Genomic DNA, 137,737 nt, shown 5'->3' with positions numbered 1-137,737 from the left:
CATTCTCCTTCCTGTTGCAGTTTCAGTGGTATCTTCAGCTAGATGGTGAGCCACGGGCCCAGGGCCAGGCTCTCTGCTTTGAATATAGCACTTCCATATTTAAACTTAGAGTTGGGGCATTAGGTGACAACAGCTTGATTACTTTAAATATTACAAGGTAACAAAAAGTTGCCCTTTAGTTTATGCTTTGGTTGTAGCCACGTCATTTGGATACCGGTGAGTGAGAAGTGAGCCAATGTACTCAGGGGCATTTTACAGGAAAAAAGTCAGATTTTAAGACCATTCCATATTTGCATAACTTCATTGTACCCATAAAATGGCACCGGTTGTAAAGCTGAATTTTCCTTTTACCAAGTGATAACAGCTAAAACACTGTTAGAGCAGTTTGCATGTACTAACTCATTTGATGAGGTGCGTCCTTTTGTACCCATATTTACCTCAAGGAAGCTGGAACACAGAGCGGTGAGTTGTCCAAGATCAAGGGGCTGGGATTTGAACTAGACTCTCTCTGGCTCCAGATTCAGTGCCCTCAACCACTGCACTAGACATAAAGTTTTCCTGATTTCCGTAAAGCCACACATGCTCTGGCTGAAATGTACTTCCAAGAAAGATGCTTTGGCATGCATTTTAAGGAAATAAAATCCATGAAACTTGAGAGCTGTTCCTTGATTGATTTGGCAGGTATTTCTTGTGTGCTGTGTTAGACACCAGGAATTCGGCAGAATCTGCCCCGGTTTAACCGAAGACACCTTCGTTGGGGAATTGGAGAGATTATCCCCAGTTCCTTCTGTTAAATGCGTGTTGACAGTCCATTTGCCCTAGGATGTAGAGTTCCTTGGTGGCACTTCTGGTTGGAGTATCCTCTTTTGTTGCCCATTTTTATATACTCCATAGACAGACAGTGGTCTCCCTTGGGAATAACCAGCCCCTTTGGGAAACCTGTGGCCTGATGCGCTTCATAAGCACCCTCTTCCTGCTTGCCTGGGCATGTGGGGAGGAGGGGGTCTGCTCCTGCAGATTTTTTTCAGTAGGGAGCTTCCCAGTAGGATATGTTTTTCTTGTTTGGTAACAGTTTATATCTTTCATTTTCATCTGGTTTTCTACCGAAAGCCGCCACCCCTTCTTAGTATTTTATTAAATTCAGGCTATTTCAAGCAAAATGAGTTCCGTTCTGATGTGAAAAAAGAGCACAAATAAGATACAAAGTTTGTAATTGTCTGCCCCCCTTCTGCACTTCACTATCTGCTAGTACCCGCAGTTACTGATTTCTTCCCTGGCAAACAGTAAAACTCACAATTTGTATGTTAAACATCACAATGGCTTGTGTTGAGAAACTATGTCATTGGGAATTGGAGAAAGGAGCTTGGTCAGTATGGTTTGAAGTGGGCCTTGAGAGGTAGATGGGATTTTGTCTTCATGGTGGGGGGTGGCATGGGGACTTCAGCTCCCCTTTCCTTTTGGGAAGCTGTGTGCTGGTCCTGCCAGTGACACTTGTAAGGCTTTTCAAGGCTTTGAGGACCTGGTCTGCTTGGAGGCAGTCCCTGTGCAGCCCAGGGGAGCCGTCTCTTCAGTGTTCATTTGTGAGCTGGTTGAGGTCCTGCTACATTTGTGCTTCTGTAGGTTATGACCCATTTTACCCTTTATAGATGTCTACTCAGAATACCAAGTGACTCCTGTTGCCCTCGGAGAAAAAGCAGGGATTGAGTGTGTTGACAGACAGCCTAGCCTCTCTGGTCCTGAGTCCCCCTGCATGTGTGGCTCTGTCGGTAGAGGCCTTATGCCTGGGTGGGGACACAGCTCATTAAGAAAGGAGTCTGCTTTTTGTATTTGTTTTATTTAAACAGTGAGGTCCCTTGCAGTGAATACCTAATATTGGTGTCTTTATAGCTAGTATCAAATGTGTGCTAATTCCATTATAAAGAAAAGCGGTTCATGGAAACTCGCCAGGCAGAAAAGAGAGGAGGTCAGAAACAAAGTCCAAGCTGAGCTCACTCTCACCTGAGGATAGTCTGTCTTGCTTAGGCCGCATTTTAGTTTTCAAGTAGTACTTCTGAGGGGAAGTTGTCATGTGAGGTTGAATAGGTAATTGTATATAGTTTAATAAGAATTCTTTACAGCTACGAGTATAAAATTTAATCGATAATGGTAGTTATCTTGGTGTCTAATGTGTAAAGCAAATGCTTTCCCTTTTAAGTATCAAATATGCATCAGTTTTGTTTTTCATATACTGATAGACAATTTAAATGGTATTTAATGTAAATTTATGGAAAGGTAATCAGTTTTTTTCCAAAATGAAGATAGTTTTACAGTGTTTTTTTACTATGAAAGTAATACATATATAGGAGATTAAAACAATATGAAAAATGCAAAGAAGAAAATTTTGTAAAAAAAGAAAACAGAAATGCCTTCTCCCAGGAGTCCCACATGACGGGTGCTCACATATTGCTGAGCAGGGTGTGCACAGGGCAGGGCCAGCGTGTTGAGTATACACCACCTGTGGGCAGGCGGCTCGTGGCCTGCTCTCTTCACTTGCAGCTCATGGAGCTCTTTCCATTGTCAGTGAATGTAGGTCTCCAGCATCCTTGTTATTGCCCTTTTACAGAATTCTATTTTATGGATGTTTCTTGATCTTTCAAACCAGTCTCCTGATGATGGAAATTCGTTTGTGCTTGGCTAGGCACCGTCATAAAAGTGTGGCTACAAGCATCCTTAGAAATGCATGTACATCTCTGGTTAATTTCTGTCCCCTGTGCCAAGCACATTATGGGCTCCAGTAAACAAGTGTCACGAAAGACTCACCTGGGGGGCCTGTGTGCCCCAGTCCTGCCCAGCATGGGTATGGTGGTGTTACTAGATGGCTGCCTGGGTTGCACTTGCTGATGTGACACTCAATGAGACCCATTTCAGATCTCTGTTTACAAACCTGTGAGCTGAGTATTATCCCCATTGTATAGCTAGCGCAGCACAGCTGAGAGAAGTGCACTTGGCCTGGCACACCACAGCTGGAAGTGAAACCCAAGGATATCCTTACCTTAAAATCCATGTGCTGTCCCCCAAAACCCCCTCCCGACTGACTCCCTGTCTGCTTAAGCAGGCATTTTAACCCACTTGTGAATAAGTGGAGAGGGCTTGCTGTGGTTGCTGTAGCTATTGGGACCAGGGGTGCTAAGTTTCTTTTTCTTTCTTTTTAACCACATTCTCTGACTGCAGTTGGGCAGCAGTCACACAGTGCTGCATCTTCACAGTGTAAATTAGTGCCTTCTCAGATAATAGCGTAATTATGTGATACTGGGGACCATTAAAGTTGGGGGGAGTATTTGGAAAAATCGAATACTAAGGTACGACTTCACACATCCTCGGGGTCCTTAGGACTGAATGGGAAGGTCACAGGATTTCTTTTGCAAATCAGACAGCCTTTAACGTTTTGCTAAGTGAAAATCTCTTAGGCTTTGTGTCAGCCATTCTCAAACTTTTTGAATTCAGGACCCCAAAGAGTTCTTTTATATCTGCTGATATTTAACATATTTGACATAAAAAAATGAGATGCTTGTATTTTTAATTCATTTAAAAAATAATAAGCCCTTCCCTGTTAACATAAATAACATTTCAGGAAAAATTTTCTGAGACAGAATTCAACGAACGTGGCAGTTTTTACATTTTTGCAAATCTTAATGTCTCACTTAACAGACAACAGCCGGACTCTCACATTAGCTTCTTCCTTCAGTCTGTTGCAGCATCACACACCAGTTAGTTTTGGGAAACTGTCCCACCCTCCTGAGAGAGTGAGTGAGAAAGGCCAGTTGCATCCTAGAAGTGTTGTGCAAATAGTTTTGGCATCCTGAGGGAGCTCCTGGAGCACACCTGGAGAACCACTGCTTTAGAGAGCAGTTAGAACCCTCCTGTCTTTGAGCAGTGAGTGTTTAAAAATGGTTGACTTTAAACTTAACCCTGGCAAAATTGATCACTTTTAGGAAGAGAGGCGATGTCTTTGGACTGTTTTTATCGACTCAATGATGAACATGTTTTGGGGGAAAAGTGTGGAGTAAGTCTGGTTCTTTCTCACAGGTGAGGATGTTGCAGTAAATACCCCACCCATTGGAGGCCCGGAGCATGTCCAGGGAGCCTCCTGGGAGGGAAGGTCCCCCAACTTTGGGCGATCCAGTTAGGCCTTTTTCATGACGTCCCCAAATGGGAGAGAGCAGCAGTTTTGTACAGGAAATGGCCCTGGACATTTGCTGTGAACTATCCTTTTGTTGTCACTGCCTCTCGCTGGATCTTCCGGTGAGGGGATGGGCTTCTCCACCCTGTGCTTTTCAAGAAATTAGACAGAAGGATGAGCCAGTGAACGGAGGCAGTGCCAGGAGGGACGTGGTATAAACCAGTCCAAACTGACCCAGATTGGTTATAAAAGCAATAGAGTGACAAGTCGGGGGGTAGGGGGATGTCCTGGAGGAGAGAGTTACCAGTTCACAGCCGGGAGAACCTGGAGGCTGGGAAGAAGCAGCAGCCCCCACACCTCCGTGTGCTGGGAGGTGACCTGCAGCCTGCCCAGCCCCCAGTCCGTGCCAGCTGGTGGTCTGCTCGGTCAGGGGGGTTGCCCGCCTTTTGACCTTAGGTAATTAACATTTCACACCTCGACACATAGGCATAATTCTTAATGAGGACAACAGTCTGTGTAACTCAAGTGATCACCTACCAAGGCCCAGGCAGTGGCCCTTTTGTTAAGAAAAACACAGGCTGGCAGAATACTGGATTTGGACCCTCTAGGACAGTGTGAGAGTATGTTTTCTTTTTCACTGAGAGACAAGGGGGAAGCCTGTCAAAAGTCACATTAGAGGAGATTTTAAGTAAGTTATTGCTGTTTATCTCCCAAGTATTTGTAAAGCAGAGATAACTGTTGTTTCTGAGAGTGAGTGGTGTTTCAAAAGATGTAAATGGAATTTGCATCGTCAGTCATATTCTGTGTAAAAATTCGAATAAATGAAAATTTGGATTTCTTAGCTTGCTTTGTGGACCCAAATCTGTTCTCTGTGTAGCAGGTGCCTTGTTTGGTTCATGGACAAGCAGAGTGTAGGTAAGTTGTAGACCTTTTGCGGTTGGGTGGGGTTAAGGAGAGCAGACTGGGCTGTCATTTCATGTAGGGGAAAACGTCTACTGCAGGTTGAAAGAGAACATCACCCCTGCTTTCAGGCTGTCTTGAGTTGTCTGAAATTTCTAAGCATATTCCCATTGGTGACTTTTCTATTACAAAAATTAATTGTAAAGTCTTTTTATTGGGAAGATTTTCTTTCTGTTAGTAGTTTAAAGAACTTTCGGTTATCTTCTCAGTATCTCCTCATCCACAACAAGAGGTGAGTTACTGACACACAAGACCCTCAGTAGAAAAGACAAATACATGTGAACCTTAACCTAGCTTGTCAACATTGACAAAAGTTCTGCGTTGAGTCCAAACTTAACAAGTTTTGTTTTAGCATTGAGTATAATTTCTGACTGACAGGTTAAAATTGTTTAGAAATTAAAATGCTTACGTGGAGATTTTTTTTATTTTTATATTTTGTTTTATTACCTTATCCCCCTACTCCTGATTTTGAATATTATTTCAGGGGAAAATAATTGAGGTTTGAGGAAGCACAGTGTTTTGTCACTGGGTGGGGCAAAGCATTCTCTTGTCTATTATCTTCTTGGTAAAAAGCCATAGCTATGATCCCATGATTGCCATGCTGGGAAAATAGGAATCATTGTGGTAGTTTATCATATTTTAAAAGTGTTCTAAAGATTAATTACTAAGAAATCTGTTTCCTAAGTTTGTGGAGCTAAAAGTCTTTAAGTGGTCATGCATCAATTATTCACTGTAAGCATATTAAAATTGTAGAAGTTGAGCCTTCAGATTTGTGACTGTTGTAAGGTCATGTATAACTTTTTTTTAATAACATGAATGATGTATTTTGTTTTTAAGAAATTCAGTTCTGGAAGATTAATATTTTGATAAGATGGGGAAGCTGAAAAGAAAATTCAGACATTGTTTTAAAACAGTTTTGTGGAAGGAAACATTTAAAGTTTCTTCTGGTATCTGAAGTATAGATACATACTATTGCATTGCCCATAGCCAGTGTGTTCTCAAGCCTATAGAAATGGCATGTTGCAAAAGTTATCAAAGTGTGTTCCATGGATACCTGGAGTCCTCAAAGCCCTTGTAAGGGCTAAAAGATCAAAACCATGTTCATAGTAAAGTCGGAGCCTTCTGGCCTTTTTCACCATGTTGACGTTTGCACGGGTGGAGCAAAAGCAAAGCAAGTTAGTGGCGTCCAAGTGTACACTTTGCTCCTCAAGCCATGCTCTCATTGTCTGAAAAATCCCAATTTTCCTTCAGAATGTCCCGATGAAGCTGTAAAAATTAGTAATCTTATTAAATCTCAGTTCTTAAATACATTTCTAGTTAACACCCTGTGTGGTAAAATGGCAAACGCCCAGAAAGCACTTCCACTGCATTCCAAGGCCGGGACTGTTGTCCCCAGTAGGAGCACTTGTGCAATATTCGAGTTGTGAGCCTAACTACCCTCTCTTTACAACACCATTCTTTTGAAGTAACACCCTCCAGACAAACTACAGTTGCTCAGACTTGGGGATTTGGCAGATGTTTTCTTGAAAATGAATGGCGTGAGTCTCAAAAAAAAAAAAGCAACCAACATGTGTTGCTAATGATAAAATTGGGGCTTTCATGGGAAAATTGGAATTTTTGCAAACTTGTTTCTGCCCTTGTGAACTTAACTGCTTCCCAATGCTTAAGACTTCTAATGAGATCAGTGTTGACATTTGAAATCACTGCAAAACTCTGTGAACCACATTTCCAAATGCCTGGCACACACATGGGTAAAAAATACATTCAAATTGCAGGGCTGTCCAGTAGATTGTAATGTAACTGGGTATGAAAAGTTCGTAATACCAGATTCTGTATGGCAGCTAACCCTTTAAGGAACTGCTACTTGCTGAGATTTCGGTAGAAAATCAAAGATTCACAATTCTCTGCAGAGACCTTTGAAATGTTCATTCCCGTTCCCTATGATTCTCTTTGTAAGGCAGAACATTCTTTATATATCTCCACCAAGACAACACATGGCAGCTAATTGAATGCAGAAGCAGAGAGGAAAACCCAGTTGTCTTCTGTTAAGTCAGAGATTTGCAAAAATGCTAAAGCAGTGGTGCTCTTAGCACTCAGTTTTTTGGGAAATATTATTTTTCATTACAAAAAGTGTTAACGTAGTGGATTTATTTTTTAACAAATAAATATTTTTAATTTTTCATTTTGAAAATATTGATAGATATATCCCATATAAACAAAAGCTCTTTGGAGTCCTCAATTTTAAGTGTAAAGGGGCCCTGAGACCAAAAAGGTTGAAAGAGTTGCTGGTTGGAGAAGCTTAAAGATCAGCTGAGCGTCCTGTTTTTGAATCATTGTTTTCTCAGCCACTTGGTTGCACGTTGGTTGCCCTGCAGGTTCTGTTAAGAGAGCAGTTGAAAACCGTTAGCTTGTATGCTTTTTTAAAAACCTATTTCCAACTAGTAAGAAGTGGAGCACTTTGCAGTTGGGAAGAAACTGCACTTAGAAATGTAGAAAATATGATTTTAAATTATTTCAGTGCATCATCCAGTGTTAACCTGTGGTGTTTTTTCACTTTGCCTGTTTCAGGTGTGCCCACCCACCTTCCCCATCCTTTCTGGGGAATAAATTGTTATTAATAGGATGTGATCATGTAGATTCATGATAGTTTTATGACCACATTTCCCATTTAATTTGCTCTAGTAAATGGTCACAATGAAATGAACCAAGTTACCTAAATTGATTGGTACTTTATCTCATTTCACTTAACAGAAATAACTATACTCTTCCTTTCAGATTAATTATTCAGAACTCAACCCTAGAAACATTTATTTTTCAGATTAATATATAAACTTAATTTTAAAAACTGATTTCCAATCCTGAGAACATCTTAATTGCTTTTATAACTGCTTGGTGTTGTGAAATACCAAGGTAAAGTTTATTTCCAGTTTCTTCTGAGAAGTTTCTGACTTTGGCACGGTCATTTTGAGGATAGGTTTAGGACATTGAAGAGATGGTGTGGCCATACTGGGGTCATTTGGCAGTCAGTGACACTGGACGATTGGAAGGCACTGCTGGAGCCTTGTGTTCACTGTCTCTTTAAATGGAGCTAAGACTGTGCTCTTTGTTCTGTGGTCACCCTGGGAGACAACAGTTAGAGGGAAGGCAGTTGGAGTGAAGCGGAGGAAGAGGTGAGATGTGGGGCTCTGGCTGGGAGAGTGGGGCTTGGGGGGTGGGTGGTAAAAGGTCAGAAAAGATTCAGATTGAGGACCCAGCTAGAAACAAGGGCATCGTCAGGGAGCGCTTAAACCAGGCATGGCTATTTAAACGAGGGTACAGATGGAGAAAATGGCTTTTAAATACACGAAGACGAAGTGTCCACATGGATGTTTAATAATCATAAGTTTTGTCTTCTTTAGTTAATTTTTTAAATTAAAATGGTAGTACCACTGCACTGCTAAGAATATTTGAAAGAAAAAAAGTAACACCAACATGCTAACAACTATTTTTTGTATTTTTTATTTTCAAGGCTGCCTATCTGCATCACTACTTTCCATAGTGACATTCATATATAACAGATAGTATTTTGCTGTTCAGCCTTTTCACCTTTTGTTCTAGTGTCTCTGTTCCGTGGTAGATTTTATTGAGCTGTGTCCATCTCAAAAGTAGGGTTGTAATTGGCAAGATTTTCAGTTAATAATTTCTAAAAAAACTTTTGCCTCAGCTCCTGCCTCCCACCAGTGTGCCACCCAAAATTTCCCTCTCCCTTCTGGGGTTTTTGCCCCCCTCTTTCATAGAATATACTACTAGTATCTTAGCATCTTCTGTTCTTTGTAAACATCTTTAAACAGAGATTGTGTTTCATGGGGCATGCGGGTGGTTTTTTTGGTTTCTTTTTCTTTCTTTTTTTTAACTTCCCAGTGTCTTTGTAGAATACATAGTACGTATCTGTCAATGTGTGTTTTTAGTTCTGGTTGCTTAAGATCTGTAAAACATCTCCTTACTTTCTTTTAGGAGCTTACTCCATGGGAGCAGTCTGTAGATAATCTGAGTTGTCGAAAACAGGAATCCTGTTATTTGTGAACAGTGACTGACATCCGCAGTGTCTTGAGGCCTGGCTGTTTGTGACTTCATTAGCCAGGATTTTCATAGTATTAAGGACTTCAGAAAAAAAGTCTCCAAGGTTTCAGTGTGTTGGGCAGGTAGAGTATCAGTAATGTTGAACAAAATTTTAACTTAATAGGTTTGACATCCTATTTTCTTTTTCTAAAATGGCATTAATTTGCGTTCATTGTTTTAATAAAATTTATTTTAATTTGTTAATATATATTTATAAATATTTAATTGTGTTTTTTTTCTTTGCGAATTGTATTTTGCGGGAGAGAATTCTATCAGAAAGCCGTCCCCACTGAGGTGGGAATTGGGTTTCTTTCCCTGACCTTGTGGGACTCGGAAGGGCTGGCGCTCTCGGGGGAGGGCTTGTGCCCACTGGCACTTCTTGGGGTGGCTGGTGTGAGCCCTTCAAGGCTATGAACCCACAGTAGCATGGCCTTGCAACCTGCGTCTTTAGTGGAAATTCAACATGTGTGAAAATTAGAACTTGACTCTCTTCTAAGGTGGCTGTCAGATTTGCTGCAAGTTGGTTTGCACAAGTAGAGAGACTGTTGTTTTCCTAAAAGTAAAATCTCTGGAAAGAATGAATAAACAATTGTAAGCCATGTAACACAGTTTAATATGCCAGCTCAAACCAGATGTATTTGGAAAGAGCATGTCTGTTTTTCAGGAGGTTTTCATATTTTCATATTATTTATCACATTCAAAGCTCTCAACCTTTTGAGATCAACATTGCCTGATGAATAAGAGCAATTCCAAGTGAACTTGCTCAAGATCACCCAGCTAGAGCAGAACCCACACTTCCTGGCTTAGCTCTTGTTATCATAGTTGTTGGCCACCCTGAGTTAGTTCAACTGTACCCTTTGACAAAGATGGGTCACCTCAGGTCACCAAAGAAGTGGTGTGGTTCTCACTCCAGTACACTAGGTACTGTCACAGGTACATTCTCAAGCTTCCAGGTGACCTGGGAGCAGTGATTGCCTCCACGTTAGCATTTACAGAGCTGGAGAGGAAAATGTGCAGTGACGGCATTTAGTAGGAAGCAAAAACAATACAACAACAGAACAAAAAATTTAGGTTGCAAGTGAGTTTGAACTTTCTATGTTTTATTTTCTTTAGGGTTTCATTCTATACCACCCATTCTTCTAGGATGAAACGTGGCATAAATTCAGCGTCATCATTAGCATTTAAATGTGATTGAAGCTTGGACACCTTGGAAAAGAAGTTTTAAGGTATATGTTGTCTTTTTCTGCTTTGTCATTTCAAACGAGAGTAAAGGTTTCCAAAACACCTTTTAATAATCTATTAGAAAGAAAGCGAAAAAGAGAGAATAGAGAGAAGAAATACACCTTAAAAGTTATTGCCCAGGTCAGTATTTTCTAAGTGTTCCAGTTATCTGTTGCTATGTAGTAACTCCCCCCAAATCTTAGCACCTTAATGCCATGGCCATTTTACACCTTATGGACTAGTGGGTCACGAATCTGGGTGGTTTGCTCTCCACCTGGTGTCCTCCAGGGTCACTTGGCACTCAGCGGGCAGCTGAGCAACTGTGAAGGGGCCAAGACAGCATTGCTCCTGTGCCTGCCACCTGGGTGGGGATGGCTGAAAGGCTGGGGCCAGCTGGGCCCCTCTTCCTCTCCACATGGTCTCTCTGGCGGGGTGGTGGGACTTCTTAACCCAGCAGCTCAGGGCTCTGACAGCCCAAGACAGGAGCATCGGGCTCTCTTGACAGCGAGGCCATGGATCAGCACAGGCAACAATGCTGTGCTCTGTGATCAGAACCAGCCTGGTCCAGGGGAGAGGGGAGGAGCCATCTCTGCATGCAGGCATGGGCAACAAACGCATGGCCATTGCCAGCCTGCCGCGGCACACACAGCTGGCTGACCTTCACGGTGTTGGCTGTGCTCTTGCACCACTTGGTCTGTTACTTACTTAATGTTTCCTCTGTATATTTCTGTAATATATGTGTTGTAAAGCCTTGTCCTAAGCAAGAAAATGGTGAAATTGTAGATTTGGTTTGCTGGCTATACTTTGTCTAATAAACATTACATTTTCTTCATGAATCACCTGGAATCATCTCACATGCCACACTTGGGAAAGCACTGGTCAGGATGATTTGTTTTTTAATGTAAAACGTCATTTTTCATAGGTAGAATATTTCTCCATTTCATCAGTATCCATAAATTGACATTTGTGTGTGATTAAAGGTTGCGTGATCTTAAAGCTCAGTGGTTTATTGGTCATTTACCAAAAAATGTAAGCTCATTAACATCGGTCATGATTTGATTACATTTTACCATTAGGTATGGATGATAAAGGAGATCCAAGCAGTGATGAAATGCCTAAGACCATCAAACCCACAAGCAAGGAGTTCAGGAAAACATGGGGTTTTCGAAGAACCACAATTGCGAAGCGAGAGGGTGCAGGAGATGCTGAAGCAGATGCTCTGGAACAGCAGCCTCAGCAGCAGCAGCAGCAAAGCCTCTCCTTGCGCCGCAGTGGGAGGCAGCCGAAGCGTACCGAGAGAGTGGAAGAATTTCTCACAACAGTTAGACGCAGAGGAAGAAGGAACGTTCCTGTCTCCCTGGAAGATTCCAGTGAGCCCACATCTTGTCCAGTTACGGATGCCGAAACTGCGTCTGAGGGGAGCGTAGAAAGCGCCTCAGAAATGAAAAGCGGTCCCAAGTCTGGTTCCACGTGTGTTAAGGAGCAGCCAGCCTCTTCTGAAAATGCCGAAGGAGGTGATGATGACGATGACGCCTCCGACAGTGACAGCGATGGGTTGACTTTGAAAGAACTTCAGAATCGCCTTCGGAGAAAGCGAGAACAAGAGCCGACTGACAGGCCTCTGAGAGGGATGCGGAGCCGCCTGCGGAAGAAGCGTCGGGGGGAGGCCCCCGCCGAGACCGCTGATGCTGAAGCAGGCCACACCATGGAGAGCTCGCTGCCTGGGGAGCAGGAGCCCGAGCCCGGTCAGGCAGCTGTGTCCCAGGCAGCAAAAGATAACAAAGAAAGCAGGCTGGAAGGGAAAGCGTCTGAGGGCATTAAGGAGGAAGAACCTGGAGACGCAATCAGACATAGGCGTGACTGTGAGGTCTACGACCCCAACGCCCTGTACTGCCTGTGCCGGCAGCCTCATAACAACAGGTGGGTCATGGGGCGGGGGCCGAGGAATCCCGAGGGATGAAAACAGCAAGACATTGCCCATTCATTTTATTTGATTTAAAGAGGTAGAAAGTTGGGCTGGGTGAATGATTTGTTTAGTTGTAAAAGATAAAATGCCACTGCCGAAAAAGGAACAAAAGAAAGCCTTTGTTAGGGACTGCCTAAGGCCATGCTGCCACTGCGGAAGCCACTAGCGCGTGCGGCTGCCCACAGTCAAGTTGGTGATGGACATGAAAGGAAATCATGTGTGATGCCCATGGCCCCGTCACACCTAGCTCTTTGTGGCTTTGGCACCCATGCTGGACAGTGACACGTACTGAAGAGTCTCAGTAGAGTGCGTGGGTAGGCTTTGACTGGACCCCAGTGTGGACATTTGGGGCAACTCAGAACTTTTGACTAGGATTGGGTGCCGAGTGGCATTAAGGAATCACTGGGTTGTTAGGTGGGATAAATGTATTGTTGCTACTTTGTAGAGAAGTATACCAAAGTACCTAAAGTTGGAATGCCTTGAAGTCTATAGTTCACTCTTAAAATGCTCCAGTCAAAATAAAAGATCAAGCAAATTTGGTTGCATGTTAGTAAATTCAAGAGATGGGTGTTCTTTATTGTGCTTTCTCTATTGTTCTCTGTATTTCCATTTTTTTCATATTAGAAAGTTAAAACCAATTTGACTTACTGATATTTCTGAAATTGAGTATTTGACGTTTAGCTCTCACTTTCCTTTCCTAATGCCGTTACTTTCTAATCTCAGGTTCATGATTTGCTGTGATCGGTGTGAAGAATGGTTTCATGGCGACTGTGTGGGCATTTCTGAGGCTCGAGGGAGGCTTTTGGAAAGGAATGGGGAAGATTATATCTGCCCCAATTGCACCATTCTGCAAGTGCAGGACGAGGCGAATTCAGAACACACGGATCAGCAGGACACTAAATTTAGCCCTGGAAATGCTGATGGCACAGAGTTTACGAGTATAGGAACAGTCGAACAAAAATCTAGTGAAGACCAAGGAATAAAGGGTAGAATTGAGAAAGCTGCACATCCAAGTGGCAAGAAAAAACTCAAGATATTTCAACCTGTAAGTATTTTGCCTATGGAGGTAAATGTGAAGGGATTGACCTTATGGATTTTAGACTCACTATCATTCGAAACATCAAAACCAGAAGAAGTTGTTTTGTTTAGAGTAAGTTAGGTCTTACTGCCAAAAGTGGTGTGTCCTTGTGCTGGGCTCTAGCAGAAAAGCTGCTGGGCCTTCAGCGCAGGCCTCCCTCCAGTCCCGTGCCTGGTGGCATCAGACACTTTTCCTTTTTTTTAACAGTATTTGTTTCCTCTGCTATTGTTTACTTACTGTTCGTTAAATGGACTCACTTTTAGTAACTAACCTCTCCTTAAGTATTCATATTAATGAAATCTTGAGCCTGATGTGAATTATACATTTTAGTGTATGTAACAAAATTATATTTCAAATTACGGAAGTAAACATGCATCTCCATACCACATAATACCATCCTGAGACAGCTAGTGCCTCACTTTGAGAAGTACTGGGGGGGGGGCAGCATGGATACATTGGGGTGATCAGACCATTTCAGCGAGGGAGAGTGGGGGCCTCGGCATGGGCGCCTGAGGTGACCGGCCATTTGCCACTGACATGACCCTCAGTAAAGGCTCAGACATTCCCTGGTGCTTGTTCACTAGTGCTTGTCCTCATGTCTTCTCTGTGCTTTAACAGCTTCTGGTTGCTCATTTCTCTTTCACAAATGGTTTTTATGTTCCTTCATGGCCATGATTCTTTATTGTGCTTTCCATGTGTCTTTAGCTTCTGCTGTTGAGAACCGTCTCCTGCCCTCACAGTTCTGCCCTCACAGTTCTCCCTTTCTCATTCCCATGAGAGGAGTTGTGATCAGAGGCTGTTTTCCCTCTAGGGGCTCTGCCCCTCCTCTGTCAGCTGGGCTGGTGGAGATGCCAGGCCCGGCCGGCCTGCCTGTCCTTCAGGCATCGGGTGTGCGGGAGACTCTGAGATGGCTGCCTTAGAAGTAAAACTTAGATCCTATGGAGGATAAGCAGTTACCTTAACAATTTAATTTGAAAAAAAAAAAAAGATTTTGCGTAAGTTCATTTTGGAGAAACATTTATGTGTATTTAGTCTTGACCATCAGAATGAACATTAATTGTAAAAAGAGTCAACCAAGTTTAGCTCTTGTGGTGATAATATTTGTTTATTATTGCTGTGTAACAAATCACCACAAACTTAAGGGCATAAACAACGCACTGCCCTAGCTCACAGTTTCTGTGGGTTGTGAGTCTGGCTCAGTTCTCTGCTTCCCCTCAGGTAGGGCTCTGGGCTCGTGGGAGGTTCCCCTGGGGAAAGATCTGCTTCCAGACTCCCTCAGGTTAATTGTATGCCCTTTGTAGTGTTTGTAGCATGCTTATACTAAAAAATTATTCATTATTTGTCTGAAGTTGAGATTTAATTGGCATCCTGTGTTTTATCTGGCAGCCTTGCCCTCAACTAGCCATGTGGCAGCTCACCTCTTCCAAGCCAGTGGGGGTCTTTTCCCTTCAAGAAGCCCCGCCCCATCCTGCTTCTGTGGCCCCTTTGGTTCAGCATTAACTCATCTGGAACCTTAATCACACTTGCGGAATCCTTGTGCCTTTGCCTAGTAAAGGAACCTAATTATGGGTGTGAAATCTTACCCTATTCCCAGGCCTTGTTTACACTCAAGAGGAGGGGATTATAGCAGATGTATGGACAGTGGGGTGGGTGGGGAAACGGGGGTCATCTCAGAATTCTGCCCACCACAGGTGGCATAAAGGGCCGTTAAGAATATGAACATTTTTTGCACGGGAAATCAGGTCATGTAGTTGGAATAAGCAGTAAAATATATCACATTAAAATACTCATAGTGCCTCTTGGTTAAGAACAGTAATGGCAGTACATAAGTAGTGATTTTACAAAGTACTTTCACTGCTAGAAATGGCAAGTGCATTGTTTGAAATCACGTGTTTCATTCTGCAGGTTATAGAGGCTCCCGGGGCCTCCAAGTGTATTGGTCCTGGGTGTTCTCGTGTGGCGCAGCCTGACTCGGTTTATTGCAGCAATGACTGTATTCTTAAGCATGCTGCAGCTACCATGAAATTTCTAAGTTCAGGTAAAGAACAAAAACCAAAACTTAAAGAAAAGACCAAGATGAAACCAGAAAAGCTCAGTCTTCCAAAGTGTAGCATTCAGGTAAGTTAACCAATTGTTTAACCAGTTTAAGCAAAAAAGAGTGTATGTAAAAAGCATTTGTTTATTTGTAGAATGTAGGGATCAGCTGTAAATATAATGTAGATCGTATTCCCTTTATTTTTGCCTTCACTCTTTTCCACCAACTTTCTTATCAGAATTACAGACAAGCAATATATATTGTGTTAATGTTTTCTCTCCCTCTAGCTGAGGGTTTAATATAAATGCAGTAAAGCAAATGTAGACAATGTCTGCTGCGTGCAGAATTTAAGAATTCAATAACTAATACATAGTCTTGTCAGGAAGAGCTGGTATTCATTGTAGTTCAGGTGAAAGGGGAGTTGGGCAGGCAGAAGAAGAGGGTTCATGAGCAGAACTGCTTTTTGCCAAGTCTCTAAACCTAGCTGTCAAGATTGTCTTGTTTTTACCTGTGTGTGCTTGGGGAGGAATCCAGGAAATTTTAAAACATCACAAACTTGTCCTACACTTGAAGAGCCTTCCTGGAGTTTTAGTTCAGGTTGACTTGACCCCTTCAACCTCCGTTACATATATGATTAGTAAAGCACAACTGGTGGTGTTTGGGGGAGATTTCTTGATTATTTTTGAAAGCTTATCTAGACATTAGATGATTTCATTTCTGAGGCTGCTGTTTTGAATCACGGAGCCACAGGAGCGGCTGCTGCTGCACAGAGAGTGAAGGTGCTGAGCAAGCCGTGGGCCCTTGCCGCCATCCCTAAGCCTCTGTGTTTTTAATTGATGATACCAAGATACCATTTGTGCCCATCTTTTTTCCAAACCCCATCCCCCCAGTGTCAGACATTGAGCTCTCCTCACACTCCCTTGTTTCAAGGAGCCTGGCATAAGCAGCTCATTTTTTGTTGCGCTGGCTGCCTTGCACCTCAACAGGTGTGTAGGTCCTTTCACGTCACTCAAATAGTAGAGATCCCAGCTGTCACGTTGGGATGCTAAGGCCTGCTGGGTGTGCCAGTGAGGTCAGGCGCTACTTGGCAAAGCACAGTGCCCAAGGTCAGCAGGATGGTGGTGGAGGGGGGCGGCTTCAGAGTGACCCAGTAGACAGTGTCATCGCCCTTATTGTGAGGTGAAGTGGCGTTAAGATATAATTTCTGACCACCTTAATGATTTTACTGATTATCCAGGCGGGCATTAAAATTTCTTCTATGCACAAGAGACCAGCTCCAGACAAAAAAGAAAACATTGTGAAGAAGACCGTGGTGGCACCTTCTAGGAATGAAGCACTTATTAAGGAAACAGCTTCTGAAAGCACACCATCTTGGGCAAGCGATCACAATTACAATGCAGTAAAGCCAGAAAAGACTGCTGCTCTTTCGCCGTCACTGTTGTATAAATGTATGTATGACCTAGGGGCTAGCCTCATGGACCCTTCCCGTTCCCTCTGGATAGCCATCCGCTTTGGTCTGTCCAGGATTAGGATTGTTAGCCGTGTTTTTATTCTGGTCGTAAACACTTGATGCACCAGGATGAAGCAGATGCCCATATCTGAGATGCCTCCTGAGGCCCTGTACATACATCCTTAGTCTGTTTTGACTTGTCGTCATTGTTTTTAAAAAGCTGTACAAACCCATTGCTGTTTTACCTTGATGATTGATCTCTCTTTAATCTCTGTTTTCATTATCAGACTCTGGTAAGTATTTATATTATCTTCAAAACAAAATTGGATTTAATACGTACACTGCCGAGCACTCAAAATTCATCGTTGTCCAAACATCAGTTAGTTTTAGTATGCCCTGTTAGCTTTAGCAGTTTTTCCACATTATCTGCTTTCAGCCCATATAATCATCGGTTCTTTCTTATGTTACGGAAATCACTTTCTGCCGGTTAGATCTGATACTCAGTTTATGCATGATTTTCAGGAGTTAAATTTATTTTTGAGTGGACAGGTAGGAATTTTTTCATGTTTAGCTCACCTACTACACACCAACATAAACACCCATTTGAATTTTGAAGGCCCATTTTACTTCTGCTTAATAAGTACCCAGGTGAGTGAGTATGATGTGCTTTCCACACTTTTAATGTCCTCACTGCAGGTAAGGCTTGATATTTTAGGTATAACTGGCTGTCTCACCCTTCTCGTGAATGCTTAGACTACCCCCAATTTCACATTATTGAAAGAAACTAAGATATTTCAGATAGACGTTTTAAATCCCAGGTTAGATGTCACTTGAATCTTTTCTGTTTGTTCCAGCTTCTCAGCCTAAAGCTCCAAAGTTAAATTTTTAGAAATTTAAGATCCTTAGGGCACACCTTTTTCTATTAAGATTTTCAGTCTTTTTTTAATTCAGTCTATAGTACATTTGGTACCTTTTTTCAAAGTCCCAAAAAGTTGGATATCCCTAAATTCGGTATTCTGAAAGTGCACTGCGGCCTCCAGTCAGCCTTTTAACAAATCACCTGCAGGAGGTGCTCATAAGAGCAGGCTCTGGATCAAGTGTGGTTGAAAATACATGTCACCAAATACTCCTTGTGAGAATGTAACAGCACCAAGACTTAAGAAGTGGAATCACAAGTAAATTACAAAGTATTACTGGAATATTTTCAAAGTTTCAGATTTTAGAAGTAAGTTGTTAAATAACAGAATTAACCAATTACGTGTAAAGGGTCTCTACACCTTAGCTTATTTGAGCCTAGAATTTCAGCTCTTGGATTTTCATCAACTTATGGCACCGCTACAAAATAGCGCTTTTATAGAAGTAATGGGCATACCTACAAATAAACATCACCCACCTGCAAATGGGTGGGAAGCAGTTGATTTTTAATACTATACTGAAATGCTTTAAGGTGGTTATAGGCACATAACAATAAAGGAAAGCAAAACTGGGAATATAACCACAATTCAGATAATTGGGTGATTAATTTCACTTCAGTTCGTTTCACACTGTGTCCGACAGAATTGGAAAGCTGTCCCTGAAACCCCAACTGGGGAGTCTTGGGAGGCCACATACATCGGAGAAGGGAAATGGTGTTGGGGAGCTTGGGACAAAGGATGGGTCCTAATCCCTGGAACCTCAAATTCTTCCTTTTCACCTCCCCCAATGTTTGAGGGGAAGGGAGGGATGGAAGGGAGTGGGGGCAGTCAGTGAGAAGCTTTTCCACCTTTTCCCTTTTTCTTCACTTCCAACACATCATCTCTTCACTGAAGCTGGCCTGCCTCAGTTGACAGAAAGTTGGGAGAGATTAATGACTGATTAACCTTCCCAGGACATCTGTATCAAAATTAAAATTGATGGATAGCCATAATTTATAGCACGCATGAGGGAAATACTTTTAAGCTAGTTGCTTCTTGTTTGTTGTTATCCCAGAAATGTCATCTTCCCAAAAGATGATTGGGAGGAGAGTAGGGTCATTGATAAGATATCTGAAATCAGCATTGGTGAGGAGCAGTTACCACGTCTACCTCTCTCTTCCCCAAACTGTCACTTCACTTTTGGAGCATCAGGGGATGTTCCCTGGGTACAGGAGGCAGGGGTGCCGTGCATGGAGTGCACCAGAACTCTGCGTCTCCACCAGGAGCCCTTTCCCTGCCTCCCTGGCCTGCTGCGGGGCGTACTTTACAGGGAGATGGGGGACAGGATGTGGCCTGAGGCTGACAAGATGGAACAGTTCTTATTAGGAGCTTTTCAAGTCAGTGTTCCACGTTGGTCCATCTTCGGCTCCGTGCACTTTGTGACAACCACCAGCAATTAGCAATTAGCCAAAATGCTGCTGCCACTTCTGCCTCGTGGAAATGCTCTAGATTTCCTTTCCTTGCCAAGTCGTTAGTTCTGACCTTGGGTTGTGGATGCAGGTACAACTTTTCAGCAAATATATGTGGGGGAGAAATCTGTTAAGTGAGGAAGATCTTTATATGCAAGAAGTTTTTTCCTGCTCTTCTCTTAAGGAGGATGTATGATCCATTAAAGTATTGATAGATTGTCAATGTTGTTAAGGTGATGTAATTAAACATGCTCATAATTGTTCCTCTGATTAGTTTTTTTAAATTGATGTGAGACTTTCTTCTGTACTGTATCTTTAGCTTAATGGAAACAATTTGTACTTTGTTTCCCCCCAAGATTATGATGATGCTTTTGTGTTTTTAGATCCTGTTTCTTCCATAATTTTTCTCTTTATTTCTACTGTTTGTTCAACTCCCATTATTGTCAAGGCATAAAGAGGGCTCAAAATTTATTTGTAAAATGTCCCTGGTTTATTGGGGATTTATCTTCATGGGCACACTTCCCTCCCTAGTATTTTGGACTCTGTAAGAGGCTCAGTAGGCTGCTTAAGGCACGGGATTTGAACAAATTTTGACTGGAAAAGTGATATTTCTACAGTTCCCCTAGCTTTCGGAGTTAAAACAGGAAACCCTAACACCTGTGAACCCAAGTCCAGATACTTATGCCTCTTACCCAGAGATACCCGTGGTTCACTTGTGCTGCACAATCCCATAATGTGGAGAGGTAGGCTGGGTGAATACAGGTCCCCAGGGAGATGGCTGGTGGCACCAAGTGTGTGTCCAGAAGCATAGTTCACTGAAGGCAGAAGATGAGCAAATTCCCTGGGGATACTAGAGATCTAAAGCTGGGAGGAATCTGTCTTAACAATTGCATGAGCCATTTGTGTCTGTCTCTTCCATAGTTGTCAGTAGTAATGAAAATGAGGTTGGAGATGAGGCAGGTGTTAGATTTTGCACATCTGAACCAGTCTCTCCCTATCTCCCCTACCCCCCATTAGAGGAAAATCAAAACTCGTGTACCTAGACCTTCAGTAGCTACTCTGATAAAGGATTTAGATTGAGAGCTATTAGCCTTATCCATACAGCTGGAATTCTCTTGGTTGTCAACAAGTAAGGGCATCTTTCTATATTTTGAAGTGCTTTACTTTTTACAACCTTGAATAGCCCATTGTCAGGAAAATCAGTTCAGGGAAAGGCTTCACACCTGTGAGAATTCCACCTGTGAGAATTCCACCTGCGAGGTGAGATCACTGCAGCCCTGGCCGTGGCTCTGGCTCAGGCCTGTCCCTGAGCCTGTCACCTTGGTCCTGATGCTTCGGCCACCTGGGAGGTGTTGGTGGCCAGCAGGATTGGTCCTGCTAAAGTCACCTGCTCTTCAGTGAACTACATGTAACCTTGTGGAAATAAGGATCTACTCTAATATTCTTTCAAGATTAATACTATAGGAACGTTCCTTTGATGGTGTTCTCGATGGCAATTAGAGTCCAAAGGTGGTCACTGAAGAAGCCGGCTATAATTCCTCCAACACGGTAACAAGTTTCAGATATATTTGCATAAAATTGTGAAATAGTTAATATTCCTTTTTTGTTTTCTGTAACATCAACATGCACATTCTTAGCTTCTAAAAATTAGAGATGCAAACATAGAAGATGAATAAGAATTTTTGCCACCTTCATTTATTTAAATGAAGGTTGGGGCAACTTTAATTTACTGCAAACCTGGAGAGTGCAGCAGGAAGACAAAATAAGGTAATTGGCTGTATACTCCTTATTGTATCTGCCTGGTGCTTTTCAGTTTGGGCCTTTTTACAGAGTATGGCCCTGTGGGACTGGGAGGGTTGTGGGGGAGGGTAAATAGATTATTTTACATACCCCTATCATGTTGGTTTAGGAGCACAAACAAATAATGCTGAGTAAACCGTAACCTAATTAACTGGAGTGCTTGTTACCCATTTGGGAGATCCTAGGAAAGCAGCAGCTCCCTAAATGAATTTTGGTTCTGGCAGCCACACTGGGACACCTGCAGCTGGGCCAGCGCACAGCGACACCAGGTGCACGGGCACGAGCAGTGAGGCACCTGGCTTCCCCGCGGCCCTCGCCACGTTCATCTCAGCGGTTTGTGTCATACAGGCTGGGACCAGCTGTTTGTACATTACAAATGCCAGCCCAACAAGAATCAGGTTTTACTTTAGTTTTCAAAATACCATATATAAAACTGCAGGTGTGTGGTTACACTCGTTACGTCGTTTACACAGAGGAGCAGCAGCGCTTCCTTGACTGTCACTGGGAATTAATCCATGTTTTGTCTGATACAAAAGCAATCATTGATTTAGGCTTTGAAAAGAATAATTCACTTGAATATTGAGAGGAGCAAGAGCCAAATTGTTTCTCTTGCTACTGGCATCATGACTTTTCACACTAGTGGAGAAGCAGGATTGAAATGGGACCCTTTATTGTACATGTCATACTGGAAAATAGAACGCTGTCACAGCCAACGGAATTTTCTTCCACAAGTTCCTCCCCAGTACTACTTTGGAGTCCTGGTTGCAAGTTCATATTACAGGAAATACATGAAGTTGTCGTTGACTTAGTCTCACTTAATGACCAGAGTCAAGACACGATGGGAAATGAGTGTGAACTAGAGATGAGTGACAGTAGGAAGTTAAGGTGCCCACATCCCCTGAATAAGGCACAATACCCAAAAAGTGGCCAAGCTATGGTGAACACCTCTGCCAAAGGGCTCACACAAATTCTAATTTGGGATCTACAAATTTACTTGGCCTTTACAAGTTGGTACACACATTGGAAAAGTCTATTTCTGATTCATTAATCTTCACCCTAGAAACTCATTTTTTATTTGATTTGTTTTGGCTTTTACAGACAATTGTTAGTACTTTTAAAGATCCTAATTTCTTCCCAGAGTTGCTCACAGATTCCTTAGACAGTGACCCCCCCCCCCCCTTAGGCATCTCAGTGACTGAAAGTATCATACCTGGAGATTAAAGCAAATTGTCTCCATAGTTTGGTGGGGACCAACAGGTAATAAAACCATCTGCATTAGCCCTCAGTGCTTGTCACCAGTTCGTTTGCCTGTGAGGAGAGGTCTGGTGGGAGCAATCACCAAGAGCCCAGTATCTGTGGGGTCGGGTGTGGCTGCTGCAAACCCTTTGTGCTCCATGTTTTAACCCCACTCTTGCTGTCACGTTTATCTTGGAGCAGGCAGGCAGTTTACACAGGTTCTGTCCAAGTTAACATCCGGCACAGTTCCTACCGGAGACCTGGATTTTGTCTCCTTTTCTCCCTGGACTCAGCCCACCATTGCCGCCCGGTGATGCTGTAGTGCCACAGCCAGCCTGCAGGTGGGACAGGAAGCTTTGGTTCGTGCTCACGGGACATGAGACAAGCAGAGAGCCTGCTCCTGGTCCCCGTGTAGGGCCTCCTGCTCACATCAAGGCTCAACCCCAACAACCCGTTTCCATGATAAGCAAGTGGCCAGACGCTGCAGAAACAGCTTCACTGGGGCCAGTGGCCTTACCCTTTGGGGCAGCTTTTACTCCAGTACCTGTTGAGGTTTAAGTTGGCTCTCCAGGGTCAGTTCCCGCACCTGGAGTTGGGGCAACACTTTGCCTCCCCCCAGCAGGCCGCAGGGATGTCCCTGTGGAAGCTGAAGGAGACTGAGTGAGAGTAGCACATAACGGCACACGCTCCAGTGTGTCACCTCCTTCAGCTCCCTGGGTAGGGCTGTTGGGTTATCTGTGTATTGCATCGCCATGTCTTTGACAGAGTCATTTTAGTGCTCAGTGCTAGCAGTACAATATCATTGTGGGCTAGCCAGAAAAGGTAGCACCATGCAAGTAGTCTTTGTCAAACCCCGAAAGCATTCCAAACTAGCTTCAGTTGGCGGGGGGGGGGCGCGGGGGGGTGTGAAGGCTTCTGTTTCTCTAGAAGAGCTTTTGTTTTTTTTGGTTGGTTGGTTGGTTGCTCAGTTACTCCTTGCCCTTCTATGCATATATACACAACATGACAACGTTAAAAATGAATTTAGATGAAGAACTTGCAAGGTGAATGTTAGCTCTGCTCAAGGGTAGTGCTTTTAGCTCCTTGTCAGGGCTGGTCCGCAGTCCACTCCTGTCACCGCCGTCCCAGTGCTCCTCACCCAGGCCTGGCATGCCGGGGAGGGGCAGGAATGTAGCAATTGTCGGTTAGGACTTACTTTGAAAGAAGAACATTTTAGCCAGCTTACCATTGAAATCCACCAATTTCAGAAAATTTTACCGAACAATCTTTTATTTACTTAATTGTACTAATTTATAAATTCTGAGGTGTAGGTCAGGAATAATGAAGGCTGACTAAAAGGGCAGAAGCAGCTAATGTTGCAAAATACCTTTTTATTTGCTTTATTAGTAGGTTATATTCATTTACTATTCTCCCATTCTTGGTAATAGGTAATTTTAATCTCATGTATTGGAAATGGCCGCAACATCTCTTGACTTTGTTTTGTCCTGAATCAAGGGGAAAATGAACTAACTTGAAGAACTTCAGCCATTAGAAGTAGTGTACTCTTGGGTGGACACTCCTTAGTCTACAGGTCAGGATTTGGAGGAGTTTGAAGCTAGCATGTATCTGTTACCTGAAGCAATGTAAATGTTAAAAGTCACTAAAGATTTGTTTTCAGGTTCCTTCCTATATGTTACAATCAAGTCGTTTTATTGGAGTTTCTGGAAACACCTTAGACAGCCTTTTAGAGTTACTTTAAGACACCATTAAAATATACTCAACAAAATTTATAAAAGACACTGACTGAACTGGCTTTAGGTCTCAAATTTAATTGCAGCTGGCCCGTCGCTGTTGTGACTCCCGACAGCTGTGCTCTTGGTGGGTGAGTCCCAGGCTCCGGGACCTGGGTTGGCTCTGGGCCCTGGGCCTTGGACCTCGCCTTCCAGCACTGACCTCGCTGTGCCGCAGGCACCCTTTCATTCCTCTTCCCTCCCCTACCCCTTCCCCAAGAAAAGGGTTCTCAGTTGTTGGACCTAAGTCCAAAAGTACTTCAAGTTAGATGCTGTGGTTTTTGCTGGTTAAGAGTTAACTGTTAAAAAAAAATTTTTTTTTTGAATACCAAGGACATGGTAACTCCTTAAGTATTTATTTAAACATGATCTGATGAAATGACACATATACAAATAAAGTTTTCTGGGTAGGAGTGTGCCCATATCTTTGTTTTGACTTTCATTGCTTTATAATGCAGTTTATTTAAAAACCCAGCTCCCAAAGGAATGCAGTGTTCTGTGATGTAGTGACCACTGAGGTGGTTGTGGCCTTTGAGCCAGCTGCTCTATGGGGTAGGGGGCACAGGGATCTTGGGAAGTCGTGATTGCTTGGGGCTGGAAGTTTTGGGTCCATAGTACTGTTGCAAATTTTGTAAAATTAAGGAACTTTATAGTATAAAGTGAAAAAACTTGAAGCCCCAGGCTTTCAGTGCCAATTAGTGTGTAAATCAGAATGCACTCACCGCGGGCAGTGCCGTGGTTACAGGCTGCTGGGGACTGGTGGGCTCCCGCACCGGCCCCTAGAGTTCTGAAGGCCTCCTGGCGGCTCCGTTTGTTGGATCAGGCTTTAAATCATCCCTCGCCCTTGCTTTCATGCCTTCCGCCAGGTTTATCGGAACAGTTTGAACATTGGTGGGAAGAGCAGTGACACTTTTTATTCCCTGGTTAGAATGGAAGGGATCTGAAACATCTGTTGGAAGAATTTCCCCATCTGGTGCTCGGGAGTTTTTAGGGCTCATGGGAGGCGTGTGGGAAGAGGGCCCGCCCTGGGAAGGCCGAGTCAGTTTGTCCCACCTTGTGGGATCTGATCGCCTCCCAGTGTAGCTCTGGGGCCCCCAGCATTGGTCTGTCATGTGATGCCTGCAGCCACCTCCAAGGCAATCCTGGGGGACTTGCCGGGAAGCGGCCCCGTATCCGTCTTGTTCCTCTTCTGCCCCTGCCCTCGCGTGGTGTGCCGAAGCAAGCTCCCTAATGCCGTCGGCGTTCAGGCCTCTGTGTGCTCTGGCTCTGCTGCGGTCGGACACGAGCCAGAGTGGGGCTGCAGTGGGCCTCGGGCTCGTCTTCCCTGGTTCCTGAAGACCTGAGTTCTGGTGGCCTAACAGAGAGAGGGTTGGGGTTTAAGCAGTTCTTCAGTGTGCCTGGTATGTTTTTAAAGGTACTGGCGTCATAAGGGTTTTTGTGCACATTGAGGGGTTTTGTGTGCCTTTGTTTTAGCTTTTGACAACAGTCCTTGTTTGGATTAAGAGCACTAGTTTATTACTCGTCTGACCCCATGAGTCGAATCGAGGGTTATAATTGGGAAAACTTACATAACAGGACCATTTTATTTTTGTCTCGAATTTTTAGTGCAAAGATAGGATTGATTTTCCCCATATTGGTATTAAGCTTGCTCATTTTTTTCTCCCTGCGTCCTCTTCAAGTGACTTTTGTCCAAGAGAATAAACCAGTGCACAGCTGTGACTCCGCGATCGTATGGAGAGTGGGGCACTGCTGTGTCCTTAGGAGGCCTGTGGGCTCCGTCAGGATCATGAATTTGCGTTTAAAGAAAATCTGCCCATTTTATCCTTTCTTTGAAATATTTCAAAACTCCATTTTTTAAATGGCATTTAAATTCTTTGTTATTAAAATTCTAGTTTCTTTAGAATAATGTGAAATTTGTTCTTCAAACAGCTCATGATTTAAAACAACAGCTAGTCTAGCTTTTGATAACTAGACTTTTTTCATTGAAGTCAAAAGTTTATTTTAATATAAAATCGATTTTCTTCGTGTAAGAGTTAAAGTAGTCACTGTCATAAACACTACTGATAGCTCATAATATACTTCTTTCCTAAGTGTATTATTATTTTAAAAGTCCTTTTCTCTACATTTACTGCATATAAGTGTACCTATTAAGTTTTTGCTAGTTGAAGGATGGACCATAGTGCTTTAACAATTCAAGTGACAAAGCACATGTGATGCTTTACTCTCTTCCTGAAGAGCCCTTGCGTTTTGTTTCCTTTGTAGCCATGAAGGAGGACAAAAGAGCCGAGGAGAAGATGACAGCCAGTGTTGCAGTGTCCAAGAAAATGGTTCCTTTGGGTGCTATAGCCAGCAAACCACCTTCTTCCTTGCCCAGAAAACTAGTTCCGAAGAAGTCACCTTCTTTGGCTCACATGTCAGCAGCCAAACAGGCCATGAAAAAGTCGCCCTTGGGTTTCAAGGGTTCCATACCCAAGAGACCGTGGCTCGCAGCCCCTCCCTCGGGCAGCACCCCAACTGCCAAACAGTCAGGACTGACGCCTGTCGCTGCGGCGTCCGCTTCTAAGAAACTGCCCGGCCCTCCTGCCCTGGGTGGAGCACTCAGGAAGCCGGCGGCTGCTTCTGTCTCTGTGGCCACTCCAGCCCCAGGACGGCTCGTGGCCACTGGTCCCGCCCTGTCACAGCCAAACTCACAGATTCGGCAAAATATTCGACGTTCTTTAAAAGAGATTTTGTGGAAAAGGTGGGCTGTTTTACTTCATTTCTTATCATTAAAGTTGCGGCATTTTCACTTAAAGTGGTAGTTTCAAGATTGCCCTGGTGTTTGAGACATTCAGTATGGGATGGTTTATGCAACTGTTCTTATTCCATGCAGAGTCAATGACAGCGACGACTTGATAATGACAGAAAACGAAGTGGGAAAAATTGCCCTCCACATTGAGAAGGAGATGTTTAACTTGTTTCAAGTTACAGATAATCGCTACAAGAGTAAATACCGCAGCATCATGTTCAACCTCAAGGACCCTAAAAATCAGGTGTGTGATTCCTGACACAGAAATAGATTTGCTGGTGAATTATCTATTTCTATTAGTTACAATTCACAGTAATAAACTGAACGTGGTGTTTGGAGACATGTAAATCCTTTCGGGGAAAGCTAAAAAAGTATTTCCATCCTCTGTGATGCTTGTCAAATGCCTGCCTGTTTTTGGTATCAAGACAGTTGGTTTATTGTTCCCTTCCCTATCTGAACTAACCAGCTCCCCCTGAAGTCTCGTCTTGTATTTCACCAGGTTAATCACTTCTAAGCATTGCTGTAAAATTCCAGTCACTTCATTGGCTCCCTGTTGGCTCTAGCATGCAGTTCAGAGTCTTCGTTCTCTGGGCTGCCTCTGCAACCTACAGGCTTTGCTGCTTTATTCTCCCCCCCCCCCCCCGTGCTGGGCCAAGTGAGGTCAATAAGAAGTGATAATGGTGAACACTCCCTACAGTGCTCCCCATTTGAATGGGATCTGCTCACAGCACTGAGTGTGTGGTAACACTGCTCACAGAAGGGGTGGAGGAGGCAGTGCTGTTCCCCTTTGATCACAGTGCACAGTGGAAATGAGGTGGAAGGCCGTTTGGCTTGCCGGGTGTCACATCTGTGTCACATAAGCGGCCCAGCCCGTCCCTCCTTGAAGCCTCCTGCCATGCCAGGGTGACCATCTTCACTGGCATTCACTCTGGCCACCTCTGCACTTCTGACTGATATTCTAGGGTCAGTGTCACATGCTCTCTCATTCTATCATGCCATTGTTAATGACCCCTAGTAGAAAAGATTTGTTTGCACCTCTCTTCTCCACACTGGACCTTTTGGGCATGTGCTCCCGGCTGTCTACATGATTTTGTTTTTCCTGAAGAGGTCCTTTTTAGTAACATCAGTGCAGTGTAGACCTTGAAATCTTCTATATGGTCTTAGTATGTAACCTTTTCCAGGCTTGCTCCAGTTTGCTGTACAGTTGGCACAGGCTGACGCTTACTCTCAACAGGCCGTGGTGGGAATTAAATGGGATCGTGGCCCTGAAGGGCGTGGCACAGGGCCGGGCACCATCGAGTGCTGAGGGTCTGGGGCCTGCTGGTCGCGGCTTCGCACCACCTGCACCCACTGCTTTTTTTGTCCCTTGTATGCCAGGTTACAGACACTCAGATGTCTGTGAGAGAGTGAACCAAAGTTGTTTGTTCATAGGGGCTCTTCCATCGTGTTCTGCGGGAAGAAATCTCTTTGGCAAAACTTGTCAGAATGAAGCCAGAAGAACTTGTCTCTAAGGAGCTCTCCATGTGGAAAGAGAGACCAGCAAAATCTGTGAGTACTCGTAGAAAATGACGCTTCATGAGGTGCTAAACGTGTCCCTCTTCCAGAAATAAGTTAATAAAGCTGTGAATGATCTGCTGTCCTAGAGAACAAGGTTTAAAATGGTTTTTGTCTCTTTCATTTTAGGTGATGGAATCCAGAACTAAATTGCTTAATGAAAGCAGGAAGACTGCCATTAAACAGGAAGCCATTCCAGATATGGAAGATTCTCCACCAGTATCAGATTCGGATGTAAGCATTTGGGATTTTAAGTGTTAAGAAATATAGTCTAAAATTTAACCATTCCAGATATTTTCAGGTGCCTAAGTTATTGGGTGAGTCACTGTTTATAACGGGTGTATATAATTGTGTAATTTCTCAAGTACTTGTATTCAGTGGTTCTTAATTTCATGAGTTATTTAATTTAGATTTTTTTTTTTTAATGTATATTGTTAATTTGGTAAAGAAATGAGCCACTCCGTTTTTTTATTTTACTTCTAGGAACAACAAGAATTGGTTCGAGCTATACCTGAAAAAAGTAGTGCACCTCTTCTTGATGTCTTCAGCAGTATGTTGAAAGACACAACAAGCCAGCACCGTGCACATCTTTTTGATCTAAACTGTAAAATCTGTACAGGTAAGCATGATTTAGGAGGTGAAACTTTTGGAGATGAGACTAAACTTGATTTTGTTTAAAATCACTGATCCTTCTAATGGTGTTTGGTATTGGACCCAAGTTTTTTTAAAAAGGGCTATGGTGGTTTTTCTGGAGTTTAGGAAGTTAGCCCCTACTTTTATAATATTTGTTTCATTCTTGTAAGAAAGTATCTATTCACAGGCAAGATGTGCTCTCTAATGTTTCAGATACCTCAGGAAATCTTTCCTCTTATTCTTCAGGTCAGATTCCCTCAGAAGATGAACCAGCTCCAAAAAAACAAAAACTGTCGGCTTCTACTAAGAGAGAAGACCCAAAATCCAAGTACGACAGCGCTCTCTCTGAGCCTGTCCCTAACAGAGCAGAGGAAGTGATGCCAGAAACACTGCCCGACATTGCGTCTGAACCAGAACTGGAAAGCACATCTCATCCAAACCTGGGGAGGAATTACTTCCCTGTCCCCTCAGGAAGCAGCACCCCTGAGCCCTCCCCTTTGGAAGAGCTCCCTCCCTGCCCAGCCTCCTGTGGGGGTGGCGTGCTCACCACGGTCACGGTGTCTGGCAGGGACCCCAGGACTGCGTCAGGTGCCTCGTGTGCAGTCACGGCCCCCACAGCAGCCCCCCGCCCCAGCAGCTCTCTGGACAGCGCCCACACGGCAGAGACCAGACAAGATGCTCCGAAGCCTGCCCTGACTTCGGTCACGATGCCCAAGTCCATCCTGGCTAAGCCGTCCTCTTCACCCGATTCCAGATACTTGTCACTTCCACCATCCCCGAACATCAGGTGCGTCTTTCAGATGCAGTCTGAGCTAACCAAGCCTGTTTTATGTCTTTTAGATGGAAAAAAAAAAAAAGGAAAATAATTAGTGATAAATAGCTCTACTCTGGGATTTACCCAGAAATACAACTTACTCTTCAATATTTGAAAAAGGCAAAAATGGCCTGGTTTTATGAGACATAATTATCACTTCATAGGTAGTCTTGAAAACTGAGATTTGCATTTTTGACCATCTGGTTTTATTTCCTTTTCACTTTATTTTTCTTTGACCTGTATGTCTGTTTATATAATTGTGATTAAAGTGGTAAATTGGAGAAGGTACACCATAAAAACTTGTAGGAGTTCACATTTGCTTTTAGATGTATAAAGTCTTAATACTTTAGACATTCTCATTTTGCAGAGAGAATTAGACATTTGTTTATTTTCCATGGTTTTATTTTATAGCATCTCAGAGTCACGTTCCCCTCCAGAAGGAGATACGACCCTGTTTTTGTCTCGACTCAACACCATTTGGAAAGGATTCATTAACATGCAGAGCGTGGCCAAGTTTGTCACGAAGGCATATCCTGTCTCTGGGTGTTTTGATTATCTCACTGAGGTTAGAACCAAGAATGTGTGTGTGTGCGCATGTGCACAAGAGTGTTCCCACGACACACTGGGGCCATATATGCGGCGTTCTTAAGGGAGCGTCTAGAAAGTGAAGCGCCTCTAAAGGTGCGGGGAGGCTGCTGCAGCGCGTAAGCAGGTCGGGTGGTTTGAGGTGTCAGCCTTGCACCTACCATGGAAATGCCCAAATCCTTTTTCCTCCTTCCTCTGGCACTGATGTTGGGGGGGGGGGGGTGTACCTGGCCTCAGGCTGGCGTGCATGTGTAACTGCCATGGCAGGCAACTCTTGCTTTTCACAGTTAATGCAAACCCAGTCATTTTGGGTTAGAATCTGTTCCTTTAAAGGTAACATAATAGTGATGAGCAGTGCTTTCTAAACGAAACCTTGCTTGGCAGAAGGATAATGTTACACCACCCCTGGGTTTGGTGATTTGTAATCATGGGTGGTAGTTAACCAGTCAGCTTTAATAGAATTACTACCATTTTTCTTGAAGTGGTTGTGGTTTTCTTGAAGTTCACATAGTTGGGTACCTTGAAGTGGCCACAGCAGTCTCTGTATGGGCTGGTGTTTCAGCAGGAATTTACTCACAGTGCTTTCTGTTTAGGACTTGCCCGACACGATTCACGTTGGTGGGAGGATCGCACCGAAGACAGTCTGGGATTATGTTGGCAAACTCAAATCTTCAGTTTCTAAGGTATCCGCTTATAACCTGTGGAACAGTGAAAGATAGTTTTTACTGAAACACATCTCTTTTTTTCACCTGTCATTTGGATGGGTTGGTTAGCACTTGAAATGTCAGCCTGTAGCTTTTTAGCTATTTCGAGGTGAATATTTTAAAAAATTAAGCTCATTGGAGGAAAAGGATATCTGTTTATATGTATCTGAATATAATAGTAGAAGGTTCCTTATTGATTTTGCTTTAATTATGTTTATGCAGTTTTTGTAACAACTGTCTAAGCTGTGTTTCTTTATTGTTTTGTAATGGAAGAAGTAGAGGGTGGGAACTTATAAAAGATCTTACTTGGTAGGTCTGGACTCCTGGCTGGGCTTTAGTTTTCTGTGATGCCCTGGAGATGCATCCACAGGTGTGTGCATGGACTGTTTTCTTTGGGAAGTGTCCATAGTTCTCATTAGGTGGCAGCGTGAGGTATGAGCCTATGTGCTCTTTGACCACTTCATTATGTAGCACATTAGACAGCAGGGCTTTGAAAATTAAAATCAGAATTGCTATTATTTCCCACTTCAGGCCTTGCTTTGGGGGTTTAAATGCAGATCTTTGAGCGGATGCTGTTCTAGAATAGCCGCAGGTCAATGTTTTTCCCCTTGTCCTTTGTTTGCATTGCAGGAGCTGTGTCTGATCCGTTTCCATCCGGCAACAGAAGAGGAAGAAGTCGCTTATATTTCCCTCTACTCCTATTTTAGCAGCCGCGGCCGCTTCGGTGTTGTAGCTAATAATAACAGGCACGTCAAGGACCTCTACCTGATCCCCCTGAGTGCCAAGGACCCTATTCCCTCCAAACTCTTGCCCTTCGAGGGACCAGGTAAGCGCCAACGTCCTGGGTGGTCATTAGGCACCTCCCACACCATGCACCCCCTCAGCATGGACATGTAGGCCTTTGAGTTTGCCACCGGGCAGGTAATGGCATCTAGCATCCACCGTGCCTCTCGGGGAGCAGGAATCAGAAGGACGGTGGGAGCTGTTTCGGGGCAGAACACTCAGCTTCTAGGATACAGGGGTGTCGTGCTAGAAGCACCCCTGCTTTTCAGCATAAACTCTCAGGGAAGTTTTGTAGAGAAGGGGGAGGCCTCTGCAGTTTTCAGCCAGCCTGTCCCAGAATGTTCAAACACAGGCCCCCGAGGCTCACGAAGAGGAAAGGTAATGTTTAATACTGTGTCGGGGCCAGACTCTGCCTCACTCGGGCTGGGCTGTGTCCTTACTGCTCAGCCCAGGGACGGGCAGGCTTCAGTGACTGCTTTCCCCCTGGGGTCACTTCTTCCGTTGGAACTAATTTCTGGGAGATAGAAAGTACTAGTAAAGTAGAAAAATATTTCTAGGATAATTACTTCTAAATCTGCTTAAGTTTTACCTTGGCCATCTATTTTGTGTTTTCTCTTTCTTTAAAAAGTACTGCTTTTACTTACAAGTTGACCTGAAAAACAATTTCAGATTTAAGGAGCTGAGGGTGATTCCAGGGTGGGCAACAGGCTGTTGGTGTCCAGCTCTTTCTTAACCCCTTAGTAGACATTTATGTGACTTAAGTTGGAGAAATAGCATAAGATGCCTAAATTAAAGTGTCTGCTTGTCATAAAATCCGCAGAGGACTGATACTACCTAAAAGATGACATTTCTAACACATTTTAAGTGCTCTTTAAAGTGCTTTGTTCTAGAGGCGGTGGCTGACCACCCTGAGTGCTGACTGGTGCTACCGTAGACGTGGGCACCTTGGTGTCCTTTGCCCGCCACCAGTCCAGGGCCTGTGCTCCTGCCCCGCAGCTGTGCAGAACTCGCACCCACGTGCTCCTCGGAGCCTTGTTGGGAAGCTGGGAGGAGAACTCCGCTCTCGGGGAGAGAGGCTGCTGATGCTGCACACACCCTAGCTGGGACCCAGGGCGAGGGCGGCCCCCTCCGTGCTCCTGTGCGCGGGGCCAGCAGCAGCACATCCAGCACAGGCCCACCCCCCGGGTGCTGGCTGGAGCATGTTGCTTAGTGCTGGGTGGCACGGGGTCAACTTGTCCCTACCCTTTGGGCTTGTGCCCAGAGGGGTATCGGTTGGTATCAGTAATTCCAGGGTTAAGTATTTACTGGCATGATACGTTAAATCGTTTCAGTGCCAAATATATCTTAAAAGCAAAGTACTTCAGAATGTCATCTCTAATGCTGCTTGGGTAAAACGCTGCCAGTGGTGGCCAGGAGGAATCCCTGCAGGAGGTTCTTGGTGACCGCCTGTGTGAAGAGTGCTGGCCCTCTTCCTTGATGACCTGTTTCCTGAAGGTGAAAACCAAGAAGCTGACTTCTCAGACACGTGCGAAGAGCCTCCGGTCAGTCACAAGTATAAGAGTTGTGTAGGGGATAGTGTATAATAAGCATATTTTTCCCCATTGTTATAGACTCTGTCATACCACATAGCACTTTCCTCTCAGGGTAAAAAAAAAGCACTTTTATTTATAGAAATGTGAATCAGTAGGTACTGAACTTCCCCTTTCTAAAGAAACATTTAATATTAATTATTATATAGCAATATTGAATTCTCGTTTGAGATCCTCTCCAGATTTTACACTAAAACCGTCACGAGTTACGTCTTTGTCAGATCACTAGAAATGGTCGGGTGTGTGTTTAGCAAGCCCCTGGGGGCACCGGCTGCACAGAGCCTCGGGGCTGCCCCTGCCTTGGTCATGAATTGACAGGTGGGAACTGCCCTGCTCTGGGCCTGGGTCCATGACCGTGGGCAGTCAGGGGCATCGAGGGAGGGCCACTAGAGGAAGGGCCTTCGGGGTACAGTCCCGGGTGGTGGGCCCCGAGGCAGAGGGAGGAGGGGAGGGCTGCCCCACGGGCACTTCCCGGTTGGTGCTCGGGTGGACACCACACTCTCTCCCTCCCAGCACCTCCTGGGTGCACCAGCGTCGCCCGAAGGGGGACTCGAAGCCTCACAGGTTTTCCTGCACAATGAAGAACTGGTTTGATTTGTTGCAATAATACAGGAAAGGGGGTTTTAGAAAAGTAATCACTGAAATTTTGCCCATAAGCTTTTAAATTTATTTTTTTAATTTAAAGGCTTTTCTCCTAAATCTTATAAGCCTGTTAAATTTGTCATATGGGGCTTTTCATTTGTTTCATCCTCCTGCTCTCAGTGCTTGACGTATGTATATGTAGAAATATTACATGTCTATACAATACTTAAGTCACTTCCCGTGAGCTAAACAGCCTTGACCCCAGGCCGGATGACCTTGACACGATTCACTCACTCACCGCTTTGTTGCACTTGACTTGGTGTTTTCTAGACACGAGTGTGCGTGTATGGGTCCTGGCTTACTCATGTAGGTGTAACGTCACTGGGGTGTGAGTGTGTGTGTGCGTGTGTGTGTACGTGTTTGGAAGGCTGGGGGCTGGAATGTTTCTCCTCTTGCGATGGTTCCTTCACAAAGTTGTTTCCACACAGAACCCATGGGGAGGCAGCAGGAGTCTCGGGTGGGGCCCTCGTCTGAGCATTGCTGCAGGCCTAGCGTGTACCCCCACACTCACCTGACACCCTTCCACCCCCAAACCCTGGGAGGAGGGAGCAGTTTACCCTGGTTTCACGTGAGTGCCCCGTGCTTCCCCAGAGGGCCACTTGCCTAAGGTCACACAGCCGGGGAATGTCGAGCTGGGATTTGCACCTGGCTCTGTCTCCACCCCACAGCCTCTCTCAGTCACTGCAGAGGGGCTGGTGTGTGCGCGTGCGGTCAGTGCCCACTGGGGGTAAACAGAAGAAAACTATCCTCGGGGGTAGAGGGAGTATCTCAGGAGAGCGTAACCAACTCACACACACCTCCATTTATGGAAAGTCATTTTTTAGCCACATAAAATTACAAGGGTCCTTTGCCTCCTCCACTCTTAACTGCTTGCTTCGGGAACCAAATAGATATGGAAACATTCTTCCCAAGCTCTTGCTGTTTGCTGTTCACACTCAAGAAGCGAGTGAAGACGCTGACGGCACCAAAATCGTTCCCTTTTCTTGAATACCGTAACTCGGTGCAACACAGATTGGCCCGCTCCGCCCCGAGTCTCAGAGCGGCACGCTGTCAACCGTCGACTCACATCGGGAATTTTTCCCACGTGAAGCTCCTTGTAGCCACACACACTGCACAGGCAGCATTTCCGAACACACCCAGAGCCTGCTGAAGTCCTCTGAGGACCTTTCTGTTATTGCACACTTCTGTGATTTGTCCACAAGAAATACTGGGTCATCTTGTCCTGCCCATGGCATGTCTTAGTGACTCCTTGGTGGCATTGTTTTGGAGGACAGCTTGAAAGCCTGGGTCCCTCCAGAATCCAAATATTCATCTTTTCCACTTTGGGCATTGGCTCAGCTCAACTCTGGTCACGCTGACAGTTTCAGGAACAGGAGTTTGGATGTCAGGGATTGTCTGCACATTTGGGAGTCTTATTCATAGATTTAAAATCTAGTCAGATTTTAAAAGCTAGCCACCAGTGGTCTGATACGTGCTTATCACAGGATTTGACTTGAAGCTAAGATCCCCACGCTGGTTTTCACTTAGGGTGCGGCCCCGTCACCTCTGAGGAACCAGTGGGGCGCCTGCCCATTACTCGGCCTGCTGAGTGACATCAGAGGGCACGCAGCCCATACCGTTCTCCCCAAGTAAAGGGGTGGGGAGGCTGCCTTTTTTTTTTTTTTATTAAGGTTATTTAATGAAAAGGCTCATTTTCTCTGAATTTTTAATACTGGAAAGCACTTCTTAGAATGTTTACATCCATAGTGTCTTTTTTATTCCGTAACTTGAAATATTGTCAGGTAAGCATTTCTTCAGTTTTCATGTATGTATCGACAGATTTGCACAGAAATTGTAATCAAAGTCAAAAATAGCTTCCAATGGAATGTGCTACCCTTTCTCCTTCAAAATCAATAAAAATATTTCATGGAAACTGGTCACTGTTTCTTCAAATTTGAGTCATTAGTAGCTCTTGGGGCCCCACCCAGGCCCATCCATGCAGAAGGGACAGCCCTGTCCCGCTGTCCCGTTTGATAAGCCCACAGCACAGCATTGCTGGCACCAGTAGGTCCCGCCTCCCGAAGGCCCCCGGTGCAGGAATGAGCACCCCAGGCAGGGGGCCGGGCTGCTGGTGGCCTTTCCTGGCACCTGGGCCTCTGGACGAAGATGGACACCTCTCCTCTTGCCTGAGACCCACGCTAAGGTCCAGTGGTTTTCTACGGGCCTTCGAATTTCAGAATTGGAAAGGAGGGGTCTGGTGTATGAGTGTGCATGAGTGTGTCTGAGTGTGCAGGGGCAGGGGGGCTTTCTTTCCCACTGAATTTGCTGAGTCTCTTTCTACCCAAATCACACTTAAGAACATTGCTTGTTTATTCCCACACAATTTCCATTCCAGCAGGTATGAACATTTTGCTTTGACCAGTTCAAAATGATTTTCATAACAAACAGTAACGTAACGATAACAAACAGTGGAACATGTCAGGTAGTTTAGGGGTAACAGTATCATTTTGAAAGCTTTGGGGGTGAGGAGAAAGGGTCAGCTCTCAGATTGCCTATTTAATAAAACTAAGCACGATCCCACGATGTGTCAGGTTTGATAGCATGTGCGGAAGCCACGGGGACTGCTCTGCAGCCGTCATCAGGAGTGGGGCGGTTTTCTTCTCTGGCCGCTTTACCTTGCCTCACGGGCCCTACTGTCGGCACACCTGGACACGCATCCTGGCGTTGGCCGTGGGTCGGGGGATTGATTGGCACACACCTGTCAGGTAGACCCTTCTCTGGGTTTCTCAGTTCCTCTCTGAGTATCTGTGGTCTAGTTCTCACCACTGAGTCTGAGGCCAGACCCTTCCACCAACAGAAACCCTGGGGTGCATGCATGGAGCCAGAGAGACTTGCTACAAATAAGCACACATTCTGAAGACAGACATTTTCACTCCTCTGTGGCGGGGAAGGGACGGCTCAGCACGCTTGTGCTCAGTCTGATAGGCCTCTTGTCTGGAAGTCAGGGGTGGCATATTTTAACTGCAGCTGATATTTAAATATCCCACCCACCTAATTGCTTATTCTCATCCACTTTATGAACTGTGCACCTCACAACAATCCTCAGAAGGGAGGTGGGTAAGTAAGCATCCTTGCTTCTAATGGTAGAGAAAAGAAGTAATTTTGCAAAATCAAAGAAGCAGCCCTGGGCCTCAGACTATACCAGTCGGGAGTCGGGCCGCCGGTCTCCACACTGCAGCCAGCTTGTCTCACTGCCTACTGCACCTTCTTGACACACACACATGCACTGTCCAGAAGGTCTGCACACTTAACACTGCAGTCATCACGGTGGGGTGAGCCCCTGGGCTGGGAGTGGGACATACAGAAGGGAGCCTGGCCCTCTGACATCCACCCCAGATGCAGTCACACAGTGTGGTACTGTCATGCTAGACACCCACCCTGTTGCAGTGTAGAAAAAAATGGGGACTGCTCCTCAACTCTAATTGCTTCTAAGGTCCAAGCCAGAAGTGAAGTGTATTGTTTCTTAAATAAGCAAGTTATTTCTGAGATGCTAGTTACATTTCAAATAGTCATGCAACCACAACAGAAGAGTATCAGGTGCTAAGATATAACTACAGAACTGGGGTATGCCTTTTGGGACAGCCCAACGTAAAGTCCTGGGAAAGATTAGTGGGAGGTTCAAAACTAATCCGGTTTGGGGGTTTTACTAGACTACAGATGAGATACTCAAGAGTTTGAAGCATTTTAAAATGCCACCTGCTTAAGGAGATGCAAATCTCTCGATAGCTCTGTTTTCAAACCAATATATTAAGTAATTTAGTAATAACCTTACCTGTGATGAATACAGCACAAAGATTGAAGTCTGAAGAGTTTCTCCAGGATGGGGGCAAGCTAAATGCTTCTTTAATAAGCATGTTAGACCATTACATTTCCGTTGGGGTGGCACACTTCACGGGCCTGGGCACCGTGTCTTTCTGGCTTCACAATAATTTACTCACCACACACAACTTATGACCTGGGATGCAGTTTGTGCCAAAGGCCCTGCAGAGCCCTGTAGAAATTGAGCTTTTCCCTCAGTGAGTGGCATAGCCCCTCCGAGTTGAGGCTGAACGGCTGCTAGAGGTGACCTGCCCGGACTAAGGCTGCCAGGCCCTTGCCCTCAGCCTTCTTCCCCCTGGCTCCTCATCTCCACCATCCCCCATGCCTTCAAGCATGTCCCCTTCTGCCCTCGATGTCAGGGTTCCTAAGGGGGAAGATGTTAGAACTTAGCTTGTAGCTCAGCATGTTGGCAGAGTGTGCAGTAATTAGACCGATTTTGTTAGTTCTGGGACCACTGTCAACAAATATATTTGGCCCAGACAGGCCATAATAGGCATTTCGGCCATGGACCATACCCAACGACTAGGTTCGAGTAGGCTGTAAAGCATTGGGTAAATAAATAGCTTTCATAGTGAGAGAAGTACTGTTTAGAAGTTAAAGTTTCCTTAATTCTTGTTAATTACAAAATGAACTTGATAGACTGCCCTTCACGTTTGCTGAGCAGAAAACTCTGGTCGTATTCAGTATAGCCTGGCCAACTTGGCAATTCTCATCCTTCCCTAACCCAGCTCTTACCAAAAGGGCCAGCCAGAGGGCATTTGGAAGCCGTTTCTTCAGTGAAGGGCTGGTGGTGATGTTCTTGGGCCTGGCCCCTTACAGCTTAGGAAGAGGTGGGTGCGTCTCAACTCACACCCCAGCCTGTGGGGCAGGAGGCCTCGGCCGCCAGGAGGGAGGGAGAAAGTGATCTCCTCGGTCCAGGTGGACGGACAGACCGACACACTGGCTCGCCCCCCCGCCGGTTTGGCATGGGGTGGGAATAGAAATCTGCCCACCCCAGGAGCTCAGCCTGTGGCCGTGACCGTGGCTGAAATTTAGGAAGATTAATGACAAACCTTTGTAGGACTATGTAATAATGTCTGAAAAAATTACTGGAAGTAATTTCCCATATATATTTTTTAATCACAAAAAGAATAGGGAAATCTTAATACTGATTTTTAATTGTAAGTAAAAAGTATGGAGATGTAACATACCTTTTGTACACCACAGTAATCTTAAAAGGTCTAGAAGTTGAATTTATGCAGTTTGAGTAATATTAAATAGCTTTTGCTATTGGAACAAACTTGGTTCTTTTCTCCCTAAATTACTGGTTTGTGACCTGGAATTTTTGTTCCCCTTTGCTTTCTGGCTGTATTATGACTTTGGGGGGAGAACCCTTACTGGAATAGTAGCTTTGCTGAAACAGTATACCACAACTTAGGATGTTTGGGATAATCCTTTAAGAAATCATTATTTTTTAAAACTACTGCCCCGTGCCCAACTCCCAGGGGTGTAAATCTCCCCGGCAACGCAGGATATGACTCCCGGGGATGAATGTGGACCCGGCATCTTGCAACTGAGAATATCTTCTTGACCAAAAGGGGGATGCAAAATGAGATGAAATACTTTCAGTGGCTGAGAGATTTCAAATGGAGTCAAGAGGTCACTCTGGTGGACATTCTTATGCACTGTACAGATAACACCTCTTAGGTTTTAGTATATTGGAATAGCTAGAAGTAAATACCTGAAACTACCAAACTCCAACCCAGTAGTCTGGACTCCTGAAGATGATTGTATAATAATGTAGATTACAAGGGGTGACTGTGTGATTGTGAAAACCTTGTGGATCACACCTCCTTTATCTAGTGTATGGAAGGATGAGTAGAAAAATGGGGACAAAAACTAAATGGCAAATAGGGTGGGATGGGGGAATGGTTTGGGTGTTCTTTTTTTACTTTTATTTTTTATTCTTATTCTGATTCTTTCTGATGTAAGGAAAATGTTCAGAAATAGATTGTGGTGATGATTGCATAACTATGTGATCGTACTGTGAACAGTTGATTGTGTATCATGGATGATTGTATGATATGTGAATATATTTCAATAAAACTGAATTAAAAAAAAAACAAAAAACAAAAAAACTACTGCCCTGTGCCCCATGGCCACTGGCACGTGTGTCCATGTGCTCTGCCCATCACTGTCAGGTGTCCTAAGCCTGGGGTCCCGGGTTTACGAGGACCCGGTGTTGAGGAACTCTCAGTAAGTCAGTGCCCATGGAATTTTGTCTAAACCTAACATTTAGCCATTTCAGTTAGTAGCATTTTCCCCATTAATCGTAATTTTGACATCAGAGACTAATGAATTTAGCTAATGGTTTGTGCTTTACTGCTCATTATCATTGAGTGGAGGAATTGGTTCCTATTTGATATATAATATTGGCATATTTAGCTTAATTTTTGTATCGCAAAAGGACAGTTCTCCCCCCGATACCCTCCTGTAGCAAGAAGCAGATAAAAGAACATCCCAAACTAGGATTTTGTTTAAAAATCTACCTAGTGTATAAATACTTTGAAGACAATTTTAGACTTTTGCTGACCGGCCTTCACCACCACCACGTCAGTACTTCAGCATTGTCCATAATTTTGAAATATGTAACATGAATTTTGCTCATGAATTGGACCCTGGGTCCTGTCGTTTGTGGCGAGGGGCTGACTGTGGGGACGTGAGGGCCGCACGGGGAGTGTTCACACCACTAGAACCTGCCGGGCTCTGTGACAAGCTCTTCAAACTTGGTTTTATTTTGCTACCGAATTCCTTCCCTCTACCTGTGGAGAATATTCCCCACTAAAGCCCTTAATACAGTTTATTCTAAGGAATAAAAGCTGAATTTTGATTCTAAAATTTGCGCAAATATTTTGTTTTTCAGGTCTTGAGTCACCACGTCCAAATATAATCCTTGGGTTAGTAATCTGTCAGAAAATAAAACGTCCTTCAAATGCTGGAGAGTTGGACAAGATAGAGGAAAAGCGAAGCCGGCTCCAAACACAAGAAGAAGTGGATGTTGCAGCCTACCCCAAAGTAACTGCGGCTCCTCAGCCTGAAAAGAAGCCCTCCAAGTATCAGCTGTTCTCTGCAGACGCGGCTGCCAGCAGCACCCCCCCGGGGTCGCCGCCGCCCCCACCCCCCCTGCCGGAGCCCCCGGCAGCGCCAGCTTCCGCGTCAGTGTTAAAGATCCTGTCGTCCCTCCGGCCCGGGGCCACAAGCACTGTCACAGCATCAACTGCGTCAGTGGCCGTCACAGGGGCAGCCGCCTCTGCCGCCTCATCTGCTTCCAAGACAGCTTCGCCCCTAGAACACATCCTCCAGACTCTTTTTGGAAAAAAGAAATCCTTCGATCCCCCTGCCAAAGATTCTGCTGAGTCCGCTGCAGCCTCCCACCCTGATGCCAAAACCAAGGTGCATGACGGGGTGTCAGGCACTCCCTTGCTAGATCCAATTGTCCAGCAGTTTGGTCAGTTTTCAAAAGATAAAGCTTTGGAGGAAGAAGAGGACGACAGGCCCTATGACCCCGAGGAGGAGTATGATCCTGAGCGAGCCTTCGACACCCCACTCCCGGAACGAGGGAAACGTGGGGACGCAGAAAAGGCTCCTGAACTGGCTGAGAAGGAGGAGGTGGCCTATGACCCCGAAGACGAGACCATCCTAGAGGAGGCCAAGGTCACCATTGACGACCTGCCCAACAGAATGTGTGCAGATGTGAAAAGGAACTCCACAGAGAGGGCTGCTGAGCATGCCGCTGATCTCCCCACTCCCTCCTTGGTTGAACAACAGAAAATGTTAGAGGAATTGAACAAGCAGATTGAGGAGCAGAAGCGACAGCTCGAGGAGCAGGAGGAGGCCCTGAGGCAGCAGAGGGCGGCAGTGGGGGCCTCCATGGCCCACTTCTCAGTGTCAGAGGCATTAATGTCACCCCCACCCAAGGCCTCGCTGAGCAAGGCGGAGCTGTTCCAGCCAGAGCCACAGATCCCAGACAAGCCCACCTTACTTCCCAGCAGCAGCCCGGCGACCCAGGGCGCCCACCCAAGCTCAGACTCGAGGCCAAGCCGAGACCCCCGGCAGGCCCGGAGGCTGGCGGCAGAGAGCAGCGAGGCTGGGGAGCTCAAGCCGCCGGCCAATGGCTCGCACAGCGCCCCGCCTTCCCAGGACACCCCTGGGGGGGCCGACACAGCCCAGCTGCCTCTGCTGGCCCAGGAGGAGCGGGAATTGGCACCTCCCCAGTGGGTGCCCGGTGAGAAGGCTCCACCGCTGTCCAACCACGGCGGCCAGCAGAGCGAGCGCCCGGAAGATGCAGCCATGCAGCTCCCCGAGAGCACCCACCCCCCGGGGGCCGGGGACGGCGCCCCCAGGCCGGTGCGCAAAGTACTGCTGCCCACGCCGCCCAGCACCGCCTTGCAGCCCAATTTCCCTCTGCACAGCGATGGGCAGAGTTTCAGCGCTCCCGGGGGAAGGGAGCCTCTCTCGAGCGCAGTGTTCACATCTCAGGAGAAATCTCTCGGTGCGTCCCAGTACGAGGATCCAAGAAATCTTCCGTTTCCTGAAAAAACAGACAGTGCAGGTGCTGAGGGAGAGAGAGCGCCGCAGTGCATGCCCAGCGAGGGGGCCTCTGCGTTTCCCCCAACTGCACAGAAGGGGGGCGGCCCCCAGCCCCAGTTCCAGGGGCAGCGGGAACCCGCGCTGCGACCCTTCCCTCCAGGACTTCACGGCCCTAGTTTCCCAGCACCAAGGGGGCCGGCCCCTCCATTTTCCGAGGAGAATCTTATTTCTAATCACGAGGGTCCGAGAGGGCCTCCGCCCCCCAGGTTCGGGGCACAGAAGGGGCCGATCCCTTCCTTGTTCTCCGGACAACATGGGCCCCCTCCTTTCGGGGAGAACAGGGGCCCTGCACCCTCCTACCTCGGGGGGCCCCGAGCAGGAGCACCATCCCAGTTTGAGGAGCGCAAGGATCCCCATGGGGAGAAGAGGGAATTCCACGAACCCCCGTACGCCGAGCTGCCTGGTCCTCCTGCCCAGTTTGAAGGGCCCGAACAGGCCCAGTTTATGGGGAGTCGGGGCTCCACGCCTTTCCAATTCGGAGCCCAGAGAAGACCTCTGCTATCGCAGTTCAAAGGACCCAGAGGCCCTCCGCCCTCTCAGTTCGGAGGTCAGCGAGGACTGCCCCCTGGCCATTTTGTGGGCCCCAGGGGGCCCCATCCTGGTCAGTTTGACACCGCCCGGGGCCCTCATCCCAATCAGTTTGAAGGACCCAGAGGCCAAGCACCAAATTTCATGCCAGGCCCCAGGGGAATCCAGCCTCAGCAATTCGAAGAGCAAAGAGTAAGTTCACCACCGAGGTTTGCAAGTCAAAGGGCGCCGGCACCCCTTCCCTTTGCTGGACCCCGGGGATCGGCGCCCTTTTCCGAGAAAAACGAGCAGCCGCCTTCACGGTTTCACTTCCAGGGGCAGCCGCCGCCGGTGATGAAGCCCGGCCCGCGGCCGCTGCTGGAGCTCCCCAGCCACCCGCCGCCGCCGCGGAAGGAGCGCTGGGACGATGCGGGCCCGGCCGCCTCCCTGCCCGCCGGCGCCCCCGGGCCGGGCCCCGAGGCCGACCCGCAGTGGTCGCCGCCCGACTTCCGAGAGGGCCAAGGGCACGAGCACAGGAACCAGGCCTTCGAAGCGAGGCCGCGGGAGCGGTTTGAAGCGGGACCCAAGGAGAGGCCGGCGGACGAGCCCGAGGCGCAGACGGCCGACGGGCGCCCGGGCCGGGCCTGCGAGGAGCGGCGGCGCGAGCGGGAGCACGGCCGGCCCTGGGAGCGCGAGCGCGGCCGGGGCTGGGGCCGCGAGCGGGACTGGGTGAGGCACCGCGACAAGGACGGCGGCAGAGAGTGGGAGCGGCCCAGGGACAGGGCCGCGAGCCGGGACAAGGAGTGGGACCGGAGCCGGGAGAGGAGCCGGAACCGGGATCGACGGCGCGACCGGGACAGGTCTCGGAGCCGGGAGCGGGACCGCGAGCGGGCGCGGGACAAGGACAGAGACCCGCGGGAGCGCGGCCGGGACCGCAAGGACCGCAGCAAGAGCAAGGAGAGCGGCCGCGACCCGAAGGCCGAGGCGCCCCGGGCCCCCGTGGCGGGCAGCGCAGCCCCCGCGCAGGCCTAGGCCGGGGGTCTCCAGCGGGCAGTGGCCTGGGTGAAGGTGGCCTGTTCCGGATTTCAAAACACGACTGTAACTTTGTGTATGATGGTTTCTTAATGGAATTTCACACCTTTACAATTCTGATGCTTTTTTAAAAACTAAGAACTCAGTATTTCCATTCAAAATTACAGCAATGGGAAAGTATCACTAAAAGCATATTGCTTTTTCAGATTATAAAGCTATCTTTTCCAAGAACCTGACTGTTGAAAATGTTAAGGGACTGTCCGTGGACCTTAGAGCCATACCTTTACTGACATCGCATCTGCATTTCTGTGTTCAAAAGGCTGGTTTTCCCTTTTTCCCGTCTGTCACGTGCTGTCAGAGGAGCCCCCTGCTGCCTTCGGGTTGGGTTACCATGGGGGGCTGCATTCGTTTCTGGCCTGATTAAGGGAGAGCAGTGTTACTACTTTGTATCTGGAAGGATGAAACACACAAAATTTGTAAGTGCATTTTTCTTGTCATAAGGAACTTTGAATTACAAATTTCAACCAGGAAACAAAAACACATTTTCGTTTTGCTCAGTTTTTATGTATTGCCTTAGAATTTTTTTTTTTCAAAAACATGATTAAAAGCAACATATGTCCAAACAGAAACAGTTGCGTTTTAAATGACAATTTATTGAAAAATGTCTAAATTTTACCAGCCTAAAGAAAATGAGAAAATAAACCAAGTAAGTATACTTTAAGGGGGCGGGGGAGGTTCTTTGATTTGAATAATCAGGAACATTTTGTTTGTAGAATTTTGCCTTCTGAGCAGTTCTTCCTTTATCCCAGGAAAGGTGCACTAAGCTTTAAACTGTTATATGTGTCAGATGAGAAATTTAAAAGTCTGTCATTGAGAATGGAACAATATTTGTATAAAGTCTGAGATGGAAAATAGTGATACTAGTTCAAGAACTACAAACTACGTAGAAAGCGTTCACTGTGAAATACAGTATACTGCTTCTTGTCATGTATTTTTCAAGTACTTCTGAAGTGTGAAATAGAGAAAACGTTGCTAATTTATTTGACTGTACAAATACACTTTGATAATTTTTTATATTTTCATAAAATTACTTTTGCAAATGTAAAATTAGAGGATTTCATTTGTCCTTTGAACTCTCTTCCATTATACATCACTACAGTTTTTCACTTTATAGCACAAATTTCTAAGTTGCGAGAGCCCAGCAGTGTGGGGTGGCGGCCGTGTGGACCGAGGGCTGCAGGCTGCACCCCGTTGAAGTGGGGTTGTGCTCCAACATCTAATATGATGTGAAGGTTTTTTACATATAAAACAAAGTTTTCTAATTTAAATACATAAATGTAAAAAATCAAGTATGTTTCCTTAAGTTTACTTGATAGAAATTTCTGTAAATTGTATTTTATATTGCAGAGTATATCACTGTACATTAAAACATGGAACTTCGTAGGTTTTGTTACTTGGAGTAGAATAAACATCTACGGAACATTTTGTCTTGTTCTGTCCTTCCTTAGGCTTTTCTTTAAACCTTGGGAAGCTTGAGGCGGTCGCAGACCCCACCACTGAGCTCAGGTGAGCGCCACCAGCTTCCGGGCCAGCGGGAGGGAGGGCGGAAGGACGCAGACCTGCAACTCCGTCTGCAAGTCACTGAACCCCCAGAACCGGCAGCCCAGTGCAGGGGGTAGCAGGGCGGGCGGGACAGCACGGCCGGGCAGGGCTTGGGGGAGCGGCTAGCTGGAGGACTTTTACGGACTGGAACTATACACACTTCTGTAACTTTTTTTTGTTTGTTATATCCTGGGTAATTCCTAAAGGCATCGAACATTCATCAGGAACCTTTGTACAATTCTTGCCTTGTCCAAGAGGCTCCGTTCTCCCCTTTTGGAAGAACCGGTGCTCCCTGTAGACGCGCGTGAGGCCCACCGCAGCCCCCAAGGGCATGCGGATGCCCAGAAAAGACCATCCATGCAGCGCTTCCTGACTGCCGTCTTCTGGGCAGGGGTCGCCAACGCTACGGGCTCCCCACGCAGGAAAGGCCTTTAGTCACAGGAAACGGGAAAGCCCGGAGCAGAGGCGACACCGGAGGGCGCAGCACGGGCCGCGGCCCCAGGCTCAGCGGGTCGGAGGTTGCTCCAGACGGCCCAGTCCCGACACAGCCAGACAGGGTATTTGTGACGTAAAATTTCATTTTCTGGGGAGGAGGACGATTAATGCGAATAAAGCTAAAAAGCCTTCTTAGAGGGGCGATTAAAAAGAGGAAAGGCTGCGAAACGCTGCCCTGGAGATGCGACAACTTGGGGTCCCATGGAAGCCCGTGAGCGAACATTTGCGGTGGTTTCTGGGAGTCGCCCCAACCTGAAGCAGCCTCTGGGCCTTGGCCTGGGGAATGGATGGACGGGTGTGTGGACAGACAGACGGGCCTCACAAGCTGAGTGACTGACGGAGATGCAGAGGGCCACCGACGTCCGAAGGCGACGCGCAAGGACAGAGCCGCGCAGGGTGACCAGGGCCAGGGCGCCCAGGAGGGGGTGCTCTGGGGGGGCTGGCGTGTGTCAGGATTGTGCTGGGGTTACCTGACTTTTTGCATTTGTTAAAACTCATTTAACTGGGTCCCCAGAGGTGACCTTTGCCTTGTGCCTCACCAAACCCGACTCTAAGGATGCAGGTGCTGGGTCGGCAGGTGGCAGAGCCCGGTCCTCGCACCGCTGCCCCTGCTGCTCCCACTGCCCCTGCTGCCCCGGACACCCCGGACACCCCGGCCGCCCCAGCCCACAGAGGAAGAACCAGGAGCAGAAGGAAGTTCAACCCCCGGAGGCGGCTCCGGTCCAGGCAGACCTTCCTCTCCTGGAACGTGGCGCCTCCTTTCATTCTGCAATTTCCAGCTCTTTATTTTCAGAAAAGATTCCCATCTATTGTTAATGACATAAGGAAAAATGAACACACCTTTCTGTTGAAAACTCGGAGGAGGAGATGGGGTGGCGGAAGGGGAAGAGAGGGACACGCTGGTTCCGGGGAGCCTGGCACCCGTGGCCCTCTGCTTTGGATTCCTCCCCGTCTGCGCCGTGCTCCCGCAGGCCTGTGGGTGCCCCCCACTGCTCCGCGCCCCGTTTCCCCTGCACCTCACATGTCGACTTAGCCCTGTCCCAGCCGGCGCCGATGTGATTTTCTTCACTACTGAGTCTACTATTTGCTGCTTTTCGTGTGTTATGATGTTTTTTAAACATTATTTCCTTTTACTGGTGGTAAAATATACATAACATAACAATCATTTTACAGGGACAGTTCTTTGACCTTTAGTACATTGACGAGACTGTGGAAATTCCACCACTGTCTATGTCCAGACTATTTTCACCATCCCAAACCCAAACTCCACTCACTCAACAGTAAACCCCATTCCCACCACCCCTGGTGACCACTGTTCTACTTCCTGTCTCTAGGAATTGCCTTTTTCCAAGTCTTTCATATAAGAGAAATCCTACACTATTTGTCCTTTTGGATCTGGCATATTTTACCCAAAACGATGTCTTCACGGTTCATCCACGTTGCAGCACGTACAGCCCTTCACTTCCTTTTATGGTGAATAATAGTCCATTGTCTGGATGGACCACATTTGGTTTATCCATTTGTCTGTTGATGGACACTTGGGATGCCTCCACTTTTGGCTATTGTAACTAATTCTGCAATGAACATTTGTGGACAAATAATGGTCTGAGTCCCTGCTTTCAGTTCTTTTGGGTATAAAGCTAGGACTAGAATTACGAGGTCATATGGTAGTTCCTGTTTTTTTTAAATAATTCAATTTTACTGAGATATATTCACATACCATGCAGTCATACAAAGCGTACAATCAATTGTTCACAGTACCACCGTATTGTTGTGTGTCCATCACCAAAATTAATTTTTGAACATTTTCATTACCACATACACAAAAATAATAAGAATAAAAATTAAAGTGAAAAAGAACAAAGTAAAAAAGAACACTGGGTTTCCCCCCTTTTTTCTACTCATCCATCCATACCCTGGACAAAGTGGAGTGTGGTCCTTATGGCTTTCCCAATCCCATTGTCACCCCCTCAAAAGCTACATTTTTATACAATCGTCTTCGAGATTCATGGGTTCTGGGTTGTAGTTTGATAGTTTCAGGTATCCACCACCAGCTACCCCAGTTCATTAGAACCTAAAAAGGGTTGTCTAAAGTGTGCGTAGGAGTGCCCACCAGAGTGACCTCTCGGCTCCTTTTGGAATCTCTCTGCCACTGAAGCTTATTTCATTTCCTTTCACATCCCCCTTTTGGTCAAGAAGATGTTCTCCGTCCCATGATGCCGGGTCTACATTCCTCCCCGGGAGTCATATTCCACGTTGCCAGGGAGATTCACTCCCCTGGGTGTCTGATCCCATGTAGCGGGGAGGGCAGTGATTGCACCTTTCAAGTTGGCTTAGCTAGAGAGACAGGGCCACATCTGAGCAACAAAGAGGCATTCGGGAGGAGGCTCTTAGGCACAATTATAGGGAGGCCTAGCCTCTCCTTTGCAGCAACCGTCTTCCCAAGGGCAAGACCCGTGATTGAGGGCACAGCCCATCAAACCACCAGTCCCCAAAGTCTGTGAGCACATCAGCAACCATCAAGGTGGGGAAGCCCAACACCCCTGCATTCTCCCCCAGAAATGTTCACATTAGTGGTAGCATATAATATTTCTCTTTTTGTGCCTGGCTTATTTAGCTCAGCATTGTCTTCAAGGTTCATCCAAGTTGTCGTATGTTTCACAACATCGTTCTTTCTACTGCTGCATAATATTCCATCGTGTGTGTATACCACATTTTATTTATCCACTTATCTGTTGAAGGACATTTGGGTTGTTTCCATCTCTTGGCAATTGTGAATAATGCTGCTATGAACATTGGCGTGCAGATATTTGTTCGTGTCACTGCTTTCAGATCTTCCGGGTATATACCGAGAAGTGCAATCGCTGGATTGAATGGTAACTCTATATCCAGTTTTCTAAGGAACTGCCAGACTGACTTCCAGAGTGGCTGAACCATTATACAGTCCCACCAACAATGAATAAGAGTTCCAATTTCTCCACATCCCCTCCAGCATTTGTAGTTTCTTGTTTGTTTAATGGCAGCCATTCTAATTGGTGTGAGATATTTCGTTGTAGTCTTAGTTTGCATCTCTCTAACAGCTAGTGAAGCTGAACATTTTTTCATGTGTTTCTTGGCCATTTGTATTTCCCCTTCAGAGAACTGTCTCTTCATATCTTTTGCCCATTTTATAATTGGGCTGTCGGTACTATTGTCATTGAGTAGGATTTCTTTATATATTCAAGATATCAGTCTTTTGTCAGATACATGGTTTCCAAAATTTTTTCCCATTGAGTTGGCTGCCTTTTCACCTTTTTGGCAAATTCCTTTGAGGTGCAGAAACTTCTAAGCCTGAGGAATTCCCGTTTATCTATTTTTTCCTTTGTTGCTTGTGCTTTGGCTGTAAAGTCTAGGAAGTGAACTCCTAATACAAGGTCTTGAAGATGTCTCCCTACATTATCTTCTAGGAGTTTTATGGTACTGTCTTTTATATTGAGGTCTTTGATCCACTTTTAGTTAATTTTTGTGTAGGGTGTGAGGTAGGGGTCCTCTTTCATTCTTTTGGATATGGATATCCAACTCTCCCAGCCCCATTTGTTGAAAAGACTGTTATGTCCCAGTTCACTGGCTTTGGGAGCCTTATCAAAGATCAGTCGGCCATAGATCTGGGGGTCTATCTCCGAATTCTCAATTCGATTTCATTGATCAATATATCTATCTTTCTGCTCATACCATGATGTTTTGACTACTGTGGCTTTATAGTAATCTTCAAAGTCAGGGAGTGTAAGTCCTCCCACTTTTTCTTTTTTAGAGTGTTTTCAGCAATTCGAGGCATCTTCCCTTTCCAAAGAAATCTGATAACTAGCTTTTCCAAGTCTGCAAAGTAGGTTGTTAGAATTTTGATTGGGATTGCATTGAATCTGTAGATGAGTTTGGGTAGAATTGACATCTTAATGACATTTAGCCTTCCTATCCATGAACATGGAATATTTTTCCATCTTTTAAGATCCCTTTATATTTCTTTCAGTGGAGTTATGTAGTTTTCTTTGTATAGGTCTTTTACATCTTTGGTTAAGTTTATTCCTAGGTACTTGATTTTTTTAGTTGCTATTGAAAATGGTATCTTTTTATTGAGTGTCTCTTCACTTCTTTAATTTCTAGCATATAGAAACATTGCTGACTTATCTGCATTAATCATGTATCCCACTACTTTGCTAAATTTGTTTATTAGCTCCAGTAGCTGTATCGTCAATTTCTCAGGGTTTTCCAGAAATAAGATCATATCATCTGCAAATAACGACAGTTTTACTTCTTCCTTTTCTATTTGGATGACTTTTATTTCTTTGTCTTGCTGGATTGCCCTGGCTAGCACTTCTGGTACAATGTTGAATGACAGTGGTGACAGCGGGCATCCTTGTCTCGTTCCTGATCTTAGGGGGAAGGCTTTCAGTCTCTCACCATTGAGTACTATGCTGGCTGTGGGTTTTTCATATATGCTCTTTATCATATTGAGGAAGTTTCTTTCAATTCCTACCTTTTGAAGTGTTTTTATCAAAAAGGGATGTTGGATTTTGTCGAATGCTTTTTCAGCATCTATTGAGGTGATCATTTGATTTTTGTCTTTTGATTTATTAATGTGCTGTATTGTATTGATTGATTTTCTTATGTTGAACCATCCTTGCATGCCTGGAATGAACCCCACTTGGTCATGGTGTATGATTTTTTTAATGTGTCTTTGGATTCGATTTGCAAGTATTTTGTTGAGAATTTTTGCATCTATATTCATTGGGGACATTGGCTTGTAGTTTTCCTTTTTTGTGGCATCTTTGCCTGGTTTTGGTATTAGAGTGATGTTAGCTTCATAAAATGTGTTAGGTAGTGTTCCATTTTCTTCAATGTTTTGAAAGAGTTTAAGTAAGATTGGTGTCAGTTCTTTTTGGAAAGTTTGGTAGAATTATCCTGTGAAGCCATCTGGCCCTGGGCATTTATTTGTGAGAAGTTTTTGATGACTGATTGGATCTCTTTGCTTGTGATGGGTTGGTTGAGGTCTTCTATTTCTTCTCTGGTCAGTCTAGGTTGTTCATATGTTTCCAGGAAATTGTCCATTTCTTCCACATTATCCAGTTTGTTGCCATACAGTTGTTCATAGTATCCTCTTATAATTTTTTTAATTTCTTTGGGATCCGCAGTAATGTCACTTTTCTCATTCATTATTTTGTTTATATGTGTCTTCTCTCTTTTTGATTTTGTCAGTCTAGCTAGGGGCTTGTCAATCCTGTTGATCTTCTCAAAGAACCAACTCTTGGTGTTATTTATTCTCTCTATTGTTTTTTTGCTCTCTATGTCATTTTTTTTTGCTCTAATTCTTGTTATTTCTGTTCTTCTACTTGGTTTAGGATTGGTTTGCTGTTCATTTTCTAGCTTCTTCAGTTGATCCATTAGTTCTGTGATTTTAGCTCTTTCTTCCTTTTTGATGTATGCATTTAGTGCTATAAACGTCCCAAGTACCGCTTTTGCTGCATCCCATAGATTTTGATATGTTGTGTTCTCATTTTCATTCATTTCTATATATTTAGCAATTTTTCTTGCTATTTCTTCTTTAATCCAGTGATTGTTTAGGGGTGTATTGTTTAACCTCCAGGTATTTGTGAATTTTCTAAGTCTCTGATGGTTTTTGACTTCTAATTGCATTCCATTGTGGTCAGAGAATGTGCTTTGAATAATTTCAATTTTTTAAAATTTATTGAGGCTTGTTTTATGTCCCAGCATATGGTCTATTCTGGAGAAAGTTCCGTGAGCACTAGAGAGCACTGGTGTTTGGGGATGTCATGTTCTATATATGTCTTTAAATCAAATTCATTTATCAGATTGTTTAGGTTTTCAATTTCCTTATTTGTCTTCTGTCTGGTTGATCTATCTATAGGAGAGAGTGATGTGTTGAAGTCTCCCACAATTATTGTGGAAACAGCCATTGCTTCCTTTAGTTTTGCCAGTGTTTGTCTCATGTATTTGTGGCACCATGATTGGGTGCATAAACATTTATGATTGTTATTTCTTCTTGTTGAATTGCCCCTTTTATTAGTATGTAGTGGCCTTTGTCTCTCATAATATCCTTGCGTTTAAAGTCTATTTTATCTGAGATTAATATTGCTACTCCTGCTTTCTTTTGGTTGTAACTTGCATGAAATATTTTTTCCATCCTTTCACTTTCAATTTCTTTGTGTCTCTTTGTCTAAGATGAGTCTCTTGTATGCAACATTTTGAAGGTTTATATTTTTTATCCATTCTGCCAATTATATCTTTTAATTGGGGAGTTTAATCCATTTACATTCAAAGTTATTACTGTGAAGACATTTCTTGAATCAGCCATCCTATCCTTTGGTTTATGTTTGTCAGACATATTTTTTCCCTTTCTCTCTTATTGTCCTTTAATGAACCAATATTGAATCTCTTTAGTACTGAATCTTTCTCCATCTCTCTCTCTCTCCTTTCTTTGTTTCTCCGTTGGTAGGGCTCCCTTTAGTATCTAAAGTAGGGCAGGTCTTTCATTAGCAAAATCTCTGAGCATTTGTTTGTCTGTGAAAATTTAAGCTCTCCCTCAAATTTGAAGGAGAGCTTTGCTGGATAAAGAATTCTTGGTTGGCAATTTTTCTCTCTCAGAATTTTAAATATGTCATGCCACTGCCTTGTTGTCTCCATGGTGGTTGCTCAGTAATCACTACTTAGTCTTGTGTTGTTTCCTTTGTATGTGGTGAATTTCTTTTCTCTTGCTGCTTTCAGAACTTGCTCCTTCTCTTCAGTATTTGACAGTCTGATCAGAATATGTCTTAGAGTGGGTTTATTTGGATTTATTCTATTTGGAGTTCGCTGGGCATTTATGCTTTGTGTATTTATGTTGTGTTGAAAGTTTGGGAAGTTTTCCCCAACAATTTCTTTGAATACTCTTTCTAGACCTTTTCCCTTCTCTTCCCCTTCTGGGACACCAATGAGTCTTATATTTGGACATTTTATTTTATCTATCATATCGCTGAGGTCCATTTCAATATTTTCAATTTTTTCCCCATTCTTTCTTTTGTTCATTTTCCATTTTGTCATCCTCCAGGTCGCTGATTTGTTCGGCTTCCTCTAGTCTTGTACTATGAGTATCCAGAATCTTTTTAATTTGGTTGACAGTTTCTTTTATTTCCATAAGGTCTATTTTTTTATTTACTCTTGAAATTTCTTCTTTCTGCTCTTCTAGGGTCTTCTTCATGTCCTTTATATCCTGTGCCAAGCTCTCATTGTTTGTCTTTACTTCTTTCATTAATTGCTCCAAGTACTACGTCTCTTCTGATCTTTTGATTTGGGTGTTTGGGTTTGGGTTTTCAATACTGTCTGGTTTTTTCATATGCTTTAAATTTTTCTGTTGTTTTTGTCCTCTTGGCATTTGCTTAACTTGATAGGGTTCTTTTAGGATATGTATGCTAATTCAAAGACTAATCTTGAATTTGTCAGATCTACAGCTTCATGGAGTACACTTTAACTAACCAGCAGGTGGCATCTGTGAGTCACCTATTCCCCTCACACCAGTTCTCCCCAACTTTGTCTTTGTGGTGTGTGGGGGTCTGATTCTTGTGGGGGTCCAATTGGTACACCAAGTTTGGGTATGTTGTTGGTGCTGTCCGCCCTGAATGTGGGGTGTGTGTTTGAGCTGTTAGGGAGTGAGGGCAGCTTTAACAATCAAACCTCCCAGGTGTTCCTGGAGATTTAAGGCTGTTGCAAGAGTCTAAACCTTCAGTTCGGTCTCGTCACAGATTGTCTTTGCCACTGACCCACAAGTCCTTGGTATTGGTGTAGGGTCCCTGAGACTTCCAAGTGGGTCCCTCTTCCAAACCGTGCCCTCCCAGGGCCTCTGCTGAGGGAAGGCTTCTATGTCACAAGTGCGCGCCGACCCTCAAGGGAAGTTCTGGGCCACCGGGCCATGTAGGGGCTTTCCCAGCCTGCTGAAAGGATGGCTGAATGGGGCATGTTAATTTCCCCCTTTTCGCACAGCTCCGCCTTCCCAACTCCGGGATAATCAGCTGTGGGTGTGCGAAAGGCTATTGTCTGAGCCCAATACTGTGGCGTGCGCGTGATGCTGGAAACATTTCCCGTCGCACTGGGTTTTTTGGCGCAGCTGTGAGCTGTGGCACCGGTGCCAGGCAGGAGCATTCCCAGCCCGCTGGGAAGATGGCTGTAAGGGGAGTGGTTATTTTCCCCTTTTGGCTAACCTCTGCCTGCCTCGCTCCGAGACAATTAGCAGCAGGTGCGCAAAAGGCTATTGTCCACACCAGATACTGAGGCGGACTCACAGCCCATTCCTGCTGCCCTTCACTGTGCAGTTCGCACTGCGTATCCACAGCTGTTTTTGGGTTTTTTTAAAAAGAACTAGTCTGACTCCAAATGCCAACCCACGGTTTCCCCACACGGCAGCGTGGCTGCCGGGTATTCAGCAGGCTCACTCACTCGTTTCTGAACACAGACTCCCGGTTTCACCAAGTGCACGGTCCCTGTGGATCACTGGAACTGGTGTTCTGGGCCACTTTCTGGCTTTTATCTAGTATTTTTCATGGAGGTGTTTTTTTGCCCTGTCTGGCCTAGCCACCATCTTCCGCAAGTCCTCTCATGTTTTAATTCTATGTTTAGTTCTCCAAGGAACTGCCAAACTGTCTTCCACAGCCGCCGCACCATTTTACATTCCCACCGACAATGTGAGTTCCTATTTCACCTCATTCTCGCCAACACTTGTTAGTTTCAGCTTTTAAAATAATAGCCAACCTAGTGGGTGTGACATGGTATCTCGTCATAGTTTTAACTTGCATTTCTCTGATGGCTAATGATGTTGAGCATCTTTTCATGTACTTATTGGCCATTTGAATATCATCTTTGGAGAAATGTCTGTTCAAATCCTTGGTTGTTTTTTAAACTGGGTTGTTTGTCTTTTTGCTGTTGAGTTATAGAAGTCATTTATATACTCTAGATATAAACTCTTATCAGATATATGGTTTCCAATTATTTCCTCCCATTCTGTAGACTGTCTTTTCACTTTCTTGATAAAGTCCTTTGATGCAGAAAAGTTTTTAATTGTGCTGAAGTCCCAGTTGTCTCCTTTTTGTTTTGCTCCTTGTGGTGTAAAATCTAAAAAGGCATTGCCTGCTAAAAGGTCCTGAGGAAAGTTTCCTATGTTTTCTTGTAAGAGTTTTATAGTATCAGCTCTTATATTTAGGTCTTTGACCCATTTTGAATTAGATTTTGTATATGGTGGAAGTGGGCTCCACCTTCATTCTGTTCATGTGGATCCCCAATTGTCCCAGCCCCAGTTGTTAAAGAGACTCTTCTTTCCCCATTGCATGGACCTGGCACCATTGCTGGAAATAAACTGGCCATAGACGTGTGGACTTCACTCAGGACTCTCAGTTCTAGTCCGTCGGTCTGTGTGTCTGTCCTATGCTGGGACCACACTGTTTTCATCACTAGAGCTTTGTAGTAAGTTTTGAAGTCAGGAAGTGCGAGTCCTCCAACGTCATTCTTCTTCAAGATTGCTTTGGCTATTTGGGGCCCCTTGCAAGTCCATGAGAATTTGAGGGTCAGATTTTCCATTTCTGCAAAAAAGGCTGCTGAAATTTTTTAAACATGTTTTCTATTGTGAAATTTAACATGTATACAGAATGTTGATAACTTTCAAAGTAAGATTTAACAAGTAGTTAGACAGCAAATTTCAGAGAATGTTATGGGTTACAGTTCCACCATTTCTGAAACCCTAGCATATCTCTCTCTCTCTGTATATACACACACACACACACACACACACACACACACATATATACATACATATACATATATATATGTTTATATATAAAAGTTCAGTATTTGTAATCCTCTGTTAAATCCTATCTTGTCTGTTGCTACCATTTCCTTTTTTTCTCTTTAGTTGAGATTGTTCACATACCATACAATTATCCAAAGATCTAAAGTGCACAATCAATTGCCCATGGTACCATCATACAGCTATGCATTCATCACCACATTTTCTTTTCAATTTTTAGAACATTTTCATTACTCCATAAAAGAAAGACAAAAAAAAAAAAAAAAAAAAAGGAAACTCAAATCCTCCCATATCCCTAACCACCCCCCTCCATTATTGACTCATAGTATTGGTATAGTACCTTTTTAACTGTTGATGAAAGAATATTAAAATACTAACTGTAGTATACAGTTTGCAATAGGTATATTTTTCCCTATATGCCCCTATATTATTAAATTCTAGTTATAGCATCATACATTTGTTCTAGTTCATGAAAGAGATTTCTAATATTTGTATAGTTAATCACAGACATTGTCCACCACAAGATTCACTGTTTTATACATTCCCATCTTCTAACCTCCATCTTTCCTTCTGGTGACATGTGTGACTCTGAACTTACCCTTTCCACCACCCTGACACACCACTCAGCACTGGTAGTTATTCTCAGAATGTGCTACCATCACCATTTCCAAACATTTAAGTTCAACCTAGTTAAACAGTCTGCCTCATAATAAGCAAATGCTCCCCATTCTTTAGCCTCTTTCTATATCCTGGTAACTTATATTTCATGTCCATGAGTTTACACATTATAATTAATTCATGTCAATGAGACCCTGCAATATTTGTCCTTATGTGTCTGACTTATTTCACTTAATATAGTGCCCTCAAGGTGTCTTCATCAACCCGTTTTTTAAAGACAGTTTTGTTGACACACCATACATTCCGTCCTAAGTAAACAGTTGATGGTTCCCTGTATAGTCACGTATTTATGTATTCACCACCATCACCACTATGTATACAAGGACATCTCTATTTCTTCCACAAAGAAGGAGGAAGAGTCAAAGAAGTCAGAGAGACAAAAGAAAAAGAAAAAGGAAAAGAAAAAAACATGACAGCTAGGAAGCAACAAAAGGAAAGACAGAATTAAACTAAAGTAGAATAAAGAGCCAGACAACATCACCAAGGCCAAAAGTCCCATACCACCACCCCCCGCCTTATGTCCCCATCTTATATGCATTCAGCTTTGGTACATTGCCTTTGTTACATTAAAGGAAGCAAAATACAATGTTTCTGTTAACTATAGTCTCTAGTTTGAATTGATTGTATTTTCCCCCAACACCTCCCTATTTTTAACACCTTGCAATGTTGACATTCGTTTTACCTCATGAAAAATACATTTGTACCTTTTATCACAATCATAGAGCACTCCAGGTTTCAATGAGTTATACAGTCCCAGTCCTCGTCTTTCTTCTTTCCTTCTGGTGTCCCACATGCTCCTAACCTTCGTCTTTAAACCAAACTCACAGTCACCTTTGTTCAGTGTACTTACATTGTTGAGCTACCATCACCCAAGATTATGTTCCAAACCTCTCACTCCTTCCTGTCTCTTCCTGTCTGTAGTGCTCCCTTTAGTATTTCCTGTAGAGCAGGTATCTTGTTCACAAACTCTGTCATTGTCTGTTTGTCAGAGAATATTCTAAACTCTCTCTCATTTTGAAGTATGGTTTTGCTGGATATAGGATTCTTGGTTGGTGATTTTTCTCTTTCAGTATCTTAAATATATCATATCACTTCCTTCTTGCCTCCATGGTTTCTACTGAGAAATCCACACATAGTCTTATCAAGCTTCCTTTGTATGTGATGGATCCCTTTTCTCTTGCTGCTTTCAGGATTCTCTATCTTTGATGTTTGATAATCTGATTATTAAGTGTCTTGGTGTAGGCCTTTTCATATTTATTCTGTTTGGGGTACGCTGCACTTCTTGGATCTGTAATTTTATGTCTTTCATAAGAGATGGGAAATTTTCATTGATTATTTCCTCTATTATTGCTTCTGCCCCTTTTCCCTTCTCTTCTCCTTCTGGGACACCCATGACACATACATTCATGCATTTCATGTTGTCATTTAATTTCCTAAGACATTGCTCATATTTTTCCATTCTTTTCCCTATCTGTTCTTTTGTGTGTAGGCTTTCAGGTGACTTGTTCTCCACTTCCTGAGGGTTTTCTTCTGTCTCTTGAGATCTGCTGTTGTATGTCTCCATTGTGTCTTTCATCTCTTGTGTTGTGCCTTTCATTTCCATAGATTCTGCCAGTTGTTTTTTCAAACTTTTGATTTCTACCTTATGTTCACCCAGTGTTTTCATTATACCCTTGAACTCTTTTGCCATATCTTCCCTAAACATTCTGAATTGATTTAGCATTAGTTGTTTCAATTTCTGTAACTCAGTTGAAGTGTAAGTTTCTTCCTTTGACTGGGCCATAACTTCGTTTTTCTTAGTGTAGGTTTTAGTCTTCTCTTTTCTAGGCATCTGGTTTCCTTGGTTACCCCAATCAGGTTCTCCCAAACCAGAACAAGCTCAGGTCTCAGAAGGAGGCAATAGTATCATGTCTCCCTGTGGGTGTGTCTTAGAAGATTGACACACCCTGTGAGGCCACAAGTCACTGTGCTTTTCCTAACCTGCCCAGCAGGCGGTGCCTGTCAGCCTGTTACTCCTGACTGGTGTGAGAAGGTGTGGCCCGTGGCTGTTTTCCCCCAGGCTCTGGGGTCTGGTTCTGAATGGAAGGCAGGTAGTATAGCTGGGCACCACCTCTTTCCTCTTAGGGAAGATACACCCCCTAGGGAGTTATCATCTGCATTTAAATAGGTTCTTTGTCTCTCTGACTCTGCTATCTCCACTCTTGTCTGGGTCAGAGCACTGAGAACTGAAAATGGCTGAGGCTTTCTCCACTGAGGCGCTCAAGTTGAGAAAGAGAAAAAGGGACAGAAAGCCCCCCTTTAGGGCCAGTCCATGGCCCCCCAGTCACTCGTCAACCAGAGGTAACACCTGGTCTTCTGGGCTCCCCCTCCCTGGACAGATGAGTTTTCTGGTTCTTTAAGGTTAGTCATCACTAAAAGCCTCTGACTGCTTGTTGGGGACTTGTAGCTTGTATTGAGCAGTCCACATGTGCTGGTTTGAATGTATTATGTCCCCCAGAAAGAGCCATATTCTTTGATGCAATCTTGTGGGGCAGACATATTAGTGGGGATTAAGTTGGAATGTGTGGATTAGGTTGTTCACATGGAAATGTGCCCCACCCAACTGTGGGTGACAACTCTGATGAGATATTTCCATGGAGGCATGGCCCCACTCATTCAGGGTGGGCCTTGATCACTGGAGCCATATAAATGAGCTGACAGGCAGAGGGAACTCAGTGCAGCTGTGAGTGACATTTTGAAGAGCAACTGAGAGTGACATTTTGGAGAGAAACTGAAGCCTAGAGAGGAACATCCTGGGAGGAAGGCATTTTGAACCCAGAACTTTGGAACAGACACCAGCCACGTGCCTTCCCACCTAACAGAGGTTTTCCAGACACCACTGGCCATCCTCCAGTAAAGGTACCCGATTGCTGATGGACACTTTACGGCCTGAAGACTGTAACTGTGTAACCAAATAAACCCCCTTTATAAAAGCCAATCTATTTCTGGTGTTTTGCATTCCAGCAGCATTAGCAAACTAGAACACTACATTTGTTAATTAAAACCCCAGTTGGAGCTGGCTGAGGTATATTTGCTTGCTCAGGGAGTGCTGCATTCTACCACAGTGAGGTTTTGCAGTTTGGGCTACTATGGGGGGAGGGGTGCTCCCAGCTCAGGTGCACAGTTTTTACTTACAGATTTTATGCTGTGATCTCAGGCATTCCTCCCAATCCAGGTTGGTGTACAATGTGTGGACAGTCACGGTTGTCCCCCAGCAGTTATTCCAGATTATTTACTAGTTGTTCGTGGTTGTTTATTAGTTGTTTCAGGGGGACTATCTTCCACTCCTCTCTATGCCACCATCTTCCTGTCTCCTCTACCACTTCCTTTTGTTTAATCACTGTCTCAATCTTCAGGGGTGTCTAGGCAGTGACTACCCTAACTTGTTCACGTTGAAAAGGGGTGTCAACATTGTGGAGAAGGGGCTGCATATGATTGATGTTCTTGGAGAGGCTGTTGCTTCTGTGTTTTAGGACTTGTCTGGCACAGAAACATTTTGGTGGATTTAAGTTTCTGAGAGATAAATTTAGTGAGTTAAACTTTTATAGAATATCAGGTATTTCAGAACTACTGTTGGTTAGGGCACGGCATTCTGTGGCCATTTGGGATACCTGGCTAGAGCTTGCATAAGATTAACCTCCAGGACAGCCTCTAGACTTTATTTGAAATCTCTTAGCCACTGAAACCTTATTTTGCTTCCTTTCTTTTCCCACTTTTGGTCAAGAAGCCATTTTCACTCCCATGCTGCCAGGGCCTGGCTCATTCCTGGGAGTCACGTACCATGTTGCCAGGGAGATTCACTCCCCTTGGAGTGATGTCCCATGTATGAGGAGGTTAATGAATTTATTTGCAGAGTTGGGCTTAGAGAAAGAAAGGCCACATCTGAGCAACAAAAGAGGTTCTCTAGAGGTGACTCATAGGCATAATTATAGGAAGGTTTAGCCTCCCATTTACAGCCCTAAGTTTCTCAAGAGCAAGCCTCAAGATTGAGGACTTGACTTATTAGGCAGGGGGTTCCTAAGTTCACACAGCATATATTCCATCCAAGATAAACAATCAGTGTCTCACATTATCTTCACTTAGTTGTACAATTATCCCTCTCCATTTTAAACAATTATCATAACACAAAACATCCCAGAACTCTTATCAGCTGCTAATTATTCATCCCTAGTATTGATATAGTGCTGGTAAGATACTCCTATTATATATAGTCTATAATGTGTAATGGGTAGTTTTTCCGTGTACCATTCTGTTGTTAACTCTTTGTACCAGTGTCATACCTTAGAAGTATATCATGCAAACACTTATTTATATTTGTAGTGCCCATCTGTGTGATACATGCCTGTAAACCACCACTTACGATCATGTTCACCTTCAAAGTGACACTAATAATTATAATACCATTAACAAACTATCAAGACCTCTGTCCATTCCTATACATTTAAGTTCATTATCATGTCTGTACATATTAGATTATCATTCCCCCTTCACCAGCTTCTGTCTACCTCTAGGTCCCCTATATTCTACATTATAAGACACTGGTTTCACATTGTTCAGGAAGTTCACCTGAGTGGTAACATACAATATCTCTCCCTTTGTGTCTGGCTTATTTCACTCAAGGTTCATCCATGTTGTCATATGTTTCATGACCTCGTTCCTTCTTTCTGCTGCATAATATTCCATCATATGTATACACAACATTTTGTTTACCCACTCTCTTGTTGATAGACACTTGGATTGTTTCCATCTCTTGGCAATTGTGAACAATGTCGCCTTGAACATCAGTGTACAAATATCTGTTTGTGTCACCACTTTCATATCTTCTGGGTATATATCAAGAAGTGGAATTGCCAGATTGTAGGGTAACTCAATATCTAATTTTCTGAGGAACTGCCAAACTGTCTTCCACAGTGGCTGTACCATTATACATTTCCATCAGCAGTGAATAAGAGTTCCAGGTTTTTGGAAGAGTTCCAGTTCTTCAGGCAAAGAGAACTAACCTCCTCAGGCTGGTCAGATGTTTTGTGGAGTCTCTCTACTGGCATGTGTGTGATGTTTTTCTTATGGTTAGCCTGGGGTTATGGGTTTGGGGGAGGAAGACTACAGAGGAAAGGGCTATTTCTGTCATATTGTATCAAAAGTATCTACTATCACTGAGACCCAGCACAATTGGATATATCTGTGTGGACCCACAGATATTCATTTTGTACTTTGGGCCATAATCCATCCTACTTGGTTTTGTGGCTCAAATTGGTCCAGCCGTGGCCTCTGGAAGTGCTTCCAGTTGGCTCCTGTGTCCCTTTGACACACACCATCCATGTGGGGTTTTTGTTTTTGTTTTAGCACTTCCTTACTTTCTAGTACCATCTTTTCTTGGCCCTCTGTGTACTTCCTGTCCCAGCACTGGAATCTGCCCTGGTTCCTTTCTTTTTGGAAAACAGGACTGGAAACCCTAGGATCCGCACATGAGGTATGCTTCTTGTTTCCGGGGTGTCATTGCTTCTAGGCTCTCTCAGTCTGACAGAGCAAGGAAAATGGGTGTATCCTAGCCATGTGTATACACACATCACAAATATTTCTATACGTAGCCAGCTGTGTCTATGTTGAGCTAAACTTGAGTTCAACACTGATGTCTCCAGCTCAACTCTGATCCATCTAATGTATCACTCGAGCCTCCTCCCCATGATCATCTGTGAGCTCCAGCAGTGGAACACGTGGCTCCTCCCCACCCCCGTTCACTCACCTGCTTGTTCGACACCTGTGTCCATGTACAGCAGGATCAGAATTGCTAACCTGAGTCCCCGTGGGAAGCAACTTCATCAACCAGAGTCCAGTGCTCATTTTCAATCAGTTCCTTTGGGCTTCAACTGGAAACTGTACAGGTTTTCCCTTTCCAAAGTTACTTAGACCAACACCTTTTGTCCCCATCCCCTTCGGTGAGGTTGTTTCCTGCATTTGCCATACAGTTAGATTCTGTTGTCACAGTTTCCATTCCATCCTGAGATCCTCCAACTTCCTAAATGATTTTTTTTCTTAGATTTGCATACATTAAAGCTCACTTTTGGTGCTATAAAGTTCTATGGGTTTTCATAAATGCACAATGTGTTATATTCACCGTTACAGTATCTAATATATGTAATGCAGTGTACATAATGTATCAAAACTACCCTAAAAAATCCCCTAGGCTTCACCATTCAGTCCCTCCCCTCCCTAACCCCTGACACGCACTGATTCAGGTGTCTCTACAGTTTTGCCTTCTCCAGAATGTCATATGATTGGAATCATTCAGAATGTAGCCTTTTTGGTCTGGCTTCTTTTTCTTAGCAATATGCATGGACAGTTCTTCCAGGACTTTTCATGCCTGGACGGTGAATGTCCCGTATCCCTGAACAGCCTTCCACCGTGTGGAGTCAGTTTGTTGAGCAGTCCACCTACCAGAGGACTTCTTGGTTCCTTCCCATTACCGGCAACTATGAATAAAACTGCTAGAAAAAACTCATGTGCAGGTTTTTGTGTGGACTTCGGTTCTCAAATCAGTTGGGTAAATATCTCAGAGTGTGATGGCCGGACTGTATGGTAAACCTAAGTTTAACTTGGTATTGCCTTCCAAGCATGTCTGATAGCAACGAGTGAGAGTTCCTGTTTCTCTACATCCTTGCCAGCATTTGGCGTTCCCAGTTTTTAAAAAAGCTGTTCTAATTGCGCTATCCCACTGAGGCCTTCGTGAAATGTCTCATGTCCTTTGCCCATTTTCCAATTGAATTGTTTGCCTTTTTACTGTTGCTTTTTTTTTTTCTCATTAAACTTTGTTTTAATGGGTCTCAAAATTCTGTGACAGATTTTTGGTCGTTGTTTCCATTTAAAGACTACTGATTTTAAAAACTAATAACTTAAAACTGCCACACAAAAACAAATGGTCCACAAAACATTCCTTTCCTTCTGAAAGTTTTATGATGCATTGTTATCATTAACCAGTCTTTTACTATTAAACTTAAATGGCCAATTGAGACAAACCGTTCTGAGACGTTCTTCCACCACTGATTAAGACTGGGGTGGCAGGTGTCATAGGTAACATTCATTTAGCCTTCTGAGCTTTCTGGGCAGACTTGGTGACCTTGCCAGCTCCAGCAGCCTTCTTGTCCACGGCCTTGATGACACCCACAGCAACTGTCTGTCTCATATCCCGAACAGCAAAATGACCCAGAGGAGGAGAATCAGAGAAGCTCTCAACACACATGGGCTTGCCAGGAACCATATCAACAATGGCAGCATCACCAGATTTCAGAAATTTGGGGCCACCTTCCAGCTTCTTACCAGAACGATGATCAATCTCCTTCAGCTCAGCAAACTTGCAAGCAATGTGAGCTGTGTGACAGTCCAGCACCGGTGCATAGCCAGCAATGATTTGGCCTGGATGGTTCAGGATAATCACCTGCACAAGTGAGCCAGCTGCTTCCATTGGTGGATCATTTTTGCTGTCACCAGCCACATTGCCACGACAAACACCTTTTACAGACACGTTCTTGACATTGAAGCCCACAGTGTCCCCAGGAAGAGCTTCACTCAAAGCTTCGTGGTGCACCTCAACAGACTTGACTTCAGTTGTGACTTTGACTGGGGCAAAGGCGACCACCATGCCCGGTTTGAGAACACCAGTCTCCACTCGGCCCACAGGGACAGTACCAACACCACCAATTTTGTAGACATCCTGAAGAGGCAGACGCAAGGGTTTGTCAGTTGGACGAGTGGGTGGCAGGATGCAATCCAGAGCTTCAAGCAGTGTGGTTCCACTGGCACTGCCATCCTTACGGGTGACTTTCCATCCCTTGAACCAAGGCATGTTGGCACTTGGCTCCAGCATGTTGTCACCGTTCCAACCAGAAATTGGCACGAATGCTACTGTGTCAGGGTTGTAGCCAATTTTCTTAATGTAGGTGCTGACTTCCTTAACGATTGCCTCACATCTCTTCTGGCTGTAGGGTGGCTCAGTGGAATCCATTTTGTTAACACCAACAACAATTAGTTGTTTCACACCCAGTGTGTAAGCCAGAAGGGCATGCTCACGGGTCTGCCCATTCTTGGACATACCAGCTTCAAATTCACCAACATCAGCAGCAACACTCAGGACAGCACAGTCAGCCTGAGATGTGCCTGTGATCATGTTTTTAATAAAGTCTCTGTGCCCTGGGGCATCAGTGATGGTCACATAGTACATGCTGGTCTCAAATTTCCACAGGGAGATATCAGTGCTGACACCACGCTCACGTTCAGCTTTCAGTTTATCCAAGACCCAGGCATACTTGAAAGGCCCCTTTCCCATCTCAGCAGCCTCCTTCTCAAATTTTTTGATGGTTCTTTTGTTGATTCCACTACATTTGTAGATCAGGTGGCCAGTAGTGGTGGATTTGCCCAAATCTACGTGTCCAATAATGACAATGTTGATATGAGTCTTTTCCTTTCCCATTTTGGCTTAGGAATCAGTGATGGTTTTCATGACACCTGTGTTCTGGTGGCAAACCCATTGTGAAAAAGTTACTGTTGTATTTTAAGAGTTATTCATATATTCTAGAAACAAGTCCTTTGTCAGATATGTGGTTTGCAAATATGTTCTCCCAATCTGAGCTTGTCTTTTCAGCCTCTTAACAGGGTTATTCACAGGGGAAAAGATTTTTTAATTTTGATGAAGTCTAATTTATCCATTTTTTTTCTTTTATGGATCTTGCTTTCGGTGTCTAAGATCTCTTCATCTAGCTGTAGATCGTAAATATTTTCTCATATGTTTTCTTATGAAAGTTTTATCATTTTACATTCTACCTTTAAATCTACAATCCATGTTGAGAAAATTTTTGCATAAGGTATGAGGTTTAGTGTTGTTTTTTGTTTTTGCCTATTGATATCCAATGGCTCCAGTACCATTTGTTGAAAAGACTATCCTTCTTCCAACTAATTGCTTTTGTAGTTTTACCAAAAATCAGTTGACATACTTGTTTGGGTCTATTTCTGGGGTCTTTATTGTCTTTCATTGGCCTTTGTGTTGATGCCTCCACCAAAATCAGGTAGATAGACTCATTCCGTTTTTTTCAATTCAATTTTATTAACATATATATTTGCATACCATGCAATCATCCAAAGTGCATAATCAATAGTTCACAGTACCATTATAGAGTTGTGCATTCATCACGACAATCAATTTTTGAACATCTTCATTACCGCAAGAAAATAAGAATAAGAATAAAAATTAAAGTAAAAAAGAATACCCAAAACATTCCCCCCCTCAGTCCTTCCCTATTATTCATTTATTTTTTGTCCCCATTTTTCTACTTCTCTGTCCATACAGTGGATAAAGGGAGTGGGAGCCACAAGATTTTCACAGTCACACAGTCACATGTGTATACAGCATTATACTAATGTCCCTTTTGATTTTTTACCTATGGAATATTTAGAAGTGTATTATTTAGTTTGCAAATGTTTGGGGATTTTTTTTTCAAATATCTTCACATTAATAATTTGTAATTTAGCTAAATTGCAGTCAGAGAACATACTTTGAATGTTTTAAATTTATTGAGACATATTTTATGGCTCAGATTATAGTTTATCTTGGTTAATGTTCAGTGTGTACTTGAAAAGATTCTGCATTCTGATATTGCCGGGTAGTTTTCTGTAAATGACAATTAGGTCAAATTGGTTGATAGTGTTGTTCAGATCTTCCTTATTCTGATTTTCTGTCTACTTATTCTATTAATTATTGTGAAAGGGGTGTTAAAATTTCCAACGATAATTATGGATTTGTCTATTTCTCCTTACAATTCTATCAGTTTTTGCCCCATTGTATTTTGAAGTTCTCTAATTAGGTGCGTTCTAATTAGGAATGTTATGTCCTTTTGATGAACTGATCCACATCTTTTATTATGAAATGAACTTCTTTATTTCTCTTAAAATTCTTTGTTCTGAAATCAACTTTGTCTGATACTAATACAGCAACTCCAGCTTTCTTGTTTTCTCTATCCTTTTGCTTTTAACCTATTTGTCCCTTTAAAGTGGGTTTTTTGTAGCACTGAAATATCTTGCTTTTTGGCCATTCTAGTAATCTCTGCCTTTTCATAGGCATGTTTAGACCATTTACATTTAGTGTGGTCATTGATTTAGTTGGCTTTAAACCTACCATCTTGCTATTTGTTTTCTACTTGTCCCATATGTTATTTGCTCTGCATTTATTCTTTTATATGCTTTTTTAAGAGTAATTATGATTACACTTTATCCCTTTTAGTGGCTTGTTAGCTACTACTCTTTGTTATTTGAGTGATTACTTTAGTACTTAGTTTACATCTACCATGCACAGCATAAGAACCTTACAATAGAATACTTTCATTTCTCTCCTCCTGGCCTTTGTGCTATTTTTGTCAAACATTTTACTTCTACTTGTATTATGAATCCCACAATACTTTATTATTTTTTGTTTAAACAGTTATCTTTACAAAAGTTAGCATAATAAGAAAAAAGTCTTTTACAGTTAGCCACATAGTTAGCACTTCCAGTTCTCCATTCCTTTGTGTGGGCCTGGATTTCCATCTGAGGTCATTTGCCTTCACCTGGGGGACAGCTTTAACATCTTTTGTAGTGCAGATGTACTAGTGATGAATTGTTGTAGCTTTTGTATGTTTTAAAAAGTCTTTATTTTGTCTTTGTTTTTGTAAAATATTTTTGCTGGGCACAGAATTGCAAGTTGACAGTTTTCATTGGTGCTTTTAAGCTGCTGTTCCACTGTGTTGAGACGTCCGCTAATGAGATCCTGCCATCAGTCCTGTCTTCGTTCCCGTGTACGTAATGTGCTCTTATTCCTCTGCCTGCTTTTAAAAGTTTCTCTTTAGCTCTGATTTTAAGCAATTTATTATAATGAGACTTGGTGTAGTTTTCTTTGTGTTTCTTGTGTTTGAAGTTTGTTAAGCTTCTTGGGTCTGGGGGTTTGTAGTTTTTATTGAAATTTGGAAAAAAAAAAAATCAGTCACTACGTCTTAAAATATTTTCTCCCCACTCCCCTCTCTCCCCTCTTGAGAATGCCAAATCACATTGCTTGATGATATCCTATAGCTCTGTCCATTCTATTTCAGACTTTATTCTGTGTTTCTTTTCAGATAATTTCTATTTCTATGTCTTCAGGTTCCTGAGATTTAAAAACAAAATTCTTTTATTTAAAAATTCTCCAAAATTACAAACACTCTCTACCCAACAAGCAACAGCTCCTCCTTCCCCCATTCTCCACTCCTGGTAACTGCTAATCTAACATTCCCAAGACTTTTAAGTCCATGCCTTCTCCATTGGTATTGGTTTTCTGAAACCCGTTTTACCCAAAAAATGATGTATTAACTTTGATGGTTGATATTCCATAACCCATTGTCGTAACATTGTGATATATTAGCCTGGTTGTTAGTATTATTGGAAACATATATGACCTATCAATCAATATCTCATGCTAATAAATAATGGATTTATCTCCTGGGAGAAGTGTGCTCATCCTGAGAGGTTTTCCTTTTCCTGTCATTTGGTTAATTTATCTTCTTAGAGTTCTCTCTTGATTCTTTTTTCCCTTCTTGGGGCATTGGGCCCTGGATGCTGATCGTCTGTGCTCTTATTACGTGTTGCCCTTGTTTTCTCCAGATTTGGTACAAGTCTCATTTGGAGGAGATAGTATTTGTAATTACCCTTCACAGAGGTTTTAGAATTTAAAATTTTAATTAAAGTTTTAATTTCTAAGTTAAAATTCATTTAAACTAAATCAACATATACTTAGAAGAAACCAGCACATACTATGCTTACTGTTATTTTGTATTACAACTCCTTGATTTTGCCTCTTTTGTGAGCAGTTACAGATGCCTCGTCTTCCCGGGCATCGCTTGTCCCAATTGGCCACAATTACTTTCTTTTTGATGAACACATTACCCCACTCTTGGCCGGGGGCTCGCTGTCTTCTGGCTCCTTGGTCCCTTCAGCACTCCAGCACCACCCGAGGGCGCAGCCCAGCTCTTGGCCAACAAGGTGCTCCATGTCCACCCGAGAGGTGGACCGGCCACCCTCCCAGAGCCCTGGCTCCTGTTGGCAGAGTGTGCATGGATGTCACGGCCAGCTGAGAGTTGCTGCTCCGTTGGTGGCAACAGAAATGGAGAAGATGGTTCTCGGGAGGGGCACGAGTTCACTTTTTTAAAGTAAGCATATTGTGCTGCTGGAGTTAATTTTCCATCTAATCCTACTGCCCTGACAGCCGAGAACAGCGACTTGGACTGCTTTGAACTGTAAAATACAAGAAACAATTTCCATAGCGATCTGGTGCGTACATGCATGTATTTGTACAATAGATTCACATTTGACACCTACCCTTACCACACGCCTTGCACTGTGGTTTGTTGTTTTGCTTTGCAGCACTGGTCCTGGATGGTAAATTGCCTTCCCGACCCACTAATGGGTCTTGACCCGGATGACAACCCTGGCTTCAGTTCTGCTCTCCCCCTCTTTTGAAAGCAAGTTCCTTTCTTCATTTCCCTCCCGGAATTCTGGTTTTGGCCCATGACTGCCTTGAGGGGGTGGGGGCTAATTGCTCAAAGGAGGAATGGCTGGGGTCTGTCTCACCCCCTTTCCTGCTCAGCTGGGCTCTGCTGGAACCCTTCTTTGCTAGCTTGATTGGGGTGCCCAGGTGAGGATGGCTGCCTACCCAGGGGAAGGGCAGAACCACTGGGAGCCACGTGCAGAGTTGAAAAAGAATGTCTAGTACTCTATTCACATTTTACTTGTAACACAAACTCCAGAACATAAAGCTAGCTCACTGTCATGTTTCATGTTTAAATATGAGAGGGCTCAAAACTGCTATCTACAAGAACTTCACCCCCCGAAAAAGAAATAAAAACCATCATAGATGCCAATGGTCTTTATTTCCATGAAACGAAAAGCCTAACTGAATATAATATTGATTTTCTTTTCTCTTTTTGACAAGATCTAGGTAATTCTGCACACATTACAGCCTGTGTTGGTATGAGGCTTAGTCTGGTTTGCTCACGTAAAGATTTTATCACTATCAATCTATATATTTTGTGGTTTTATAATTGTGACTTTTAAATTAAGGTACTTCAATCATCTGGAACTAGTTTTCATGTCAGGTGTGAACCAAAGGCTCAATCCTAAAGTTTTTCCAAATTGTTAAGCAGATGTCCTGATGGAATTTATTGAGCAGTCCATCACTTCCCCACTGGGGACATAGTGTCTGGGAAAACAAAACAACAAATTACAAAACGACATACATGGCATGATCTTGGTTTGTTCCAAAAAATATAGTGCTGAAGAAATAGCCATGCAGCCCAAAGAAAAATGGTGCCTAAACTATTCCGTACAGAAAACCAAGTGCTGGCTGAGATGGGTGAGGCTAAGGAACGGGGCGGGTGGAAGTTATTCTGTGCCTGCAAAGATGACTCTTTTAAAGACCGTGTGTTGCATGATTCCACGTATGGGCAGTGTCCGGAAGAGACAAACCACAGGGCCGGGGAGAGGAGCGGTTGCCAGGAGCAGGGGAGAGCGGGCAGTGGGGCTTTCTTTTGGGGGTGAAGAACGTTCTAAAATTGCCTGTGGTGATGGGTGTGCAAGTCTGTGAATCCTACGGAGAGCGAATCAGAGCTCAAAGCCGCTTCACACGCTCTCTGTTCTTCGCTCCTGTTTGCGGGGCGCCTCGGGGCGCCCGCCTTTTAAGGCGTTTGACCAGGGGAGGCCCTGGAGCGAGCCCCGGGACCCTCTCCTCTGCCCGGCGCAGGGGCCGCGTGCGCCCCCCGCCGCGAGCCCCCCCCTGCCCGGGCCGCCGGTGCCCCCGGGGCCGCCGTGGGAGCCGCGCCGTCGGGGCCGTCGGGGCCGTCGGTTGGCCCGGGGCGGGGCCTGGGCCGGCGGGGGAGGGGCTACCGTTGGCGGGGCGGGGCCGCGGCGCGCGGGGGGCGGGGCGGCGCAGGCGCGCTGCGCGGCGCTCAGCGGTTTTCCCGCCCCCAACGGCGCGCCCGCGGTGGCCGGCGCGGCGTCCTGCTCGGCCTCCCGCCGCCCGCCGCGACCACCGCCGCGTCCCCGCCCGGCCCGCCCGCCGCCCCGGCCCGCCGCCCCGCGCGCCGCCCCCCGTTTTCGGCGCGGGGCGCGCGCCTGACAGGGCCGCCCCCGCCCCGGCCCCGGCCCCGCCGCGCCGCCGGCATGTCGGGCCCCGCGTCGCGGGAGCCGGCGGCGGCGGCGGGGCCCGGCGCGGAGGGCGGCGAGCCGGGGCTGAGCTTCACCGCGACCGACCTGAACCTGGTGGAGATGACGGAGATCGAGTACACGCAGCTGCAGCACATCCTCTGCCCGCACGCGGAGGCGCAGGCGGCCGACGGCGAGCTCGAGACGCGCCTCAACTCGGCCCTCTTCGCGGCGGCGGGCGGCGCGGGCGCGGCGGGGCTGGCGGCGGGCGCGGCGCCCGTCTACCCGGTGCTGTGCCCGCCCGCGCTGGCCGCGGACGGCGGCTTCGCGGGCTCCGCGCCGTGCCTGGGCCACATCGACTTCCAGGAGCTGCGCATGATGCTGCTGAGCGAGGCCAGCCTGCCGGTGGCCGGGGCCAGCGCGGCCGAGAAGACGCCGGGCGGCGGGGCGGGCGGGGGCGCGGAGGCGGCGGGCGCGGCGCGGCCCAGGGCGGCCGAGGGCGCGGGCAAGGAGGGCGCGGCGGGCGACGGCGCGCCCGAGGCGCGGGCCAAGCCTGCGGTGCGCGTCCGCCTGGAGGAGCGCTTCAACAGCATGCCGGCCGAGCCGCCGCGCGGCCCCGAGCCCCCCGAGGCGGGCGTGGCGCTCAGCAAGTGCGTGCCCGGGCGGTGCGGCGCGGCGCGGGGGCCCCGGCAGGCCCCGAGGGACGCGAGGGCGGCGGCGCGCGGCCGTCGGCGCTGGGCTGAGCCCCCGGAGCTCTCCCCGAAGTTATCGGGGTGGCGAGGGAGGGAGGCGGCTCGGGAGCGCGTTGGCGCGTGTCCTTCACGCGCTCCTGGGCTTTCTTTTGTCTCGGCAGTTTGGTGACCCTTATCCGCCACCCGTCTGAGTTAATGAATGTTCCTCTTCACCAGCAACAAAACAAATGCACAACGTTAGTGAAGAATAAAACTGCTGCCTCCACGACGGCTTTGCAATTCACATACCCACTGTTTCCTACCAGCGCTTGCTCCGCGGGTGGCAACGCTGATCTTTCGCAGGCACAGGTGGGGAAGAAGATCTGGGGCGTCCCCTCTTCGGTATTAAGTGAATGGTAGTTGTCATTTTAGTGAGTCCTCAGGATTCTGTTTCTTCCATTGAACTTCATGACTTAGAATGTGGGAGTACTTACGTTTTGGGGGATTATTTTACAGTCCTGGGGTACCCCGGGCTCTTTAATTTGCCTACTCATAGCTTTGCTGTGGCTTCTGTGGAAGTGAATTTTATTTGTGCGGCTCGGGGGAGGATACGCCCCAGCTGATAGAATTGCTGTTGTTTTCGTGTTTTCCAGAGTTCTGGTAATTCATGTTCTATTCTTGAGGCTGCCAAGCATCAGGACATGGGATTACCTAGGGCCTTTTCTTTCTGTTATCAGCAAGAAATTGAATCCACCAAACAGACTTTGGGTAATAGAAACAAAGCCCTTCCGGAGCAGGTTTGGATTAAAGTAGGAGGTAAGATACAGCCCGGGAGGTGGTGTGTCCCCTCGAGCAGCGCTGTCCCTAACGTCTGGGCCGGTGGGGAGGAGGGGGAAGGAGGTGGCTTGTGAACGCGTGAAGTTTTCTGTGGGGTGTGTTATAGGTTAGTGATCCCTCTTCCCTCCGAGTGCTCATAGTCATCTCCCTTGGAACGTTTTCCTGACTGTTGAACATCCTGATTCTACTTAGTTTTGCATTTGGGGGTTGCCTTTTCTTCATTGTAAACTCAGTGAGCAGAAACATGGTAGAGTCAGATCAACTTTCTGTGATCTTCAGGTTACTCAAAGCTCTTAATAGTTTGGTGTTTTTGTTTGTTGGTTGGTTTTTGTTTTTCCTTGTTTTATACTTTGTGAGTGAGGCAGGAGTCTGAAATCTGCTAAAAGCTTTAGGAGTGGTGAATAATTGATCAGTAATACGTCTGCAGCAGGGCCAAGGATTGAGTTGGGAGCAAGAAGCCATAAGGTGGTTCAGAAAGTTTTAGAAATAAAGAAACTGCTGAAGGCAAACTCTGCTAACCTTGAAAGTTGACTCTCAATCCTTTCCTCCCTGGAAAAAAAGTTTATCTTTTAAGTTATCTGACAAAATAGGAAGTTATCCCACAAAAGCTCACCTAAGCTTTTCAGGAGCTCGGGAAGATTGCTCCTGCTATCCCCTTCAGTTGTCTCTCTTACCCTTGTTATTATGGCATTTTATGCAAAAATGTATGTTAACATTTGTAAGGTGTGAAGAGGAGTGTTAAAATAGCCCTGTCTGACTACACAGCTTAGGGAATAAAGTATTACCAATATTTTGAGTTCCACTGTGTCTGGCTTGAAAGGTTATCAACATTCTGAAATGTGTGTTAAGCGAATCCTTTCCCCAGAGAATTTGGCTTTGCCTGGTGTACTGAAATGCACACGGCCACATGTACCAATGGGATGCCTGCCGTTCCTTGATGGGAGTTTGACATATTTCTGAAGCATATATAAGAGCAGTGATGCCATTACTTCCTTGGTGTGGTGAGCACATTTCATCGTAGGCCACTTTGGTTTTACTCCCTTTTTGGGCCTTGCAGTTAGAATATCAGATGTCACGTTAGAATAATTGTATATAGAGAAAATCTTTTTTGGAGGAAATATTTCCAGCTTTTGTTTCTTTATATCATAAAAATTGAACAACATGGTTTCTGTATTCAAAGATAGATATTGGAACACCTATTAAGAAGAGTAAAAATAGGGGATATTTTGACAAGGTTGTATGCATTGTACAGGACCCAGGGGGTTTTTTAGTGTATTTGTACGTTCATGTCCCATCCCGTGGCCAGCGCTGGGCCTGGAGCTTTGTGCTGCCTGCTCGTGACTCTTCTCGATGGCTGCAGTGGTACAGCTCTTTCTAGTTGGTTCTCTGTGCCACTCACCCAGTAACGTTTGTATCTCGGATTGAAAATGGCAGAAAGTATATTCATTAATGGGAATAAGTTAAGAAGGATGAAAAATTTAAATACTGCTTTTTCCTTCTTTTGCAAAGAAGAAGCGCTATGTAAACAAGCAATGAATAAGAGGAATCGGAGTAGAATGCGTCAGTTGGACACAAATGTAGAACGAAGAGCCCTTGGAGAAATTCAGAATGTGGGTGAAGGCTCAGCAGCCGCCCAGGGCGCCTGGCAGTCGGCGGAGCCCTCGCAGTCCAACCTGGGGGAGCAGACCCAGAGCGGGCCGCAGGGGGGACGGTCTCAGCGCAGGGAGCGGCATAACCGGATGGAAAGAGACAGAAGGTAACGTGCCACTGATTCAGTGAGGCCAGTTCATGTACACTTATGTTACGAATGCAAGTCCATTGCAGGAAAAGCAGTTTCTGTGTTCAAAGGGAGGAAAAGGAGGGCAAGAGCAAACATTAACTCAGTTCTGCTAGGGGAGATCGGGGACCCGGAAAACCACCCCAGGTTTTGTGATTTATTACAGCCAAAGGATACGCAGTGAAATGAGCGAAAGGAAAAGGTGCAGGAGGCGAAGACCTGGGGACACGAGGGGCAGGTTCCAAGAGTCCCTTCCCAGGGGACTCGCACCAGATGTTCGTAACTCCTTCAGCCGCGAGCCAGCCGTGGCGACAGGCGTTACATGTTGCCAGCTGGGCAGCTCAGGGGAGTCAGGACCCGGGTTTTTATTGGGGCCCGATGGAGTGGGAACTCTGCCCGGCACGCACCTAAATTGCAAACTCCCTGAAGGAAAGCAGGTGTGTCGCGTAGACCGCGTCGTTTGCACAGTTTGGGCACAGCGGCCCCTCTTAGCAGATCATGGTGTGAGCCCTCCAGAGTCCGAGATCCCAGGCACCTGCTGAGGGCCCACCTGTCCCTAGGCCTGCTGAGGATGGCAGTCAGGCCTGGGACACTGGCTCTTTTCCACCCACTACGTAGCTTGCTTTTGCCAGGTTTACTTGGCTCTTTTACGGATGTTGGGTTTAAAACTGTTATTTAAAATCCACCGCACTCTGGATTTTGTGTGTGCTGTTCTTCTGTGTGAATCAAAAGTTAGTTAACTTTTCACTGTCACAGTTGGGTTTTTATTATGTGTCATTTTTTTTAATGCAATAACTTTTTTTTACTTTATCAAAAAATTTAGAAAAAAGAATTCAAACAAAACAAAACAAAGGAATAAGAGAAACAAATAATCTAAAATAACTGCATTGCTTCCAACATGTCCCTCTCATACCCCAAGAAAATTAATAAACCTTAACAAAATGAATAAGAAAAACAAATAATCTAAAATAACTACATTGCTTCCAACATGTTCCGACCATACCGAAGAAATTTACAAACCATAATCATTCCTGAGCATTCCCATAACATTGAGATTACCCTCAACATCTTATCTATTCTTACTAGATTATCGTTCCCCCTTCTCTAGTTGCTTTCTATCTTTATGTCCCCTACATTCTACAATATAAAATATTTATTTTACATTTTTCAGAGTTCACATTAGTGGTAACATATAGTATCTCTCTTTTTGTGCCTGGCTTATTTCACTCAGCACTGTGTCTTCAGGGTTCATACATGTTGTTATTTGTTTCACGACCTCATTCCTTCTCACTGCCACGTAGTATTCCATCGTGTGTATACACCACATTTTGTTTATCCACTCATCTGTTGAAGGTCACTTGGATTGTTTCCATTTCTTGGCAATTGTGAATAATGCCGCTGTGAACATTGGTGGGCAAATGTCCGTTCGTGTCACTGCTTTCAGATCTTCTGGATATATACCAAGAAGTGAAACTGTTGGATCGAAGGGTAACTTGGTATCTAGTTTCCTAAGGAACCACCAAACTGTCCTCCAGAGCGGCTATACCATTATACAGTCCCACCAGCAATGAATGAGAGTTCCAATTTCTCCACATCTTCTCCAGCATTTGTAGTTTCCTGTTTGTTTAATGGCAGCCATTCTAATTGGTGTGAGATGGTATCTCATTGTGGTCTTAATTTGCTTCTCCCTTGTTCCGGTTTGCTAGTGCTGCCTTTCTGCAAAACACCAGAGATGGACTGGCTTTTATAAGAGGGGGTTTATTTGGCTTCACAGTTACAGTCTTAAGGCCATAAAGTGTTCAAGGTAACGTATCAGCAGTCGGGTACCTTCACCGGAGGATGGCCAATGGTGTCCAGAAAACCTCTGTTAGCTGGGAAGGCACACGGCTGGCGTCTGTTCCGGAGTTCTGGTTTCAAAATGGCTTTCTCCAAAATGTCAGTGCCAGCTTCCAATGGCCATCTTCAAAATGTCTGTCTCAGCTACAGCTCTGCGCCTCTTATGTCTAAGCTTATATAAGGCTCTGGTAAACTAATGAAGGCCCGTGCTGAATGGGTGTGGCCACACCTCCATGGGAATACTGAACCTAATCCACACTAACTCATCTGCCCCCACAAGATTGCATTAAAGAATATGGCTTTTTCTGGGGGACATTATAAACTGGTACATCCCTAATAGCTAGTGAAGATGAACATTTTTTCATGTGTTTTTCAGCCATCTGTATTTCCTCTTCAGAGAAATGTCCTTTCATATATTTTGCCCATTTTATAATTGGACTGTTTGTATTATTGTCATTGAGTTGTAGGATTTTTTTATATATGCAAGATATCAGTCTTTTATCAGATACATGGTTTCCAAATATTTTTTCCCATTGAGTTGGCTGCCTCTTCACCTTTTTGACAGATTCCTTTGAGGTACAGAAGCCTTGAATTTTGAGGAGTTCCCATTTATCTATTTTTTTTCTTTTGTTGCTTTTGCTTTAGGTGTAAGCTTGTTCCGGTTTGCTAATGTTGTGGAATGCAAAACACCAGAAATGGATTGGCTTTTATAAAAGGGGGTTTATTTGGTTACACAGTTACAGTCTTAAGGCTGTGAAGTGTCCAAGGTAACACATCAATAATCGGGTACCTTCACTGGAGGATGGCCAGTGGTGTCCGGAAAACCTCTGTTAGCTGGGAAGGCACGTGGCTGGCGTCTGCTCTGGAGTTCTGGTTTCAAAATGGCTTTCTTCCAGGCTGTTCCTTCCTAGGCTTCAGCTCCTCAAAAATGTCTCTCTTAGTTGCTCTTGGGGCATTTGTCCTCTCTTAGTTTCTCCAGAGCAAAAGTCTGCTTTCAGAGGCCATCTCCAAAATGGCTCTGTAAGCTGAAGCTCCTCTCTCAGCTCCTGTGCCTTCTTCAAATGGTCCCCCTTGGCTGTAGCAAGCTCCCTCCTTCTGTCTGAGCTCTTATATAGTGCTCTAGTAAACTAATCAAGGCCCACGCTGAATGGGCAGGGCCACACCTCCGTGGAAATTATCTAATCAGAGTTATCACCCACAGTTGGTTGGGGCACATCTCCATGGAAACAACCTAATCCAACTTAACACTAATACGTCTTCTCCCACAAGATTGCATCAAAGAACATGGCTTTTTCTGGGGGGCATAATATATGCAAACAGTTACAAAGGCTTAAGAAGCGACCTCCTAATACTAGGTCTTGAAGATATTTCCCTACATTATCTTCTAGGAATTTTACGGTACTGTTTCTTATGTTGAGGTCTTTGATCCACTTTGAGTTAATTTTTGCGTAGGGTGTGAGGTAGGGGTCCTCTTTCATTCTTTTGGATATGGATATCCAGCTCTCCCAGCCCCATTTGTTGAAGAGACTGTTACGTCCCAGTTCAGTGGCTTTGGGGGCCTTATCAAAGATCAGTTGACCGTAGATCTGGGGGTCTATCTCTGAATTCTCAACTCTGTTCCATTGATCAATATGTCTGTCTTTGTGCCAGTACCATGCTGTTTTGACTACTGTGGCTTTATAATAAGCTTCAAAGTCAGGAAGTGTAAGTCCTCCCACTTCATTTTTTAGAATGTTTTAAGCAATTAGAGGCATCGTCCCTTTCCAAATAAATTTGATAACTAGGCTTTCCAAGTCTGCAAAATAGGTTGTTGGAATTTTGACTGGAATTGCATTGGATCTGTAGATAAGTTTGGGTAGAATTGACATCTTAACGACATTTAGCCTTCCTATCCATGAACACGGGATATTTTTCCATCTGTTTAGGTCCCCTTCTATTTCTTGTAGTAAAGTTATGTAATTTTCTACATATAGGTCTTTTATATCCTTGGTTAAGTTTATTCATAGGTACTTGATTTTTTTAGTTGTTCTTGAGAGTGGAATGTTTTTCTTGAGTGTCTCTTCAGTTAGGTCATTTCTGGTGTATAGGAACATTACTGACTTACGTGCTTTAATCTTGTATCCCGCTACTTTGCTAAATTTGTTTATTAGCTCAAGTAGCTGTGTTGTCAATTTCTCAGAGTTTACCGAATATAAGATCATATCATCTGTGAATAATGACAGTTTTACTTCTTCCTTTCCAATGTGGATGCCTTTTATTTCTTTGTCTTGCTGGTTACTCTGGCTAGAACTATATAGTGTTGAAATATAGAGGTGACAGCGGGCATCCTTGTCTCGTTCCTGATCTTAGAGGGTCGGCTTTCAGCCTTTCACCCTTGAGTACTGTGCTGGCTGTGGGTTTTTCATATATGCTCTTTATCATATTGAGGAAGTGTCCTTCAATTCCTACCTTTTGAAGTGTTTTTATCAAAAAAGGTTGCTGGATTTTGTCAAATGTTTTTCAGCATCTATTGAGATGATCATTTGACTTTTTCCTTTTGATTTGTTAATATGTTGTATTACATTGATTTCCTCGTGTTGAACCATCCTTGCATGCCTGGAATGATCCCACTTGGTCATGGTGTATTTTTTTAATGTGTCTTTGGATTCGATTTTCACGGGGTTTTTTTTGTTTTTTTTTTTTTTTTGAGAATTTGCATCTACATTCATGAGGGAGATTGGCCTGTAGTTTTCCTTTCTAATACCTAGTTTTGGTATTAGATTGATGTTAGCTTCATAAAGTGAGTTAGGTAGTGTTCCATTTTCTTCATTTTTTTAAGAGTTTAAGTAAGATTGGTGTCAGTTCTTTCTGGAAAGTTTGGTAGAATTCCCCTGTGAAGCCATCTGGCCCTGGGCACTTATTTGTGGGAAGCTTTTTGATGACTGATTGGATCTCTTTGCCTTGTGATTGGTTGACTGAGGTCTTCTATTTCTTCTCTGGACAGTCTAGGTTGTTCATGTGTTTCCAGGAAATTGTCCATTTCCTCTACTTTGTTGGCATACAGTTGTTCATAGTATCCTCTTATGATTTTTAAAATTTCTTCGGGATCCGCAGTAATGTCCCCTCTCTTGTATTTTGTTATTTTGGGTCTTGTCTCTGATTTTGTCAGTCTGACTAGGGGCTTGTCAATCTTGTTGATCTTCTCAAAGAACCAACTTTTGGTTTTATTTATTGTATTTTTTTTTCTTTCTGTATGCTGTGTCATTTATTTCTGCTTTAATCCTTGTTATTTCTTTTCTTCCACTTGGTTTAGGATTAGTTTGCTGTTCATTTTCTAGCGTCTTCAGTTGTTCCATTAGTTCTTTGATTTTGGCTTGCTCTTCCTTTTTAATGTATCCACATAGAACTATAAATTTCCCCCTCAGTACTACGTTCGTTGCATCCCATGAGTTTTGATATGTTGTGCTCTCGTTTTCATTCATCTCTAGATATTTAGCAATTTCTCTTGCTATTTGTTCTTTAACCCACTGATTGTTCAGGAGTGTGTTGTTTAACCTCCAGATATTTGTGAATGTTCTAAATCTCTGGTGGTTATTTACTTCTAATTGTGTTCTACTATTATCAGAGAATGTGCTTTGAATAATTTCAATCTTTTAAAAGTTATTGAGGCTTGTTTTATGCCCCAGCATGTGATCCATTCTGGAGAACGTTCCGTGGGCACTAGAATTGGGGATGTAATGCTTTATATGTGCCTGTTAAGTCGAATTCACTTATTACGTTGTTTAGGTTTTCAGTTTCCTCATTTGTCTTCTGTCTGATTGATGTATCTATAGGAGAGTGATGTGTTGACGTCTCCTACAGTTATTGTGGAAACATCTATTGCTTCCTTCAGTTTTGCCAGTGTTTGTCTCATGTACTTTGGGGCACCTTGATTGGGTGCATAGACATTTATGATTGTTATTTTTTCTTGTTGAATTGTCTCTTTTGTTAATATATAGCATCCTTCTTTGTCTCTTATGAGATCTTTGCATTTAAAGTCTATTTTATCTGAGATTTGTATTGCTACTCCTGTTTTGTTTTGGCTGTAGCTTGCATGGAATATTTTTTTCCATCCTTTCACTTTCAATTTCTTTCTGTCTCTGGGTCTAAGATGAGTCTCTTGTAAGTGACATATTGATGGCTCATATTTTTTAATCCATTCTGCCAATCTATATCTTTTACCTTGCCTTTCTTTGTTTCTGTCTGTAGGGCTCACTTTAGTATCTCCAGTAAGGCAGGTCTCTTGTTAGCAAATCCTCTCAGCATTTGTTTGTCTGTGAAGATTTTAAGCTCTCCTCAAATTTGAAAGAGAGCTTTGCTGGATAAAGAATTCTTGGCTGGCAGTTTTTCTCTCTCAAAATTTTAAATATGTCATACCCCACTGCCTTCTTGCCTCCATGGTGGCCGCTGAGTAGTCACTACTTAGTCTTATGCTCTTTCCTTTGTATGTGGTGAATTGCTTTTCTCTTGCTGCTTTCAGAACTTGCTCCTTCTCTTCAGTATTTGACAGTCTGATCAGAATATGTCTCGGAGTGGGTTTATTTGGATTTATTGTGTTTGGAGTTTGTTGGCCATCTATGATTTGTGTATTTATGTTGTTTAGAAGGGATGGGAGGTTCTCCCCAACAATGTGTTTGAATATTCTTCTGAGACCTTTATCCTTCTCTTCCCCCTCTGGAACCCCAGTGATTCTTATATTTGTGTGCTTTATGTTGTCCATCATACCCCTGTGATCCATTTCCAAATTTTTAAATTTTTTTCACTATTTGTTCTTTTGTGCTTTTACTTTCCAACCTACTTTCTTCAAGTTCGCTTATCCATTCCTCAGCTTCCTCTAATCTGGTGCTATGTGTATCAAAAATCTTTTTAATTTGATCAACAGTTTCTTTCAATTCTCTAAGACCCTCTATTTTTTTATTTACTCTTGCCAATTCTTCTTTATGTTCTTCTAGGGTCTTCTGGATGTCCTAATCCATGGTATTGGTGTTTGTTATTTCTTCTTTCATTAATTTCTCCAAGTTCTGTATCTCCTCTGGCTTTTTAATTTGGGCGTTTGTGTTATCCGTGTCTTCTGGTTTCTTCATATGCTGTATAATTTTCTGTTGTTTTTGTCCTCTTGGCATTTGCTTATCTTGATAGGGTTCTTTTAGGAGATGAAAGCTTATTTAAACAATTATCTATAATTTGACAGAGCTACAGCTTGGTGCAGTGCACTTTCCCTGACCTACCAGCAGACGGTGCTCCCAAGCCACCTCTTATCTTCAATCCAGAGCTCCCCAACTTTGTTTATACAGCACGTGGTGGTCCAGTCAGTGCACCAATTTTCCATGTGCAGTGGGGACCGCCAGCCCTGTCGGTGGGGGTTGTGCCCTGTGCACTTGGGCAGGGAAGAGGCTTTAAGACCCAAAGCCCCCAGCCATTCCCGGCAGGCATCCTCCCCTTCGGCTCAGACTCCACTCAGTCCCCCTCTGCTGTGCTTGGGTTAGGGCTCCTAGCACTTCCGTGCGGCTCCCCTGCCTCTCAGCTGTGTGCGCCCTGGGCTTCTGCGGAGGAGGAGAGTGCGCCTTCGGAAGCCAGCCGAAGCCCAGGTCCCCTTGAGGAGTCTCCTGACCGCAGAGCTGTGAAGGGGTGGCTTCCAGCTCACTGCAGAGAGGGTTGCACAGGACTTGGAAAATAACCCACTTCCGCGATCATCTGCCTGCTGCCGTGGCTCGTTCCTGGCTCGGGCTTTTAGCTGCGGTTGTGCAAAGGGCTGTCACCCACGCCAGTTACCGAGGCAGGTGCCCAGGGCGTGGAAGGCACTCCCCACCGCGCTCAGCCGCAGCGCTCGCTGCCTGGTCCCCGGCCGTTTTCCAGGTTTTACACTAACCCACTTCCAAACAGTCTCTCGGTTTCTCCCCATTGTGGCGCAGCTCCCGCTCCAGCTGCCATTTCCCTGGCGGCCTCCGGATCAGACACTCACACGACCCCGAATGCAGTCTCTCGGTTTCTCCGAGTGCACCGTCACTATGGATTTAGATGTTCTTGCACAGCCGTGGATCCCTGGAACCGCTGTCCTGGAGCACGTTCTGTCTTTTATCTAGTGTTTTTCACGGGAGAATTTTGCTGTGTCTCCTAATCTGCCGTGTTGGCTCCCTCAGTCCTTTACTGGGCGCTGCTGGGTGCCAGTTTTCCGTTCTAGGCTCAGGAAATACACTGAGCGAGACAGAGTCCTTTTAAGCTCCAGTGTTACACTAGGGCAGTTTTTATTTTTAAAAGGGTGTTTTAAAGAAGACAGATAGCTTCCTTATATGTGTGTGCAAACACAATCTAACTGAAGGAATTTCTTGAACTCAACTGTGAGTTACAAGGGGCATTTTTCCTCCTCTGACATTCATTTACCAAACATTTATCGAATACCCAGCGTGTGAAAAGCTCTGTATCCTATGCTGACAGTACTCGTTTGGACCCTAACTCTGCCATTTCCCCACGTAGCAATCTTAGACAGCTTCTTGACCTCTCTGGGCCCGATTTCCTTGTCTGTGCCACAGGTCACCCCACAGGCTTGGATTAGAATTAAATGAGGTGACGTGTAAAGAGTGTTTGCTCAGAGCTGCAGGTTGGAAGACGCCTTGTCGATGCTGGATGTCAGTGTGTCCACCCTAGGGCGGCTCTGCACTTGTCAGTATGCGGTCGTGGTCAGTGAGGGCCGTGGTATATGAACTTGCTCAGGGCCATCTTATTTGGGACGTTGCATGTTGCTTGAATGTAATGTTTAACACTCTAAAGTGTCTAATAATAAAACTCAAGTTATGATAAAAAATGTCTCTGAAAGGCTGGGTTTCAGGATATTACAGTCTGCTTTGAGTCAGGGCCCCTCGGAGAATCTGCAGGCTGTGAAGGAACTTGGTTCCCAGCTAAGGGCTCAGCACAGACGGGGCAAGCGCTGATGAGCCATCAAATGAAGGAACAATCTGCTCGGAAAAATCACATGCACAGGATTTTGCTTCCAGTTTCGAGGGGTTGGGGACCCATCCCTGCTCTAGAGACTTGAACTTGGTCCTTTCTCCTGGTCTGTGAGAAACAAACAGGGGACCCTCTGGGAGGGCACCGGGCTTGGGGCCTGCATGGGCCCGTGGACCTGCCCAGCCTTTGGCCGCTTGGGCGCCTGAAGGTGCCGTCATTCTGGGAGAGGAGCGCAGGGGTGGGTGTGCACGTCTTTGGGGTTAGACCCGAGTGCTCTGGGCTGGGCTCCGAGGCACCAGCCCCTTGGAGCAGTGAGCTGAAATGTGTCCTTCCACCCGTTTCTTCTGCTGCGGTTTCTCTCTGATTACCTTGGGTTTTGACTGTAGGCGCAGAATCCGCATTTGCTGTGATGAGTTGAATCTTTTAGTCCCGTTCTGCAATGCCGAGACGGATAAGGCGACGACTCTTCAGTGGACGACAGCGTTCCTGAAATACATCCAGGAGAGACACGGAGACTCTCTTAAAAAGGTTAGCATCTAATTACGCCGGGTGGATTCTCAGGATTTTATCAGTTTTACTTATCAGTGTTCTTCTTTATCATTATTTCCCTGAGACACCTCAAACTATCCTTTGTTTCCTGATTCCAGTATCAAATGCTAAGTCCAAAATGAAAGAACTCTACTCATTAATAATGTGACTTGTCATTTATTAAAGAATCACAGCCCAGATTTTCTTGCTAGACTGTGGTATGTAAACGGCTGAGCTGTCACATGTGGGTCACACTCTGAGCCCTCTCTGTATACAGCATCTTGTACTAGGCTGTGAGGGTTTCAGAGACCTGCAGGCTGTGGTTTTTGTCCTCAGAAAATGTGAATTGGTGAAAGGGGCAAGAACAAGAATAGCCAAAAACGGCAGATAAATGTCACATGAGCGGCCTGGAGTCCAGAAGCTCCAAGAAAGCGTTTGTGGCCAGGTGGCGAGGGAAGCCGGGGGCTTCAGAGCTTTTGGGCTGCTGTGCGTGGTTGAGCACTGCCGCCTCGATCCATTCTGGATCCCAGCTGGAGAAGGTGGTTCCTCGTCGTGCTGGATGCTTGGTCGCTCTCCGTCAGCCCCGGGGGTTCAGGGGACGGAGCGCTGGTCTCTCCGGGGGTGGCCTGCGGCACGCCACCCCCAGTCCCAGCCTCTGGGTCCTGGTGGTCAGGCGGGCGGCCCTGGGAAATGAAACCCGAGGGTCCTGGCTTAGGCGCCAGAGGATTTCCACAGAGGCTGGTCCTCATCCTCGCTGTTGAATGGCGGCTCGCAGTCTCGACTCCAGCGGGACGCTGCTGGGGAGCTGGGCTCAGGTGGGCACCGTAGACATGGAACCTTCTTTTAGAAGAGCCGCACCAGGCTGGGTCCGCGTGGGCCTGTGCGGGCTCCGACCCCGGCAGGGGCCGCCTCCGGCTCGGACCTGCAGGATGAGCCCACCTTGTCTGTGTCCCCTTCCACCTTCTCCCTGCACGGACATCGCATGTGCTACGTTACTTCAGTGATTTCCTGTTTTCATTGTACACTGAATAGCATTTTAAACCAGTACTTTTTTTACATCCAGTTTACTCTATGCGTACCACGTATGGTTATTTATTACAATTGCTCTTTAATATTTCTTAGAGGTAGATTATTGACTTGTTTTAATAAAATGAAGTTTTTGTGTTTTAAAAAATTGTGTGTCTATTAATTGCAGTGAATGTAATTTATTCAAATATGACTAAGGCATTTATAATTTGTAAAAAAAAATGTCACCTTTGTGTTGCTCAAAGATTAAATAGATTAAAAACACTGATGTTACGTTTCACATGTGTATTATGCTTCTTGGGCATTTCTGAAATTTAACTACATTGAACTTGTAGATTGTCCTGATCGGGCTGAAGTGAATTTGATTAGCCATTTGGGGAATGAGACAGAGCCAAGCATGGGCATGTCGGGCTCTTTCCTTCGCAGCCACCGCCCCCTTACTTGCATGAGTGTTTTGTGCCTTAGATGCAGTGCATGAGGGTTCTGAGAGGTTTTCCTAATTTATTATAATCCTCACTCATTCACATCTGTCCTGGCCCAGGCGGGCACTGGTGGAGACGCTGGGGGTACTTTGGATGAGAAGCCCCTGCCTGATGAGGCAGGGTGCGGAAGGGGCTTTGTTAGGTGGTGCTGGGGGCGGGGGCACGTGGGCAGCCACTGGCCAGGCCTGCTGGGGAGGGCCTTCGGGTCGGGGTGCACCGCCACGTTAGGTAGCAGCAGTGACACCAGCTTTGCTGGAATCTGGTGCCAAGGGGGAAAGTGATGTGAGATGCGACAGGAGAGCGTGATGGGCCTTGGATGGGTGGGAGTAGCTGGGAAGGCTGTCGGCAGGAAGGTCCCTGAGCCCCCGTTAGGACTGGACTGTAGGAAGGAGCCCGGGCTCCGGAGGCAGCCACAGCAGCTCTGGCGGGGGCGGCTTGGCCAGTGCTGGGCGCAGCCTGCAGCTTCGGGGTGTGTTTGTTGGCGGTGCCGGATGTGGGCCTTGGTGGGAGAAGAGGAGCTGGGGACAGCGTGGGGGTGGTGGTGGCTTGAGCTTCTTTGCTGTGGTGCTCGACTGAGATGGGAGGGTGGGGAGGTGCGGGGTTGACACCTGCTTCAGATGCTGTGTTGGCAGTGCCTGGGACGCGACAAGTGCCCACAGTGGCCGGGGACATTTGGGAGTCAGCAAATAGGTGAACCCTCGTGCACTTGTCAGATGAACGCAGCACGAACATTTGCCACATTTACTTCTCACACACACACACACACATACACATACACATATTTGCTGTACGATTTTCAAAGCAAACTGTGGACCTGAACCTTGGCCTCTTAGGTATTTCTGCACACATCTCCAAAACCAGGCATTCCCCCACATAACTCTCACTCCTGTCACACCCCGCAAAGCTCCTCTGCTATCCAGTCCCCACTCAGATTGCCCCAGAATCTTTCAAAAATGACTTTTATGGCTGTTTTCCCCCCGAGAACTGAATCCAGCACTGGATTATGCATTACATCCGGTTACGTTGCTTAAGTCCCTTTAACGCGGGTGGGACACGCTTTAATCCCACCCCACACCCCTCCCAGTTATTTTATGTCATCGATGCTTTGAAGCGACCAGGCCAAATGTCTTGAGTGTCCTGCATTCCAGATTTATATAACAATTTATTTATGGCAATTTTTAAATTTTTATGTAATTTCAAACTTACTGAAAAAATTGCAGGACTAGGACCAAGAGCGCCTGTATGGCCTGGTTGCCACATCCACTGGGGGCCGGCGTTCGTCCCCCTTTGCTCTCTTCGTGTCTGCCTGTTTTTTTCTGAACCACTTGAGAGTAAGTTGCAGACGTCCCACCCCTTTTACCTGGTCCTGCAGCGTGAGTTTCTCAACAGTAAGGATATTATCCTGCACAAGCAGACTACAGTTCTCAAAATCAGGAAATTTAACGTTGATGCAACTCGACCCAGTTCATAGTTAATGTTTGGATTTGGCCCGTTGGCCCAGTACTACCCCGCAGGACTCTGTTCCCGGGCAGGCTCCAGCCTCGGACGCCCCGTGGCATCTGGCTGGCATTTTACATTCGTGGCTGGGAGCCTTGGAAAGGCTCTTCAGGCCACGAGGCAGCCACGCCGGCCTCCCCGCCCGGTCCCTGCCTCCCGTCCCCCCAGCAGGCACCCACCCGTCCCGCCCTGCCCCTTGTCCTCCGCGCCATGAGAGCCAGCCCTGCTGGCACCTTGGGGACTGCTCTGTCAGCTGCGTGCCACTCCCTCCCGCCCCTGGATCCTGTGTCCCTGCCAGGGACCCCCGTGGCGCTTCCCACCCCACCCCCAGGTCCGTGCCCTCCCGCCTCCTCCTCTCCCCCACCACAGAGTCAGGGTGCCCCGGCTGAGCAGGGAAAAGGCGGGAGGGCCCCCCCACCTGCTGTGCGGGGGCCCCAAGTCCAGGCAGGAGGTCCGCTCTGGTGGCCATGGGAGGCTTGGCTTGGGGGGGCGGCAGGGGGCAGGGGCACACCTCTGACCTCTGGTCCTCCCTGGGCCGCCCGCCGGCTCCCCGGGGCCCCTCGTGTCTGCCCAGTCGCCTGCCCTTGGTCGGTGCCCCCGGTGGCTCCCAGGAGGGCTCGTCTTCTCCTGTCCACGAGTTTATCCTCCTGTCCTCGTGTCATCAGTTTAGTGGGGTTGTGGGAGGCAGGATTAAAACACACATTTCTGGTTTTGAAGCCCCCCTGTTCCTTTCCTGAGCCTCTTTGAGCCTCATTCTCCTTCCTGTATGTGGAGGGCTCCTGCCGGGCTCGCAGGCTTTCCAAGAGCCAGCTTGTGCTTTGTTGAGCCACTCTGTTGTCTGGGCTGTGTGTGTTTTTTCTATCATATTTTTATTATTTAAAAACTTTACTTTTATTCCTGTTGTTTTTTCTTTTTTTAAAAAAAGTTTTAATTTTCTGGCATCTTGAGTTGAAAGTTTATTTCATTTATTTCCAATCTTTTTTATTTGCTAATCAATGCATTTAAAGCAAATTTCTACCTTAGTGCTGTTTTGAAAATATCCCACAGATTAGAATGTAATGCTTTTGTTGTCTGTCAGTTCTAAAACAGTTGTCTGTCAGTTCTAAAAAAAAACTTTTATTTTCATCTTCAAAACATGAATGATCTGGAAGTAGGTTTTAATGAATGATCTGGAAGTAGGTTTTTAAATTTCCTGATACGTGGGGGTTTCTTTGCCTTTTTAAAAACAGCTTTTTGTCAATTTCTGTTTTTATCATGTTGGGTCAGTGAAGATGGTCTGTATAAGAAAGCTGTTTTTTTAAAATTTGTTGGGACTTCCATTGTGACCTCTTATGTGGCTAATTAAAAATTGTTCCATGTTTATTTGGAAAGAATGTCCAATCTTTATTTGGAGACTTCTCTATGTTTATTAATTAGATTAAGCCAATTAATTGTGATCCACCTGCGTAAGCCTCTCCCACTAGGATTAGATTTGCCAGGTCGCTGTGGGACGTGCTCGGTGTTTGCTTTACGTATTTCATGGTTTTGTTGATGTGCCTACAAATTTAGGTCTGTTCTGTCTTCTCGACGAGTGGTTTGTTTTCTCAATTTGAAGTATTCCTGTTTTAAGTCTTCTGCCTTACCTGATGTATTACTATACCAGCTTTCTTCCTCTAACTTCCTGTATATTTTCCTTGCATATAATTGGAACCTGCTCTCTTCTGCCTAAGAAACATGTATTTACTATTGACAGTAATGCGTATATCGACCTCAAGATGTATTGGTTAGGTCGTTAGGTTGTAAAAATCCCTTGAAACCCAGTTATTTCAACTATGTTTTGTTGAAAATACATGCTTATTGAGATGTGTCATGGTTGGAGCTTTATGTATGACAAGATGCAGTCCGTTCCTGTGGTGTGATCCCATCGCAAATAGGACCTTTGGAGGAGGCGACTTCAGTCCTGGGGTGCCCGGCTGAACGAGGCTGGGTCTGAATCCGATGACCGGAGCCCCGTCGGGAATTCACAGAGGGGCAGCCCGAGACGGGGGCCGGCGGAACTTGGAAGGGCCGAGTGCCCGGCCACGTGGCAGAGGGGCCGGGACCAGGGGTGGCCGCAGCCGGCCCCGGAGCGCCCGTGTTCAGGGGGGAAAGCGTCGCCTGAGGACGCCTTGATTTTGGACTCCTTCCAGCCTCAAAACCGAGACTCAGTGAATCCCCATTGTTTAAACCAACCCGTTGCATGGCATTTGCTCCAGCAACAAGGAAACTAAAATAAGTGAGTGTGGTAGCAATTAGCAAATAGCTCTGCATTCCTCTTCCGTTTGCCCTTGGCTCAGCTGGGGAAGACTAAAGAGGCTGCTGGTCTCGTTTTAGCCACCTCAGCCCCCGGTAAATTGTCATATCCCTTGATCCCAAGGGGACCCTGCGAGACCTGGACAGAATTACAGCTTATCCCCACCCTGGCAGAAGACTCAGAATAGAGATGGGCACCAAGGAGTTCGCCTCGACACCACGTGGAAGTTGTTAGAAAGTCTCTCAAAGCACTTTCTTAGGCCAGAGAAGTGATCGTTCTCTTGTTTTTGACTCCCATTTAGTTATTCTAAAAGGTAAATTCTCACTTGCCAAATATAGGCAAATATTTTACATTTGGGCTTTGGAATTATCAAAATGTGGTTCACCTTCAGTTGCGTTAAGATCCCACAACCTTTTGAAGTTTGGGAAGAAAATTGGAGTTCTGTGTATAAGCAGATACGGCTTCTGAGTCGTCGCAGCGAATGACGGAAGGCTTCGGTTGGGACAATTGTGCCCAGACAGATGCCTGTACTTCCCCTCCTGGGTGTGAGTTAGATATAAACCTACTACAGCCCAATGATAAAAAGACAACCCAGTTAAAAAAATGGGCAAAGGACTTCAATAGACACTTCTCCAAAAAGGATATACGAATGGCCAAAAAGCACATGAAAAGATACTCAGTATCATCAGTCATTAGGGAAATGCAGATCAAAATAATAACCATTTCACACTCATGAGGATGGCTGTCGTCAAAAACAGACAATGACGGGCTGACAAGGATGTGGAGAAATTGGAGCCCTGGTGCACTGCAGGTGAGAATGTAAAATGAGGCAGCCTTTGTGGAAAACAGTTTGGTGGGTTCCTCAAAAAGTTAAACCTGGAGTTACTATCTGACCTGAAAATTCCACTTCTAGTTCTATCCCAAAGAATTGAAAACGGAGCCAAACAGACTCACACAGCAGTGTTTACAGCAGAATTATTCACAGCGGCCCCAAGCTGGAAGTAACCCAGGTGTCCATCAGCAAACGAACGGAGACACAAGTGCGGCCGGCACTTAGACTGGAGCATCACAGGGCCGCGAGAAGGAATGAAGTTCCGACAAAGTTCCGACACACACTGCAACGTGGGTGAAGCTTGAGAATGTCTTGCAGAGTCAGATAAGCCAGACACAAGAGGGCAGGTGCTGGATGATTCTGTTTATGTGAACTACCAAGAATAGGCAAGTTCATAGAGACAGACGGTAGATTGGGGTTACCAGGACGTGGGGAGGCAGAATGGGGGGTTATTGCTTAATGGGTGCAGAGTTTCTGTTTTGGGTGATGAGAAAGTTTGGAAGTAGAGCTGTTGGGAGCACAACATTGTGAATGTAATTAAGGCCATGGAAACGTGTACTGAAAAATTATTAAAATGGCAAATTTTCAGGTACATGTTTTATCACAATAAAAAATATATATAAACCTAGCTTTAATTGTGTCAGAAAGCTCTGCTTTAAAAACAGTTCCCTAGGAAAATATATATATAGGAGTAAAAGTGTTGGAGAAAACATGGTGAGAGGGATGATGCCTCACCAATATGGACTAACTACAATGTGTAAACTCAGAATGGAATCTTAGAACATAGCCTAACGTGGACACAATAATTGTAATAGTCCCTAGATTGTAAGGTCTTACAGCAGTTAACTCTATCCCTGAATTGTAATGCCTGTCTCTAAACTTTGAGATGCTGATCCCTAGCGTATAACCTGATGGGTCTCTGGAACAATGCATATCTCTGAGACACCTGAAACTCAGAGCTAGAGCTCGGCAGATATGAATGTCAGTATTAGTGCATACAGCCACTGTCAGAAAAAAAAAAAAAAAGCTGAAAAAGAGCCCAGACTTCAATTAGTGATATGAATGAAGCAGGTCTGGTTAAGACCAGGGCAAGCCAAAGGATAAAGGTTGAAACTGATTGTGTTTTAAAACTTCAACTTTCATATGAGACCAAGGGAAGAGATATCTATTTGGTACAGGATCTAAATTTTCTAAACGGTACAACTCTACAGTCGATTTGTTCAAACACCACAATTGCATGGAACTTTGAATAGGAAGTGAGATACGGTAGGTTAGTATAGGCTGGAGTGAAATAGTGACACATCCTAGAGTAATTTGGGCAGATAATAAAAAATATATTTACAGCCTCCCCCTCCCCAGCCCCGAGGATCTGGGGGAAGGTGTGGATGTGTTGGACATCCTCACCTGGACTGGTGTTGATGTTGTTACAAACATTGGGACTGGCGGTTTGATGTGCTGAGCCCTCGAGCACGGGACTTGCCCTTATGAAGCTCATTACCACAAAGGAGAGTCTAAAGTTGTATGTAATGGTGCCTAAGAGTCTCCCCCTGAGTACCTCTTTGTTGCTCAGATGTGGCCCTCTCTCTCTCTAACTGAGCCATCTCAACAGGTGAACCTGCTGCCCTCCCCACTATGTGGGACCCGACTCCCAGGGGTGTAAATCTCCCTGGCAACGCAGAGTATGACTCCCGGGGATGAATGTGGACCCGGCATCGTGGGACTGAGAGTATCTTCTTGACCAAAAGGGGGATGCAAAATGAGACGAAATAGATTCAGTGGCTGAGAGATTCCAAATGGAGTCGAGAGGTCACTCTGGTGGACATTCTTATGCACTATATAGATAACACCTCTTAGGCTTTAATGTATTGGAATAGCTAGAAGTAAATACCTGAAACTACCAAACTCCAACCCAGCAGTCTGGACTCCTGAAGACAATTATATAATAATGTAGATTACAAGGGGTGACAGTGTGATTGTGAAGACCTTGTGGCTCACACCCCCTTTATCTAGTGTATGGATGAGTGGAGGAATGGGGATAAAAACTAAAGGACAAATGGGGTGTGATGGGGGGATGATTTGGGTGTTCTTTTTTCACTTTTATTTTTTATTCTTGTTCTGGTTCTTTCTGATGTAAGGAAAATGTTCAGAGATAGATTGTGGTGATGAACGCATAACTATGTTATCATACTGTGGACAGTGGATTGTATATCATGGATGATTGTATGGTGTGTGAATGTATTTCAATAAAACTGAATTTAATAAAAACAAACAAACAAACAAACAAAAAACAGTTCCCATGGACATTTTCTAACACACACGAAAGTGGAAGATGGTGACGAGCCCGTGTCCCTGCAGGTCAGCGTCACTGTAAGGTCGTCTGTACCTGTCCGTCCTCCCGCCCTCACAGTTTGTTTCCAAGCAGTTCCAGGTACCTTTCATCAACACTTCTCCGAAAAGAGGAGCAGCCGTCTAACAGCATAACCACGTCACTCTCCTTTCTCAGTCCTAAAAGCAGAACCCTTCTTCAAGAGCCATCTTACGTTCAGATTTTGCCAGTTGGCTCACGAAAGTCTTTTTACAGTTGGTCTGTTTGAATCAGGATCCAAAAGTTGCATTTGGTTGATAATCTGTTAAATATCTTTTGATCTGTAATAGGCCTCCCTTTTTTTCCCCCTTTATTCAAGAAGCCAAATTATTTGTCATTTGGGATTTCCCACATTCTGCGTTCTGGGTTTGTGTGTTCACAGTAGCATTCCTGTACGCTGGTGACCTGGAGCTTTGGGGAAATTCAGATTGGCTTTCTGGCAAGAACTCGTGTCGGGTGATGCTGTCCGTGTGCACTCACCCTTCAGGAGACGCGGGCCTTGTGGACTTTTTGAAGGGTTGGCCTTGGTCTGGACTCGGGGTGGTGAGCTCGGCTACCGGCTATTACAGCTGGGGCCTTAAGACGACAGCCATGGCTCCTTTTTTTTTTTTTTTTTTTAATTTAAGAATGTTTTACAGTATTGTCAGCAATTTGAGAATTCACTGGAAAAGCAAATGAAAACACATGTAAGGTGTATCTGCTAGTTGAGAGAACACTGGAATCTCACCCGCGCCCCCTTTCAAGGGGGCCATGGTTTTGCCGGAAGCGTTTTACAGGGCTCTGATTTTCAGCCTTTGCCGTGCTGAAGAGAGCCGCTTTCTTAGGCTTGTCGTGTCTGTGAACGCAGCGTGTTGACAGTCGCTTTCTACCTTAGGAATTTGAGAGTGTGTTCTGTGGAAAGACTGGCCGAAGGCTCAAGTTGACCCGACCAGACTCGCTGGCGGCGTGTCCCACGCAGGAGGCCCTGCAGAGCAGCCCGGCCATGGAGCTGAAGTGACTGAGCCGAGGTGCAGCCCACGGAGAGCGTGGCTTCCGGACACACCACGGACACTGTCCGCAGCCCTGGAGCCCCGCGCTGGCCGTCCCCCCACACCGACTCGGCTCCCGCTGAGGGGCTCTGGCAGGGACTCGGGAGCACATTTTGTGAAAATGTCTGTCTAGAGCAAGGCATGTGTCCATCAGTGTCCTCTCAGACCACCTGGGGATGAAGACCTCTTGCCAACAATTAGTAAGTACTTTTCCAATTATCTGTCTGATTCCATCACGTTTTCTTAACATGATAACTTCAAAAATTAACATCCTTTGTAATTTGTTTAGTCTTAAAAGGTACATTGCTTTTCATTTATTTTCTTTATATTTTAAATATGCCCACTTAGCAATTGGAACAGGTTAAATTGTTTTTAACTACAAGTAGTTTGGAAATTTTATTTAATTGCTGTTATATCACTCCCCTTTGTAACTCTTTCATCATATGGTACTGTTTTGCAAAATGCAGTACTATTTTAAACTTTTTTGCTAGAAATTTTCCAGAGACTTCTTTTAAAGCTGCTTTTGTCCATAAATGAAATATTGTCACAGTCGATCGCTTAAAGCCCACATATAAGAGTCATTACTTTGTATGTAATAAACAGTAGTGTTTGGAACTGAGGTTTTCAAATGAGTGGCTTTATTTATTACCATAGATAATACCGATAGACTTTAGTGCAATGCCCAGTCACCTTCATAAATACTGTTAATCAGACATAGCTGTGGGTCTGTACACAAAAAGGAGCAGGTAAACCAGACGAGACCTTTGGATAGAAGGGTATCGTACATTGTTTTTTTTTACACTGTAGCCGATTAATCTGAAGATTACTATAGTCTTCACACAAATGTTATGTAAACAAGTTACCGAGTATTTTCTCTTGTGGGATTGTACACACTTTTTTATATACACTCCCATCTCCCTCGAACGCGGGGTTACGGTTTTATCACAGAGGGCCTGTGTTTGAGGTCTGACGTCACAGGTGAAGGGACCATTGTAAATACGCAGAGAGCCGGAGACGCCTGGCGGACAGGACTGAGGATGCTGGGGGACGGGCCGGGGAGGCTGCCCCAGCCATGTGAGCAGGGCGTCCCCCCATGGCGGAAGGGCCCACTCAGCCCTGCAGAAGGGCTTTCCCACTCACTGCCTACGTAGTCGGTCGCTTTTTCACTCCTCCAGTTGTGCTTCATGAGCTTCTAGAACCCACCTTCTCCCCACCGCCTCCAAGCACGGCTCCTTGGCAGGCTGCCGTGTCACAGACCCCGGGTGTCCCCTGCGCACCAGGAGCACCGGGCACGCCGGGGTCACCGGGGAGCCCAGGTTCGCCATGAGCACCGTCGTGGCCGTCCTTGCCGATGCCGGGCACACCTTGTGGGCCTGGAGGCAGACCAGAGAGGTAAGTTGACACACGCTGAGGACCTCCTTGGACCCACTGAGAAGAGGTTCAGAGGATGGCAAGGGCAAGGCACCAAGTGGGGGTCAGTGTCGGCTGGGCCAAGGACGGGCTTGGGGGCCGGGCAGGTGGGAAGCCGAGCGAGGATGGGGGCTGCAGTAGCCGGCAGGACGTGGAGATGGGTTGAGTGTGCGAAAGGAGCAGGTGTCTGCTGGCAGGGGGGCGAGGTGAGGGCAAGCCGGTTGAGGGGGTGATGAAGTCCGGAACGCTTGGTCGTGTTGTAGCAGGAGGCTGTCATCAGCCAGGAACCTCAACCCGGAGATGGCACTGAGGGCTGGGCCTGGGGTGTGGCCGGCAAAGGACGGGGCCCTGGTGGGGCGCTGCGGGCAGAGGCTGGGAGGAGATGGTGCCCGACAGTCCAGAAGGCCCCAGACACGGAGGAAGGAAGCACTTGTGCAGGCCCGAGGGCACCATACACAGCCAGGGGAGGGACGGGGCCTGCCAGCCTCGACACAGCATTTATAGTTGGCATTTAAGAAAACATGAACATCCAGTGTGTGCGTGGGGGTAAATTAAGTGAAAACTCAGAATTTAACTGAAATAGATACTGAGTAGCTTTGGTTAAACAGAATTTCACTAAACTCGATTCAGGAGGAGCTGTCCACTGGTTTGGCTTTTCACCTGTTGAAGCAGTTACTGAGACAGCCTCTAAGAACGCTTTGCCAGGAGGAAAAGCATTTCCCTTACAGAAAATGAGACCCCACTGACCAGACACTCCCCTGTATAAAGTTATAAAATCTGGGAAAAGATGCCAAGAAAAGAGAAACGTGTGCAGGACGGTGGCCCCCTACCTTGGAGCCCTTGATCTCCGTCAGGCCCGTCGAGACCCTCGCCCGCCGCTCCTTTGTCCCCTCTGTCCCCCTGGTTTCCTGCCACAGGTGATTGACACAAACAGGCGTTAGTGCAGCTGAGGGCACGGTGCTCGGCATCTCCCCTCGCGAGGGCGTCCTCTTAACACACTGAGGAAAGCGCACACGTCCCAGGTGCCCGGAACCAGCCCCCATCGCCCCCTTGCCTGACTTCTGACACAAGGCACCCGCTTGATGGTATTTGTTTCGTCCAAAACATTTATGCTTGTTAATCAGTTGTATGTATGTTGCTTCATATTTTCAGTGTGGGTTTTGACCCCTTTGTTTTCTGTTCCCTTGTTTTCATTTGTGTGATCCTAGTTACTGAGAGGTGTGTTCAAGTCTCCATCACCAGGGCGGATTTGTCAGCTTTCGTCTATGTGTTCTGCAGCCACGCTACTGGGCGTGCCCAAGCCACCCTAGAATTACACCCCAAGTCAGCTGGGACGTGAGCCGGGAGGCTGAGGATGGGGATGGTTGCTTTGCCTCTGGCTAACCAGCCAGGCCAGCACTCGGGTGGGCATTTCTAGCTCCCTTTCCAGTCCTTTCACTGTTGTCGTCCACACTGGGCAGAAGCTCGGTCTGCCAAGCAGCTTGAGGCCATGCGGCCCCTGGGTGGCCGGTGGCCTCCAAGGCCCCACCAACCCTGGCCTTGATGGGAGAGAAGTGGTCGGTCCTGTAAGGCTGACCCTTGGTGAACGATGTGGGGCCCCGACTGGGGTGGGTGGAGGGTCCTGCGGGGCAGGGGGTCTACTCGGCCCCCAGCGCACAGCACGGCGCCCACGTGCCCCGGGTGAGGAGCTGAGGCCGGCCCACGTCCGCCTTTCCTTTAATTAGTGCTCTTGGACGTGTTTTCTGAGAGAACCGCTCAGGGTTATGAATGCCGATTCTGAATTTTATTTTCAAAACTGTAAAGGAATTAAGGTCTCTATTTGAGGGAAGTCTCATCTGGACTTTTATTGGAAGACAGCAGCTTAGTGGGCCCGGAAAGGCCAGAACTTAAAAGACGTCCAGGAAAATACAAAGCTGTTAATTGGGGACGGATTGTGTACATGGAACGACAAGATGAATCTGACACCTTTGCTACCTAGCGTTGAAATTCTTTCGTATCTTAAGATTAAGGGAAAGGGGCCTGTGAACGTGAATACTTTCCACCTGCTCTCCTGGGGGGCCCGCAGCAGCTTGGTGTCGGGGCCACTGGACTCACCTCTGGGGCCGGGGTCTCCCAGCTCTCCGGGGGGGCCGCGATATCCAGGAGGCCCTCGGGCACCAGGATGGCCGATGGAGCCGGGGGGGCCCGGGGGGCCTGGGGGCCCGGCTGGACCAGGCCGCCCGATGGAGCCGGGTGCTAGAGGCTTCCTCAGATTTGCCGCCAGCTGCGCGATTTGTTCTTTCGTAAAACAGGGATGCGAGCATTTATTTCAAAGGGGAAGAGTGCAAGTATTTTTGTGTAAAGCATAAAAATATACTGCCTTTCAGAAGGAAGTTTTTGTTTATCGACTGAGGTTGATTTTTGCTGCTTTGGCGCACGTTTAAGTGTTTTTAGATTTCCCCAGCACACCAAAGAACAGTTCGCATGGCCAGAAGGAGGTTCTCACTCTCTTGGAGAATCAGAGTGGGGCTTCACGGGAGCGGAACCTCAAAGCCCAGTGGGCTCAATCCCGTGTCTCTCAACTGCCCACGTGCCAGGTGTGCGCTGAGCCTCGTCTGGTGTGGGCGCATGGACAGGGCCACCCGGGGACTGGCCGGCAGGGCCAAGGAGGGGTGGGTGTGATGCTGAGAGCCACCCCGCAGGGACGTGGGGAGCCCCCGGGATGGAGGGAGGGCCGGCATGCGGCCTGCGCCCCCGAGTCCGCCTGCCGCGGGCGTCCTGGCACTCACCACTCATCATGCCCCCACACAGCTCCCTGATGCGCTGCTCGCTGGCTTCCTCACCCTGAAATTCACCCAACAAGTCCCGTCAGCAGCCTGGTGCAGGCCGCAACCAAAGTGATCTCAGCGCCCCGATGACAGTGAGCACTGATTGCCAGAAGGGGCAAAAGAAACAAACTCACCGGAACTCCTGGCTTTCCAGTAATCCCAGGGACCCCTGGCACTCCTTGGAAGCCCACGGGGCCGGGTGGGCCTGGGACGCCCTGGACTCCACTCGTGCCGTTGGGGCCCTGCATGCCTTTCGGGCCCAGCTCCCCTCGGCCGCCGGACTGGAGAGCAGAGCAGAGCACGGTGGCCCCTCGGCTCTACTGTCTGCAGATCTGGGCAGTGGTGTCACCCTGGGATGACGGGGACCCCAGGGGGGCTTTGGTGGTGGTGGTGGGCAGAGCCGTGGCACTCACCTCTCCTTTTGGCCCAACAGGCCCACTGGGGCCCTACAGAGAGAAACATGGTTTGATTAGACGGGTGGGAGCTAGTTACCAGAGAACCAATTAAGACGTTACTAGCTGGGGCAAGGTCATCCTCAAAACCACTTTCGGATGCCCCCAAGGCTGGTGGCTCGTCCCTCCTGCCCACAGCTTTCTTGCTCGGAGGCTGGGTTCTCCCCCTTGGCTTATCTTTACTTCTCTTGCTACTTTCCCCAAAGAGCATTTGTATTTAGCAGCTGCAGAGTATTTTCTCTTATACATGTCTACTTCGTTTCCACTTATGGTTGGAAAAAAGAAGTGATGGCAAGCTAAATATCTGTCTGCTTCTCCTGTCTGTCCTCAGGAAAGCTCCAGGGGGAAGCTGGGCCCAGCCCCTGCGACTGCAGCCAAAGCCAGAACGAGGCGAAGGGACGCAGAGGTGACGGGCCAGCCCACACAGGCTGACCGTGGACGTCGAGAGCAGTGTGAGGTTTTTCTGCTCGGGGCAGATGCCGTCTCCTACGGCCCCATCAGGTTAACGGGCAGCGGGGGTGGGGTTTTCCTTGAATTTCTAGGGTCCCCTTGTCAGGGTTATCTAGGAAGTCGTCTTTTTATTTTTTTTAAACATACACAACTGAGATTAGCTAGAGATACAAAAGTTGACACTGGGCTCTAAGAGTTTGCCCGAGACTCGGGTACTTGGGGATGAGCTGCTCTGTTTATCCAGATACAAAGGAAAGGATTAATTATAGAATTAAAATCCCTGGCCACTCAAGGGCTGGGAAGACCTTTTTTCACCAAAACCCTGTGCCTCCATTTCAGTGACCTCCAGGCTCCGGGAACGTGAACCTGTCAAGCCACATCAAGGAACCAGAGTCTTGGCTCCAAGAAGCCTTGTTCGTTAGTGAAAACTGCAGGCCTGCTCCCCACCTGGACGTGGCCGGTTGGCTCCTGGGTAACAAAGTCAATTTTGTCGCACTCACCAGTTCTCCTTTATCCCCGGGGAGGCCGTCGGCGCCTGCAGAGCCCTGAAACGACACACACTTAAGCGTCAGTGGCTGTGCTCGCACGCCCTGTGCTGGCTGTCCTCAAACCTTGGGGTGCCTCAGAACTGGCTGGGAACTGGTGGAATTTCATCCCCTGAGACTGGCTGCCCAGTCTGGGGCCCTGGAACTGCCCTTGACAAGCCCCGGAGGCGACTGTCCCGCAGCACTGGCCTGGCCCGAGAGACACCACACAGAACCTCCTGGGGGCTTTAGATTGTCCTCAGTCCTTCCACCTATGAAAAGGCCCTGGTGCTGCCTGAATGTCGGAAGCAGCCGAAGCTGAGGGATGGCAGGACGACAGCTGCACAGACCCCCACACCCCAGCTTTTCCGGGGAGAAAGATGCTGTCAGAGGAGACCAACATCGTTCTAAATGTGCTCCTGCAGGAGGGAGGCCTGGAGCCTAGAAACCCTCACTCGTAATGCTGCTTTCCCGGGAGGAAATTGGACAAGGCCTCCCTGTTGTACCCAAGGCCTGCCCTTTGCACCCAGGAAGGCAGCTGGCTGTTGTCACCGTGCTCAGAGGGAGTGACGGGAGAGCGCGAGGAAGGGGGACTGGGAAAGGAGGATGCGGTCAGCCGACACGAAGCTGGACACCCGAGCAGACAGCGGCCCCGGGACAGCCCAGGCTGCTCAGGCTGCGCCAACCGACGGGCCCTGCGCCCCTTGGGGAGCTGCTCACCTGGTCTCCCTTTGGGCCTGCGGCTCCGCCTGGGCCCTGTGGGGCAGAGGGAGGGTCCGTGAGGAGGGCAGCTGCCGACCCACCCAGGCCCACCAGCCCTGCCCGCCACCGCCCGCGGCCAGCAGCAGTCCCACCCGCTCGGGTTCAGTCCCACCCAGATGCGCCCCTTCCTGCGCCTCGTCTTTTCCTACAGATGACTGCGTTCATGTTGCGGACCCCTGGGCCCCACCGGCTGGGTGCGCCCCAACTATCCGGCCAGGCCCTGGAGAGGTTGGGCCAGCAGCGAATGTGTGCTCCTTCCGGAAGGCCTTTGCACAGAATTCTAGCAGAATCTCCCGAGTGGAGTTGCCGAGTCAAAGATCCACTTGCTTGTAAAATCACCTTCCCAGCAGGTGGGGATTTAGGACCATGTCTGGGATCTGCTGGGATCCCCCAAGGAAACATTTGCTCAAATAAATAGCAGGAGGGAGAACGTGCCCCAAGGGAAAAAAAGTGCCAGCCTGTCTGGGAGAAGTGAAAACAGGGCCAGAGCAGGGCCAGCGGAGGACCTGCCGCCGCCCGCCTGTCTCCAGGGCCCACCCCTGGAATTCCCAGCCTGGAGGCCAAGAAAGGGCCCACTGTCCCGCCGCCGGCCGCTGCTTTCCGGCCCGCACCCCCTGCGTCCGCGGCAGCCCCGGGGCCCTGTGAATGGAAGCTTTATCCTCTCCCGGCGGCGGGCAGGCGGCCAAGGCCTCACCGGCTCCTCCGAGGACCGGCTTTAACTTTGGGGGGCTGGGCCAGAGAGACGCAGACCCACGTTCCCCGAGCGATACGGGGTGGCCTTGGCCAAGGGGCCCTCATGGAGCCCCCGCGCCCACTGCTGGTCACCCGGCTTCTCTGTGCCTCGACGTGTCACAGGTATGATGGAGAGACCCCCCCCCCCCAAGACCTGGAGGGAGCCTTGGAAGAGGGAAGTTGTGACAGTCACAGAGCTTCAGAACAATGGTCTTCAAGGTTATTTTAGAGGCTCGGCAACCCTCTGCCAAACGCAGCCTCAGCTGAACCCAGTGTTTGAACGAAAGCAGGGGTGGGGCGAAGGGGCGCCGGCTGTCCCCAGCAGCCCCAACCGCGGGCACCACCACACATGTTGGGGGGCAGGCTCGAGTGAGACACCAGCAGGTCCCCTAAGCCCCCAGCCCAGGGGTGCTGCCTCTTTCCAGAACCAGGGCCCAGACGCTACTCACCCGGTCGCCAGTGTCACCCCGAAGGCCCTGGGGTCCTGGCAAGCCGGGGTCTCCACTGCTGCCCCTCCGGCCCTGCAGACAAAGGCTCAGTCCCGAGCACCCAAAGGGGAACCCCCAGGGGCCTCCCCCTCCCGGGCTCACTGTCCTCGTCCCTGGATCACCCCAAACCCACCTGGAAGCCACGGAGCCCAGCGGCTCCAGGAGGGCCTTGCGGGCCAAGTGCCCCCTGAAAGCAAAGGATGGGGTGAGGGGGTGTTCGGGGGAGGGGCACCTCGACAGGCCCCCAGCCGGGGCCGGGCAGACACGTGGCCGAGGTGCCGGGGGCACGTCGAGGGGGCAGTCTGCCCTCCGTCTGCAGGTTTCAAGCCAGATTTCGGGCCCACCCTGCAGCCCCTGGGGTCCGGGATGGGGCCCCTGCCACCCGGCCTCAGTGGCATCTTCCCTTGGTACCAAGGCCTGGAGGACAGGCCCGCAGCTCAGAGCTGGGACCCCACCACCCCCCGGGGCAAGGCTGAGAGGAGACACGCTGCATTCAAAACTGCACCCCTCCACCCTCTGCCCTTGCTGAAATGCCGGCTGCACCCCCACATCGGGCTGTGCCCCCACTCACCGCCGAGCCCCTGTGGCCCGCCTCGCCACGCTCCCCGGGCACACCAGCATCTCCCTGCACAGGGGGTGGGCGGTCAGGGGGTCTGCTCAATGCATGGGGCTAAGGTCAGGGCATGGGGGTCAGGCATGAGTACGTACAGGGACACCAGGCTCTCCCGAGGGGCCGGCCTCACCCAGCTCTCCGGCTTTGCCCTGGAGAAGGAGGAGGAGAAGGCAGGGCTCTAAGTGTCCACTGTGTCCCCTCTGCCCGGGCACCTGCCACCCCCAGAGAAAGACGCCACATACCGGTTCTCCCTTCTCGCCTTTGGATCCTGCTCGTCCTGGCAGTCCCTGCAGGGGAAACGGGGCAAGGGGCGTAAGCATCACACACGTGGGCAGCGGGCATGGGGCCCTCCCCCTCCCAAGCCACCCCCCCTGGGGCCCTCCCCCTCCCAAGCCACCCCCCCGCCCTCTGGTGCCCCCTGAAGTGTCCCCAGGGTCCCACTGGGTGACGACCCCATCCAGGGAGCGGGGAGTGGCAGGATATCCACACACCTCACACATGTGGACAGGCAGGCGCCCCGTCCCAGAGCACCCACTGGGTGCCAGGTGCTGGGCCAGGCCCCTGAAGCACCCCAGGGAGCTGGTCTCGTGATGGCCAGACCCAGACCACAGGGCCCCAGGGACCCGGCAGGGGAGGTAGCCACCGAGCATCTGGCTTTCTGCCCAAGGCCCTGCATGCACCCCCACTGCATGGCACCCCGACACGCACCGGCAGCCCGTTGGGACCCTTGTCTCCGGGTGCTCCGGAGCGACCAGCGTCTCCCTGTGAGGACAGGCGGTGGGGGTGGGGTGGGGACAGTAGGGGAGGGGGAGGGCGGCTCCTCTCCCCCCCCCTCCCCCCACCCCTGCCAGACCCGCCCGCCGGGCACCGACCTTCTCGCCATCCAGCCCTGGCACACCGTCCTGGCCATCCTTGCCCGGCATGCCCTGGGGACAAGGGGGCGTGAGGCCCCACGGCAGGGACCACCCGCTGCCCTGCGTCCCCGAGGCCCCCACCCTCTGCCCGCCCTCCACACTGCCTCTGCTCTCCTGGGCCCGCCCGACCCTGACCCCCGGGGACTTCTCAGGGGTCTCTGCTGGGGTCTCACAAAGGCAGCGGCACCCCCAGAGACCCCCGGGCATGGACAGCCACCCGCGGGAGGAAGCAGGGGGAGGCAGATTGTTACGGGGGGCCTGCTGTCCACCAGCACCCACGCATAGGCTGTGCCCCAGACACGCCCGAGTGGGCCCCCAGCCGCACTTACCGGCTCCCCACCCGGCCCGGCTACTCCAGTGATTCCTCTGGGGCCCGACCTGCCCTAGAAGACACAAGTGACGGAGGCAGCCTGAGCTGGGACGGGGGGCGTCCTCCCGGGCGGCCGGGCGGGGTGTGGGGGTGGCCGCTGGGGGCTGGCCAGGCGCGGGGGGGCACGCCGGGGAAACGCCAGAGCCTGCACCCGGCGGCTCTGCAGACGGACCTCGGCCATCAGGGCTCGAGAGGAAACGTGGCCCGCTGGGAGGCAACACCAGCAGGTGCCAACTTGGGGACAGGCACCTCGTCTGTCTCATGGGATGCCCACCGGTCTCCTGACACCACACTCGCGCGCTGCTCAACCCGAGGGCCGTTTTCTCCTCGGACACCCCTTCCCTGGGTGGCACCCCGGGCACAGGTGGCTGAGCACTGCCCGGGACCATGCAATGTCGGGCATCGGGGTCTGGGCCTGCAGCCGAGGGGCCAGGGAAGTTCCGGGAACCTCAGGGGCAGGAAAGGCCCGGGTGCAAGACAGCCCCCCTCTGCTGCCCCTCCCCAAGTCCCTTCAGGAACAAGGTCACATCCCTGGGCAAAGGGGTCCCCAGAACCCCACTTCCTCTCACTCACGACGTCTCCCTTGGGGCCACGGACCCCGTCTGGGCCTCTCTCGCCTCGGTCGCCCTGGGGGTGACAAGGGGGACAGGGACAGAGTGAGTAACGCAGAGAAGCGGGGGCAGCGGGACCGAGGGCAGGGGCGGCACCCATTCGGGGTCTGCGGGGCGGGGTAGCAGTGATGGCCGCTGGACGTGCTGAGCTTCCAGTCTGTGAACTCATCGAGAGGAGCCCTCTGCCCCGCTCAGGCCTCCTGGGGCTGGGGCAGCATCGGGGGGACGAGGGAAAGGGACAGAGCACCAGGCCTTCCCAGGGGCTGCCGTCTACCCCGGGACCCGTGCAGGACACATACCGCTTTCCCGGGTGCTCCTGGGGTGCCTGGGTGTCCTCGGAACCCGACTGGACCCTGCAGAGGGGAAGGGAACCTCTGGGGGCCTCTAGTCTGCAGCCCAGCCCAGCCCCCCAAATAGCCCCCCAAATAGCCCTCCAACCTCAGGGGTCCTGTCCCCCTCTCCCTGGGGCATCCTGCAAGACCCCTGCTCCGGCCCCATGTTCCTTTGGCCTAAGCCACAAAAGCCTCCACAGAACCTAGTTTTGGAAATTTGGGGGAGGGGGGTCCTCGAAGACACTGAGTCCAACCCTCCCCTGTTGACATGTGGCAGACGGAGGCCCAGAGGAGGGGCGCGGCCCAGGCCCCAGCCCCCGCCTCCTCACACCCTCAGGCCAGCCGCTGGCAGCGCCCCGGGAGGCAAGGGGTGGGCATGAGGCTGGTGGTGGGTGGGCTCCAGGCCCCCAGCTGCCGGGCTGACTCGGGGCGGGGGCAGCTCATGGGTCACTCTCCAGCGTCACTGGAGTCAGACGGCCGCTTGACTGCCGGGTGCCAGGCAGCGCCGGCCCTCAGACTAGCCACGGCCCCCCATGAGGAGCTGGGGACGGGCAGGACTTACCCGGTCCCCGGGGGGCCCGAGTGGCCCCGGCAGTCCTCGTAACCCTCGAGGGCCCTGTGGGGAGACAGCTGGAGATGCAGGGCCAGGACCCATGGACCGGAGAGGCACACAGGGCTCTGGGGTCCACCTGGGAGCCCTCGCATTTGCCCTTGGCCTCAGATCAGGCCAGGGTGGGGTCCCCACCCCCCATCCTCACCCCTGCCCGGCCTCACCTGCAGCCCCACGGTGCCCGGGATGCCAGCAGGCCCAGGGGGACCGGGGTTGCCCTGCACAGGAGGCAGAAAGAGGGGTGCTTCAAGGTGCGGCCCCTTCCCAGTGGAGCCTGAGGCCCGTGGCCCCCAGTCAGGGCGCCGGGGGGCCATGTACACGGCTCCAGAAACCGTCCCCACGCCCAGCTCTGACCAGCTCAGCCCCGTCTGGGACCTAAGTGCAGTGGGGGCTGGGTGAGCCGAGCCCCTGGTTGACCGTGCAGGCTGGGCCCCCGCCCGAATTCCCCGACGGCCCTGCTCCTCGCTGCGGGGAAGGCAGAGGCCACTGATGCGGAGCGTGGCGGTGCTTTACCTTCTCACCATCCTTGCCGACCTCTCCTTGCTCCCCTTTGTAGCCGGTGGGTCCCTGAAAGCCAAACAGGCAGGCAATGCGTCACGATCCCCCCAGACCCCCAGAAGCCCCCAGACCCCGAGTGTACTGAACTGGGGTCTGCAGGCCTGGCCCAGGGGGGAAACTGAGGCCCAAGAGACCGTGGGAACTTGGCCAGGAGCAAGCAAGGCAGGAGAGCAGGGCCGGGGGCCGGGGACAGCGGCAGGGCCGGGCGGGGGGCTGGGGGCACTAGCTGTCCCCACTCCTTTCTGACCCTCGCGGCCCAGTCCTGGCCCAGCCAGTCCCCAGGTGGAGGAGACAGAACAAGGCCCCCGAGCAGGGTGGGGTGCCAGCCCCTTCCTGTGGGAACACGGGGCCCCTCTCACCTTGAACCCCGGCATTCCTGGGGGGCCCGGGGGCCCTGGTGGGCAGATGGCTGGGCACTGTTGGGAAACAGAGTGGTCAGACCCCCCAGTAAACAGGACCCCCCAAGCCAAGGTCAGCAGACGCCCAGAGGGACTCCCACAGAGGCCGTTTCCCACGGCAAGGGGACGGGCGGAAGGTGTGAAGGGGCCCCTGGCCAGCCCAGACTCCCACGTCAGGAGCTACGCCCCGACCCTGCTTTTGGTGGGGCCACCAAAGCCTGGAGGTGCCGCCTGGGCCGGAGGCGAGGCGATTTCTAGATCATTCTGCAGCTACCCCGGGGCCTGCCAGGCTCTCAGGCTGCGTGGGGGGCACAGAGCCTGGGTGTATTCCCAACAGCACCTTGGGGGCTGGGGGGGCCTTCCCCTCTGGGAGCCGCAGCCCCCTGGCGGCAGCGTGGACCAACATGGTGAACGGGGCAGGAAGGGGAGCCAAGTGCAGCCAAGCGCAGCGTCCCTCCTATCCAGGAGTGCAGGGAGGCCCAGGGCCAGGCCGGGCCCTGCTGTGCTGGAACGTTCCGCCTGCATTGTCCAATGCTGTCGGAGCCACCTCACAGGGCCACCCCACAGGGCCACCCCACCCACGAAATGTAGCTCACGGGGTGCAGGGACAACTCCACTGGGTGTCAGCTAACACCAATGGAACTGCTCCGTGGGGCCCCCCATGCAGGCCTCACAGGTGGGGAGCAGGTGCCCCCAGCCTTGCAGAGCCCCCAACTGGCCCCCGCTGGCACAAGCAGCCTCCCTGTGGGTTTAGAGCAGACCCCTCTCCAGGAGTGTGTGGGGGGCCCTGAGGTGCTGGCATCAGCCTAGATCCCCCCTGCCCAAGATGGGCACCCCCCACCCCAGCCCCCTCCACAAATGGCTGCAAGAGCCTACCTGAACGTCAGTAGCACCTTCTGGAAGGACCCCTGGGTGTCCCTGGAAGGCAGAGAGACAGCTGACCGGCACTGCCCTCCCCATGCCCTCCCTCTCAGACCACAACCCTTCCCTACCCTGCACGGGCGTCAGGGACCCCTCAATCCCACCACGGGCAGGAGCAGGGTCTGCGCCTCCTCCCCAAAGGGCCAGTGCTGCCTGGGGGCGGGTTGGCCTCCGTGGCCCGAGGCCTGAGTCTGAGGGTCCTTAGTCGCTGACCCAGCTGCTCCCACCTGTCCATGTGGCTGGGAGACCCCACGCAGGGTGCAGAGGCCCGGGGAGGGGAGCCTGCCGGCACCGCGTCACAGGTGCTCACTCATGCCCCACAGCCCCTGAGACGCTCTGGAGACCCCTGCCCAGTACTTACAGGGGGTCCGGGAGGTCCTGGGGGGCCCGGGAGGCCTGGAAGTCCAGAGGGTCCCTGGGGGGAGGGTGTGGCTCAGAGCACAGCCGGCCCCACCCGAGGTGAGGGGGGGTGAGCCCCGAAGGGGGTCCCCCAGGGGGGACGTGCAGCCCCTCGGCCCCCTGCGCCTGCCCGAGCCGGTGTGCGCCGCCCCTCCCTGGTCAGAGCAGGGCGGGGGCTGCCGCGGGGGCTGCGCCGCTCACAGGCACTCTGGTGAGGGGATCTGGGGGATCTGGGGCATCACGGGGGATCGTCGGGCAGCCACTCACCGGGGGGCCGCGGAGGCCGATGCCGCCTGGGAGGCCGCTCACGCCCGCCTCTCCCTGGGGAGGAGGGGGGGATGTGAGATATTGAGGGGAGGCAACTGCACCCCAAGAGCTGCTGAGGACCTGGGGGGTTCTGACCCGGCTGGGGATCTCCGCAGAAGCCCACCACAGGCGTGCGGGGGACTCCCCAGCCCAGGCTGGCTCTGGGTCACTCTGCATGCTTGGGTGGGGGGCCACAGGGGTTACTGGTACTCACAGGGGGTCCGGGGAGCCCTTTGCCCTGCAAAGCCAAGCGAGGGAGGTCAAAACTTACTGGAAACTCGATGCAGTTTGCCCCATCCCTCCCTTTCCCAGTAAGGTGGTTCGGGAGGATCCTGGTGGGAAAAGTGCCTCGGGGCGGGGGGGCGCCAGTCGAGGACCCCCTTCCCCAGGGGAGAGAAAAGGCGCAGTCCGGATGGAGCCCCAGGACCACGGGGCAGGGACCAGCCCTGTGAAAAGCTGCAAAGGTGGAGCAGAGCCCAGGGCTCCTGGGGCGCTCCCTCCCCTGGCTGGGCCCTGCGGCTCCCCAAACTCCCAGCACTCACCCCAAGCCCGGGGGGCCCTGGGGGGCCCAGACTTCCCTGCAAAAGAAAACCAGGTGTGAGGGAGGGGCTCGGCCGGAAACCCCAGCCTCTGTTTGCAAACCCTCTCCCCTGGCTCTGAGTCATGTCAGATCCTGGGATCCTCTGGGAGGTTGGGGGGTGGGAGGCGGAGGTGTAAGGGGCTCCGTCTCTCACTCAGACCGAGCAGTGGGAGGAGAAGACGCCCCTGAAATGGGGTCACTAGCAGTGGGGGGCTCAGTGGACAGGGGGGATGTCAGCGGGGGGGAGGAAGGGAGAGGAGGAGGAGAGGTGGGGAAGGGGTAAAGGGGGGAGGGGGTGAGACTCGCCGGGCCCTTGGGGGACGGGCACCCCGCAACCACACCCGCCCTCCCTCCTCAGCGCCAGGGTCTGCTCCCAGCCAGCCCCCACCAGCCACGGGCCTGGGGCAGGGGCACAACCACGGGGGCTCTGAGCCCACCTGCCTTCCTGCCCGCCCACCCCAAGCCCGGTCATGGCATGAGGAGACCTCACCTGCCCACACCCTGGCAGGGACCTGGCCTCGGAACCAGAGCCCGGAGCAGGGCACGGGCACTTACCCGTTCTCCAGGGGCGCCCTTGGGTCCAGGGGGTCCATCTCGCCCAGTCAGACCCTGGGAAGGGGCAGAGGAAGGGGTCGGGTTGTGCCACCCACAGAGAGAGAGTTGTGCCAGGGGCTGTCCCTTGGCTATCAGACTCTGGAGGGGGCTGAGGCCACCCCCTGGTCCCTCCCCTTCCTCTTGGCCCCCACCCTTGTCCACCTGAAGCACCCAGAGGCTCGGGGGAGGGGTAGTGTGGGGGCAGCCCCGGGGGCCTCAGCCAGAGCCCGGCCCTGTGGGGTGAACCCTGCTCCCCCCTCCTCAAAACACACCCCCGTGTGGTCCTGGGGCTGGAGCTGGGGGTGGTGCTGGGGGGGAGGGGAGAGAAGGGGAGCCGGGGGAGGGGCGGTGCGGGCAGGGGTCGATGGGGCACTGGCGCCGTCCCCTCCAGCCCGCCCTCCGCAGGTTCTGGGCCGGAGGCCAGGGGGCCCTGCCGGGACTGGTCACCCGCCTGAGCAGGCCCAGCAGGAGGGCAGCCGCCGAGACTGGGCCCCGTGCACGGGGAGGGGGCCCGGGGGCTGCTCACTCACGTCCACTCCGGGCAGGCCCGGCAGCCCGGCCTCTCCTGGTTTCCCCGGCTTCCCCGGGGCCCCTTTCGGTCCCTGTGCATGCGGAAAGGGCAGAGGGCGTGAGGGAGGGAGAAGGTCCCCTGGCTCCCAGAGGCCCCCGCAAGGCCGCCCTCCCAGCCCCAGCAGGCCCCCCCATCTCAGGTGAGGTCTACGGATGCCCACCTGCTCGCTCCCTCCCAGCTAAGGGCCAGCGGGTCTCTCTGAAAGACCCCCAGGACCCTCAATTCCTGGGGCCAAACAGGGTGCAGGGTCCAGGACTTGGCGAGTGTCACGGCACACCCCCGGCCGCTCGGCGGGCAGAGCCACAGGACCCTCTCCCCACCTGGGCACTGGGCCAAGGAAAGCTTCGTGGCCAGAGACTCCGAGTCCCGCAGCCTCTCCTGCCACCTCCTTCCTCCCTCCTGGCTCCGGGCCCTGTCCCCGTGGGAAACCCTGGGCCTGGCATGGCGGGTCAGGGTGTGAATGGACCCCTGTGCTCTGTAGCCACCCCCACTCCGCAGCCTGGAAAGGGGGAAGCCCTCCACCCTCAGCTCTCAGGGACACTCACCAGGGCTCCAGGCAGGCCTGGCGGGCCGGCTTCTCCCTGCAGACGGACAGACACCCACGAGTGGCTGAGATAAGCCTGACCCCTCACTCTTCCAACGCACGGAGCACCCTGCGGGCTGGGCACTGAGGCAGGTGCTGGGGACATGGCAGTAAACGGGACACAGCGGGCTCACACAACATTGGGGACTGCTCTGAGGGGGGACCCAGAAACAGGACTGGATGGTAGAGCCCCACCCCACCCCACCCCCGGCCTAGAGGGCAGGAGACAGGAGGCCCGGGGCGGCGGGGGTGCTCCAGCTGCATCTGGTCAGGGCAGCAGCACCCCCAGACCCCTGGAGGGCCAGGAAGACACCCCAGTGCCCGGGGCCCCAGAGCACAGGAGTTGAGGAACAGTCTGCTGGGAATGAGGAGTCCACGTGGGCAGGGGCACCTGGGGAGTCCAGCAAGGCCGCCCGGAGTGGTGGGGGGAGGGAGGGAAGATCGGGGCACTGGGGTCTCGGCAGAAGTGGGGGGTCTTACACACCCCTCGGCTGAGTCCGCCCAGGGAACCAGACCTGCGAGGGCAGGCCCTGCCTTTCATGGAGATGGGGGTGGGTGGGGGTCTCTCATCCCAGAAGGGATGCCCTGTACCCCCAGCCCTCTCCAAGGTTTGCTCTAGGACCAGCTGCAAACAAGACCCACAGCTTCCACTCCACCCAGGGGGGCACACCCCACAACTCACTGACTCCCAGGGCCCAGGACCCCAAAAGGTGGGGACCCAGAGGCACATCCTCAGCACCCACATTTCCAGCCCAAGGAGCACCAGGGGACCCGCGCCCCCTCCGCCGCTGTGGGGCGGCCACCCTCGGCCAAGGTCCCCACAGGAGCGAGGAATGATCTTCGCCTTTCACATCCCACGAGGGGCCTCGGCAGGCCCCACTGGCCCTGGCAGGTGGGCCTCAGGCTCCTCTCCACACGGCATGGGGGTCAGGAAGGTGGGGGACAAAGCCAGAGCCCTGGGAGCCCGCCCCCTCCCCAAACTCACGTCGATGCCGTCCTTGCCCGGCAGGCCAGGCGGCCCTGGGGGGCCGGGGGGCCCCCGCGGTCCCATTTTCTGAAACGGAAAAGCGCGTCCTTAGGGGCTCCCTCCCCGACCCCTCGAGGCAGGATCCCGACGGAGCGGGAGGCCCCCTTCCCGGTTCGCACCCGGAATCCCGCGGCCGCGGAGCCCCCGCGCCGGCGCGCAGTGTGGCCGGGTGCGCGGGGACAGAGGGGCCGCAGGGAACAAAGGCGACTCTGCGCGTCCCGGCGGCGCCCGGAGCCCGGCGAGACCCCCGCGGTGCGCGTCCGGGGCGCCCTCCCCGGCCCGGGCTCCCGACGGGGCCCCGCGCCTCACCTGCGCCGCCGGCCCGGCCAGGAGCTGCCCGAGCAGGAGCAGGGTCAGCGCGCGCGCCGCGGCCATGGCTGTCCCGCCGCTCCTCCCCGCGCTCTGAGCCGGGTCCGCGGCGCGCGGGGCCCAGGGGCGCGGGGGGCGGTCGCAGGCGGCCGGGCCCGCCCCCGCGCACAGGCCCCCGATTCAGCCCGGGCCCCGCCCCGCGCCTTCCCGCCGCTGCCTCCCGGTTAAAATTACCTCGGGGCTGGCGGGCGACACACACGGGCCTTGTGGCAGAGAAGAAAGACGCTCTCTTGTCCCCTCCCACGCGCGTGCAGCGGGGGAACCTCACTGAGGGCTCCTCTCGACAAGGGGACGGGGAGCCGCCCTGGCCCTGGCACCGCCGTGTGGAAAAGTCAGCACCCCCTCCCCGGGGAGGGAGGCCTCACGGCCCCAGGAGACCCCCCCCCCCCCAGAGGACCCCTGATCCAGAAGCCGGGGCTACACCCGTGAAGACGTGCAGATGGCCCGCCTGGGTCAGCCACCACTGGCAAAGGCCAGACTCCTCGCCTGGGAGAGGGACAACCAGCAGAGGGGAAGGACGGCCTGGGGCTGGCCGCTCCCACTCCCCACAGGCCCTGGCGCTTGGGGAATCTCACTTGACCTTAGGGTGGGTGGGACAGGGCAGGGCATGGGGCAAGGGGCAGCACCTGGGGGTCCAGGTGGCCTCCATGGCTGCGGTCCGGGACTCTCAAACATCCCAGGCACCTGGAGGGCTGGCTGAACCCCCAGCACCCCCGGCACAGGGGCCCGAATCTTCAGGCACCTGGAGATTTCTGCAGGGGGACCTGGGTTTGCGATGCTGTGAACCAGCAGGGCAGGGGGTGGATGAAAAAGAGAAAGGAGAGGAGGGAGCAGACCCTCAGCGGAGAGTGCACCAGAAAAAGGCACCACAGAAACAGCAGGAAAGTCTCCTGGTGCCTCTTCCCAGGCAGGTAGCAGTTGTGTGGGTCCTGGAGAAGGCAGAGCAACCTTATGTGCAAATCAGCGTGTTTGCACCTCTGTCCCAACATGGCTAGGGGCCAGCTGCCTGGAGGACGGACCCAAGGCGCTTGTCTGGATTCATTGATCCCAGAGCCCATTCCGGGGAAAGTGGTGGGCGTTGCTGCAAAAGCACACTGGAAACGATCACACGCAGCCACCTGGGGTGGGGGAAAATGGCCAAGACACACAACTGAGCACGTGGGGCCAGAAGGAAAGGCCGCGGAGAGCTGCCTCGAAAGGCCGGCTATTGGGAATGCCCAAGCATAGGGGGATTTAGGAAGCCACACACACCAAGGACAAGACGCAGGCTCAGAGAAGGCCCGGAAGAGGCACCCTCCACCCTGGGCTCAGCGCTGGGGCTAAGGAAGCCCCGCATGGAGCCCATCCACAGGCTCCAGAGAGGTGTTTGCTTCTCGGCTCCCGGCATGTGGGAAATCTCTGGGGCAGACCACAAGCCAGGTGGTCACACATGACGAGGAATGCAGTCTCCACAAGAACAGTGTGGAAAAATCACTAAACAAAGACACTACTGTAGCCTTCAGCAGCAAACAAGCAAACACACACGGAAGAAATGGCCAGCTCGGGGACCAGGGAGAATCTGATTTCCTGAGTGAGCACATTATAATATTCAAATATTCAGATTTCAACAAAAGATCCTAAGGCACCCCTAGAAGCAAGAAAGGATAGAAGCTTCCCAGAGGAAGCCCAGGCGCTGGAATTTCTAGTCAAAATGTTAAGTCAACTCTCCTAAACATGCTCAGTGAGCAAAAGGAAAAAGGGATGACCATCTAAAGAAAAGCAGGAAAACTGTACAGGAACAAAAAGAGAATTTCAATGAAGAGATAGAAATTATAAAAAGGAACCAAACAGAAATGCTGATGTTGACAAGTATAATAACTGAAATATATATTAAAAAAATCATGAATGGGGTTCAACAGCAGCTTTGAACAAGCAGAAGAAAGAACCAGTTTTTAGGACATTTGAAACTGCCCTGAGGAGCAGAAAGAAGAAACAATGAAGAAAACTGGACAGAGCCCGAGGGAGCCGCGTCCTGGCTCCACGCATCCCAGAATACGCGTCATGGGGTCCCAGAGAGAAAGGGCAGAAAGAATATTTGAGGAAATAATGGCTAAAAGCCTTCCACGAGTCTATAACATCCAAGAAGCTCAACAAATTCCAAATAGGGTAAATGCAAAGAAATCCACATGGAGACATTATAATCAAAGTGCCAAATGCCAAAGTCAGAGAACCTGAAAGCAGCAAGAGAGAAGCGACTCAACAGGTCAAAGCTCCTCAATAAGATTAACAGCCAGTTTCTCATCAGAAACCCTGGAGGCCAGAGGCAGTGGGGCGAGGCCTTTAGAGAAACACTGTCAGCCAAGAATTCTGTGTCCAGCAAAATGAAGCAGCAGTGAAGACATCCCCAGATAAACAAACGCTGAGGCAGCTGCTACCACGAGACCAGTTCTACAAGAGATGCCCAAGGGGGCCCTCAGCTTGCAAGGTAAGTCCCGGTCAGTACCCCAAATTCACAGGAAGAAATAAAGATCCTGGTGAAGGTGCCCACGTGAGCAAATACAAATGCAGGATTGTTGTTAACTGTTGACTGTAACTACACGTCTCATCTCTTACATGTTTAAAAACACAGATATCATGAAAGATAAATATAAATGTATATTTATGGGGCACACAACGTATAAAGATGTGATTTGTGGCAGAAGTCAGTCCAGCCTTATTGGTAACTACTTCAGTGCAAATAGATTAAGCTTTCCAATCAAAAGGTAGAGATGGGCAGAATGGGATAAGAAGCATAACCCAACTGCATGCTGTTTACAAGATACTCACCTCCAACCCAAAGACATCAGTAGGTCAAACGTGAAAGTGTGGAATAAAATGCTCCACACAAATAGTAACCAAAAGAGAGCTGGGGTGGCTTTACTGTTAAAATAGACTTTAAGTAAAAAGCTTTGTTACAAGAGACAAAGAAAGACATTAGATCCTGATAATAGTATTAATTGACCAAGAATCTATAATAACATAAATATAAATATATTTACCTAACAGAAGCGCTCCAATATTTATGGTGCAAACCTTACAGTTCTACAATAAGAGCCAGAGACTTCAGCGCACCACTTTCAGTAACGAATAGAATATCTAGACAGCAGATCAGTAAGGAAATAAAGGACTTGAACAATAGTATAAACTAGATAGGCCTGGCAGATACATCTAGAACACTCCACCCAACAAAAGCAGAATTCACATTCTTCTCTTGTGCACATGAATCCTTCTCCAGGACAGGCTGTATGTTAGGTCACAACGCAAGTATCAATGAATTGATAAAGACTGAAATCATACACAGTATCTTCTCTGATCACAACAGAATGAAGCTAGAAATTGCTAACAGATGATGCCAGGAAAACTGGATTTTCACGTGCACAAGAACAAGGTTCGACCCTGTCTCATACTACATACAAAATTTAACTTGACATGGATCAACTCCCTAAATAAAAGAGCTCACACCATAAAAATCTTAGAAGACCACACAGGAACAAATCTTCATGACCTTGGATTTGGCAATAGATTCACAGAAACGATACAATTCACCTATATTAATGATTTTTGTGCATCAAAGGACCTTATCAAGAAATTGAAAAGATAATCTACAGAATGGGAGAAAATAGTTGCAAATCATATCTCTGATAAGGGTTTAATATCAGGAATATATAAAGAATCCCTACAACTCAGCAACAACCACCACCAAAACAGCCTTAATTTATGGGCAAAGGACTGGAATAGATATTTCTCCAAAGAAGATACACAAATGGCCAATAAGCAAAGGAAAAGATGCTCAACGTCGTTAGTTAATAGGGAAATGCAAATCAAAACTACAATGAGATATCAATTCACATCTCCCAGGAGGGTTATTATTAAAAACACGGAAACTAACAAGTGTTGACAAGGATGTGGAGAAATCGAAACCCTCATTCGTTGCTGCTAGGAAGGTCAAATGGTGCAGCTGGTTGGAGAACAGTTCAGTGGGTCCTCAAAGTCACACACAGAACCACCATGTAAGCCAGCAATTCCACTACCAGCTGTACATCCCAAATGATCCAAAACAGGGACTCACGGATCCCAGTATGTGAACGTTCACAGCAGTGTTATTTGCAGTTGCCGAGTGTACATCACCAGGTGGGCGGGGAAATGCAGCACGTCCTACAAGGGAACATTACCCAGCCCTGAAATGGGTGGTGTTGTGACACGTGCGACAGTGTGGGTGAACCTCAAAATGGGCGAAGGGAACTACGCCAGACCCCAAAGAACACACCGTGTGTGACTCCACTTTTATGAAATATCTGGCATAAGCACATTCCTAGAGACGAGAAAGGTTAAAGGCCAGCAGGAGCCGGGGCCAGGGGTCAGTGCTCAGTGGGCAGTTTCTGTTTGGGGGATGAAGAGGTTTCGGTTGTGGATGGTGGTGAGGGTGGCAGAGCACTGTAAGTGCAATGGATGCCACCGAATTGTACATTTCAAAGTGGCTAAAATGGTATATTTTATGTTGTACATATGTTCCCACGATAAAATTTTTAAGAAGAGAAACAGAGCGTGTGGCTCTAATCTCTCCTGGGTGAAGTCGCTGGCTGCTCCTAGGCTGCTGCCCCTCATGGGGGAGGGGTGTCTGGATGTCCTCAGGATGGAGAAGGGGGAGCCCGCAGGTCCCTGTCCTACGCTGCTGAGCCTCCCCAGGATCATGAAATGGCAGAGGGTTGGGGGCTGGGGCGGCATGGAGGGAGAGGGCTCTGGCCCCAGCTCGGAGGCGGCTCAAGGAGCCCTTCCCAGGCCCAGCACTCCCAATGACGGGGGCTCCTGCTGGCCTCGTGTCCAGGATCCAGCCCCACACAGGGGCCCTGCACATCCACCTGCCGGAACGCGGCTTCACTGCATCTGTCCTGGAGCCAGGCTGAACCAAAGCACCGTCCTCCTGCCTCAGAACCCACCGTCCCCGCAGCTCTCAGAGGTCCCTGCATCCACCACTGCCCACCTGTCACTACGTGCCCACCGCCAGGCACAGGGACCACCCACTCCAACAGGCTTCCCTTCTCACTTCAGGCTCCGTGACTCTCCAGCGGAACTTGAGCCCGTGTTGGCGGAGGACGCGGCCACCAGGCGCAGTGGGAGCCTGCCGAGTGGTGGCCCCAGCCCCTCAGTGCGTTTCCCCTCTGTGGCGGCGCTGCCAGTGCGTCGAAGAATTAGGGCCCCATGGCTTCCAGGAGTGGGGAGTGGGCAGGGAGCCAGCTGCGAAGGGGCAGACTCCCCCCCAGACCCCAGCATTAGTGGGACTCACTCGGGGGCCCCTCCAGGGACCTTCAGTTGGTCCACCACCACCTCCTGCCAAGATAGGACACACAGGGGCGAGCCATCAGTCTCCCACGGGAACCGCGCTGGATCCGGAGTTTGAACCCAGATCATGGTTGGCCCTCCCAGCCCACCCCCCAGCAGGACTCTGACCCTCGTGAGCGCATGGATCCTCCCCAGGGATCCATCAGGAGCCCTGCAGAAGCTCCTCACCCTGGTGTCCGGGATGCAGGCAGCACAATAGCTGGGGGATGGCAGAGCCTTGGCACGCGGGGGAGGCCAGGGTGGGGGCCCACCTCAGCACGCGGAGTGGCCTGGCAGAGGCCAGGGGCACCCCCAAGTCCCTCCTTCCACACACTCAGTGCATCTGAGGTGACTGCACGCTAACCCCTAGAACCCTCTTGAGTGGGTGACAAAAGCAGCCCTGGGTGCAGCCGCCCGGTCCTCGTGAGCTGGGAGCTAGGTGCCAGGAGCAGCCTGAGTGCTTGGATGCCCACCGGACGGCCCCCAGGCGCTTCCCTGCAAGGCCAGCTTGAACCGAGGGAGCAGGTCCCCACACCCTTTGGCAAGGGCCACCGAACAAGATCTTCCTTCGTGCCCCGGAGACTCAAATTAAAGCAGTTTATTCAGAAAAGGCCTTGGCACCAGACTAAGAAATTGAGCCCCTCCCTCCCCAGACCCTCCAGGGCTAGTTTACAAAGAGAACGACCGGCGACAGCCAGGTCGAGGTAAAGATTCCGAGATCCGCCCCCACCCGCGGGCGGCTCGCCCCCTCCCTTCAGGGCTCCCGGGGTCCGGCGGGAGGCGCTTCCGACGGGCTCCCAGGGGCGCTCCCCGCCCTCTCCCCCGCTGCCTCCTCGCGGGCCCCGCTGTCGCCCTCCCCGGCCTCGGGGCGCCCCGACGGGGCAGGCAGCCAGGCGGTGGCCGCCTCCGGGTCGGCCGCGTCCGTCTTCCGTCGCTTCCTCACGTCGTCGGCCGCCTTGGGACCCGCGAGCTCGGGGCCGGGCTGCTGCTCGTCCGCCTCGGGGGCCTGGGGACCCGCGTCCTGGGCACCCCCCGCCCCGAGGCTGCCCTGGCCGAGCGCGCACCCCTCCAGGTTTAGGGCGATTTTCTCCACCTCCGAGGGGCTCGAGGCGCCCGGCTCCCCCGGGCCCTGCTCGCGCCGGTTCACCTCCAGTTTCCGTTTCTTGTTCTCCTTGGGGCTCGGCGGCTCCGGCCCCCGCTCCCCGGCGCTCCCCGCGTCGACCCCCGCGCCTCCCTCGCTCTCCAAGCCTCCCGCATCCTGGGGCTTCCCACTCGGCGGCCGGCACCGCGCGGCCGCCCCGTCCCCGCCCTCGTCCCGCCCCGGCTCCCGGCTCCCACCCTGGGCGCCGCGGGCCTCGTCGAGGGTCCCCTCCGCCGGGCCCGGTACCCCAGGCGCGCGGGGCGGGGAGCGGGGCCGGAACGCCCGCAGCTTGTCGTGGGGCCCCCAGACGAACTTGCAGCGCGGCCGGAAGTGCTCCCAGGCGAAGCGCAGGAGCTCGCGGCGCTGGCGCCGGCTGCGCACGGCGAACACGAAGTAGTCCAGGGCGCTCTGGCGCACGCCGGGCAGCTGCCGCCGCACCAGCGCCTCCTCCAGGAAGAAGCGCGCCAGCGGCGCCTGGAAGCGCTCCAAGCCCAGCTGGCCCAGCGACTTGAGGATGCGCGTGATGCGGAGGTTGTTGTGGCTGTGCCTGGGGGTGCGGGCGCCGGGTCAGGGCCGCCCCTCCGGCAGCCCGCGGCTCCCGTCTCCCCAGACCCAGGGCCTCACTCGCCACGGCCCGCCCACCCCGGCCCAGGACGGCAGGTGGAGAACCCTGCAGCTCGCCTAGAAGGGGGGCTGTGGGCTCTGGGCCCACCCCCTGCGGGGAGGACCCCGCCTACAGGAGGGCAGACGGGGCCCTACAGCCAGGGCCCCAGGGCAGGGGGTCCTGCTCCCTCCCTTGTCGTGTCTCAGCCTGGGGACGTGCTTAACAACCCCCCCAGGGGCGCTCGGGGTGGTCAGGCGGGGGAGGCCCTGGAGGGACTGATGAGCCCGGCCACTGGGCAGGAGGGACGCGGCCAGAAGCAACGCTGGCCGCTGCAGGTTCCCTTAGAAGCTCCGCGTCCCTGCCGGGCAGACACCCCTCCCCGCAGAGGAGGAAGCAGCAGCTCAGCCGTGCCCCCCGCCCTCTGGGTCCCAGCACGGGGTGGGGACGCACCAGTTCAGGTTCTGGAAGCGCCTCTGGTAGTTCCGTGCTCGGCGCACTCTGCCCGTGTCCCTGTCCTCGAGCTCGATCCCGTAGAAGCCGAGCATCAGCTCATAGGCCTGGACAAACCGCTCCATGACCTCCCGGGAGCTTTTGAACGCCTGGAAAACAGCCCGCGGGGGACTCAGGTGCCACCCAGGAGCCTCCTCACGGGGAGCTTCCCTCCCCGAATCCAGCCCTGCTTCCCGATTCAGCAGAGACGCCACTCGGAAGAGCCAGGCCTGGCCTCGCTGACGGCAGGGCAAAGGGCAAAGGGCAAAGGGCGGGGAAGGCACACCCAAGGGCCGGGAGCTCCAGGGGCAGGACCACGGACAGGGCAACGCCTGACCCTGTCTCCTCCCGAACCCCCAACCCTCAAGGGCAGCTTCTGGGCCCAGCGTCCCCACTCTGGCCAAACCAGGGGTGACGAAGGGAGTGTCCCCGTCATTCTGAGCCTGCGCACGGCCTCAGCCCCAGACTCCCCAACGTGAGGCAAACAGCTTCAGCAAGTCGGACGACTCCAGAAGCCACTGGGTGAGAGGCGAGGGCCACTCAGTGGGGGATAACTGGGCAGGACTCTTCCTGCCCCTTCCCCGTTCTAGCCGGCTCCCACCAGCATGCAGGACGCTTGCAGAGAGAAACCACCCCTCCCCAGCGCTCACCTCGACCTCCCTGAGGGTGAGGGGCTTGGCGTGCCAGTTCACCCCTGGCTCCCGCAGAGGAAACAGCCTGCAGAAGAAAGAACAAGGCCAATTAGTCCAGAGGCCCAGCTTCCCATCAGCTCAGCCACGTGCTTTCTGTGTGACTTCAGCCAAACCACTGCCCTCTCTGGGCTCAGGTCTTCAACTCTAGAAGAGGGGGCTGCTGGGACGGATTCTTACAGTGCTTCCGTGTCAGCTGATCTCGAGGGCAGGGTGGAGAGGGTGGGGGGGCAGCATGGCCTTTGGCCTACAGGAACTGTCTGTGCTAACAGGACAGCGGGAGGGTCTGCCAGCCCCGGGCTCGGGGGCCAGGCCCCGGGTGGATTTCCTGGCTCTCCACTCCTCTTTCCCTCACATCAACACTGCAGAATTACTCTCTCTCTCGGGCACACTGCAGGAGATCCTCTGAGAACACTGCTATTCCCACCCTCAAAATGAGGGACGCGGCATTTCCAGGGCAGCGTGGAAGCTCGGAGGTGGTCCTGCCATGACGTCAGACCCCCACCGCCAGGGCTGGGGCCACAGTCAGTCCCCAGCTGCCTCTCTGGACACCAGGGCCACACCCCCTCGTCTACCGCTGAGAGCACAGCAGGCACATCTGCCTGCAGGAGGTGAGCTTGTCTGCAGCTCCCACTGTCCCTCCAAGTCCAATTTCAGGTCCTACTTGCAGCAGTCGTTTAGAACTAAACAGGCCACAGACTGCAGAGTATGCCGGGGTCTACCCTCAACAGCCAGCACCCCGGGGTGCCCAGCGATGAACATAAAGGGCCGTTTGTCATTGGGATGCTGGCTTCCGGAAAAGACGAGGTGTGCAACGTGAGAGCCAGCAGGGCCAGGACCCCCGCCCAGCGGCCCCCACTCACCACTGGATGTAGGAGTGGTTGTCCTCCAGGAGGGCGTAGTCGTCCTTCCAGTTCTGAAGAATGTCCTCGATGAACGAGCCTGCGAGCCCCGGGGGACAAGTCAAGCATGGGGGATACCCCAGGTGCTCAGAGGAACGAGGTGCTTTGGAAAGCTACCCCCTTCCTGCCCCCTGCCCCTGTCAAGGGGAGACCCGGGAGAGAGCACTGGTGGGCAGACGGGCCAGGGAGCCCCCTTTGGAGAAGGGCCACTGGCCCCTGCGTCGCCTAACTGCAGACGGGCCTCACTGCACCCCCGACCCACAGCCTCTTGGCTGCGGAACCCCAGCCTCAAACACAACCCAGCTGCACCCACCCTCGGGGCTCGGCGTGCGTCTGCAAAGGGCCGGGAGGAAATGGTTTCAACTTTACAGCCACTCCGTGTTTGTTGCAGTGACGTGGCTCTGCCCCTGGACGGTGCATCGATGAATGGGTGTGGCCACGTGCCAATAAAACTTCAACCCTGGATGCTAAAATCTAAAGTTTATGTAATTTTCATGTCACAAAGTCGCATCCTATTTTTAATTTTTTTTCCAGCCCTTTGTAAATGCAAGAGCCCGTCTTAGCTTGCTGGTGTCCGCGTGGCTGCTCCCACAGTGCGGCCGTGGACCTGAGGAGTTGCCCGGCAGCCTGAACACGGGCTCTCCGGCCCTTTGTGAGACACGTTTGCCGGTCCCCGGGCTTGTGCTTGGGGTGCCCGGCTGGGAACGTGGAGTCCCCGGGGTGGCCTCCAGGGGGCACCGCAGAGCTATGTGAAGGCCACTGCCCCAACGTGGGAGCATCCCAAACCCGGGTGCCCAGTGGGCCCAGCCTGGCAGGTGGAAGGGGGCCCGCAGCGCTCGGGCAGGGACAGCCCCCGCCCGCAGAGGGTGGCAGTGCCGGCAGCGCAGCGGGAACTTACCGTTAGGCAGGAACCGGATCTCATTTTTGTAGAAGCTCAGGTTTGGCATGTCCCCATTGCAGTCTTGTTCCACCAAATCCTGCAGAGAAACACCACGGGGCAGCCATGCCCATCTCCAGACATCCGGAAGGCCGGCCCAAGGCTCCTCACTCCGTGGACAAGACTGTCCTCCCGAGAGGACAGAAGCCCCCAGTGGCCCCCAGCGGGTCCTCCCCAGGCTGCCTGAGCTGCACGGGGCCCAGGTCCCTGCACCGGGGATGGCGGCCAGCCCGGGGGGGGTGACGGTGTGGAACCTGCACCCCTCAGCTGGTGCTGTTGTGATCTGCAGCCCGGACCCCTGACCACGGGAGACGAGTGGGACTCTGAGCCCCCCAGGCCTGTGCGCGTGGCAACCCTGGACTGCCTCCCGTGAGAGGCACACACGGAAACTCCTCGGCCCAACGGGCTGACACGGGGGTGGCCAGGACCCAGGGACGTGGTGTCTGAGAATCGGGGCTGCCATATTTCCGAGCTGGTCTTCTCTGGGTGGAAAGCGAGAGGGCTCCGTGTCTCCGGGTGGGCTGCCTAGGAGAGGGTGCTGGGTCGGGGGCGAGCCGAGGCGGGGGCACATACCGGGTAGTTGTGCCGGTACCGATACATGTCCCGCACGGCCCTCCAGTTCCGGGAGCCCATCATCCTGTTCTGGGAAGAGACAAAAGATGGAATAAGCCCCCAGAGGACAAACCCCAGCCCCCTCCATGAGCCCCGAGTGGGCGAGGGTAGCCAGGACCTGAGCTATGGCAGCAATCCATCCACCAGGGGGGTGGGCTTCACTCACCACCCTCCCACCTCTTCTTCCCCCAGCAGAATTTTGGAGGATCCCCAGTGGGCAGATTTAGACTCTACAAGAGTATCCCAACACCCTGCACAGAACCAGAGGGTGCTGCAGCCGAGGCCTACCCCTCTTCTGGGCTCCGTCCCCACCCTTGACCCCTGTGGCACTACCACCCCCCCAGGCAGCCAGACTCTCAGGACTCAGGGGTGGCCCAGGCCAGAAACCGACCCTGGGGTCCCAAACCCACCCCCAATTCCCTTCTCCCTGGCCCTGACCCAAGCTCCAGCTTCCCAGCTTCCTGGCAGGGGAGGCCGCTCTCCGCCTGGTTTCACTTCTGCCCTCCCACAGTTGGCCGCTCCCCCACCTCCATTTCCCCTCCAGGCAGCCCTCTGCCAACCCAGCACTTCCTCACTGCTCCGCGCTGTAACTGGCCACCAGGCTGCACGTCCCCAAGGGCAGCGACCTCACTGTCCGTGTGCCCAGGAGGGAACCAGATGCCTCTCAACATGAATGAATGAATGAGCCCCGGGAGCTGCAGGGACCGGCTCCGGAAACCAACCCTCCCCAACGCCACCCTCATGGACAGACGGCAGCCGAGAAGCTATGGCTTCTCCAGGACCCCCAAGGCCAACCCCGGCTCTCATCTGTGCAGGCGCCAGAGGCTCCTCGCCTCCCCCACCTCCTTCAGCCCCCGAATATGCAGGCCCCACCCCACTAGAAGGGTGGGGGACACAGGACCGTGCTGAGTCCAGCTCGGGGCTGGGCATGGTGGGCACAGGGTCCAGCTAAGGCTGCAGATCCGCACAGCTCTGGGAAGACCCCAGAAGGGGCACTGGTGGGGAGGCCAGGGACCAGGCCCATCCCTGCGTCCCCTTGGCCCTGGTTCCGGTGGCCCAGGTCAAGATGCCCTCATGGCCTCCAAGCTCCAGCGGGCCCTGGGGCTGCCTCCCAATGGGCTTCTAAATTCCCACCCACCAAGGGCCAGTGGACAAAACTGAAATCAGGAGCAGCTGGCCGTGCTCTCCCACTCCAGCATTGGCTCCATTTCTCCTCCTGCCAGGGCCAGCCCGGGCCCCCTTGCTGGGCCAGTTCAGGAAGGTCCTGAATACACAGCTCAGAGTAGCGTCAACAGCTAAGGTGCCCCCAGCACAAGGGCTGGGGCCGAGGCAGCTTGGGAGAGCGAGCAGTGGGCATGGGAGCCGCCCAGCACCGATTCAGGAGTGTGGCCCGTGGGCACTGCCAGAGAGGTAGAGCTGGGACCCAGGCCCCGGGGCCCTTACCTCTGCTCTTCCTGCCCACCGGGTTCTGGGGTCACTTGACAACCACTCCAAGACCAAGAAGTCACCCCAGTCCCAGAGCCAAGTTGCCTGCCACTGAAAATCAGCATGCGGACACACAACGGAGGCTATGGCTCCACGACGCCCAGGCCAGGGCACCCACCCGGGACAGAAGGCACCCCCCAGGGAGCGCCCCCAAATAACTGCTGGGAACAAAAGCAGCCAGCGGAAGAGCACAGCCAGCCTGTCCTTCAGTGTGGCCTCCAGGTCCACCTTCCACAATGGTGGCGAGCGGAGCCCCAGCCTGAAGGGGACGGTGCTGGCACCGAGTGGGGTGCAACAGGTTTGGGGGCCAGGCTGGGGGCGGTGGGAGCAAGGTGGGGTTGGGGACCCTGAGGCGGCTGGGTGGTGGCCCAGACCAGTGGTCAGAGCCGGGGTGGAGATCTCTTTGAAAGGAAGGGACAACGGGCCTGGAGGTGTGACAGGGTGGAGGGCCAGGGTGCCCCCAGGCGGCTCCTGAGGACATGGCACCCAGCCTGGGGGTGAGGGCCCTGGGTTCCCCTGCTCAGTCCTTGCTGCGTGGGTGGAGCCGCGGGGTCAAGGGCACATCTCAGGGGCCGGAGGCGGCCGTGAGGGGCTACAGGGGAAAGGAGAAGCCAATCCCAAATCCCACTCTTCTTGGAGGGACGCTCCCAGACCCCAGGGGGCGGCGGGTGCCCCGGGAAGGGTGGGGATGGGCGCCGCCGGGTGGGGGGGGGGGGTGCACGGGAGGGGGTGGGCGCCGCCGGGTGGGGGGGGTGCCCCGGGTGGGGTGGGCGCCCCCGGGTATGGGTGGGCGCCCCGGGAAGGGTGGGGTGGGCGCCGCCGGGTGGGGGGGGTGCACCGGGTGGGGTGGGCGCCCCCGGGTCGGGGGGGTGCACGCGGGGGGGGGGTGGACGCCCCCGGGCCCGCCGCTCCCCGAGCCCCAGCGCCGCCCGGAGCTGCACCTGGAGGGCGCGGGGCCGCGGCGCCCGCGGCTGCTCCTCCTCGTCCTCGTCCGCGTCCCCGTCCTCGGCGTCCTCCTCCTCGTCGGCGTCCGCGTCCCCCGGGGCGGCGTCCCCGTCCCCGTCCCCGCCGCCCTCCCCGCGCGGGGCCTCGGCGTCCTCCTCGTCTTCCTCCCAAGTGGAGTCGCAGTCGGGGTCGTCCATGCTGGGGCGGCGGGGAGCAGCTCAGCGCCCGCGGCGGAAGCGAAAGCGACGGAGGAGGAAGCGCGGCGAAGGGGCGGGGCGGGGCGCGGGGGAGGAAGAGGAGCAGGGCGGGGCGCGGGGAGGGGCGGGGAGAGGGGAGGCCGGGGGCGGGGCGCGGGAGGGGAGGGGAGAGGGGCGGGGCGCGGGGAGGAAGGGGGAGGGGAGAGGGAGGAGAGGGGAGGGGCGCGGGAGGGGAGGGGAGAGGGGAGGGGAGAGGGGAGGCCGGGGGCGGGGCGAGGGGAGGACGGGGCGGGGCGCGGGAGGAGAGGGGCGGGGAGCGGGGAGGACCGGGGCGGGGAGAGGGAGGGGAGGGGAGAGGGGCGGGGCGCGGGGAGGCCGGGGGCGGGGCGCGGGGAGGCAGGGGCGGGGCGCGGGAGGAAAGGGGCGGGGCGCGGGGAGGCCGGGGCGGGGCGCGGGAGGGGAGGGGAGAGGGGCGGGGCGGGAGGGGAGGGGAGAGGGGCGGGGCGCGGGGCGGCCGGGGGCGGGGCGCGGGGAGGCCGGGGCGGGGCGCGGCGGCCCCACGGTGCACAGCCTTCTGCTGACGCTGCTTCTGCCCAGAGGGCGCCGCAGGAGGGGCCGCTCACAGGATGTCCCTCCCGGAGGGGCTCCTGGAGGACTGCCGTCCCGGGTCCCACCCTTGGCCATGAATTGACACCTTGGAAGGCAGGTCGGGGGTCGGAGGCCTCAACAGCCTGGACTCGGACTCCTGGGCAGGTTGGAGGAGCCCTTCCTCGCTGCACCCTAAGAAGCCTCCACTCCCGCCTTCAGGAACTCGTAGGTTTTTGGTTGACACGAGAGACGGCCACGTGGAGCGCGGGGCGGGTGCTGGAAGCGCCCCAGGGCTGTCGGGGTGGGTGGGCTTCCAGCGGTCCCACCCCCGGCTGTGAGGGTGGCTTCCCCCTTCCTGAAGCACCAGGCCGGGAGGCAGAAGCCTATGGCACTGTGGCCTCTCCACCAGGCAGCACAGCCACTTCTGCAGAGGCCGGGACGCTGGGCCTTTCCTGCATGGACACTAGGTGCGGGTTCCGGGGGACGAAGCCTTGGCTCAACCAAGGAGAGCCTCTGCCCGTCTCTCCCCTGGGTGGCCCTCGGATCATATCAGGACTCCTACAGGGAAGCCCCTCCCAGGGGTCTGCTGGGGCACGTTCCTGAGCTGGGTTCCCTGCTCCACCTTCCCACAGGCCTGCATGGGCACGCGGCCACAGAGGCCAGTATGTTGGTGTCCTGTGGCTCCAGCACCCAGCACCCTTCATTCACAGCCGCAGGACGGAGAGCAGGGCCCGAGGGGCATTCACTCACGGGTGCCTTTTCGCATTGAGCACAGACTTAGGGCTTTATAAGAATGCCCTTTTAATCTCATGGCTTCTGTAGGTCAGGAGTCCAGGGTGGGCTGGGCACCCGCTCAGGCTCACTAGGCCACGGGCTCATCATGGGCTCGTTTGGGGAGCAACTGTCTTCCAAGCTCCCTCAGCTTGTGGGCAAAATTTGCCTCCTTGTGAGGGCAGGACCCAGGACCCAGGTCCCTCCCCTTCCCCGCTAACAGCAGGCTGGGGCCCACTCCCAGCTCCCCTGCCTCCCGCAGCTCACAGCATGACAGTTTCTTTCTCAAGACCAGCAGGGGAGCTGTCGCGGCTCCCCTGCTGGTTCTGTCGTAATCTGGGAGCTGTCGTAATCTGGGAGTGACACCCCATTTGCCAGTGGAGAAGCAAGTCACAGGGGAGGGAGCTCTACGGTCCTGAACACTGGGGGTCATGCTAGGGGCTGTTTGACCCCAGCTAAATGCCTCTTAGGGGCCTCTGTTGGGCCCGGAGGGGCTGAGGTAGCCCGAGTGGCCAGGTGTGGTTTTCCCCTTGCTGGCACTAGCAGATTTCAGGCCCCATACACAGCGCCTGCCTGGCGTCTGCTGGGCCGCCACGGGGGCTCCAGCCAAGGTGGTGACTCTGCCCTCGAGGCCAACACTGGGAGTGGCTCCTCGGGTACTATTCGCCCTCAGGTACTATTCGCATGTGACTGTTACACCCTCTTGTCTCAAAGGCTTGCTGGACGCACAGCTAACCCTGGCCCTGGGGCTAGGCTCCCGAGAGCCCGCGCAGGAAGACAGCCCATAGGTGGCCCAGCCCCCTAAACCTCAGGCCTTTGCCTGCGGAGGGGTCCAGGAGAGCTCCCTGCAGGTAAGGGCCCTCTGGGCTCTTGCAGGTTCTAAAATGCAAAGGTATAAAAGGTAATGGTGAACCTATGGTTTGGGACATAAAAGGTATAAAGAGATAATTTGTAAGAAGTAAAACAAAAGGTCAGGGACAGAAGGATATAGGAACAGTGTATGTGAATGCTACTGAAGTTAAGTTTAGGATGTTAAATTTAAGCCTTAAGGCAACCACAAAGACAATCTATGAAAAAATAGACATAGAAGAAACAAGAAGGGACTCAAAATGGTACATTACAGAAAAACAAAATAAATACGAAAGTAGGCATTGACTGGACAAAAAAGGTGTAAGACTTACAAAGACCAGAAATCAAAAGGGCAGAAGCAAACAGGCATTGTTGGTATTTCCTTTAAATGTAAATGGATTAAATTCTCCAGTCAAAAGGCAGAGACTAGCAGGATGGACAAAGAAGCATGACCTAACTATATGCTTTTTACAAGAGACTCACTTTAAATTCAAAGACAGATGTAGGCTGAAAGTGAAACAATGAAAAAATATATACCATGCAAATAGTAGCCAAAAGAGAGGTGAGGTAGCTATACTAATATCAGATAAAATAGACTTCAAATCAGAAACTGTTGTGAGGGACAAAGAGGGTCACTAAATACTGATAAAGAGGTCAACTGAACAAGACTTAACAATTTTAAGTATATATGCACCTAACAGCAGAGCTGCAAAATATATGAAGCAAATATTAACAGGTTTGAAGGAAGAAATAGACAGTTCTACATTTGAATGTGGTTAAAAGAGGAAATTTTAGGTTCTGTTTATGTTATTAGAATAAAAATCAAAAAAAACAAATACAGGACTGCACAACAAACTGAGAACCCTAATGTAAACTATGGTCTACAGTTAATTGTGCAATTATAATAATATTGTTTCATCAGCTGTAACAAAGGTGCCGCAATAATGCAAAGCGCTTGAGGGAAACCTGTGTGTGAGGGGTATACGGGAACTCTATTTTCTGCATGATTTTTCTGTAAACCTACAACTGCTCTAGTAAAAACCAAACTATCAAGTGTGCAAATGCAGCACTGAACACCGCCTAAAATAAGTCCCAGGAGCTAGAGAGCTGTCACGGTGCTGAGTCAGTCAAGAGAGGTACATGATGGTATCACAGGATTTGTGCCTTAACAACCATCAGCATTTTCTGTGACTTTGCTGGCTTGCAGTGCAGTGCCCCAGAAGAGCGTGTCCTTAAACTGACTCCGCCCTGTGGGTGTGGCCCAGCGGGAGAGGCAGGTCTTGAGCCCATTCCTGAAGGAGGAAAGCCCCGGGAGCAGCTGCTCCTGGAAGTCAGCAGACCCGGAAGACCAGGGAGAAGACGCCGCCACACGTGCTGCCACGTTGACAGAAAAGTCAAAGACCGAGGCTCACGGGCAACCAGCCCCAGAGCGCCACAGGCTTCAGGAGAAAGCGGCGCCTTGCTGAGCCTTGGTCTTGGGCTTCTCCCGGCCTCAAAACCGTGAGCTGATAAATTCTCACTGTTTCAGCCGAGCCACTGCAGGTATCTGTTTTAGCACTTAGGAAACTAAGACAAGAATAAACTCAGAAAATTCAAACTCCAAGATACTTGTGCCTGATGGAATTCAATCACCCTGACACCAGACTGTACCCAAGCACCCCAAATACAGATGCAGCCTTAGCTTGAGCGTATGGCGGTCAGTGAAGTCGTGGATAGCATTCCTCACACACACATTCTGTTTCCATGTAATTAAACTGGATTCCATTTTTAAACATGTATCATGTCAAATAAATGTGGTTCGCAATTACGTATACTGAATTTAATTAAACCAAAAGACAGGATTTAAAAGAAATCTAAGAAGGTCAAAATAATTTTGAAACTCACTGTGCGAAGGAGTAATTACATTTACTTGAGAAAATAACCAAATGACCTCACTGGGAGTGAGCCACACACCTGCTGGCCCTGTGTTTCACAGCAGCACCTGGTCTCTCCACCGTGCACTCAGGCCTCCTTCCTAGCTCCGTTTCATTGTTCAGAACCACTGTTGACAATGCCTCTTACCGTCATGGTACCCTCCGAGCTGACTTCTTCCTGGAGCTGAGCGGGTACATGTGCCCCCACACCCCACCTGCACCCCCACTGGGCCGGGAGAGGGGCAGTAGCCCGTATCATACTAGCTGGCAGCACTGGGCCTCGAGGTCAGGCTGGCCTTAGTGTCACATGGCCTGAAGGTTTTGTCCCTGGTCCCCATGGCTCCTTGAAGTACAGCATTTTTGAAATAAGGCAAATTAATTTAGCAGACTTTTCTAGCACCACTTGAGGCCACCTCGGGACACTCAGAGGTGCCGACGGCGAGAGAGAGGGGGAGCGGGCCTTGCACCCTGTCCCTAGCGGGAACACCGGCCTCATGCCTTTCTGGTCATCGCAAGCCACCTGCCCGTCACCTGCTCCCCATTTCCCCCAGTTCCTGACTCTTTCAGGACAGAGCGTCCCCCTTACGGGTCTTGACCCCAGCAACAGGACCTGGTGGAAAATGGGTCGTCACATGTCCTCCAGGGAGAGGACGCACAGGGGAGTCTCCACCTTTCCCTCGGCCATGTCCTCCTCCGGGACCAGGCGAAACCCCAGCAGTCGCCGCTGAGCCAGCCACCCTCTCGAGGGGCCTGCTGCCCACGCACCTCCCCACCCTCCTCTCTCCGGAGGGTGCTGATGCAGAACCACACAGAGCTCGCTGCACCCTGGTGGGCGGCCGAGCGTGGCCTCTGCTGCTCGCACAGCAGTGGGTCTCACAGGACTTCACTGCAAAGACGGAAACAAACTTCTAGCACCGAGGAAGTCCTGGCACCACGCACAGGTCCAGTTCTCACTCAGGATGGGGGTGTTATTGTCAGGAGTGTAAACATATCCAGCGTCTACCGAGAGGAGACAGTCCTTTGACTGCAGACCCATGGCGTCTCATGACAGAGTGAAGGCCCCAGCATGAGGGGCGGGGTGCTTATCAGGGTGGACCAGGCAATGTGAGCCCTGCTGGGGAAGCTGGGGCCGTTAATGTGGACAAGGCCACCAACCCGTCCTGCCCCGGAGTGGGGGTGGGTTGGGGCACCCCCAGCTCCAGACCCCATGCACGGGGAGGGCCCAGCCACAGTGGGTATGACTGGTGCCCTCGGGTGGACTCGACAGAGGGCTGGAGAAGTTCCCAGATGGTGAGTGGAGGTGCCCCGGTTGACGGTGTCAAGGTGAAGAGGTGGGGGCTTGGTGGAAGGCCAGGGGAGAGAGAGCATCCTTCTCTCCACTTGGCATGGCAGGACTTTCATGCTTGTAAGAACAAACAGCCCAAAGGAGCGAGCTCGTCACTGATGCCACAGGGGCAAGTGCGCACGCTCTGCTCCCCTCCCGAATCGTGTGAAGCGCTTGTCCCACAGTGTGTGGTCCACAGAGAGCACTGACTGGGCTCTAAGTAGGCATATACAGTGCATCAAAGTAATATTAGGAAACCATGTAGGTGTACTCTTTATAAATAACAGAAAACTAAAAATAAAAACGTTCTACAGGAGAAATAAAACCAACCTATTTTGGTATCAAACTCACCCGACGCCAGGTTCATTTTTTGCGCTTTAATGTTTCCAGCAGCCAAGTGGAAGTCCCTTCCCACAAACACTGCAGCTGCCTCCCTCCTCAGCCGGCACGTGGCCTCCTCACTCACTCGGTCTCTCTGAAAGCTATGTGATGATACAAAAATAACTGCTACAAATTCTCAATATCTGGCATATAAAAACTGAGCACAAAGTATCTCAGTATTCATTACCTTAAAACAAAACACTCCAGGAAAAATACAACACAGGTTTAACTTCCGCAATATGTTTCATATAAAACACTAATAAAATAGTCTTCTAAAAAATTAAATAGTGAAGTACCAACCAAATTATATACACAGTTACAGTGCAAGCCAACGAAGCAAGGCAGAGTGTCTGGGTCCGTCTCGAGGGGCGAGGGCCACTGGGGCGGGCGGGTGTGGCACTCAAGGCCCGTTCTCGTGGCCCTTTGGGTTTAGAAAGCGGCTGACAGGTCTGTGTTGCTGGCTCCAGGCCCCGCGTCCAGCCCGGCCTGGACATCGGAGCACCCAGCCCTCCGGCGTGCAGCGGGCTGGCGCAGTCTGCCCTGACGCGGCCGGCAGCTCACCCCAGCAGCACCTCATCAGCAGCCCAAGGGACGCAATGTGTCCTCGCGAGAAGACAGCCCCCACAAACCTCCTCGGCCCCATGGCTGCGGACAGCGGCAACCCAGGCTGCTCCGGCTAAGGGAGGCCCTCTGGCCCCGCCGGCGGCCCTTGGCTGAGCCCGGCCTGACCCCCCCCCGACCCGGGCCTGGGTCTAGGTTCGCCGCCGCTTGGCGGCACTGGGGCTCGAGGGGTTGCTGTTGGCCGTCAGAACCTTGTCGGTGACGCGGTTGCGCTTGCGCTTGTCGGCCCCCTCCTTGGACCCGGGGTCAGAGCAGCTCCTGTCTTTCTCTTTGCTGGGTTTTTCAGCTGCTTTCCCCAAGCTTCCTGAAGATGAGAAAACTGAGGGACAGGATCATTTGGCTGTAGCTCAAACCACGCTAAAAAGAGAGTTCCTGGAGTCTTACTTGACTTTCCTGTTCAGTTCCGTTTGTCTACAAACACATCCCCCTGGAACCCAAAAGGCACCTTACCGAGCTACAGTCTCCCTGCCCATGGGCCCCCAAACAAGGCTGGGACGCTCCCACCATGGGAATCCCAGGGTTACCTACTAGGGCTGTGAGGACGTCACGAGATGGACCGTCCAAATGATGCCAGACCCTGGCACCTCGTCCCACGAGCGTGAACGTTACTGGGCCTGCAACTTCTTTTTCTGGGCCGGGAACACCCGTGGGAGTGGCCTCTGACGTGCTCTACTTTAAGCTGTGCCATGGGGCCTCCCTGGCGGGGCCCGAGGCTGCCCTGGACGAGGGCATGGCTACTCCCGTCCGAGCAGACAGAGGCTGCCTCTTGAGCTGCTAAACCAGACCCGGCGGGGCGCCCCGCACTCACGGTCATCGGCCCCGTTGTGAGGGTCCACGTCTTCCTTCATCTCCTCCTTCAGCTCCTCCTCGATGATCACCTTTCCTGCAGGGAGACGCACAGAGTGGGAGGCGAGGCTCCCGGAGGGGCGCAGGGCCCGGGCCGCAGACCCGCAGAGCAGCGCCCTCCCCACCCCTGCCCCGGCTGTGGGGGTGCTCCTGGCACCCGCCCCTGCCCTTCAGAGGAGGCCCCTCTGACCCACAGGCACCCCAGACCTCCCCAGTGGGTCAAGGTGGGGTCAGCACAGGTGCCCCCGTCTCTCTAGGACCCTGGAGATGCCACCTCTGCCCTCACACCTTGCTCGAGCCCAGCGCCTGCCTTTTCTAATCTCCAGACCTGAGTCTCACCTTCCCGGACTTCGTGAATGATCTCTTCCGGAAGGACGAAGTTCCTCTCTGGATTCGGGAATGGAAGAATCTCAGACTCGTGCTGATATCAAATGCGATGTTTTAGTTAATTAAAAAACAAGGAAAAAAAAGGTGATTTCAGCCAGGCATTAAAACACAGAGAAGCCAAGTCAAGAGTTCAACTGTCTTGAAAGAGTGGGTAGAGGAGTGAGGGAGAGATGGGGTGCAGGGGCGAGGGCCATGGCTCTTCCCCCCGTCACAGCCCACAGTGGCCTGGGCTTGGCAGACAGACCTACAGAAGTCAAGAATGACATGAAAGCCACCAACGGGAGGGAGACTCGGGTCTGTAGAGGCTGAGACCTGGCCCCACCTCCACCCCCCACACAGATACACACTTCTAGGCAGCAGGGGTGGGCCTGGCCCGGCCCGCAGGAGACAACTCTTAGCTTGAGCACGTGCTCACCAAGGGAGCTGGGCACTTGGGCAGAGGCTGCAGTCACCAAGGGCCTCCCAGGCTGGGGAAGCTGCTCCCCTGGAACCAGGTGGGGAAGGCAAGCAGGTGGGGCCGTGTCAGCCAGGGAGCACCCACTGGGCTCCAACTGGGCTCCAGGCACAGCTTCCAGGGTGGCCAGATGCCAGGGAAAGCCACCCCTGACTGGTGGGGAGGTGGCGACAGGAGACAGGGTCTCAGCTCACAGCCCCATCCAGGCCCACTGAAATCAGGCTCCCTCAGGGAGGGGGCTGTCCAGGAGATCAAGTGATTCTGGAATCAGTTACTCAGGGATTCCATGGCGTAAAAAACTGACATCCCCAAAGACTTGCCCAGACCCGAGGGTGTCATGAGCTGCTCCAGGAATGGGAAGAAACCCTAGGACCAGCACCTGGCAGTTCCCCGAGCACCCTATGGGCTGGGCTTCTCAGCTCTACGCCCCCCAGAGCCAGGAGTCTGCACCGCACAGGTGGGCCTCGCAGCCCCAGACCAGTCTGTCAGTCTGTCTCCCACACTGTGGCATGAGCTCCCCAAGGACAGGGAAGAGTGTGCCACGACTTCCTCTCTGCACCCCCAGGCTCTGGCCCGCTGTGGGCCTAGAGATAGGCTCGGAAGTAACTGGAACTAACGTCCCCACCAACTCACAGGTGACCCCTTGCCATCACAGGGGCTGGCTCAGAGGGCAGGCTTGGGGACCCCTGGGCAGCCACTGGCCCTCTGCACCTCCATCCCTGACTTATCAGTGGGGAGTGGGGTGCCCCCCCCCCAGAGGGCAGGACCAGGTCCCCATCCCTGGAGGGCAAGCTCTGCCGGGGCCCAGAATGGCCTCAGCACAGGCTGCTCGCGGAGCAGCAGCTCAGGGCTCGGGGTGCTCACCAGGGGCCAGGCTGCCTCTGTGCACCCCTGAGTCCCCACCTCCTGTGTGACACGCACAGCTGTGAAAGGCTAAGAAAGGGGGTGCAAGAGAGCCTAGGTAGCAGCGGCAGAACCTTGGAGACGTGGTGCTGGGGTCTCGGCCTGGAGGTGGTGGCGGCCCCACTTTCCACCTGGGGTGGGTCGCGGCCTCTCCAACCCCTCCCGGTCCCCCTCCACTCCCCCCAGCTCTCTGGCCACATGCTGGTCTTTAGTGCCCTGACCCAGTGATCCCCTCGGCTGCCCCGTCTCTTCTGTCGTGGGCACCCTGATGGCAACGAGACCCCAACCCCTTCCCGCCCAAGGCTCCACTGGGCCTTCCCAAGGCTGAGCTGGACAGCAGGACCCAAAGGCCCCGGGACCGCGGCGGCGCCTGTAACGCTCCTTCAGGCTCAGCTCCAGCTCCGGGAGGGGCTGTCACCGACCCCCCAACCCAGGCAGCGCCCCCAGCCCCAGCCTCAAACGCAGCAGCTGCAGCCGTCCAGGGCTGGGGGGGCAGGCGGGAGAGCGGGGTGGGGGCACCTGGGGCCTCACCAGCGCCTGCATGTCGTACATGGTGCTCAGGTGGTCCCAGATGACCTTGGAGGGGACCTGCCGCCCGATGTTCTGGCTGAACTTGTCCCGGATGCAGATCATGTGGAAGTGCCGGTTCACACCTGCGGGCGGGGCGCGAGGGTGGGGGGAGGCCGGCCCCGCCCCGCCCCCGTCGGTAACCGAGCCCCGCCCAGGCCGGCCCTCGCCCCGCCCATCTCCCCGCCCAGGCCGGCCCTCGCCCCGCCCATCGCCCCGCCCCCCGGCGGTTACCGAGGCCCGCCCCGCCCCCACGCGTGTGCGCGGCCTCCGGCGCGCTCACCGACGGGCTTGTGGCCCAGCATGGCGTGGAAGAGGCACACCTCCACCTCGGGGCTCCACACCACCGTCTCCTCCGCGGGGCTCGCCGCCGCCTCCCCCGGACCCTTGTCGCCCGCGGCGCCGCCGCCCACCTCCGCTTCCCCCATGGCCGCGGCCGGCCACCAGCCCGCGCGAGGAGGCGCGGCCACGGGCCCGCGCAGGCGCAGACGCAGGCGCGCGCTCGGGCCGGGCTCGCGCACCGGCGCAGGCGCAGTTAAAGGCCCGGCCCCGGCGAACCCTCGCGGGGCGCCCCCTGGCGGCCGCCTGGCGCCGTGCAGTGCCTCCCGGCTGCCGGGCCGGGCCACACTTTCCCGCCGCCTCCCCGCCCTGCTCTGGCCCTGGGCGGGGTCCACGCTCAGGCGGCGTTTAAACCCTGAGCGTCTAAAAAAGCACGATGAAGAGGAATAATACATCAAAATGAAAACTTTTGTGCTTCAGAGGACACCATCAAAAAAAGTGAAAAGACAACCCATAGAATGGGAGAAAATATGTGCAAGTCATGTATCTGATCAGGACTTGCATCCACACTATATAAAGAACTCTTGGAACTCAAAATAAAAAGACAATAACCCAATTTAAAAATGGGCAAAGGATAGAGATGAAAAATAGAGTATGGGTTACGAGAAGTGGGGGAAGGGGCAATGGGAGTTAAGAAAGGAGTGTAGGGCTGCTGTTTGAGGTGAAGGGAAATTTCTAGTAATGGATGGGGGGAAGGTGATAGCATTGCAACATTCTAAATGTGATTAATCCCACTAATGGAATGCTAGGGAGGGGGTGGAATGGGAAGATTTAGGCTGTATATATGTTCCCACAATTGAAAAAAAAAAAAAAAGACAGTCTAAATAGATGACAATTGAATGCCAAGGATAATCCTGGATGGGATCTGAGGATGGAGGACAGGAGGCTCAAAGGGACACAGCTGAGACATAAGAAAAAAAAAAAAAAAAAGGAAATATAGAATGTAAGCTTTGTATCAATGTTGAATTTCTTGAACTTCTTAGCTGCACTTAATGTGATTGCATAAAAGAAGGTTCTTGCTCATGGGAATTGTATATGTGAATTATAGTGTTTGTTCAAGGATGTGTGCAGCTTACTCTCATGTTCAGAAGACAGAGCAATAGATGATGGATGATAGATAGGGAGGGAGGGAGAGAGGGAAAGAGAAATGGCGGTGTGACAGGATGTTAAAGTTGGTGGATCAGGGTATCAGGGGAGGGGGGTCAGGGTATGCTGGAGTTCTGTGTATGGGGTTTGTATTGTTTTTGCAACTGTTCCTATAACTTTGAATTTATTTCAAAATAAAATTTAAAAAAAAAATGGGCAAAGGACTTGAAAAGGAATGAAGTTCTGATACCTGCCACCACATGGATGGACCTCAAAGACCTTACACTGAAAGGAAAGAAGTGAAAGAGGCGAAAGACACCACTCACAAAACGCCATGCGCTGCATGATTCCATTTATACCAAAGGTGTAGGATCGGCAAATCCATAGGACAGAAAAGGGCATGGGTGCCTCGGCCGGCGGGGTGGGCAGACTGGGAGAAATGGGGAGTGACTGCTAATGAGGTGGACTTTCCATTTGGGGTGATGAAAATGTTCTAACTTTTGGTGGTAGATGCACATATCTGTGAATATATTAAAACTTTTTGAAGTGTACACTTTGAATGGGTGAATTGTATGGTATGTGAATTAAATCTTAATAAAGCTGTTAAGGAAAAAAAAAGGACAATTCCAGTGGGAAGGGGGGCTTCCAACTGGCTTTAACTGCCGCTCCGCTAGCGCCGTCCATCCTGCTCCGGGTGGTGCTGGGCCGAGGGGCCCACGCCCGCCCCCTGTGCTCGGAGGGAAGAGGCGCCCGGGCCCTGCCGATCTTGACCGCCTGCCCTCGCCGGTGGTGATGGGTCCACGCCGGGGCGCACAGCCTGGAACTCTGGGCGGGAGTGAACCGCGGGTCGGAAAAAGCAGCAACGGTGGGGACGCGCGGGGCGCGAGAGGCCTTGGGGCGGGGTCCAGGACGGGGCGGGGCGGACGGGGAGGGGGCCTGGGCGGGCCTGACTGCGCTGGGGCGGGGCCTGGGCACACAGGGGGCGGGGACATGAGTGCACAGGGGCGGAGCCTGGGCGCACCGGGGGCAGGGGCCTGACTGCACCTGGGCGGGCCTGACTGCTCTGGGGCGGGGCCTGGGAGCGCCGGGGGGCGGGGCCTGACCGCAACAGGGCGGGCCTAATGCGGGGGGCGGGGCCTGTGCGCACCGGGAGCAGGGGTCTGACTGCACCAGGGCGGGGCCTGGGCGGGCCTGACTGCTCTGGGGAGGGGCCTGGGAGCACCGGGGGCGGGGCCTGGGAGCACCGGGGGCGGGGGCCTGACTGCACCAGGGCGGGGCCTGGGCGGGCCTGACTGCTCTGGGGAGGGGCCTGGGAGCACCGGGGGCGGGGTCTGGGCGCACCGGGGGCGGGCCACCACGCCTCCCGGGCAGCTCTTCAAGCCCAATGGAGGCCGCCTAGGCTGCTGGCTGCGCCCCCTCCCCGCCCCCGCCCGTCGCCCTGCGCCTCCTCGCGGGACCTGGGGACCGTCGCCTCCCGCCGGGGACCGCGGTGCAGCCTGTCGCCCCTCCTGGGCCCGCTCCCCGCTCAGCCGCCTCCCCAGGAGCGCCCCCTGCCCTTTGTGCTGCTGGCCTCGCCGCCCCGGCCTCGCCCCTCTGGCCCTCCGCGGCCCTCCTTTCCTGCCACAGAGGGTCCCTTGCGAGCCAGGACACTCTGGGTCACCCTCCGGCTCGGCCCACGCTACCGTCCCTGGTTCTTGCCGGGGCTGGCCTGGCTCCTCTCGCAGGCGGCATGAAGCGTCCAGCCCTGGAATTTCCTGATTTCTGCCTCCCCCATCCCCTTTGGTTCTGTGGGGAGAGGGGGAGCCTCCGGCCGGCCACAGAAAGATGGTGGATAATGTGCTTGGCTTTTAACTCCGCATAAAAACCCACCTCCCAGTCTCTCCGGGCCTCAGATTCCCTCCGTGAAATGGGCCCAGCAACAGTGCATTCTCCCCAGGTGTGTTGATGAGAGCTTGGCTGCCCCGGGCCTCACCTTACCCAGTGGAGCTGTCACTGCTGGGCACCGGCCTGCTCCTCCACCGGGTTCATGTGGCTCTCTGCCCAGCCGCCAGCTGCCAGGTAAAATCCCTCTCCTTCTTCAACCTGGAAAGCCTTCCCACCTAGGAGGGCTTCCCTGCCTGCTTCCTCTTTGTGTCCTGTCCTGGCCGGGCCAGGGGTATGTGCTGGCTTTCCCCTCTGCTCCACCGGCTCCTGGAGGGCAGGCCTCCGGGCAGTGGCTCCTGAGATGCATCCCGCAGCTGCCCTCAGACCCCTGGCTCCTCTCTCAAATGGGCAGATCCTGGGGTGTGCACCAGGGGATCAGACTCAACGCGGGCAGACATGTGGCTGATTAGGGCAGCAGGAACCCTCTCCTCCATCCTTCCTTCCTCGAGGGCTCCCAGGCCCTGGCCGCTTTTCTGGTCCACCGCGAGGCTGCGGAGAGATGCTCCTTCCCTGCTTGCTCAGGCCGCAGTCGGGAGGGCTGGGCGCTTTGGCCGGCAGTAGGGCTCCGGCTAAGCTCCAGGAGTTTGGCCAGATTCCCTGACTTCATGCAGATGTGTGCACAGCTGGAGGCCGGCGGGAGCAGGTGAAACTGAAGAGAAGGCTGGGTTTGCGGGCTGCCCTCCCCGCCCGCTGTCTTACCGAAGCCGCCAGCGCCAGGCTCCACTGCGAACAGGCGACTCATTCGTGTGGTTCAAAACCCAGTGCTTGTGGAAGGGGCTCCCTGGCCCCCTGCCCCAGCTGCCCACCCTTCGTTCCTCTCTTCCCTCCCATTCTGGGGGTTCTTGATTGAAAGAAAGAAAATAGATTTAATTT

The 137,737-nt window shown here is 50.4% G+C and overlaps 6 protein-coding genes and 2 long non-coding RNA genes across 23 annotated transcripts in view; 3 read left to right on the top strand and 5 right to left on the bottom strand.

Moving 5' to 3' along the window:
- The window catches only part of DIDO1 (death inducer-obliterator 1), a 56,832-nt gene extending 11,072 nt beyond the window's left edge, over window positions 1–45,760 (top strand). For 7 of the 12 annotated variants that reach the window (XM_037812274.1, XM_037812276.1, XM_037812277.1 and 4 more), the window contains exons 2-17: window positions 9,113–9,300; window positions 10,331–10,443; window positions 11,515–12,358; window positions 13,128–13,449; window positions 15,388–15,600; window positions 16,755–16,965; window positions 26,397–26,874; window positions 27,007–27,166; window positions 28,354–28,470; window positions 28,606–28,710; window positions 28,960–29,095; window positions 29,356–29,896; window positions 30,335–30,488; window positions 31,102–31,191; window positions 31,843–32,038; window positions 40,987–45,759. In XM_037812274.1, the coding sequence (XP_037668202.1) occupies window positions 11,517–12,358; window positions 13,128–13,449; window positions 15,388–15,600; window positions 16,755–16,965; window positions 26,397–26,874; window positions 27,007–27,166; window positions 28,354–28,470; window positions 28,606–28,710; window positions 28,960–29,095; window positions 29,356–29,896; window positions 30,335–30,488; window positions 31,102–31,191; window positions 31,843–32,038; window positions 40,987–44,252 (6,831 nt within the window). In that variant the 5' untranslated portion in view covers window positions 9,113–9,300; window positions 10,331–10,443; window positions 11,515–11,516 and the 3' untranslated portion in view covers window positions 44,253–45,759. Of the gene's footprint in view, window positions 1–9,112; window positions 9,301–10,330; window positions 10,444–11,514; window positions 12,359–13,127; window positions 13,450–15,387; window positions 15,601–16,754; window positions 16,966–26,396; window positions 26,875–27,006; window positions 27,167–28,353; window positions 28,471–28,605; window positions 28,711–28,959; window positions 29,096–29,355; window positions 29,897–30,334; window positions 30,489–31,101; window positions 31,192–31,842; window positions 32,039–40,986 lie in introns of all 12 variants that reach the window. The other 5 variants (XM_037812281.1, XM_037812282.1, XM_037812280.1 and 2 more) reach the window with 3 other exon arrangements.
- Window positions 24,684–31,313, bottom strand: LOC119516099. The gene is made up of 3 exons (XR_005213192.1): window positions 30,977–31,313; window positions 29,657–29,942; window positions 24,684–25,488 (listed from the first exon to the last, which is right to left on the bottom strand). It is a non-coding gene; the product is annotated as an uncharacterized LOC119516099 (long non-coding RNA).
- A 17,998-nt stretch (window positions 45,761–63,758) lies between the features above and the next one.
- LOC119515994 (elongation factor 1-alpha 1-like) lies at window positions 63,759–65,412 on the bottom strand. Its single transcript, XM_037812210.1, has one exon. The coding sequence runs from the start codon at window positions 65,351–65,353 to the stop codon at window positions 63,965–63,967; it is 1,389 nt and encodes a 462-aa protein (XP_037668138.1). The 5' UTR covers window positions 65,354–65,412; the 3' UTR covers window positions 63,759–63,964.
- Window positions 65,413–71,114: 5,702 nt separating this feature from the next.
- TCFL5 (transcription factor like 5) lies at window positions 71,115–93,807 on the top strand. Its single transcript, XM_037810997.1, has 6 exons — window positions 71,115–71,729; window positions 71,933–72,119; window positions 72,404–72,566; window positions 74,097–74,343; window positions 83,550–83,691; window positions 93,040–93,807. Exons 1-6 carry the CDS (start codon window positions 71,203–71,205, stop codon window positions 93,160–93,162), a joined length of 1,389 nt encoding a protein of 462 aa, XP_037666925.1. The 5' UTR covers window positions 71,115–71,202; the 3' UTR covers window positions 93,163–93,807.
- Window positions 93,808–93,809: 2 nt separating this feature from the next.
- Window positions 93,810–116,353, bottom strand: COL9A3 (collagen type IX alpha 3 chain). 2 transcript variants are annotated; one of them, XM_037810992.1, is made up of 34 exons: window positions 115,637–116,353; window positions 111,201–111,352; window positions 110,749–110,777; window positions 110,164–110,232; window positions 109,141–109,176; window positions 108,555–108,626; window positions 107,986–108,039; window positions 107,393–107,428; window positions 107,065–107,088; window positions 106,812–106,865; window positions 106,507–106,560; window positions 106,101–106,142; window positions 105,186–105,242; window positions 104,782–104,835; window positions 104,433–104,486; window positions 104,221–104,274; window positions 103,626–103,679; window positions 103,289–103,342; window positions 102,675–102,728; window positions 102,304–102,357; window positions 102,140–102,193; window positions 101,674–101,718; window positions 101,527–101,580; window positions 101,390–101,443; window positions 100,952–101,005; window positions 100,780–100,851; window positions 99,557–99,592; window positions 98,813–98,857; window positions 97,824–97,856; window positions 97,545–97,691; window positions 97,372–97,426; window positions 96,698–96,880; window positions 95,434–95,511; window positions 93,810–94,566 (listed from the first exon to the last, which is right to left on the bottom strand). In XM_037810992.1, the coding sequence occupies exons 1-34, from the start codon at window positions 115,861–115,863 to the stop codon at window positions 94,376–94,378; spliced, it is 2,385 nt and encodes a 794-aa protein (XP_037666920.1). In that variant the 5' UTR covers window positions 115,864–116,353; the 3' UTR covers window positions 93,810–94,375. The 2 variants fall into 2 exon arrangements, with proteins under 2 accessions (XP_037666920.1, XP_037666921.1); XM_037810993.1 differs by lacking the exons at window positions 110,749–110,777; window positions 111,201–111,352; window positions 115,637–116,353 and adding an exon at window positions 110,515–110,689.
- Window positions 116,354–116,494: 141 nt separating this feature from the next.
- Window positions 116,495–123,964, bottom strand: OGFR (opioid growth factor receptor). Of its 3 annotated transcripts, XM_037810996.1 has the most exons (8): window positions 123,712–123,842; window positions 123,196–123,362; window positions 121,247–121,310; window positions 120,635–120,713; window positions 119,698–119,776; window positions 118,796–118,862; window positions 118,107–118,255; window positions 116,495–117,599 (listed from the first exon to the last, which is right to left on the bottom strand). In XM_037810996.1, the coding sequence occupies exons 2-8, from the start codon at window positions 123,249–123,251 to the stop codon at window positions 116,666–116,668; spliced, it is 1,428 nt and encodes a 475-aa protein (XP_037666924.1). In that variant the 5' UTR covers window positions 123,252–123,362; window positions 123,712–123,842; the 3' UTR covers window positions 116,495–116,665. The 3 variants fall into 3 exon arrangements, with proteins under 3 accessions (XP_037666924.1, XP_037666923.1, XP_037666922.1); XM_037810995.1 differs by lacking the exon at window positions 123,196–123,362 and having other exon boundaries at window positions 121,247–121,315; window positions 123,712–123,964; XM_037810994.1 differs by lacking the exons at window positions 121,247–121,310; window positions 123,196–123,362; window positions 123,712–123,842 and having other exon boundaries at window positions 120,635–121,240.
- A 512-nt stretch (window positions 123,965–124,476) lies between these two features.
- Window positions 124,477–127,918, top strand: LOC119515183. The gene is made up of 3 exons (XR_005212985.1): window positions 124,477–124,725; window positions 125,986–126,122; window positions 127,328–127,918. It is a non-coding gene; the product is annotated as an uncharacterized LOC119515183 (long non-coding RNA).
- A 1,801-nt stretch (window positions 127,919–129,719) lies between these two features.
- Window positions 129,720–133,987, bottom strand: LOC119515182 (MRG domain binding protein). 2 transcript variants are annotated; one of them, XM_037810999.1, is made up of 5 exons: window positions 133,800–133,987; window positions 133,481–133,602; window positions 131,545–131,626; window positions 131,168–131,242; window positions 129,720–130,678 (listed from the first exon to the last, which is right to left on the bottom strand). In XM_037810999.1, exons 1-5 carry the CDS (start codon window positions 133,942–133,944, stop codon window positions 130,491–130,493), a joined length of 612 nt encoding a protein of 203 aa, XP_037666927.1. In that variant the 5' UTR covers window positions 133,945–133,987; the 3' UTR covers window positions 129,720–130,490. The 2 variants fall into 2 exon arrangements, with proteins under 2 accessions (XP_037666927.1, XP_037666928.1); XM_037811000.1 differs by having other exon boundaries at window positions 129,720–130,663.
- Window positions 133,988–137,737: the final 3,750 nt, after the last annotated feature.

This window comes from Choloepus didactylus, chromosome 19, assembly GCF_015220235.1.
Source record: "Choloepus didactylus isolate mChoDid1 chromosome 19, mChoDid1.pri, whole genome shotgun sequence".
NCBI lineage: Eukaryota > Metazoa > Chordata > Mammalia > Pilosa > Megalonychidae > Choloepus > Choloepus didactylus.
This window is presented reverse-complemented; position numbering and strand designations above follow the sequence as displayed.

What these genes read in the sequence shown, in the direction of transcription:
- LOC119515994 (XM_037812210.1), bottom strand. Translation starts at nt 65,353, where the DNA reads ATGGGAAAGGAAAAGACTCATATCAACATTGTCATTATTGGACACGTA.
- TCFL5 (XM_037810997.1), top strand. Translation starts at nt 71,203, where the DNA reads ATGACGGAGATCGAGTACACGCAGCTGCAGCACATCCTCTGCCCGCAC. An exon ending in CTGATCTTTCGCAGGCACAG is followed by an intron (nt 72,120 to 72,403) that starts GTGGGGAAGAAG and finishes CGTGTTTTCCAG; the next exon opens with AGTTCTGGTAATTCATGTTC. An exon ending in ACGGAGACTCTCTTAAAAAG is followed by an intron (nt 83,692 to 93,039) that starts GTTAGCATCTAA and finishes TTTCTACCTTAG; the next exon opens with GAATTTGAGAGTGTGTTCTG.
- COL9A3 (XM_037810992.1), bottom strand. Translation starts at nt 115,863, where the DNA reads ATGCTGGGGTCTGGGGGGGAGTCTGCCCCTTCGCAGCTGGCTCCCTGC. An exon ending in CAGGGCCCCCCGGGCTTGGG is followed by an intron (nt 107,089 to 107,392) that starts GTGAGTGCTGGG and finishes TTGGCTTTGCAG; the next exon opens with GGCAAAGGGCTCCCCGGACC. An exon ending in CCGGGGATAAAGGAGAACTG is followed by an intron (nt 97,857 to 98,812) that starts GTGAGTGCGACA and finishes TTCTCTCTGTAG; the next exon opens with GGCCCCAGTGGGCCTGTTGG.
- OGFR (XM_037810994.1), bottom strand. Translation starts at nt 121,136, where the DNA reads ATGGCAGCCCCGATTCTCAGACACCACGTCCCTGGGTCCTGGCCACCC. An exon ending in AACCACTCCTACATCCAGTG is followed by an intron (nt 118,863 to 119,697) that starts GTGAGTGGGGGC and finishes TTTCTTCTGCAG; the next exon opens with GCTGTTTCCTCTGCGGGAGC. An exon ending in CGCTTCCAGAACCTGAACTG is followed by an intron (nt 117,600 to 118,106) that starts GTGCGTCCCCAC and finishes CCGCACCCCCAG; the next exon opens with GCACAGCCACAACAACCTCC.
- LOC119515182 (XM_037810999.1), bottom strand. Translation starts at nt 133,944, where the DNA reads ATGGGGGAAGCGGAGGTGGGCGGCGGCGCCGCGGGCGACAAGGGTCCG. An exon ending in GCTGGGCCACAAGCCCGTCG is followed by an intron (nt 133,603 to 133,799) that starts GTGAGCGCGCCG and finishes CCCCGCCCGCAG; the next exon opens with GTGTGAACCGGCACTTCCAC. An exon ending in CATTCACGAAGTCCGGGAAG is followed by an intron (nt 131,243 to 131,544) that starts GTGAGACTCAGG and finishes GTCTCCCTGCAG; the next exon opens with GAAAGGTGATCATCGAGGAG.